The 140,036-nt window shown below is 43.5% G+C and overlaps 13 protein-coding genes and 1 long non-coding RNA gene across 43 annotated transcripts; 7 read left to right on the forward strand and 7 right to left on the reverse strand.

Moving 5' to 3' along the window:
• Nucleotides 1-116: 116 nt before the first annotated feature.
• On the reverse strand, nt 117-4,733 carry camk2n1b (calcium/calmodulin-dependent protein kinase II inhibitor 1b). The gene is made up of 2 exons (XM_026998769.3): nt 1,779-4,733; nt 117-1,280 (listed from the first exon to the last, which is right to left on the reverse strand). Exons 1-2 carry the CDS (start codon nt 1,942-1,944, stop codon nt 1,210-1,212), a joined length of 237 nt encoding a protein of 78 aa, XP_026854570.2. The 5' UTR covers nt 1,945-4,733; the 3' UTR covers nt 117-1,209.
• A 136-nt stretch (nt 4,734-4,869) lies between these two features.
• On the reverse strand, nt 4,870-7,099 carry mul1 (mitochondrial E3 ubiquitin protein ligase 1). The gene is made up of 4 exons (XM_026998768.3): nt 6,554-7,099; nt 6,376-6,463; nt 6,047-6,167; nt 4,870-5,781 (listed from the first exon to the last, which is right to left on the reverse strand). The coding sequence occupies exons 1-4, from the start codon at nt 6,671-6,673 to the stop codon at nt 5,052-5,054; spliced, it is 1,059 nt and encodes a 352-aa protein (XP_026854569.3). The 5' UTR covers nt 6,674-7,099; the 3' UTR covers nt 4,870-5,051.
• Nucleotides 7,100-15,236: 8,137 nt separating this feature from the next.
• Nucleotides 15,237-17,552, forward strand: fam43b (family with sequence similarity 43 member B). Of its 2 annotated transcripts, XM_026998685.3 has the most exons (2): nt 15,237-16,466; nt 16,576-17,552. In XM_026998685.3, the coding sequence occupies exons 1-2, from the start codon at nt 15,516-15,518 to the stop codon at nt 16,708-16,710; spliced, it is 1,086 nt and encodes a 361-aa protein (XP_026854486.1). In that variant the 5' UTR covers nt 15,237-15,515; the 3' UTR covers nt 16,711-17,552. The 2 variants fall into 2 exon arrangements, with proteins under 2 accessions (XP_026854486.1, XP_026854487.1); XM_026998686.3 differs by having other exon boundaries at nt 15,239-16,718.
• Nucleotides 17,553-37,620: 20,068 nt separating this feature from the next.
• On the forward strand, nt 37,621-45,626 carry LOC113570343 (uncharacterized). Its single transcript, XR_003409893.3, has 3 exons — nt 37,621-37,736; nt 38,109-38,203; nt 45,495-45,626. It is a non-coding gene; the product is annotated as an uncharacterized LOC113570343 (long non-coding RNA).
• Nucleotides 42,731-50,833, reverse strand: LOC113570342 (trypsin-3). The gene is made up of 5 exons (XM_026998693.3): nt 50,705-50,833; nt 47,933-48,086; nt 46,943-47,084; nt 45,425-45,688; nt 42,731-43,434 (listed from the first exon to the last, which is right to left on the reverse strand). The coding sequence occupies exons 1-5, from the start codon at nt 50,820-50,822 to the stop codon at nt 43,270-43,272; spliced, it is 843 nt and encodes a 280-aa protein (XP_026854494.2). The 5' UTR covers nt 50,823-50,833; the 3' UTR covers nt 42,731-43,269.
• Nucleotides 50,834-52,513: 1,680 nt separating this feature from the next.
• LOC113570338 (trypsin I-P1) lies at nt 52,514-55,937 on the forward strand. The gene is made up of 6 exons (XM_026998687.3): nt 52,514-52,734; nt 53,067-53,137; nt 53,519-53,669; nt 54,113-54,254; nt 54,718-54,975; nt 55,361-55,937. Exons 2-6 carry the CDS (start codon nt 53,086-53,088, stop codon nt 55,514-55,516), a joined length of 759 nt encoding a protein of 252 aa, XP_026854488.2. The 5' UTR covers nt 52,514-52,734; nt 53,067-53,085; the 3' UTR covers nt 55,517-55,937.
• A 172-nt stretch (nt 55,938-56,109) lies between these two features.
• cdaa (cytidine deaminase a) lies at nt 56,110-58,218 on the forward strand. The gene is made up of 4 exons (XM_026998689.3): nt 56,110-56,320; nt 57,119-57,230; nt 57,319-57,376; nt 58,081-58,218. Exons 1-4 carry the CDS (start codon nt 56,188-56,190, stop codon nt 58,216-58,218), a joined length of 441 nt encoding a protein of 146 aa, XP_026854490.1. The 5' UTR covers nt 56,110-56,187.
• A 506-nt stretch (nt 58,219-58,724) lies between these two features.
• On the forward strand, nt 58,725-63,070 carry pink1 (PTEN induced kinase 1). The gene is made up of 8 exons (XM_026998688.3): nt 58,725-59,085; nt 59,367-59,639; nt 59,824-59,927; nt 60,029-60,211; nt 60,334-60,497; nt 60,767-60,894; nt 61,903-62,133; nt 62,481-63,070. The coding sequence occupies exons 1-8, from the start codon at nt 58,729-58,731 to the stop codon at nt 62,754-62,756; spliced, it is 1,716 nt and encodes a 571-aa protein (XP_026854489.2). The 5' UTR covers nt 58,725-58,728; the 3' UTR covers nt 62,757-63,070.
• Nucleotides 63,071-63,637: 567 nt separating this feature from the next.
• Nucleotides 63,638-66,557, forward strand: agmat (agmatinase (putative)). The gene is made up of 7 exons (XM_026998608.3): nt 63,638-64,041; nt 64,274-64,476; nt 64,809-64,857; nt 65,195-65,390; nt 65,592-65,771; nt 66,007-66,091; nt 66,383-66,557. Exons 1-7 carry the CDS (start codon nt 63,875-63,877, stop codon nt 66,457-66,459), a joined length of 957 nt encoding a protein of 318 aa, XP_026854409.2. The 5' UTR covers nt 63,638-63,874; the 3' UTR covers nt 66,460-66,557.
• Nucleotides 66,558-67,921: 1,364 nt separating this feature from the next.
• Nucleotides 67,922-75,725, reverse strand: dnajc16 (DnaJ (Hsp40) homolog, subfamily C, member 16). 4 transcript variants are annotated; one of them, XM_026998610.3, is made up of 15 exons: nt 75,567-75,725; nt 74,853-75,025; nt 74,674-74,740; nt 74,221-74,551; nt 73,725-73,909; nt 73,365-73,469; nt 73,122-73,280; nt 72,900-73,030; nt 72,371-72,548; nt 71,719-71,901; nt 71,313-71,389; nt 71,143-71,223; nt 70,959-71,048; nt 70,708-70,878; nt 67,922-70,320 (listed from the first exon to the last, which is right to left on the reverse strand). In XM_026998610.3, exons 2-15 carry the CDS (start codon nt 75,014-75,016, stop codon nt 69,870-69,872), a joined length of 2,373 nt encoding a protein of 790 aa, XP_026854411.2. In that variant the 5' UTR covers nt 75,017-75,025; nt 75,567-75,725; the 3' UTR covers nt 67,922-69,869. The 4 variants fall into 4 exon arrangements, with proteins under 4 accessions (XP_026854411.2, XP_026854410.2, XP_081560543.1 ...); XM_026998609.3 differs by having other exon boundaries at nt 75,298-75,724; XM_081704417.1 differs by lacking the exon at nt 74,853-75,025 and having other exon boundaries at nt 74,674-74,811; nt 75,567-75,722.
• A 502-nt stretch (nt 75,726-76,227) lies between these two features.
• Nucleotides 76,228-84,800, reverse strand: selenoi (selenoprotein I). Its single transcript, XM_026998613.3, has 10 exons — nt 84,599-84,800; nt 83,188-83,256; nt 82,659-82,767; nt 82,208-82,282; nt 80,955-81,217; nt 80,540-80,648; nt 80,002-80,050; nt 79,519-79,699; nt 78,996-79,178; nt 76,228-78,709 (listed from the first exon to the last, which is right to left on the reverse strand). The coding sequence occupies exons 1-10, from the start codon at nt 84,653-84,655 to the stop codon at nt 78,602-78,604; spliced, it is 1,203 nt and encodes a 400-aa protein (XP_026854414.2). The 5' UTR covers nt 84,656-84,800; the 3' UTR covers nt 76,228-78,601.
• A 56-nt stretch (nt 84,801-84,856) lies between these two features.
• Nucleotides 84,857-88,528, reverse strand: iyd (iodotyrosine deiodinase). Its single transcript, XM_026998614.3, has 5 exons — nt 88,297-88,528; nt 87,331-87,525; nt 86,817-86,976; nt 86,368-86,524; nt 84,857-86,208 (listed from the first exon to the last, which is right to left on the reverse strand). Exons 1-5 carry the CDS (start codon nt 88,475-88,477, stop codon nt 86,026-86,028), a joined length of 876 nt encoding a protein of 291 aa, XP_026854415.2. The 5' UTR covers nt 88,478-88,528; the 3' UTR covers nt 84,857-86,025.
• Nucleotides 88,529-95,701: 7,173 nt separating this feature from the next.
• On the reverse strand, nt 95,702-109,377 carry ppp1r14c (protein phosphatase 1, regulatory (inhibitor) subunit 14C). Of its 3 annotated transcripts, XM_081704774.1 has the most exons (6): nt 108,935-109,377; nt 100,040-100,123; nt 99,800-99,832; nt 97,730-97,763; nt 96,607-96,656; nt 95,702-96,265 (listed from the first exon to the last, which is right to left on the reverse strand). In XM_081704774.1, the coding sequence occupies exons 1-5, from the start codon at nt 109,169-109,171 to the stop codon at nt 96,637-96,639; spliced, it is 408 nt and encodes a 135-aa protein (XP_081560900.1). In that variant the 5' UTR covers nt 109,172-109,377; the 3' UTR covers nt 95,702-96,265; nt 96,607-96,636. The 3 variants fall into 3 exon arrangements, with proteins under 3 accessions (XP_081560900.1, XP_035377050.1, XP_026854406.1); XM_035521157.2 differs by lacking the exon at nt 95,702-96,265 and having other exon boundaries at nt 96,554-96,656; nt 108,935-109,375; XM_026998605.3 differs by lacking the exon at nt 95,702-96,265 and having other exon boundaries at nt 96,554-97,763; nt 108,935-109,306.
• Nucleotides 109,378-112,208: 2,831 nt separating this feature from the next.
• On the forward strand, nt 112,209-132,785 carry map7b (microtubule-associated protein 7b). Of its 24 annotated transcripts, none has more exons than XM_081704421.1 (21): nt 112,209-112,349; nt 121,832-121,954; nt 122,175-122,249; nt 122,938-123,101; nt 123,570-123,684; nt 124,227-124,291; nt 124,743-124,773; nt 124,881-124,991; nt 125,328-125,429; nt 126,152-126,268; nt 127,081-127,262; nt 127,908-128,047; nt 128,139-128,458; nt 128,565-128,715; nt 128,820-128,988; nt 129,152-129,256; nt 129,362-129,403; nt 129,547-129,601; nt 130,241-130,346; nt 130,754-130,971; nt 131,257-132,785. In XM_081704421.1, exons 1-21 carry the CDS (start codon nt 112,304-112,306, stop codon nt 131,262-131,264), a joined length of 2,445 nt encoding a protein of 814 aa, XP_081560547.1. In that variant the 5' UTR covers nt 112,209-112,303; the 3' UTR covers nt 131,265-132,785. The 24 variants fall into 24 exon arrangements, with proteins under 24 accessions (XP_081560547.1, XP_081560557.1, XP_081560546.1 ...); XM_081704431.1 differs by having other exon boundaries at nt 112,306-112,406; XM_081704420.1 differs by lacking the exon at nt 112,209-112,349 and adding an exon at nt 114,512-115,102 and having other exon boundaries at nt 127,105-127,262.
• The last annotated feature ends 7,251 nt before the right edge of the window (nt 132,786-140,036 follow it).

The raw sequence follows: 140,036 nt of genomic DNA on the forward strand, positions 1-140,036 counted from the left end.
GAGAGTCTGTTAAAAAGGTGCATGACATGCCTGTGAAGAGAAAAAGAGAAATGATGTCCAGCTATAAATCTCTGTTCTCATGCCACAGCAGTTGTGAAATGAACAATGCTAATACATTTTTGATATATATATTTATATATTCACATTTTAATGGTCATACTTTATCAATATAGCCCTGTTTAACAGTGAAAAGAAGTGCAACATATATGTAATATCCAAGATAGTTTGAGGTCTGTCATTCCAAAAAATTGCAAACAATGGGAACACAGTAAATACACCAGTTCTGTAGCCACGCAGCGAGGCACTTTAGCCTGTCGCATGCAAAAGCAGTTAGAAAAGCCCTGAAGACAGCCAGAAGTGCCAGGCTTTCCACAGCACAGCCAGGACAGCGGCATGGCCTGACTGGCATTCTTTTCTGATATTTGGCACAAACGTGATCATATCCTTACAGCAGAAAATAAAAGCCACATTTAAAAAAAGTGCTAGGAGTACAGTGACGGCCCAGCCAAACAGTTTTTTTTGTTTTGTTTTGTTTTTTTGGGGGGGTGGGGGTGGGGGGGCTTCTTCATACAAAAATAAGCTATTTACCTTAGGCAGAGCAGGCAGTTTGTAGCAACAAAAATGCCAATAAGCAACATTAACAAAAAGCAGGTTTGTTATTTTAAAAAAGGTAGGCTTTTGTTTGTCAGTCTATAAAAACATTTTCTCAGTCTCTCATTGCTGCAAAATAAGTACTCGAGAAGATCAATCATATTTCTTTCACAAGAAAAACACATTCACAGTTCCATTGTGCACAAAAAAAAATGCAGTGTTGCAAGATACAGAGAAACATCGTGTCTTGTCTGAGGGAAAAAGTGAAAGATGACGGGTACCAGTAAACGGTGCGTTGTGCTTGTAATATCAATGCATTCCTCACAATACAACAGTACCTTTACTACTAAAGATCAAAACACAAGAATAACAATATAGAACTGATCGCAGCTCATTAGAAGGAAAAAAAAAAAAGTTATCAAAAAAACATGCCCTCAAGGGAAAACGCAGATCTCGGCTCTCCCATCCGGGAGCCTGAAACAGTGCGCTCCTTGTGTACCGTTCTACGAAATTCAACCCATACCGAGAGGCACTGCAAAGTGCCTTTTTTTTGCAGATGTTAGTATTTCAACACCTCGCCTCTGCCTAAAAAAAAACAAAAAACAACGTCCTTGACTTTTACACTTTCGTCGGCGACTTTTCTGCTGTGTTTTGGAGCATTTCGTCAATTCTGTCATCTTCTATGACAACTGGAAAAAGGGAGAGAAGACATGGATCAGAGCGCGGACTGAACTCCTCCTGACAGCCGGCGAGGTCACCCAGGTGTGGTCGTGCTTGGGCAGTACAGAGGACACACCTGGCTGCTCACACAGGCCTACGGACAACCTGCGCCCTGTTACTGACAGTTAGCCCACTACAAACCCATCATTACCGACCCACGATACCGCTTGAATATCCATGTGCGCTTGCGTTGTACAATTAATCAAACCTATGCCACGACATGACAACATACACACCGGCAGACGAACAAACGTGTTTGGAAAAAGTACGAGGCGTACCAGTAGAGAGACACAAAAAAGCGCAACGCGCATTTGGCGTTACATCACCACATGACAGGCTCGCACCTGCATTTTGAAGGCATTTGTTTCACAGGTAAACACCGAAACCATGACTGTAAACAACAAATACATTTCCATATATACTTCAATATATAATCAGAATTTTAAAAATGATTAGAGTCCTCTCACCTCGTTTGCTTCTTCCGATCTGTCCAAGTTTTGGTGCCCTTTTGGTTTGTGTAGTACCAAAGAAGTTATTGGTATTATGAAGTCTGCAGGTGAGCGATAATTGTTCCTTGTCGCCATCATTACCGTAATGCGTTATGTTTTCGTCGTAAGGCAACACTTGCGACATGATATCTCTTCGCCTATAATAAATCTATAACTAACGAAGGCAGATGGACGACGTGAATCAGCACGGCGCTGCTTTAAGGATCCGAAAATATCAAACGGACCAACAGAATTTTACTTAGCCTGCAAGCCAACTTAAAGACGTCTCCTGCAGAGAGGCTTATACAACGGCGGCACAGCCGACGACGTAGTTTCGGACAATTCGAAAGGCATACGAAAAAGCTGATGTAGCCTAGTGCGAAACTGCAAAACAGAAGAGTGGCGCAAAGCACAAATCCCTCGGCGAACGGGAACACGTCACGCGCGCAGAGTTTTCCTGGTGCACCCGGCAGCTCTCCCCGTTTCACTTTGCAATGCATATTTTATTCCCTGCTTTCCAGGGGCGTCCCACGTTACATAAATATTATTGCTGACATTGATCTTGTGTTTCTAGCATTTTACGAGATACAAGACAAAACACTTAAGTACCCTGGAACTTGAGTTTAAGTGAAACGTTTAATCACCGTATCTTAAAGGAAGAACCTCAATTCTTATTAATCGCAAAACTACAATTAAATTCTAGTTAGCCTACTCAGACATAAATATGCTAAGTCTTGTATTACTGTGTAAATGTGGAAACTCGTAAGCGTCTTTAGTTATAATCCGGGAGTGCGGAATATGTGCATTTGTATAGGCTGGGAATGTACATTCTCTGCGCTCCGTTCCTCTGGGAACATTCTGGGCCTCGGCCCTAAGGGGAGAGGGTGTGGCTGTGTCTCACAGAGGCCCGTGCCAAATGGGCAGTTATTGTGGTCAATATTCAGTTTATGCACTTACTGATAAATCTCCAAATTATGTCTTCTGCCTCAGTGCACGGTTCTTTGCCAGGTAGGTGCACTGTTGTCAGAAGCGGGGTCCAGCATGAGCTGGAAGACGTTACATAGATGCTAAGAGAACTTTATCAGCAAGAACCTGAGGCCTGACACTGCAGCTCCTTTGTGCCTGCTCTCCAGTCGCTATTGGTTAAAGGGGAGAAACTGACTCCAAGAGAAGCCAAGCAAGCTTGCGCCGTCCTCCACGCAACCGTCCCACCACACCGACTGCTGCCCCTGCTGTGCCAGCAAAACCGAGAACAGCAAGCGGGAGGAAGAAACACGCAGCGAGAGAAGGCAAAGTGGCGATGACGTGCCGGCAGTGCAGTGACGGGGTCTCTGCTGTGAGCCAGCCCCTGTGCTGGAGGAAACAACCCTCTCTTCAACATTCACCGAGACACTGAAGGTGACGGTGCGACGAGAAAGCCGGGCAGGTGATCGGTCTACCGGAGAGACCGTGGCGTGCTAACGCAAGACGTGGGGCACACGAGCAGGCTGACAGCGAGGCGGCACCAGAGCGGTGGAGGCGGAGCTGCCAGAGGTTCGAGAAAAGAGACGAGCGGAGACCGCTGGAAGTTGTTAGAGGCTGGACGACGGTGGACGGAGAGGTGCGCGGCAGCAGAGATGGCCAGGGGTGGCGGGAGCGTCGCAGGGCTCGACGGAGAGACCAAGGGAGAAGCTCGGAACTGGGGAGACTCTGGACTCCAGTAGGAGCCGAGGCCGGACACGCCGGTGCAATTTTTTGCACGGGTCTGCCACTTAAGGCTTCCCGCTCCCAAATGGACCGGCTTTTGGGAAGGAAGGAAATGAGAGGCTGCTGCGTCGATGGTGGAAAAGGGGACTGTCTCAGGCAATGTCAACAGCTGCTTGTATCGGGGAGTCTGCAAGAGAGGTCTGGCCAGAGTGGGTCACTTCAGTGCAGCAAAGACCTGACCCTGCATTTCAGCTGGCCGCGATGTCGAGATGACGTCAAGATGATGTTCACGGCGACGGCAGCACCACAGAGAAAAGGCATTCTGAATGATCGCACACCCCACTACAATCCCTCTACAGTGCTTAATACTACTGTTATTTTCTTTAGTGGCCCATGTTTGCCTAGTCTCTGCTAGCCCAATTTGGCCCCTGGCAGGGGTTAGCTGGCTGGTGAAGCATTCGGTGTGTGCATTGTGCAGATTGTGTTTGTGCATGCACTTTGGCCCCTGGCTCTCTAAATTTTGGGGCTTCATGCTCATAGCTAATCCTACACTTGTTGTGGTTAAGGTAAAATCCATATCCATAGAAGATTAAAAAAACCTAAAAAATAAGTAGGTGGAGAGCTCCCTCTACTGGTTACTATAAATCCAGCCAAGGCTGGTTTCTGCTGTTATGGCTTGTGACCCAATCACACTACTATCAAGAAGCAACAAGTTATAATTAAGCAATTTCAAAGTCATTTAGTCACTTTCTCTGCTTTTCACAAAAGCAGAGAAAATTTAAGATGATGTTGACTCAAAGACTGTACTGTGCTCTTCTTTGCACAATTCTGATTTTGGAAAACTACTTATTAATAATAATAATAATAATAATAATAATAATAATAATAATAAACAGAAAACACTATAACCATGACAATTGCTCCATAGTTAGGCTATCCAGCTTAACCACCCCAATTATTTTGTTGTATGCTGTAAATATGTTGAAAGTTTACTATTTTAGAACCTGAACAGTTTTGTATGAATGAAGGCATACACAAACAGATTCAATATATATATTTTTACATTTTTTGATTAGAAAACATTTTAGAAAACATTTTCTGTTGTTCAGAATGCAGCAAAGATCTAAATAATGGCTAATTTAGGGGAAGAAATTAATTTGTGAAAAATAAATATCTGCAAGGTGTTTTTATTTAAGAACTGCATAGAAGTATGAATTTAAAGCTTTTATGTAGGAGATGTAGGAAGAGCTTCACCACATGGGATACATTCATTTGTAATCTGTAATACATAAATATGCTCAATTCTATTTAATATTTTAAGGGGACTATAAAATTGCCCCATGAGGTTAATTATGAAATCACAAACCCAGAAGCTCACGTAAACTGCATTTTGGTAAGCTTTACTGATGATGACAATCAGCCACAAACCAGAACTATTTGTTTTCCCTGCTTAGCCAACAGGCTAGATAAACATTTTTGTATTTTCACTGCTTAAAATTCTTCAGAATGTCTTCAAAGCTCGCAAAGACATGAAAACATCTAAAAGGATTAAAAGCCTACATGTGGTTAGCTGTTGTAAAGAGGCACCACCCTGTCTATACTCGCCCTGCATATGGGGCATTTCTTTGGCTGGGGAAGCGTATGATAGCACCGCTCACATGTGCACACATGGCCGCACTCGAGGAACACGCAGGCGCGCTCACGTGTCAGACAGATGGCGCACGCGCTGGCTGGCACAGCTGCCTCATCCAGGCTAAGCTCCCGCGCGCGCCTCCGCAGTCGCTCGGCGAACTCCTCCAGCTCGTCGCGCTCCTTACGCTGGCGTCGGCGCCAGGCCCAGTGCCTCCACAGCGCATAGAGGAGTGTGGCACACGTGGCCAGACCCAGCAGCAACGTGAGGGCGCGCCACACATGAAGGCTGCTCTCTTGCCTCGCCAGCAGCGTGTTGTAGTCCACGCGGCTCAGGAAGTAGCGCAGGCCCTGCTTGGGCGGCTGCAGGCGCACCAGGCTGTTATCGAGCACGAGCTCGCCCACACCCGTCAGGCTGGCACCCAGACGCAGCATTTCCTCCGTCTCCTGGACGCCTCGCAGCCGCTCGCCGCTTATGAAGTGGCTAATTACATTGCCCAGGGAGTTTGTGCTGGGGTGAAAGTTCTCATAGGTTGTTTCCAGGTCTAGCTCGGCCGCGTCCAGGGGGCGGACAACACGCACCGTCGCACTGATGTTGTCGTCATGCGGGGCCAGGTCAAAGGGCACGGTGTTGGTGCGTTGATGGATGACCTTTTCACAGTCATTCCTGAAGCAGTTCCAAATATTTATTCGGTATCCCAAGAGAAACATTGCAAAAGAAGGTTCAAGTGGATCCTTGGCCATCATAGTTGTTTCATTTTTTTCATAACAGTCTGTTTCATGCTGGTGTCATTACATTTAAAATCATGGACAAACTCTAAATAATTATACGATAAACACTACATCCTAAGCACAGAAAAGTAAATAAATAAATATTTATAAAAGTATATTATCTATAAAGTATAAATATATATATATATAAAAAAGTATACCATAGATGAGTTGTCCGATTCCAGACCATTTTCTTTTCTTTTAGTGTCAGTCTCTCAATGACTCCTTTGCAGTTGTCCACAAACTGACTGTTCAAAGTTTCTTTCACAGATCGCACAACTCCTACAGAACATTCATATCTTGAAAATTATTTCCAACAATAAATGATTAACAGTTTATCCTTACACTGCGTTTGTCCAAGCAGATGAACATTGGAGAGTAAAAAGATATTTGAGTAATTTGAGTAAAAATATTTGAGCACAACATGCTAGTAATTCTAGCATTTCTAGCACAAACAATTCTTGCACGTATAGCAAACCTTGTGTCATACCTTCAATAACAGCATATGGAATACATTTCCCTGGAGCATCAGCAAGGATGTTTTTCAGATCTTGATCTAATGATATTTTCTTGGCTTCCTGTTTATTATTTTTTAAAGAAAGCGGTTTTTTTTTTAATAAAAATGTGGGCAGTTGGTTCAAATAAGGTGCAAAGCGATCTTTACTTACTTTCAGTCTGGCAACATGGCCTGCCTTCCTTCTGTACATGGAATAGAAGACAGCTGTAAGGGCCGAGCTCGTCGCCAGCAGCAGTATCTGTCCGGTGGACGGTTTCCCACTCGCGTCCATTCTTCAGTTTCGGTTTATCTAAAAAGCGGAATCTCCTTAACAAACGTTGGTATAACTGAGTACACGGTAGTTGGTAGGATGACGGTAGTTTGTTTGTTTTTTTACAACATGTACTGTGCTAACATTACTCTAATGAATACAAAGCATAGATGACACCCTTTTGGTTTTTGCTTGCTTAGCTAACCCTATCTGGAGTTGTTTTAGGAACTAACGATAACGTAGCTAAGCGCTAGCTAGCATCTTGGTGATGTTTTCAAAATATAGTTTCCTTCAACAGAAACTCGACGTCTACAGAAGAAAAATACTAAGCAATGCGACACCTGTTTCTCTATTTTTAAACCAATATAGGCAGCCAGTTAACAAACACTAACGTAAATGGGAGAAAGTAAGCAACTCCATTTCCACCAAACTATTTATTCTGTGGGATTTCAGTTAGTTGCAAACTAAGTAACATGTACGCATGCCGCCACCTAGCGTAGGGGAATTGGCAGGTTTCTCGCAGTCACTGCTCAGGGATGAATCTTTGGTGTATTGTCGTTTAGCTAATATCATGTACCGTGTAGACTTGCTATAGTTACTCATGAATTTATTGTTAGCCTATTATACACGGTTGAGAGAAGACGTACGCAAATCCTTCGCTGAAGTAGTATAAGTAGAAATAACAGTGATGTTAGTGGAAGCCAAACATTAAGACATGAGTTAAATTCATAACGTATTCCACTCATACTAACATTTACTAAAATGTCAAAGTAAACATCTGCCTTATATGTAGATACAGTCTAAAGGATTAATCCTCTATTACACGATGTTGCCCTCAGAGTAGCAAACCCATTTTCCTCATTTTAGCCTTCCATAATGTATGTTTAGCCTAAAGGCAACAAAGGAGCTAATAATGAAGTGAAGAGCTTTAATTAACCAATTAAAAAGCTTTTATTTTTTACTTTTCTGACATTTTGCAGCTTGTGCAAAATGATGGGTGTCATTTGAGCTTGAACTTACAGCAGTATAACATATATGTGTCTGGAACTTCATCATGCAGATCACTGACAGCTTTCCATGCATCCTGTCAATCCTGTCAAACCTCATTGGATTCCTCAAGGCTAAATCCTGCCGCAACCTCACTTTCCTCAAATAGGAGTACCAAATATACACCTTTTGTTCCCCCCAGATCTACAGAATATAATGATTCTGATAAAACATACTCCAACAGCACAGAATTAACTGGTAAGGTCTTGTAGCCATTAATATTACATAACTATGAAGTAAATACAAAATAAATTAGAATTACAAGTAAACAAAAACACAAAATACTTCTATATTAAAAGTTTAACTTGTGACATACTATGTCATTTCCTTCTATTGCCATTTAACATTGCAATGAACCCCACTGTTTAAAAAAAAAAAAAAAAAATTCAATTCCATGCTTTCAAATTGTAGTGGAGCTAAAGTTCTCCAAAAACTAATTAAAACTCAAAACGGTACTTAAAAGTAGCTCTTGTACTATGTTTCTCTCCACTGCTTTTATTAATGTTTGACGCTCAATGAAAGTCTACTAAAGGTGATCTTTTTGTAAGTGTGCAGCGCAGTGCTTAGGGCATTCTGCTAATTCATCTTTGGCCACCAGAGGGAGACACCTCGGAAATCAGGAGCAATTAGCCACATTTGTTCTCTCTACTTAACAGCAGCTTGCAGGATTCCTGGTGTTTGGTCTATGTTTAGTGTTCTGGTGAAAGCCGAGGCTGGTATTTTAGGTAGAGACCTCAAGAGCTGCCACTTGGCTGTCTTTTTCTCTCTCACCTCTCGATCTTAATCCTGATGATAACGCATGAGAGGCCTAACCAGCTATTGCTTCAAATTGGTGCACTGGTCCAAAATTTGTTTGGAAATAATAGCTACCCAACAAAGCTGTTAGGATAGGAGTGGTCAGTGACAAAGATCCAGAACATAATATGATATATTTTTATAATTTGTGATTTTTCAATTTTATTTTATTTTTGTTATGTACATGGGAACTGAAGATTGGGTTCCTGAGAGACACGTTTAGATGCTGCATTTCAACTCAAAAATGGCAGTACTCACATATATCAACACAAAACTCATTCCCCCTTTGGCTGCATGCATGTTTGTTATGTTTGCTTAATTTGATAGTGTTTTATTTTCTATTGTGTTAATGTGTATGTAATGTGTTTGCGAAATATGAAACCTTCAATTTGTACTGTACATTTTATTGACTTAATGCAGTTCAGCAGTGGCGAAATGTTGAACAGTGGTGACGGTGTTGAGATTAATGAATGATGCACTGCTAAAATGAATAAACCACCAGTAAATGAAGATGCTACCATGAAATGACGTCTTCCTGTTTCCTTGAGGAAGTCATATCCAGCGCTTAGGATTCTTCTGTCTTTCCTGTCTTCTTTCCCTAACCACCTAAGGAGGGGGGTGGCTTCAGTTGGGAAAGCCAATTTTGGTCAACTGTAGTGTTCCTTGTGGCTACTCTGTTGCTCCAGCAATGCATCAGCTTGCTCACCCCAAGAGCAGTGGTTCTAACCTTGCTTTTGGACTTTTGGTTTTCTCTTTGAGGAATAGTTACCCAGGTCCAGCTGGTGCTAGTTCCAGGTTGGCCGTTTTGCTCTGGTTTCTCATACTTGGAGACGTGGCTTTAACTCCACTTCAGTGTGAGTCCACCAATTAAGTCTTTTTGTTTTAAAGAAAGACTGAAGAATGTAATGGGGAAGATAAAATCATTTACAGAAGTGTTATTTTCCTGTATGTAGGGTTTTAAGTAATCTCCTTTATGATAAGCCATCTCACCTACCTTAAGCTCCCTCTTTGTTTAGGTATAATAAGCCATGTGTCTTCTTCTGATCTCGTGTCCTTACTGAGCCTTATTAAAGGCTTATCATTTCTGTGCGCAGAAATCCTATGTCTACTCCAGATGGTAGTCTTGAGTCACATTTCCACACTGCCACAAACCTTCTGAGGCACATGGCCTCAGATGCAGCCCATAAAACCCTGCTGGTTAAAACAGCCGGCTACTATATGAAGAATCGCACCTGACGGCCAGTTTGCAAGTTCACGGCCTGCGATGGCTTGCTTGTCCACAGGTCATGTGCAGCTTCACAGCAACACTGCATGCTGCAGGTAACAGACTCAAGCAGTGAGATGAAGGGCCAATAAATCCTCACTCAGCAGGCACGCTGTAGCACAGCAGCAGACGGGCACTCTGTGTGACCCCTGCTTGCTTGCCAGACACTCTCATATAAGCAGCGCGGGTCGGCCTTGGGTTGTATAGAAGGCCCCGAGGGCATACTGCAGCACAGGGTGTCTTTCGCAGATGATCCACGTGTGAGCGAGGCACTGCAGCACAGCGGGACTCCGTTTGCAGACTTGTCGGAAACCAGAGGTTTTGTTTTTTTAATAACTGAAGGGGATTAGAAGGATGCCCCTTTACCTGGTCAGTTTTATGGCAGGTTGCGATGTAATAGGAGCGATGAATCAGTCAAATGTTTTTAATATGCAGATTTATTTCTGATGCTATTCCACAGTGATGTCAAAACAGGAAAGATGACTGATGAGGGTTAAGGAAGCTAAGCTGGGGAGGTAGACTGCTGAGGTATGCAGAGCAGGTAGCTTTATTTATGTGCCATCTAGACATAACAATTGCTGCTAGAAGAATATGCTAATTCACAGCACCTTCTCTATGCAACACTGACTGAATGGTAAAAACATGTAACATTAATATGTGACATATCAGTTGTTAAATACAACGTATGCATACTTGCGTGCCAAGGAAAAAAGACAGCTGTTCATCTAAGTGCGTTTTATTCACACATATAAAACATGGTTTTATTACTAATTATAGAGAATCGTTAATCATACATAAAATATGCTGGACTTATGCATTTACGCTGGAACTTGTTACTGTAATCAGGTTTTCACCAGCCTATCAGAACTAAGAGCAGGTCATAAATGTGTTTTCCTCCAGAAATATACAGTAAGAGCAATGAATCAGGCTCTGACGTTTAGCAACATGATTGATGGTTTGGGCTTTCCAGTGGCATCAGATTAATAAGGACATGGAAAGGGTTTTGGAAAACAACAGAAGGCTGACCTCAGCCTCCATGTGTGAACGTGCCCATCAGCAGTGGACGGAGCACATCTTGAAGCCTCAATAAACACACACACAAATGTTTCTCCCAATATTTTCCAGATGGAGCATGTTTACCTGCGGATGCATAAACAGATTTGGGTGGGCTTGGATGTTTGTATAATATGGCAGCGTGTCAGACATCATAACTCAGTTCAAAATGATGTGGCCCTCTGTTTGCCTTTTCCCCATTTAGGTTTAATGGTGCTATTATGCAGATGGTCCTGACAGAGTGCTGTTAAAAATTATTTTAAGGAGAGCGATTAACGTCATCAACTTAATCATCCGAACCCCCCTCCATTTATAGCCAAGCATGCTTTTATCCCTGCAAGAAGATTTCTGTGTTTGCCTAAACCTCTGCCATGCACAAAATGGATCTTCATATTTTCAGCAAATCTAGCATGACTCTCCAAAAGAAAAGCACTGACTTTTCAGACACACAGGCATTCTCCTGTCCTTCATCGTAGTACAATATTAAGGCTTGGTCCATAAGTCCTAGTCATACTTTGAATGTGTATTCAAATACCAAGCAGATCGGGAAGGAAAGGTCAGAATTCATCTTCAGGTTTACTGGCAAGTGCATTAGGACTCTTATTCGTAAGCGCGTCTTCGTAAATTCAACAAACGTTGGATCACAACACCCACAGCGTGAGGCACAACAACATAGCATGAAGTGTATGTACAAGACATGCTAGAACAGGCTGCTTATAAAGTGCGATTACGTAGCTAGTTTCTGAACTCATATTTCCATTGGTTGGAACTCTCTTGGAAGCTGATGTGGTAAAATGATCAGTTAGATGTGATCCATATTGTGCAATGACTTTGACCAGGGTATTTGCCTGGCAAGCACAATGTTCACTTACTGTGTCTGGATTGTGGTTGCATCATGTCTAATCAGAGAAAATATTTGCGTGAACTTCAGTTACTTCAGTTAAAGAGGTAATTTCATTTTTACCACCAAAAAATAGCAAACAATATTTATGAAAGTTATTTATATTTATTGTTTTACACTTTTCTATAAAATGCAGCTCACATGTCTTATTGCTCCTTTAAGCATTAAGGCCAGAATTAGGTAAAATGCACGAATGGTAGTTTAGGACACAATGTGATGTTTAATGCTCTACGTGCTTTCTTATGTAATTCCTTACGTTGTCTGAAAAACCCTCATGCACGTTTCAAGACCTTCGATTTTTAAAATCACCCTATACATTTCCAGATAGAAATGGACGCATTTATTAAAAGCCGTCCCTAGTACTTAAGGATATTAAAATGCCATCTACTGAGGGTCCTATTGCATCTGGAGTGGTGTCTCCGAGGATTACCAGACAAAAATGAACGGGAGTTACCTGGCAACGGCTTGCATCGTGCTGATTCTCATTTCCGCTCTTCAGAAACTTTAGTGGCAAACCATATTTGCATATAGGACACGACACGATGCATATGCAAATAAGGGCGAATCACTTATATCTAAGCCAGGGCTGTACATAAAGCAGGACTTATTAGGAAGACGGTGCCTGCGTGTTTTGGCCGTCCGTCGGAGAGGACTGCTGATCGCAGAGAAAGCTTAAGAGTTAGTTACATAAGTAGTAATTGTGCAATAATTGTGCAATATATCATCTGACAAACGAATGAATGCGAGGAAAAATGAACAAGGAACAGTTCCTTTACGACAGCGAGGGCACTGTTTGAATGAAATGGGTCACAAAACAAAGAAGCGCGCACGTACTTACATTAGCGAAAAAGCTGTCTTGCTTTTCATGATAAATAGAGGACAGAGAAAGCCTAGCTGAACGGCTGCTTGCTATTCACGACGTGTTTGCTTAGCCGCAGCGCGCAGGTAACCGTAGTTGACATAGACTTGCTGCTCAGCAGCGAAAGAAGCAGGACGTCCGCTTTCATTGGTCAAGACACTTCTTTCAAGCGAGCGGAGACTAGGCTTTATTACCTGTAAATCACCCTTAGCGACCCCCCCACGTCAGCGCCTGTTCCAGTCCTTTATTATAACTCCTTTTCAGAGGTTTAGATTAAAAAAAACCAACTGGTTTTACTCCATAAAGTTCTATGCCATGGCCTTCTTATGCAAAAGGTGCCAAATGGGATCAGGCAAAAAAAAAAAAGGCCAAAAAAGAACAACATTTGCTGGCACCCTTGCAAGTTCCCAAAAGAGTGCGGAGCGGGGGGTCGGGGCAGTAACAACAGGGAGCATTCACCGCTCCGTTCGGCTCCCAGAGCTTAGCTGTATATGTGCGATTGCCCGTTCTGTTCCACTCGTCTAATGAGCAGGAGAAACACACGCCATTGCACTGTGCTGTGTAGCGGCTGTTTTTTATCATGCCGCAGGGACACTTTTAATTACTCGGGGAGGCACAAACAGTTCCAAGTCTCCAACGAAATAAAGTGTGACAGATTGCTGAAGCTGTGCTTATACTTACAACCGATACAGGGACTTTCTTCACTATGCGGTGAGATCTCGTATAACACTACTCCACCCCACCCCGTCCCCGTTACATTTCCAACTCAGACACTGTGATCTTCATAACCATGTTCGCCTTATTTAAAACGGGCCCTCAAAGGCTACGGAACATCTCATTATTTACACAGGCTGATTGTCAGCGCTAAAGGCCTCTGTGCTGCTTCAGTTAGAGAAAACAGCTCAGCTAACTCTATCTCGCTTTCTTCCGTCCTCATTAGTAAAAAGTCCCAGTTAATCAATTCCCTTACACCCGAGGCTTTCATACGCAGACGAAAAGCCACGCAGCCCGTTTTAATAATGCATCAAAACTGGCTGATCCGTTTTTCTGCGTCACCGAACAGATCGCACGCCGTGGCGCTACTCGCTCCGACACGCTGCGCGCCACCACACTGCGCCACTCCTCGGGCACCGACGCGGCCGTATGCGGAGAGCTAACGTGGCCCGAGGTCGATATTTCCGCGGACGTTTCCTAATTTCCTTCTTCCATTCGCCAATCCCCGCTTGGCGCTGTTAACCTCGGAGGCGGCGGAGTCGATACGAGCCACATTGATCCGTCTTCGTAAAGGCCAGCCAGTCTTGCCCTCGTGCACTCTCGCTGTTAATCTTCCCTGGATCCGAGTCACGGCTCTGCTCAGTAATGCTGGATGAGGAACACTCAGGTTCCCTATTCCCGTGTCCAAAACATGGATGGACAGCAGCCATGCCACTATAACCACTAAACAAACATTTATTTTGGATCCCCTACAGTGCAGCCCCACCTAATAAGCCATTTCGACTACCTCCAGGGTCACTTCCGAAGATGTGGTGTGGCTCTTTAAAGCTGGATAGAAACGTTCCCCACTGTTTAAGGCACTGGATGTGATGGTCGTCACTGAAAGCTGCAGACCTTCCCGGCCGTACTTGAACTGACCTGATGAATATAGCCAAAGAACCGCTATATAAAAGCACGAAGTTAGCTTCTCTTAGAAGAAGCTAACTTCTAGCTTTTAAAAAATAATTTGCATGATTTAAATCATAACAAATGTAGGTGGTTGCCTTTATCCTTTCATGGATCATTTACCTGTGTCTGTTAAGCTATACTCTATAAACAGCTTACCTACTTCAATCTATATGCCACAAAAACATTAACAGTTTAATCTGATTCCCATCGTGTAAATACATCTATGTGTCAGCAATCACTACTATCAATACCTGCGAGAGCTCTTTCCACCCTATAACTGATATGTAATCACTAGCGGGAAATGGGAAACACTCCATCAGATGGAGACCACATGTCTACTGCCTCTGTCCTCCAGCTCAATCGCCACAGCTGACGGAAGCGTCGCTCCGTTCCGGAAGTGTCCCCGTCCGCTGTTGTATCAGGCTCACCAGTCCGGGAAGAGTCGGGAAAAGGAGTTCCCGAGTTACACAGAACACGTTCTGGCTAGTGCTTCAGTTGTTATACAGGGTGTCGTGTATGTGGATTTACAGTTGGACATTCTGTAGGACAATCAGCTGTATCCATTTCCATGTCTATGTAATCTGAATAAACAAACTATGGTAGAATACCTGCAAGTGATTTAAACTGAACAAAGGAACAAATGAGACGTTTTTACTTCTCCTAAATATAACCTTATTCGTTCATCACATTTGATCTATTGTGTTCGATATAAAAAATGAAACCATGAGCTGCTGCTTTCTGTGACTCAGAACTGTTCCTGTTGACTTTACACCCCACTTGTCAGACTCCTTCCCAGTGTAAGAGCATGATTACCTGTTCTTTCATCAGCACCTCAGGGTTAAAGAGATGCACCGCCATCCGAGGGTGGTGGGCTGTGTGGTGTTATTTGTGTTTGGGGGGGGCGGCAGTGGAGCAGTGGAGGAGGGGCAGTAAGAGAATTAAGAGAACGATGCCGAGAGATCGGGCTGGAAGCCCAGTCCTGATCAACACTCTCTCTCTCTCTCTCTCGCTCTCTCTCTCCTCTTTCTCTGTGATGCAGACAGAAGGAGAGGGGGAGGAGAAGGAGGAGGAGCGATGGAGAGAGAGCAAGGCTTTGGAGCAGAGCAGCTGAGCCTCAGTACTCTCAGTCTCTCTCCAGCGTGTGACCAAGCAACTTCGCTCAACCTCGAATGAGAACACATACGCACACACGCCTGCTCTGGAAGGACCCCCACCCAGACCACCCCAGCTCTCGCTCGCACCTCAAGGGCGGAGGGGGCACCCCCCGCTCTTTGGTCGTACCATGCTGCCCTGGAAGAGGAGAAAGTTTGTGTTGGCTGGGGATGAGTCCAAGAACAGGGCCAAGAGCCTGGGGCCGGGCCTTGCCTGCCACTCATTGCTGTCTTCACTGCTGCGCTCGTGCCCCGACCTGCTCCCTGAGAGGCCCCTCCGATGCCTGGCCGCCGTCTTCCAGAGCAGGCGATGCAAGGTGGAGCTGAACCGCGAGGAGCCTGCCCACAGCGTGCGCTACCTGGGCAGCGTGGTGACCGTTGTGGCCAAGGGCGAGGGCTGCACACTGGAGGCTGTGGCCAAGCTCTGGGCGTCCAGCAACTATGGGGAGCACAGCGCCAAGATGAGGCTGACCGTGGGGCCCCACGGCATCCGTATGGGGGCGGGGTCAGGAGAGGGCGGGCGCAGGCGCCCCGCCCACCTCTACACAATCAGCCGCATCACGTACTGCGCGGCAGACCCTTCCCGGCCGAAGATCCTGGCCTGGGTGTATCGGCACCAGGTCAAGCACAAAGCCGTGGTCCTGCGCTGCCACGCTGCGCTGCTGGCCAAGGCAGAGAAGGTGCGCACCATCGCCCTCAGCCTGCGCCAGAACTCAGCGTCTGCCTTCAGCGAGTTCAAGAGGCTCAAGCGGCAGAGCGACTTTCGCCATCGGCAGCAGCAGCTGCTGGGCGACGACGTCGTGCCGCTCGTCCCCCTGCGCAGGCTGCTCAAAGGCCACTGCCACTACCAGCCCCTCGCCGACGGGCTCAGCAACGCCGCCCACCTCTCCTCCATCACCGAGGAAGACGAGGAAGAGGAGGAGGAAGAAGAGGAGGAGGAGGGAGGAGAGGAGGAAGGCAAAAAGGAGGAAAAACAGATCAGTGCAGAAGCACCAGATCCCGTTCCTGAGAGGCCCGCCGAGCCAGAGCTGAGGTGCATAGTTCACGGCCTGGACGAGTTCTCCATCACCATCCGAGATGAGGTGCACATGACAGTCAGCACACTAGTCTGAGCCTGTACTAACACTGGATGGCGTATGTCTTGTGCTCCTCTTCTCTCTCTTCACTCCAACCTCTCCATCTGCTCAACAGGAGCCGTCCCTCCGGAGCTATCCCCGTGTGTCAGGTTCAGGAGTGGGATCCCTGTCTGCCGGTTCAGATTCTGCCGGTCGAAGAGCGCTTCCAGGACATGCCTCAGCCACAGCACAGGAAGATGCCCTGCGCTAACGAGCGACCTGCTGGCAGCCAGGGTGGACGGTGCCAAAGTTTTTTCTCGTATTCTTTCCAAACTCTGCTCTGACTTCAAAGTTAATTGAAGAAATGAAGACCTTTGACCCGTTGTATTGTCTCACCGCAAATACGTAAAACCAGACCATCCCAAATTTGATTGGACTGGATGATTAGGAAAGAGAGCATTTGTGTAGTACGTGTGATTTTCTACCTTCCCACACTCCCTGGCATATGTGACTATGCTGTGTGACTGCACTCTGCCTGCATGGTGGGGCTCCGATGGGCTTGCCGGCAGCAGGAGGGGCCTGCAGCGGCACTAATGAATTAACCCATGATTTAGGATATCAGCCATCAACGCGACGGGTTTACAGCTGCCCCTCGTTACAGCCCATCTGAATAGTGGAGACACTGCCTGGGCCACTTATTGTACGGGGTTGTTAAAAGCTTTCCAGTTCTGCAGTCTCTGGTTTGCACTTCTGACACGACTGGGACCAATATAAGGAAAACATGGGTGTAGTCTGTATTTCGACATGATATACATTTCTGTATGAAAAAAAAATCTGGGCTGTGATAAAAGGTAAATGAGCTTTACTGTGTTTATAGGTGATGCATTTCTTGTATTTTCAAACGCCACATAAAAACAGTGATATGACTCATAGCCTACAGTTTACATGTTTTTACTGATCAAACAGTTGCTTTGTGCTAATGTTCTGCACATCTGCAGTTTCCAGCAGTGTCACGTGTCAGTATGCTGTTGGCATAACGGGAACTCTGATATGCCAACAGCATTAAATGGTGCATTATTATATGAAAATAAATATTGTACTTTTCTCATTAAAGGCTTATTTTGCATTTTTTTAAATCTCAGTAAATAAAAAGTGACTGTGTATGTGTGCGCGCGCATGTGTGTGCATATGCGTACATCTCTGAAGAAAATAAATAATAAACTCTCTAGAAGCAGCTAGATTTCTCTAGAAGCAGCTGCTGCTTTCTTTTGCGCACCATCTTAAAAGACGAACAGTCCTTGCACAAATGCCAGCGCGGGTTGATACGGTTTGTGGGTGGTGGCCCTCGGCTTCTCCCTGGTTGGTGCTGTCCCCATCCTCAGCAGTAAATCAGCTGATTGAAATGTACAGGAAGTGGCCATAAACCTTTGCCGAGCCTGCAGGCTCGAGGCTGCTGTGTCAGTCTTTGTAGCCTCACTGAGCCCAGTGTTGTACGGCCCTCGCATCACTAGAAGCCTTATTTACAACTCCACGATGTCATAGTTGAGATCTAGACGAATTGGTCTTTGGGGAGAACCAGCAGGTCTGTCAATATACATGTCAAATAATCACCTTGAGAAAACTGCAGCTCTGAACACCGAGGCTGGTGCAACCTCAGAGACCTATGCATGGTAAAAAAATAAAAAATAAAAAAAGTACAACATTAACTAGCCTTGCATTTAAATTAGTAATAATCAACTTTTTCAACAAGACAAGAACATCTTTAGCTGCAGGATTTATTTATGAGCTGAATTCATGTCTACAGTTGCTCTGCATGGAGCACGCTGACTCATGTGAACATGAGCAGTTAGCTGGCTAACCACATCAGACAAACCAAAAAGTAGCCTGCTGTACACATCTCCAAATGAACGAGGTCCAGACGGCAGAGACAAGGTCCACCGCGGAAGGGAAAAGGCGCTTTTCATCACAGTGGCCTGAGCCAAGAAGTGTTTGATGCAGAGTCCTGCAGGGACTCCATGAACACCACGTGAATCGAATCATTTGGCACACGTCAGGCAAGCATCCTGCCGGGGTGTACGGCATACACGAGTAACAGGAGCGCGGATGTTTCCTGCAAGATACCGAGGGGGTGTTTGTGTGTGGGGGGGGTAATTTCTCAGAGAAGGACAGAATTCTGTACGTGCCAGAGACAGGCAGGGGAGGGTGTAAGAATGTCCTCATCAGTTCAGAGAAGTGTGAGCGTGTATGTGTTTGTGCGTGTGTGTGTGTCAGTGTGAGTGAGTGGGAGTGTGTGTGTGTATGTGTGTGTGTGTGTGTGTGTGCGTGTGAGTGTGTGTGTGTGTGTGTGTGTGTGTGTGTGTGTGTGTGTGTGTGTGTGTGTGTGTGCTTCTGTCACCTGCTCTGTGAGGACCAGGATAACAGGGTGCAGAGAGGTGAAGCAGCACTCGAAGGGTTTGGGGAAAGTGTTAATGAGCTCTACTGAAAGCCAAGATGGGAACAGAGTGTGCTGCAGGCTGGCCACGGCTGATCAATGAGTCTGAGCACATGGAGCTCAGGCGTGGGGCAAGACTCCAGCCACTTTCATGTGTTTGTGTTTGGTATGTGCTGGATGTGGGAGAGGCTTCCATTTGTATTCCACAGTACCATTCAATGGTGTTCTTGCACTATTCTGGTGAATACAGCACGATTTCCACGACCAACATGCTGTTCTAGGTACCCAAAGAGGGTCAGACAATGTTGACTCTCATTATTAAAATATTATATCTCAGTGGCTTCACAGACTAGTACAGTAAAGATGATCATTCGATGTTCTATTCTGTAGACTACTGAAAGGTCAGGGTATTGTGCTTGACACCAAGTAAGAGAAACTGCTCCTGAGACCACATTCCTAAAAACGATACTGCAGGCCTGTAGCACAGTACATTGATCTGAAATATGCTGCTTTTCAGAACCTCGCTTTTGGTGTGTTTCCTTCACTGAAAGGGTAATAGCTGCTCAGTGCCGCCACAATACAATTCGTAAAAAAAGGTGATTTGCTACAGTGTATATAATATATTCCACCCCTTAGTTGACAATAAAAACTAGTCTTAAATAGAGTTTTTAAATGATCCACAGGCAAATGAATTTGTCACAGCAGCATAGATGTCCCATCAAGGACAGAGGACACTAAACCCTACAAGGCCACAAAAGTAGCCTGAAGTACCAAACAAATAACAGTCTGAATTTAGAAGTGTTTCATGTGGCTATACAACGTTCCAAGAATTGTGCTAGAAACGTCTCTGACACAAGCTGGATGATCTAAAGGGTCTGATAGCGGCGCCGATGGATAACCACCTCTACAACTCCCTGCTGCAGTGCGCCCGGACCAGCCTGTAGCTGAAGATGTTCCACGGTTGGAACTGTGAGCCCTGAAGGAAATGAGGGGAAGAATCCATGATTAACAGCAACAGAGCCACCCTCTCCTGTACTACAGCTCCCAATGACCTGTCCAGCCTTCCTGGTGAGTTTGTTCAATATGCTGGCCTTTGCCATCTTAATAAACACATAATGAGTTGAGTTGAGGTTAGAGGTCATCGAGAAGGACATGTTGGGAAGTGAAATGCAATTTTGTAAACACAAACCACAGTACGTATAATTTACAGTGTGTCTCACTTGTAGTAACAGGAGAGGTTTCACGCCAATAAAAGTTCCATAATAAAAACGAAAATTGTTTTTAGCACAAAATGTCTCGAAATTAAAAAACATGGATGCTGTTCTGTTTTTCTTGGCAGCAACAGTTACAACACTATGTTCAAGAAAACAACAGGATCGAGATCTTTTTACTATAAAATATGTATTTTCATGAAAATCTCTATTTCTTTTTTAAACAACATATCGTGTAATAACAATACAAGTTGTTAAAATAACAATATAGATAACTATGACATAACCATATAAAACATATATAACATCCTCAAGCATACTTTCAACCCTTATTCTGATCAAACAGCATTTAGAATCAATCCATCAGAGCTAGTTTGGTTTTTATTGTTTTATATTTAGGATTAATCTATACCGTTTTATCTGATTCTATCCACGATTGTAGGTACAGTACCTTTGAAATAAATGCAATATTTATGGAAATAATATAACTGAATAAATCTGTAAAAACTGTAGTCCCCGCTGAACAGTTACCGCTGAACAGATGTGCGTTTCTGCAATTATGCAACGCCATCATAAATCGCGCCATCATTCGTCTCCCTTGTGATTTCAGCGCGTCTCTGCTCACAGAGCCACCGCTGTGAGTAGCACTACACAGCGTTATTTTGCAAAAGCAGGCCACCCACAGGGACCGCGTTTGAGTCTCACCTCTGAGTCGAAGCTGCTTTAAGATACTGGGTATTTCAAGACCTTTCTGCAGGAATGCCCACACAGACGCACTCAGGCTCCGTGTTGGCGCGTATTGGTGCGCCCTCAGACGGTCTCATCGGTTGACGCCTTCAGTGCTTTCGAATGATCAGGACGATTACTGAACTTACTGGAAAATGTCGCCCTAAAGTACCCGGGACATGAAACGTTTGGTGTTTTTTTTTGTTTGTTTTTCTTTCAGTGACTTTACAGCTTGCATAAGAGACCTGCGTGTTGTTTGTTGTTAGTCAAATATCCATCCCACTTAATTCCCATTGGTGCATGTCCATAACAAGTGAATGACAAAACCGGTTCACTAAGGTCAATAAGTGAACTGTGTATCTTGCCAGTGCTAATACCTCTGTCGTTACGTGTCGAGAGTGCAAGGTGCGTCAGTGCCGCTTGCCTTCTGCTGCAGCAGCGGCCGTGATCCGTTTTTATTTAGTGTCCAATTTAAAAGTGGCAATTTGATTTTCGAATGACCTACCGGGCTATTATGACCGGCGAAACACATCACGGCACCGCAATAAAATCAAATCTGAAGCGTGGCTCATCAAATGCTAACAGAATGATCAGAGTCTGTCACAGTATACGGCGCCGTAACAATTTTGTATCTGCAACCCTTTCCCACCCGTGCACGTCCAGCTGGACCGCCATTCCGCTGACGCAATTCTCATCGTTACAACACCGCCTATAAACCGGAACTGTGTGAAACCGCGAGTTCTAAATGCGCCAAACTTTGCCTCTCATTTACTGACCCCGACGGTGATGTCATCTAAATGTCAGCGCACTCAACAAGGAATTATGCAGCATCATACGCCTAAATCTAGACCTGGACAGACATAAATCTATGCATTAGTGCTATTTTCTATAAATCATCTCAATATAAATAGAAACACTAAGCATTGCGAATCCAAAATCCAATCCAAAATCCCATCCTCTTATCTTCTATCTGTTCTAGCATTCTTTTTTTGTGTATGTGCTGTCGTATTGCGACATCAGAAATCATAAACGATAAGAGCGGGTAGTCGTTTCTCGGTGGTTCTGAGGTAAAGCCAAACGAATAAAGCCAAAGGGTCTGGGTTCCAGTGCTTTAAAAAACAATCATTATATGAGGCATTTTCATTACATGAGAAAAAAAAATGTAATTAGAGAATTCTAAGGTAGCATAATTGCTGTAAAAAAAAAACACACACAAAAAAAAAACGCCTAGTTGGTGTAGCAGATTTGTGACTCATCTGTACAAAGATGCAAAAAGAACAGGACAGAAGTATTTATGCCATTCCCATGTGATACACCACCTGGGCAGACATCTCTATGTCACGAATGGACACCCTCCTGGCGTCACTGTTTCTGTGGTTTCCCGGTCATGTCTGTTTTCCTTTACTTCCCCGTTCCGTTCCTTGATTTTGTTTTCTCCCTGTCTGTTCCTCTATTCCACTCCTTGTTTTAGTTTTAGCTGTTCCCATGTTCACCTGTATCTGTTCATTACCTGATTGTTCTGGTTATTTAAGCCCTGTGTTTTGTTCCCTAGGTTGTCCGTTATTTTGGCAAGTTAGGTTGTTCTGTTGTGTCTCGGTTACGTGCGCCGTTATTGTCGTCGCCCTCGCGTTTCCGTTTGTGTATTATTCTAGTCTCAGTGTTTCCCCTTGTCTCGGTTTATTTTACCCACCGTATTTTGTTACCCTCACTTATTAAACCACCTGCATTTGCATTCTGCCTCTTGCCTGTTCCTGCTGAAACGTAACACTCTATGAGCACTCAGTGCAACAGTGCAATGTTGAGCAGTGCTGGATGGGTTGGACCTCAAATAGGCACAGAAACAGAAATGGTGAGAAAGGGGAGGAGAGAAAAGACCCAGTAAAAGGCCGTAGACCCGGCTGGACTCGGGACTCCAGTGCTCCGGGGATGACTCCATCAGGTCCACAGCCTTTTCCCTTCATCTGATCACCCTCCCATATTGGTGGCGCTGTTGTACGAAATGGGAGAAACTGTACACCAATTACAACTAAACCTGGGGAGGGGCTAAATAAACAAACAACAGTGGAAGAAAACTTGCCAATAAGCTCTGACCTTTCTAAACTTACTACCGCTTACTACTCCTTATTACTGTATTACACAGAAATATACTGGATTAAGGCTCACAATGTGTTTGTCCTCCTGTGGGCACCGTTTGGCACTGCAAGTGAGAGGAGATGCAATTGAAAAAAAGATACTCTTCTAAGGTCATCCTGGGCTTCTCTCTCTCTCTCTCTCTCTCTCTCTCTCTCTCTCTCTCTCTCATTCTCCATTTGCTAACTGTTGTGGTTGCGTTTTAATTCCCCTCTTTGTGCACTGCCTTGAAACAATTTTCTTTGTGAGTAATTTTAGTGTGCACGCTACCTTTTGTAGTGGAGAAACACGACCTGTCTGAGTGTGAAATGTTGCTCCCAGAAACCTCTGTGGATGTATTGTCTTAGGAAGGCAGAGGCAATCACTCCTCTATCTGTTTGGTTGGTGGTCCTTATTGCAGTAGGAACAATGAAATGTCCTGAAACTAATCACCTTTTGTTCAATTCACACACACACACACACATGAAGGACTTAAAACAAAAAAACACACCATAGAGACTAAATGCATGGCAAAAAACGTTCTCCTTTTTAGTCTATTTAATATACCGCAAGTATCACTAGCATTTGTGTATGTGTGCACGTTTGCACACCTCAGACATGCAGATTTTTAATGCTTGTTGACAGTTTAAAAAATGTTTCATCTTTTCCTCTTTTCAAATATTTTTCCCCAGTACACCTATCCAATTTTAAGTACATGTTAAGTTATATCTCAGAAGGACAGTATGAACCTTTCTGCAGTCATAAGTAATCTTTTGTTCGCTAGTCTTGGCATATTTCCCCCTGCTTGATGCATGTGAATTCTCCTGAGCTTAAGGGATGGCATTCTGCTTGGTCACAGTCCAAGACCACAGTGATTGGCAACTCAGTTGCACATCAGAACACTTCAGCTCACCCGAGCAAGGGAGGACTGCGTTTATTCAGGATCCGCAAGGACATCATAATGAAACTGGACAGTCTTCATTTGAGCAAGCCTTCTTAGAAGAGAGTGTAGAACAAGTTTTCAACATAGATCAGTGAATGGTGCAGACAGGTTTAAAATGAATAGCGCCATGCTAAGTCATCTGTCCTCTGACCCATAAATGTAGCTATTCCATTTTTTTAACAGATAACTTTATTACCTTTATAACATGATATTGGAATTGTTGGAAACAGAGAAAGAAACTTCAGTGTATCCTAAGTTACGTCTGTCCATCCAGTTGCAAAGGTGTTATTTCATACTGTATCTAAAATTAAATAAGCATTAGTACATTATTAGTATTTGGTCTGTATTTGGTCCAGACTGGGTATTGCGTGAATAAGAAACATACCACACAGCTTTCTGTCATTTTCTGTTATTTTTTAATGCTCAACAGAAATCTGGCCGTAAGCCTGAAGCCAAGATATTACTGAGAACATTATTGAGAACATTTTTGAGAGATACAAGGTGGGTAGAGTAGCCAAGAGCTACTCAACTAAATGCATTGTCACATTAAAATAATAATTACTCAAGTAGAAGTAAACGTAGTCATTTAAATTCTTACTTAAATAAAAGTAAGAAAGGTCTAGTAAAAAGATTACTGAAAGTAACCTAGTTACTTTATTAGATCTGTTAATAACACTGGACAACAAAATAGGTGGATCTTATAGTATCTTTTATGCAGAATGCAAATGTTTACACTCAGGTATGGTTTTTAAGTGACAGAGCAATTACATTTTACAATAAGTACATGTTACTTATTCATAAATAAGGCTGTTATTATGCTTACAATATTTGCAAACTTAGTATTAAAATGTGTATGATTTTTGCATATATTTGGCCTCAGGAACATCCCTCTTTAGTGTCCAGCAATATAGAGGGGCTCCACTTTACTCAGAATTGCTTTCCCACCTTGTACATAGTGATATGTAAGTGTAATTGCTCAGTGTAACTGACCATTTGCTGGGCATATGACAGGTTGCACTGGATAGTCTGCTGGATGCTAATTATTGGAACAAAAAAATCTACAGGTTACAGACATTCTGAAAACATATTTGGATTCAGCATGCAAAACTACATAAGAAACAGGTTTATTTTGCATGGAACAAAATCTTTCAAATCTATAAATGTAACAAATCTAACAAAATGTTTCAAATTTATATTTTGCATGGAACAAAATCCAGTGTAATCAAAACAGCCCGATATAGACAACCCATAGAAACGCCAAATCTGTAACTATGAAACTTCTCTTCAAATTATTTGTGATAAAACACATTGTTGCCGACTTCAAATGATGCACTATGTCCTCATCAAAGGTACTTTTAATCATGTAAATAACATTTGAAGCTATTTTATTTGATTATGACACATTGTTATGGCTTCTTTGATGATTGCTCTGGATTGGCATAAGGAAATAAGATCCTGATATTTCTGAATCAGATGGAACCTGGAGATGGCTTTGGTCAGTAGCATCCAGCTGCAGACATGAATGGACAAAACCTCATGATGGCCAGAGAGGCCCCTGGATGTCCTGAAGCATGTCTGAATTCAAAATAAAAGCCCCAAGTACCTGGTTGGGCAACTAGGTGAATACATACAACAAAACAATAAAAACATAAACCCATAAGAACATGAAAAATCTAAAGTAGCCAAACCCTCTTTTAAAACAGCCCTAAAAGTGAAATTTGTTGAAAAACTTACTTTAGTAAAAGTAATGTAGTAAATGGAATGCATTATTACCCATCTCTGGAGACGAGTGGGCAAGCCTGTAGCTCTGTGAGTGAAGTGCTAAGTTGCACGATTAAAATCTTTTCCCCATCAATCTCTGAGAATGAAGCTTGAAAAGCCTCCAAAAATCTGCTGCGGTTATGCAAAAGAGGCCAGACGTGATCACACAGAGTTGCAACGTTACTGGGATTTGGCATTACCCTCCGTTTGGGACTTGCCTGCTTCTTGCTCTCAGTATGGTGAATACATCTGTTATTCTCTGTGTGGTTTATTATTTGGGAAGCAGCACTCTATCATTGTGAGAATCTTATTGCAGTTTTTTGCAGTCGGTTTCACGCTTGTCTCACTTCTTCAAAACGCTGCATGCAGCATGCTTTTGAGACACGCACCTCAGCACATCAGTTAACCTTTGCTACAAAATGCACTTCAACCAGCGAAACACCATTTTTCAAAGCGGCTCGTGATGCCACAGCTCATCCCAAAAGACTGCTTTGTCACTCCATGTACAATGAACTTCAAAGTACAAACGACTGGTAACATTGCAAAATAGATATACTCTGTGATTTCATTTTCCTCTATTTTTGCATCCACAAATATTTCTAGCTGGCTAAAGAAACTTTGATCTGTTGGCTTACATCTCATAATAGGTCATGAGTGCGTCTGTTAAATTTACAATAAATGAACGTAAATGAGTAATTTTTTTTTTACTGTATCGGAGACTCGGAATAACCATGTTTACTGTATAATGTAAAATTATATATGACAAAGAGACAAGCCACAAAAGCTGCAATATCCTTCAGGGGGTGTCTACGGAAGGCTACTGCTGGTCTGGTCCATGCATCCTGTCCACTGCATTTGGCAACAGATTTTCATCAACACCACACCGATGAATGACAGCCAGGAATTTCAGCAGGACATGTACTGCAGTAATGGGAAAATCTCTTCCGTGACAACTACATCTATACTTTCGCTATATACATACACATTTCAATGCAAGTTTGACCACTTTTGTATCGATGGTTACAAGGCAGCAAACAAAAAAAACTGAGCAAACTTCAGAATAATCAGAATAATAAAATCAGAATAATCTGTCCTACATATTTCAAGTGTATATGTAATGTTTGCCTGAATGCAAGACAAACACTTAACATCAAAACCCCGTGCAGGTGTGTGCCATCACGGAGGGTGTGGCTACAAACAAATGTGACCCCATGCGGCAGGCCATACCACGTGACTCGTGGGGGTGGGGGTGCTCTATGACAGTATATTTTCATTTGTCCGTCAAAATGCAGCATATTTACATCCACGGTGATCAGAATTCTGTTGGGTTTTGAACTGAAATGTAACTGTTTTGAACAGTTTTGAATAATCTTGAAATTATTAACTATATGCCATGCTTGAAACATTCTGCAAACCCAGCACAGAGGGGAATTTGGACAGGGCTAATGTTTTAAATCAATTCAAATCCCCGAAATACGTCCCCCTGAAACTTTTATGACATAAAGAATTAGGTAAACTATACACATGCAACAATAATTTTTTTTTAAGGTTGCTTTACAGATCAAATTAGGCTGTGACAGCAGTGGGGCTGATGGAATCATCCCAGGGCACTGAAGTCCTGCCAGCTCTGTGGCGTTCTACAGTATCTGTTCTCCCTGGGGCTGCACAAAGTGCCCCAGTACTGAAAGACTTCCTAGTGGGACTGGTCCTGACCATCTGGACCGCCTGCAGTTTGCCTACCACGCGCACCTAGATCTACATGTTCCACAGAGCCTGCCTAACCTGGACAAATTCGGTGTCATTGACAGGATTATGTGCCTTTATTTTTACAGTGACTCCATCCTGCCTCTACAATTGGAGAATCAGCTCAATACAATGTCCCTTTACAGCCCTGCTTTTTCCTGTATCATGAACTGTCTGACCAACAGGCCACAGCTTGTGGGTCTTCAGAATTGCGTGCCGGAGACAGCAGTGTGCAATACCAGGGCACCTCAGAGATCTGCTCTGTCACTTTTTCTTTACACCCTCTAAACATTAGACTTCCAGTACAGTGCCAGCTGGTAATAGACAGTGGCAGTGGACCACTGACAGTGGATATAAATTACGGCAGAAGAGAAGACACTTTTGGAGGACTGTGTAGTGTAAGAAATCACCTGCGGTGTAACATCATCATGATGGAGGAACTGATGGTAGATTTAGGAAGCCTTTGAGGTCTGTCTCAGAGAGAATGTGAGAGGATATGAAGATGGTGCAGTCCTCTGAGGACCTCGGGATGTATCTTCAGACCGACTCCCTGAACAGTAGAGGCCATAGTCATCAATGCAGCAGGCTGATGGGTTCATTATATCAGACTATAGTGACCAGTATTCTACCCTATACCGTAGCCTACTGGGGGACCAGGGGTACCAGGGGAGGGTAAACACATAAATAAGCATCTTAAGAAGATTAGATCGATCAAGGACTCACTAGACAAGGACAGCAGGGAATTCTAGCTGAACTGGAGATCTGTCTGAATAATTCTCCCGATCCCATCCATGACATTGCAGCACCCTTTAGCAAATGGCATTTTCCACCATGCTGTTGTAGGAAGCACTTTTCTACATCTGTTGGCTGCCAATGGCTCCACAATGCCTCCATAATATGCATGGCCTTTCAGAAAGCTTAATGTTTAAGAGGACTAAATTTACTGACATCATCTACACATCAAGAAAAAAAAGAGACCATTACATTTTTTATTTTTTGACATTTTGCTCTGTCTACTTTTTCCCCTTGGCTACAACTTATACACACACCCGCTTAATTCATAGTGCTTTATCTGATATTACCACCATAATTTATCCCAAGTACCATGATTTGTGTGTTCATTTTTGCATTGGCATGATATCCTCTTTGCACTACGTCAAGATGAACTAGTAGTTGGTCTGTTATATTTGTATCCCTTTGTTCAATGGTTACTATAGCTACAATCAAATTTCCCCTTGGGAATCAGTAAAGTATATCTATCTATCTTTTTATGCATGGCTATATTTTCATAGACTAAAAAAGACTAAATATCAGATACCCTACAAAAAGCAGAGCAAAGCAATACCTGTTAACTTCATGCAAAAATTTGTCTTCTTGAGGACCATGGGATTACTGGTGTTCGTGGTCTGACACTTATCTGATTGTATGATTATTACAGTGCAGTTACTTAATTCAATCACTGTCAATAATTAAATTCCTAAGATACTTTGGAGACTGAGCTCAGCTCACCGTGTGTATATGTGTGTGTGTGTGTGTGTGTGTGTGTGTGTGTGTGTGTGTGTGTGTGTGTGTGTGTGTGTGTGTGCACGGACAGAATTTACAGTGCACCAAAGAGAATTCTCTTACAAACACCGTTCCCTCATCCACAATTTTTCATTCTAGCTGCATCACAATCATCTCTCATCTCTCATCAGCACTGCTTCACTTACACAAGCCCATGTGCCACACAGCAATCTTCCAGTCCTTCTCTGCCTCTCTGCCGCAAATTGTGGTGTCGCCAGCCTGTGTCGCCAGCCTGTAACGGCAGCCTGTGTCGCCAGCCTGTAACGGCAGCCTGTGTCGCCAGCCTGTAACGGCAGCCTGTGTCGGCAGCCTGTGTCGCCAGCCTGTAACGGCAGTCTGTGTCGCCAGCCTGTGTCGCCAGCCTGTAACGGCAGCCTGTGTCGCCAGCCTGTAACGGCAGCCTGTGTCGCCAGCCTGTGTCGCCAGCCTGTGTCGCCAGCCTGTAACGGCAGCCTGTGTCGGCAGCCTGTGTCGCCAGCCTGTGTCGCCAGCCTGTAACGGCAGCCTGTGTCGCCAGCCTGTAACGGCAGCCTGTGTCGCCAGTCTGTGTCGCCAGCCTGTGTCGCCAGCATGGCAGGCCCAATGTTAGTGAGCCCAGTGGGAACAGTTGGAAGTGGCAGACGACGTGACATATGAAGGGGAGTGCTTTAAAGTGCTACGCCCTGTGGCTGCTGTCTGCGTGACACAGACAGCAGCCAAGTGCCCTACAGTTCCCAGCACAGCTGAACCAAGCCATTAAAAGCACTGAATACCTGGTACAGGTGCACTCGGAGCTTAGTTAGAGGGAAAATGTGTGGGGTCTGGCAGCCACAGCAGGACTGCATGGGGAAATGCTGCATTAACTGATCTGCATATAGAGGTGATGATATTTAAATGATGCCATGCCTAAAGCCACCTTTAAATTTATTTTTAAAAATTGTGCAGTAGATTTAAGGCTTAATGTGATATAAATAAACAGAAATGTAAATAAATCAAATCAATAAAAGTGTTGATTATATTTCAGAAATTTGATTGTGCTTAAATTTGAGCCGAATCATTTGTAATGACTTTCAAAAGAAAACTCAAAAGAAAAGAAAGAAAATGTGTTCGTTTGTTGTGCTGATTTAGTTTGGTGGATATCGGAGCGTCTCGGTGGGAGAGGCCAATAACAACCGTGTGGCCCTAACAAGACGGCAGCATGAGGGGAATAAGGGTGCACCACGCAGACAAAGAATCATACCTCCATTACGCCCACACTCTGTTCACGACTCGTGAGACAGCAGGCTGCATGCGTCTGATAGACTGCCAGATTTACATCCAGAGACAGCAAAATCTGAGTGCTGCTTACATTTTTAAGTAAACGTGTCATTTGAAGGTACAGATAATATTCTACCACTTTTCCATGGGTTCGACACTAAAGATGCCTTTGTGGCCCTAGATTGTAAAAAATTAGCACCCCCCCCCAAATGAGGCTTTTATACACGCAATATAAAAACAATGACAGAATGAGAATGAAGCCTGACACCATCTCTTGGTGCTCAGTGCATACTACATTAAGTTAGGATATTAGCTTAGTATGGAAAACTATTCTGCCGAGTTACTCTTAGCTAAGTAGCCAGCTAGCTTAGACAGTTAAGTATTATTTCAAATATGCCATGAAATGTAGTATTTGTCTTCTAAAATCTATGAAATTTGTAATTTTGAGGAACCATGTCCATGAAATAACCCATTTCCCATGTGAATTTAGTATAAGCACTAATCATGTTGTTCACACAGCCTTTAACTGTCTGACCTTGTTTTTCCATCTTGCCCTAGAGATGGTGACTAGCTGCCATGTTGAATACACAATGTATTGCCCACTGAAGGGGGTGAGGAGGCACGTTTACAGCATTTTGGACATCTGCAGAATGCATTCAAAATTACAATCATTCTTAATTGCCAAACATAATGTAACAGATAAATGAAATAGAAACAAATCCTAGTACTTAATATAGGATAGCTCAATTCCTCACCATTTCACATGCTGTCTGTCATTTTCTCAACAACCAGAAATAGAGGCACTATCGGAAACTCTTTCACTGCATTATTTAAATCACATATGTGGCTTCGGCGACCAACTTAGCTCTCCCAAACTGTTAACCGAAAATAAAAACAAAGCAAGGCAGTTGTGACTAAGCGGAATTCATATGGGCTCGTGCACTCGGATGGCGAGAGATGGACAGAGGTTGTTTATTACTCTGTGTTATCATAGCCGAGCTTGTGTAAGGCATGGGCACAGGGGGGTTTAGCCATCTGTCTAAGTTACTGCGTCTGACTTCGAATAATGATTAGATGTAGCAGCAAGAAGCCTAACTTAGAATCCTGGGTGTACGATGGATATCATACACGATAATGGGTTGCTCGCTTGGTATGCATTCTAATATGAATAACACCCTCATCCTCGACCACGATTATGTTTCTAGGTATAAAAAAGTGGATAGTGGCCCCCTACCATGGAAAAATGAGCTTCTCTCGCATTATTGAAATAAAGAGTTTTGAAATAATATGGAAATGTCGTTAGGTTCAAAACACACCGTTCACTCCCAAAGAACAGTCCATATATGAAATTAAAAATGAAATCAATTTTGAAATCACTTTCTCTGATGGTACAAGAACAAATTCATTTACATGTCTCCGCCTATTCAGCCTACAGAGCTTTAGCCATGCCCACTTACAATGCAGCTTTCAGGTGTGAATAATGCACGACAGCCAATCAGAACAGAGCTTATTTTTCTTGTTTCTCTTAAAGGCCCAGTAACATAAACAACCGGTTTATTTCTAAGGGATAAAGAGACATTGTAAAATGGTCCTGTAAAAAAATGAATTATGGATGCCTTTGGAACATAAAGCCACACAAATGCTGTAAGTGGACACCAAGGGGAAAAAAAGAAAAATGTAGAATATGGGCCCTTTAAGTGAAGCATTAAAATGTGATGGAATTAGATGGAAATTTGATGGAATAAGAATTAAAGATGCATGTGAACCTTGATAAAATAAATAGACTGTTTGCAGATAAAAAAAAAAAAAACTATTTTGAAAAATACTGTTGCCCAAATATGGAGAACTACTTCCACTTTCTACCAGTGATGTACCACTGAGTGTGGCTCAGGAAGGTCCTTCAATAGGTGTAGGCCGGAGTAAATAATAAAACTAATAAATAATAAAATAATAAAGCGAGACATACAAGAAAAGGAAAAGGTGCCACCTTTATTGAAAATAGTTTATGCTGATAAAATATGCTGGTTCAAGATGCAGATGAAAGCACAGAATAATACTTAATGGCATTAAGTATTCAAATATCGCTTGAGTAAGGAACACACCATGCTTGAAACATCCTGCTTAGCAATTATATCTGTGATAAATAACTGTTTCATTTTCTCTTTCACATTAATGATTTAAGACACCAAATATTACAAATTTAGCAACTAATATCTGACCGTTTATTTTGCAGTGGTATGCCCAGTGACCTCATAAATATTGAAAATTTAATTCATATCAAGCCTGTTAGGTGTTTTAGCTAGGCATGCATTCGTTAGAGGTAGGATATAATGAGAACATTTCTAAGTCGCACATCTCTAGACCAGCTATGTGCAGCGCAGTCTCCAAACAGTGCTTAAGTGAACGCTTAAGACAGCAAATTTATATTACAACTTGGCAATGAGCAATTTAGGGTTTGTACATTCTCACTCCACTAGGTTGAAGTTAATTATAGATTTACTGCAAAGCTTCGGGTGGTAAGCACGAGAGCAAAGCCTATTAGATTCCAGGGAGATGGGGGCAAACTAGTGTCATGTACTCAGACAAAGACGTTCATACTGCCATGTAACTTTCAAAAACCACGATAACTTTGAAGGATCTTTAGAAATAGAGGACCTTCTCTCTGAGGTGTCCAACACACTGAGCTTTAGAATAGAGTCCTACTGAGAAGTACACCTCACCCCGCATCTACTTTTAAAGGGGTTGTGAAAAGCACTACAAGCCTTCAAGAACTTCAATTTTTTTTTGTTTACTGATAGAGGATAAACTGTGGGTTGTCATAGCAAATATTTCAAAGCTTAAACAAATGTATGCTTGTGTAACAAGACCTTGTAGTCACGAGCCATTCAAAATTGCGATCTTATGCTAGCCATCTTGTGATACTAATCTTTCAGTCTTTTGTGTAATTCCTCCAATCAAATTGTTCTTAACCCATGCAACCTTAAATTTCCCACTTCATCACTGTGGCAATGAAATACAGTTTCATTATGTGGTGCTTCACCACCTGCCATTACTCATTAGAAACCCACAGGAAGAAAATGAGCAATCTGAATGCAGGATCTAACCGGGACTTTAAAAAGGTGGATTTCATCCAGCTGACAATATGTTCTTTAGATCCACGTTGTTTCAATTACAAATCGCTGTTGCGTCAATTAAACAGGTCCAGTGTCACCGTTTGTGTACTCCGGCCGGAAGATTTTTATAGTCCCAAAACAGGAGCTTCAGCAAATTGAACAATTCCTAACCTCTTTTTGTAACTGGGGAAGTGACATTTTGTCATATTGCTGTCACTGAAAGCATAGCAAAAGCATCAGAGTGGCCCCTCGAGTAGAATGAAGACCACTCTCTGTACAACTGTGCGAGGGGAGCAGTTGGAGAAAAGGCTGTCACGTCCAGACCCGGCCTTTCTGCGGTGGGTCGTGAATGTAGTTTCAGGGCTGGTTGATAAATGGTAACTGCAATGGCAGGCAGGTGCAGGGAACAGACCGAGATGTGGCTTTATCTTCAGCAAGGCAATTTAACTCGAAATTGAAAGCCATCCTAAAGAAAGGGGGGTGAGGTGAAAGCATAGGCCATCACAGTCCAAAGGGAAAACCCTGAAGGAAAAGCTTGACGGTAGTCAGAAGTATGCCATTATCAGGGTACACCGAGATGTATCGCACAAGTGCATTTTCTTGCAGTAGGCTGCTAGACTCTTCCTAAAACCTCAGGTTGCCAGATCAATGTATTTAGACATGTTTCCTGATGGAAGTAATCATCTAAAGAAAAGCAATTTCAATATGTCAGATAGCATGTTTATGATGTCTCAGAGTCCAAGTGCAGTATATTCTGGCTATGAAGGTACACAATACTGCAAAATAAATACACGGTTTGCAAAGATATTTTACTTTGAGCAGAGAGAATCAATTGAATTGTAATCAATTAAAGTACTTCACCAAATATTTCTAGCCAATGCTTCTCAAACTCCAAACCAGTACACCCCATTTAAGTTTGTATTTGTCGGCAGACAGTATGCCATCCACACAGCCCTAGTCAGGCCCACCCACAGTTCTCCAGATTAAAAAAAATGTTTGCTTGGTTGCCAGGGCGGCAGATAAATAAGCTTGTCACTAGCTGAGCTGGATGAAGCACTTTTTGTTTGGCTGGGAGGTTGTAATTTCCAGTGGACAGAGCTGCAGAACCTACTGTTTCATTTTTATGGCCTGGTTAAGAACAGTTACAAGACTTTAGAGAAATGCCTCAGAACAGTGACTTTAGAACTGGTTACAAACATCTTACCAACCCTAATATTTATACTTCTATTAGATTAGTTATATTTTCTTCCCATCTACTCATTGAGGACAGTGTCCTCAGTCAGAAATGATGGCAACCACACTGATCTTGACTGGCACACAGAGCACCTGGAATTCAGATCAAGAAGTTCTTCATGTACAACAGCTTTTAGTTTTAGTTTTGAGGCAACTTGAACTAAGCCCTTTTCAACCTCCTGGACATTACCCACACACATAAGCTCAATGGGTCTCTCTAGCACTTTTGAACAAAGTTAGCCTGGAGCAGGAGTGGGTGAGAAAACACATGGGAGCTTGCTTCTGTTCATTAGGCTCTGGTACTGACTGACATGCACGGCACCGGGGAGCCGGGAAATGAGTTGATCTAACAATATCTGTTCTCTTTGATACCGTTTCCATTCTTCTCTCTGAGATGATTCACCAATACTGGCTGTAATCAGGAATGTGGGTCTGATAAATTGCACATTACAACAGCTGTTTAAACTTAAAAAAGGCCTGCATGCAAAAGGCAGCATGACCAATACATGTAAGACAGTAGTGGGAGATTCTTATGACCCACACCTTACTCAAATGAATTTCTAACAATTTACAATTGGTCTGACATATAACGTCTGCAGCTATACACGTCCATTCACATGTTGTGAGTGCTGCGCAAGAAATTTCCAATTCAAAAAATTGTGGCAGGATCACTTGATGAATAATAAAAAGTAATGCAATAAGACCAAAAAAATTATGCATTCATATGTAAAAATGTAAGTCACACGTGAGCAAGTCTGTTAGCTGAAGTAATCCTAAACTCCACTCACTGGGCAAATGGAATCCACAAAGATTAATGCATAAACAATTAGATTAGATTAGCTGCCCTGGAATTAGGCCTGTCTATGTAAGTAATTCATACAGGTAATGAGAGCTGAAGATTACTTGTTGTTTTTTGTGCTTGATTACAATTATACTCCTACATGGCAAGTTAATGTGATAGTTTTAATGAATAAAAGACAAGGCATTGATTCGCAATTAAAAACCATTAAACTTTGCGCATGGCTCAGTTCTGACTGCTTTTCGTATCCTACTTAGCTTCGTATTTTCAGTGTATTCAGCCTTATGCAGTGAGGTTGAAATATGCAATCAGCCTGTTTCACACCTGTCTACTTCAGCCTTGGGCTCAGACCATTCTTGGAATTCCTCCATTAAACCAGTGCGGTGGGATGTGCAAAATCACCAAACACTGGCATCCATTCAGCATAGTACCAAGGTCATTAGTGCTATAAAAAGGACAGAAAATGAAGGAAAAAAATTATATATACTCAAATTCTCCCTTTGTCGTTTTTCTGGCATGACTGCATTTATGATTTACTCAGTTGAACTCATTTCAGTTCAATAATTTCATTTATTAGAAATGGAGTGTTGCAACAACATTGCATCATATACTCAAATATTCACATTATGCACAAAACATAATGCTGTGACCCCTGACTACATCTGAGGATGCAGGTGGCGTTGAAGAAAGATTGCAATGCTAAATCTGTTCCAGCCATTCCAGCAAGCAAAGCAGACAGGCAGAATTATTCCCCAGGTGTTCACCTCTGGCCTGAAGCTCACATCACCCTTTAGGAATGACCGGGAGATTTTCTTCTATCCCTATTAGCCCTGTGTCTTGCAGTACTACATCACGCTTCCTGCTTATCGATCCAAACCTAAGCTTGTCCTACTCCACGTTCAGAGTTAATCACTGGCTGGGAGTCAGTATGATGGCAGCATTCTGCATGGCTCTCCCTCCACAGCGCCCTGGAACCTCACGTCTTTTCGTGGGACAGTGAGGCAGTCACATGGGTTCCTGGATATCTACAGAAGCGGAACCATCGTAATGCAGAAGTGGCAGTGTACAGCAAAGATGGGTCTCTGGCCTCAGTGGGCTGTGCCAACGTGACCTTTAATGTCCATCCACAAGTCCACGGTGTTACTGGAGAAAGGGAGACCAAGCAAAAACACAATGAACGTTTAAAGGGATGAATTGAAGAGAAAAGCAGAATAATTCCATTATCCAGCAGAAAGTGTTACTTCAGTGCATGTTTGGGCTTTGCACTGTGGTAAACACAGCGAGCAAACAAGCCCCCTTCCCTCTCCAAGAAAAGCATGTATACCCTCAAAGATTTTCTTTTGCAGGTATTGAATTTTAATGCGTCTGCCTTAACATCTGAGGAGTGTGTGGAGCTAATGTTCCTCATGGAGGCATGTTTAAAATGTGCGCCGTGCCTGTTTGAGGTGCAGACAGACTGACTCATCCATGCAGAGAGAAGCTAAAGGCAAGAGACGCCACCCACCCGGTGCTCAGACTCGAATCCCCACGCACTCCTCCATTCGGTGGCTTTATTTAATCAGCCGACAGCTGATGGATGTGCTCCTGTTCTATATTCTGAATCGGGATGAGACCGTCTCTTAATGCAACGTGAAAAGCTTGCCATTCCCATTTTTGATTGTGCACGACCTGTCGTGCATGCGTTTATCACAATGTGTATCCCTCCTTCACCGTGATGAATGATGCGAATGCTGGGGTCGCTAGAGCAGAGAGATTGCTTAGCACAGCACCTGGATAGATAACAATGAAGTGCTGTAAATACTACAGTGTGCAAACAGCCAGAAACCACTCTTAACACCATCCTCCCCATCAGGAACTCTGTCTGACCTGTGATATTGTAGGGACGCTGACATCATCAGGTAGACCATCATATAAATATGAAACCAAGATACACTTAGCAATTCACCTTTAAGTTATATTTTAAAAAATATTGCAGTGCTTTAGAAAGGTGCAAATCATTGCATTTTGTAAAAACGCAATATGACACCAGCATTGTAGAGCTAGATTATGCTAATACTGTTGATATGGGAGGCTATACCTAAATAATGACTTGGTCCAATAGTCCCCTGTGGAAAAAAGGTAATTTGTATGTCCTCCAAATTCACCCATTATAACTGCAGTGTGCAGTTTCTGAGCTTTGCTGTAATGAGGACATCAGAGAACTGAATACTTTGCCCATGTAAATGTTCTCGTTGTTCTCGTGGACAAACACGTAGGCGTATTTATGACTGTGCCTGTCTGCAGCAGCATTCATCGAACAGGGGACAGAAGCAGAGGAAGTTATGTCACACATCCAGCTCTGACAGCTCTTAAACAGCCTTTAGTTAACAACACACTAAGCAAAGATGCATACCGTTAGGAGACCCGAACACAACGCCACTTCTCTGAAGGTAAGCTTGAAAGGTAAACGTCTCTCAAAGGTGAACTGACTTTGCTCCAAAAAGAACAAACACAGGAGCACAGAGAGACAGGATGGGGTGAAGGAAACTCCATGTTGGAATAAATAATATCTCATTAGGGTTTGTCTTTGCACTTACAGGCTTCCAGCCTAATGGCTACTATTAAATATAGATTATTCGAGCCCCAAACCAGGCCTCGGCACTTCTGCTACGGTAGCCTTTTTGAAAGGTCTGCTGTTGATGAGTTGTTCCTCGTTGTATGCTGGAAGTTGAAAAGTAAAATATAGCTGTTATAAGAGGGAGTGAATAACGAGCAGGGAGAGTAATTACCTTTTCATTTCTCCCTCACGCTGAAAATCGCAGCCCTCTGCTTTATGTAACGTTCTGGTGTCCTTCTGTTCTCAAAGCCTGATCTAGCCTACTTCAATCCGGTGCGTATGCAAAGAAGTTCTATAAAGGTAAGACATTTAAAATATGTAAACCTTATAGATTTCAAATTTGATGTTTTTATTTGATATGATGTATGTTTTTGTGTTTTAACTGGCAAAAGTACATAAACTGACATAACCATGAGCATGACATGGTTAAAATAATCCAAGCGACTTTAAATAATATCTGCGCTAATTAAGAAGAATGTGAAATGTTGCACTGTAAGCCTACTAAATAATACCAGCTTTCACTTTTGGTTTGACAAAACATTAAACACAGGATAAAAGGGGGGAAAACAGATAACAAAAACATGACGAAAAAAAATTCTATTGCTTAACCAAAATGAATGTGCTTTATAGCGTGCACTCCAGTAATACTCTAACAGTATATTGCCCCCTTGAGCTAAACCAAACAAAAGAGATGGAGTGCATGAATTTTCTACGAGCAGATGTAATTACAGAGAAGGACAAGGCTTTAGATTATCTGCAGTCCGGTATGCCTTCTCACAGAGAGCGTGCCATCATTTATTTTTTTCTTACCCTTCAGTGTTTTAGAATTCTTAGAAATGTCAGTGGGTTTTTAATGTAAGTCTGAGCTTGTGCAGGTAGAGCGTTTAAACCGCCAAGCCGCGGCCCGAGTGCTATCCATCTCAATTTAGCCAAACATGGCTGCTTCTCTCAATGAGGATGAAAGATAAATGACCTGTGTCTCACAGCTAATGCCTTTCAAAAGCTGACTGGCTGCGCACATTTGAAGCCGTCATCGGGAGCACGGAGTACTCCATTTGAAGCGCGGACCTTGTTCTTTTTAACTTAGAGTCTTGACTGATGTAACACATTAATGGTAGCATCTGGTTCGCTAGGGCATCACTCTGTTATCCATCCATCCATCAAATCACCTGGGCAACAGAGGTCCGCCGCACCTTTTTCATAAAGCGCGTGCTATGACGACGACTCGTATCAAGATTGCGCTCGCGAAGAATGGCTGATGTTGAACCATGACCTCCCATGTAGCCTCTTCCAACTGATGGAGCCATGCCTTTTATTACAACTTGCGACAGTGCAGGCCAGATCTTCATGCGCTGGAGTGTTACTATCAAGGCAAGGCACATGATCAAAGCACGCTGCGGTGGGAGGGGTGCCGAAGTCCAGCACCATAGACGGTCCAGCTGGGGCTTCAGCAGTTGTATACGAATCCAGCAAGCACACAAACTTTGGAGCCAACAATACATGTGGAAAGCTTGCAAGCACTTTGAGTGTCCAATAGTGGCAGTGTTGATATATCAGCGCCATAGAGCAGGATAGGCCTTGTGCATGACACACGCCACTTTGTGCTGGGCCTAACCTGCTGCTAACACCAAAGCATTTGGAGTAATCGCATGTCAGAGGCAGCCAAACCAATTCCGTGTGTAACGCTAGGTGTGTATCTGCCATCTGAGCTCTGTATGCTGCTCAGGTTCCGTCTGTTTTCCTCGCACAGCTATGCCTCTGTAATTGCATCGGTACCCAAGTTCTGCAACTTGTTTTCTGGCCATGACATGTTCAGGCCCAGTTAAGGCACCTCGAACTTAAAGGATACTGCCAAGTTCGCTTCTGAAGTACCCACCAATGCAACATCATTGGTGTAATCTTGGTGGTATACGTAACACTGTATTAGTGTGACACTATTCCTTAATGAAGGTCAATAGTTATGTTAGAACACAAGCACTACTGCGCAGTGCCAGCCATAGTGCTTGATCGTGGAAATGCTGCCTTCTTACAGTATAAGTGACTTGTAGCAACCTGCCAAGCTCATGGTGGACAGGAGCTGAAGGGCAAGAATAGCATCCAGCACAGGTCATCCCGCCTTCCAGAAATCCTTGTTGCTGAGTTTGCCGCTTGTCTACCAGCACTGACTGGAGTCTCGCAAGCAACATGTAACCACGAGGAAGAGCTAATGATGTCACACTGAAAGGTTGATTTCTGGTGGAAAACCATCTGGGCCGGTTGTGTGGCTTTGGGCTTTGGCCAAACCTGCATTCAGATTTTACTGCTCTTTCCCTTCTTTCACCTTGATAGCAAGTGACAGATAGTAAGTCTTACATTTAGGGCATCCGAGGCATCGTGGTCCGGAACCACGATCCAGTTGCCATCAAGAACTTTGACAGAAAAAACCAAGAGCTGATGGTCCGAATTGTCATTTGTTGTGCTTACACCAAATGGGCAGATGATGGCTTTAACACTAGCTACCCATGGCCCTGGACTGGCGTCAATATCACCAAGAACAAGCAACTCATGCTTTGACACTGACTGGATGATATCAGTCAGCTCATCATAAAAGCTGTCTCTTCAAGTCATCATTGCCCTCTGTTGGGGCATATGTGACAATTGATGACACCAATACTGATGAAGGATTATTGATGAAGGATTCTAGAGCCATAAATGAGCTGTGGTGATATGGGGTGCCAGTGAGTCATTAAGTGGTGGGTGCAGAATTAGGACAACTTGCTTTGTGTGGTTGGTGCCACCTGAATGTATTATGGTGGGACCATTCACTGTGCGTTGTTCATGGCCTGGCAGTTGTGTCTCAGTATTGCCAGTGAACAGCAGGTTATTAATGCCAGGTTATTAACCTGTTTTGTGTATTGCGCTATTTTGGCAACCTTTGACTCTGGAACAAAACATTCTGCTCGTCTGTTCCACAAGTATTTGCACTTAAAACAACTTGTAATAAAAGGAAAATGAAAGACTAAAAATGTGCACCAATGAGCTGGCACAGTGAATAAAGCTGAAAACAGACCTGAAAGAGATTACATTACACTAGCAAGATTCTATAGAAGAGCACAGCCTTGAGGGCTGGGTCCCAACTGGCTCCCTCTTTGCAATGTACTGTGTAAGGTGTAAAAGCCCATTGGCACCAGTAGTGCACAGTAAACAACACTAGGATGGTGGTGGTGAAAAATAGGTGGGTCACTTTGGATAGTGCCCTAGTCTCAGCTGCCTGTAGCCAATGGCTCTCAGCCATGGAACAGGCAGCTGCTCACAGCATCACCAGGGTCAGTGCACCCTCTACCTGCTGCTCACCCATGCCTGACTCATCATGGTCTCGTGGAGACGCGCCACAGGCCCGACAGACGTGAAGTGGAGATAGCGGGCCACGTCCCAATAATTGCTGCCATGCTCAAAAGGGAAATAACAAAAGAGCCTGTTTTGTTTTGTTTTGGTTTTTTTTCCTTTTTTTCACTGAAGGTCTTCCCGAAATGCCGACCTGTCGGGGAGCTGCTGTGAAGAGGCATTTATAAGAGAATACAGACATGCCAGTTGACTTTTCCAAGGGAGTGACTGCAGAGACCCTGGGGCACACACTGAATTTCCTGGAAGGTTTTTAAAAATATATGTATTGTATTGTTTGGTGCCTGCAGTGTTGTAGCCCTGCTGATGTTAGAAAGCATCTGAATATAGCCACTCGCGGCACGTGCCAAATCTCATTGGCCTGATGGGTAAAATGCCCCCTTGTGACTTTAGATGAATTTCCACATGGAAATGTAGACTATACAGAGAGCAGCATAATAGGAGTGTGCACAGATGCTCTATATTGCACTTAATTTACACCACATTCTCTATCATATGCTGTCATATAATCCAGTCTGCCATGCCAGAACACACGCATAAAATGCATAAAACCATAAAACCAAGCATTTGGTGACACATTTAAGTTACAAAGCCTTTTAATAGGTACTCAGGGCCACTGTGATGTTCTGCAGGTTTCCAGGTTGTTCTACGTAAACAAGTCTAGGCTCAAAAATAGATGGAGCGATGGATCAAGCTGGCCTAGATTCAGATGGCAGCCCAGTTTCACCCCAGTGCTATATGGCAGGCTTTGTCTTTCTAGTGACAGTCCGATCTCCTGGAACTGCTGGCATGGTGAATACTTAGCTTCACCGAATCAATACTATGCAAGAGCCAGCATGATAAAACCTACTAAACTACTTAATTGAGAGTTCAGCTATGCAACAGAGATTAATATGCTATACAAAATGCCTTTTTATTCTTCTTGTAATGTATGGTGCTGACTGATGATGAAAATGGCTCTTTATGCAAACGTTCAACCCGTAGCGGTAAGACCGTCACATCCATTGTGATGGGGACACACCTCTAAGCTGAAGAACACAATAGTCCCCGGTTGTGTAAAGTGATAGTTCCTGATCTAGGCCATCTTTAATCTCAGTCATGCTGATACACCTGAAGCAGTCCTATCGGGTGTGCCCGAGGCTGTTTAGATTTCGACTGGCACTCCTTTGTGGAGTCACTCTAACGGTGTTGTGACTGTCAAGAAGCCGTACCCAGAATACCTCTGTAAAGGTCCAAAGGTACCAGCTTTGTAGTCCAATAACAACTTCATTTTTTTTTTTACTTTTTTCCCTTAAATGATTATTCCAGCACTTTTTAATTTTAATATCTATGTGACTGTATCTTGAGTGAATATTTGATTTCCACAAACACATGGAACTTGACATTATAGTTTAAAAGAAGAGAAATAAATTGTCACAGTATTTAGAGGTATAGCAGTTTATTAAACAAAACAAGATGTACAATTGGTCTGCTCAGCTGTGGTCTTGTGAATAACTCCTACACCATTGCTTTGAAAATGAACTTTAGACCCAAAATCACTCTACAGAATGTATTCACTTGAAATTTGCCATTTTCATTCTCTCTGAGATGATTTGTAGAATAGAATTGCTACTGAATTGTTAAAGATTATTGCAACCTTCGGAACTAGAGTTGTGATGATCTAGGTGATGATCTAGGTCCCATGATACAGCGCAAACACATTAAATTTATTTACTGTGTCACAGTGAAACTTTAAAAGAGATACAGTAATATGGCACCTATTTTTGAATGAACATACAAAAAAGCCATATGAACCAATTAACACTCAGAAAGAAAATGAATCATAATCAGCCATCTAAAACTTCCAGCTTCTACCCAAACACAGTGCAAGTTACATTTAACATTTTTAATGTAACACAACAACCATATTGAATTTGGCATGTGTTGAAGTGTCTCAACATGGCTTCAAGTTCAAGGCTGGGTTGAAGTAACACTGCAGTTTAATTCTAGAGGCAGTTTCCATAGAAGCCAGATATACTGCTATCTATCCAGCTGCGGAACTTTGACACAGCAGTGTAAACTCCGGGATACCGAGGATCCGCACAGCTAGTGCCCCAGGAGACAATACCATAGACACGGCCATCACACACCAGTGGTCCCCCTGAGTCACCCTGCACAGCAGAATAGACTATTAAAATTCCTGCACAATAAACTGAAGCAATGATATTACGGCACAATAATAATCAGTTATTAAACAGTTACCTTAGATTTGATCCACACAGGATTAAACACTATTTAGTTTCCCTAAAGACTTGTATTGAGTTAGTGCAGCTGTTTGTGGAGAAAGGAGAACAATATCGGTTTGACATCTAGGAAAGATTCTTCTCTAGACACTTCCATAAGAAGTTTATACATTTATCATTGCCACAGAGGTTTCCAACAAGAGCGTAAAATAATACCACAATGATTTGCCCTAGCCATGCCAGTGTGCCATTCCAAAGAAACGGCCTATGCTGCAGAAGGCTCATGCTTCCTGCTGGAAAGAAGGACCAAAGCAGCATCCGGAGCGCAGCTGGGCAGAGCACTTGAAAGTCGTTACACTACTGCCTCGAGTTTTTGCTTTTATGTGTTTGAAAGGTTACATCAGAGACCACAAGGTGCATAGATGTATTGGTTGCTCTTAAGGCAATCCCCTTTAATAAAGCCAAGGTTTCGGCAAACCCTCAGGCTGTGTTCATATTATCATGCTGTAATGCCTCAGATTTGATTGTCTGCTTCCCAAAACCAGATTTAGCCTAAACCAAGACTAAAAGGTTCTTCTAGTATACACCACAGGCCATGCAATTTGGTACAACACTAGGCTTAATTCCTGTGTCTTTTACTAGGAATGTCAGCCTTTATATGCAAGCCCTTTCTGAATTAGCACATACTCAGAGCATGCAAACACCTGGTGCTGTCTGTTCCACATTTCTTTAGTCCGGTCCTATCCAGTCCACATATTTGTTCTCGCTTCTTCCACACCTGAGCCAGGCAATAAGGAGATGTGATCTTCCAGATCAATTGTGCTGGACGTTGAACAGAACTATAAGCTGCACAGGTTTGCTGGAGCTCCCTGTGGCCTGGATGGAGAACCTTTTTGTCTCCATCTGTGGTAAACAGTTGGCAATAGTGGGAATAAGCAGAGATCAAGATCAAAGCTGGACATGTTAGATTTCTTTAAAAGTTTATGATTTACTCGGTGAGGATTTTTCAAGAGTACAGAAAGCATAGTGGCATTCAAATTGCACTGAAATACAAGACCTTCACACTTTATTGTCTTAACTATGTAGTGTAATTTTTTTTTTCTCAGAAATGCTTTCCTCTGATTAAGGGAGATTCTCAAGGCATAACACTGCCAGTATGTCGAGGGCTTGCATTTGTTTTCGTGACCCCATGTTCTGCTGGTGTCTGGAGTATGCCGGTTGATTTCCTTTAATCGCACACATATTACTTAAAGAATCTTCATCACACAGTCTGACTTTAAAATCACACAATATCGCATAGTCAAATATAGAATTCTGCCAAGATTTTACCGGCATCATCTTGTGCAGTCTGACATGTAGCAGTCTGATAAGATCCCTGAAACTGCAGCTTTAAGTCCAGCTTAATGTGGCGTGCACAAAATCGCAGTGCTGATAGCATTCAGTGAATTCTCACTGCCACCTCAAAACAGTGGATGGCAATAATGATAACGACGCCAAATCCTCTCTCACACCCAGGTAGTTTCCACGGCAGAGAAAGGACTCACAGATTAGATCTGCGTCCGGACCCTTTTCAAATAACATTATGGTTGGTGTTTCGTATTAACACACTCCCTCTCGTGTTCTGATGCTTAAGAATGAGTTTCAACTGGCAGGCGGTTAAAAGACCAAACCTAATATGGCTACACTCATGCACCACTGCACATACTACATCATACACATTGTTACTAATGTGTAATCCTGTGAGGGCTTTTCAGGAGCAGGTTTTGGAACCACTAAACCTTTCAAAGTATTTTTTCCCCCACAGTATGTTCTGAAATGATCAAAGCGATTCTGGAATTTCAGAAACCAAACTTGCACGTGTTTTAAATTGTCAACCATAATCAGGACCGGGAAAATATTACAGAAACGTATAGCTTACACTGCATGCATCCTTCCCTCCGGCGGCGTAGCCGGCACAGATCATACTGTCTGTGATGTTGCCGTTGTAGGAGCTCGTGCTGTTGCACGCGGTACTGGAGACGATGGGCAGCGTGACTGTGAGGAGTGTCGAAGGGATCCCCCCGGAGGGAGTGGTGAAGCCCCAGCCAGATACCCTACACACGTGGCCCTCTGTTGTGTCTGCCCCCTGCAGGGGCAGAGGAGCGATGGACACGTAGCTGTTCAGAATCACCGGGGCTTGGAGCTGCACAGGAGACAGAACCAGCAGCACTGAACAAACGGTTCGTTTGGTATAAGTATAACCCAACTAGTCTAAAGAGAAACTTTAAAGGCCCAGAAGCCTGACAGCTTCCACCAATGGGTCCGCTTCTTTTGGGTTGCCAGTAGTTTCCAGTAAATAAGTCACATATAGTTATGAGCGAAATGTTTGTGAAACAGAATTATCCTTATTTCTACATGAATGGTTTCTAAAAGGTGTTCTAATCTTCATCTAAATAATAACAATAAAGACACACATCAGAGGTTGTGTTGTATTTTCTAGACAATACACACTCACTACCATACCTTTGTTGAGGGGAAACAAAAGGTCACTGTAGGCTATGTGAAGTGAGGGTAACTGCAACCAGGTGTTCCAAACAGTTCATAGATTGATGCTAATTTGTCAAAAAAAAATCCCAGCCTGAATTGCAAGGCAGGAGTGAGTAACAAGGGAAATTCTAAAGAGCTGGGCCTCCATCAGCACATAGTCAGGCTAATGATTTCACGGTGAAAAAAGATTATCATTTCCTCCAAAATCAAGTGGGATTGTTCTTGTTTTTCCATTTAATTAATTTTATTTGGACAGGTGTATTTTCTTACAAAATCAATGACTTGCTGAGATGTCATTGTGCTAACATTGTGTGAACTGAAAAACCTCCAGCTTAAATGCTCGAAAGGGTTTCAATCTTTTGAACCTCAAAGTCAATACAGCGCTGGCTTTCAGAAACCAGAACAGACTCTGGAGTGATGAGAGTGGTTCCTTCATAGCTGTTCAGTTTACCAAAATCCTGTCATAACAACGTTTGCATTTCCCACTTTAGCTTATGGAATTGCATTTTCTGCTTTTGAGTGCTTTTTAATTATTATTCACTGAAATCCGCTGTTTCAAAGCAGTGCCTTTTTGAACTGCAGCACTTTAATGTTTTTTAACAATGCCATAAACATAATGAGAGATTAGAGGACATTCTTTGTTAGGTTGTCCTGGGACTCCTTCACAAAAAGCCATTGATGTCAAGCGGTTTGACAGAACTATTTGCATGTGTTTTGTATGCACAATTTGTAAAAGGTTCAATGACAGCTAATTGCCACTAATGATTACATGAATTATCCCACAACAGAACACAGCCCAAATCGGTACTGAACTTGGGCACATTAGCAACTGTCGCTTACTTAATCAACGCAACAGACCTTAACCAACCTTCGTTTACCTTAACAAAGATGACAGTGCATTTCCACTTGCCTTAATGAGCATGATGTCAGCGTTGTTGGTGGTTCGGTTGTACTGGGGGTAAGTTATTAATAGCCGTGGCATGCGGTACTGTTCTGTCCCTTCGTATATGCCCACGGAGTAGTCTCCAGCTACGATCCTCATATTTCCAGTCCTAGACACAGCACACGGGATGAACACAATCATCCAGGGAAGGACAACGTTCTATACATGGCCACTGAGTGGTTGTAGATATTAAATAAAAAGTGTTAATAGATCTTATGTAGAAGCTTAGAACCTTTTGATGCAATTATAGTACAAAGAAACAGGTAATATTATCTGTAATGCATTTTAAGTGCCACTGTAAAGTTCCTAGGTAAATCTGAAATGTAAGGTTCCTAGGTCAATCAAACAGTAGTGCACAGGTGCAGTTTTCTGCTGTTTCAGGGGTGAGATTTGAGTAGATATTTGGTGGGGACTGCATGATGCTAACAGGTTGTCATTACCCTCCTTTACCTGTTAACTTGTGTTAACCTTCTAGTTTCAGCATAACTCTCAAGACACAACACTTCCCACTGGGTGATTCCTATGGCTGACCAAGATCACATTCCATTTTTTGTTCCAAGACACTTTTGTTCCAAGACACTTTTGTTCCAAGACGCTTGATGTTTTAACCTTGACACCCTTTGTAAAATATCCCAGCATGAGCACTTGTTTGTCAGTATTGACCTTTGACTTTACAGCATTCCTTTGTCACTGTTTATCTTGTTTGAGTGTGTGTGTGTGTGTGTGTGTGTGTGTGTGTGTGTGTGTGTGTGTGTGTGTGTGTATAGGTTTGGACTTAGTGATTTAAACAAATTGTGCCATATCTGCATATACACCTTCTGCAGATAACAACTACTGTCTGAAATAGTTGCATACATGAATAGAAGCACCATACTTCATAACAACAAAACAACTATAGAATGGTTAGCTGGCAAATTGATATAAGCAAGCCTAAATCAGACCTGCAAAAGGCCTTACCCTATATTGCAGTGTGCTGCGGTCAGCACCCAGGACTTGCTAATCAAAGTGCCTCCGCAAAAGTGCTGTCCCACTGTGGTCTGGATGGACACCAGGTACGTGATGGAGTATGGCGCAGGACTGTAGCCACCTATAATGCGCCCCTGCTGCTGACCTGGGAGGTTGGAGAACATGATCTGCCGTGTTCAGCTGCCATCATCAAAGCTATATATATATATATATATATATATATATATATATATATATATATATATATATATATATATATACATACACAAAACCCAAAAGATATATATATATAGATATATATATATATAGATATATATATATATATATATATATATATATATATATATATATATATATATATATATATATATATATACAAAACCCAAAAGATATACACTATCACTTTTATCATTTGGAGTAGGCGAACAGTTCCATTTGTGGTCTGGCATCCCGCTTTAGCTGTTTGGATTTCATTTCACCTTCCTCACGTTTTCTAGTGCGTGTGTGTGTTTGTGGGGGGGGGTGCATATAATAGCATGTATTACTCATGCATAATACCCCAGTGAGCCTGAAAGGGAGTGGTGGTGTAATAGAACGGTCTCATGTTCTGTCCTGGTGGCTAACTTTGCCAGTAGGGCAAACCCAACACCAATCGGGTCTTGGTGTCAAACAATGCGCCCGGAGTGTGCGGTGTGATTTTCCCACCTTGTCACCTCCACAGAGACGTGGCCCTGCTTGAACTGTGCGCGCGGTGAATAGGAATCCCGTTAGGAAAGAAAACGATACATGAAGCTGTGCCGTGACTATTAAGACTTCGGTGCTGCCTTACCTTCCCTGCCCTGGAGGTGTTGGGTAACTATGCGCTCTGAGCGTGCTCCGGTTATGGGAATCTGAACGATATCTGGCTGTGATGTCGCGTGTGCTATGCTTGCCGTGTGGAAAATGCGCGAGCCAGATTGATGCCCCTTATGTGATACAATTTATCACGAGATTCATGATCTGCCAATCGTGTGTGGTGTGTGTGTGTGTTTAATACTAAAAGTCACGTCTCAAAGAGAGCGTATGGTCTCTGGTGTTGAAGTAAACCATTATTTTATGTTTATTTTAGTCCACTTGGACATGAATGGATGTTTTAAGAGACAGTTCAACACTGGCATCTTTGATGTTCAGTGCTGTGATATCCATGTCCTTCCTGTCTTCCTACTGAATCTCTTAACGTTTACGTGTGAGCTACAGAATAACACAAGAACAGAAGGGCTAATATGATACAGAGCCAGAAATATATAGCTGGTAGGAGATTCTGTGTTTCTTCTCAGACTTGTAAATTAGACTCTGGTAAGTATGCCACTGGTGGTAAAATAAGGTTAGGCTATACATTTTGTAAATTAATTGTCCAGTACTATGCAGGTTAAAAGACGTTTTGGCTGCTTTTTGCTGGTTTATCTGCCCTAGCTGTCCCAGTGGTGCTACAAAGGTTCAGTGATAGTGAGGATGTTGGGGAACATCCAGTTATGATTCAGCCCAGTGTCTGCCCAGAGTGCTCCATTTTGAAGTGTTTCTATGTATTATGAATTCCTTATCACACTGAAACATGTTAAAAAGTTTTCCGGGAGTCAAACAGCAAGGACAGATTTGGAATCCAAATCTGTGTTCCTCTAACCATGTCACACGATATGAATAGCTTTGTAGTAAACATTGATATTGTACTAATTATTATTTGCATTTATTCTATAATGTTTACATAATGTTGCATGCAAATGTACAGTTAACGCCCTGATAAATAATGGATCATTTCATGGGTTGCCCTGACTGAGTCCCCACTGACTGCGTTTCCTTAGTTTTATTTTTGGTCTCTAAGGAGATGGTCCTTTTTATTGAAAATGACCTTGATGCACTTGTGTATTTATCCATGGCCACTGAAAAGCTCCATTTGTCAGTGGAAAGTCTAATTCAGTTACAGCTAATTCAATTCCAGCTCATTCTTTTGCATAATACGTTTTAGCATCAGCATGCCTGACAAAATGTCACCCTGTGCTTTAAAGAAACTTCACAGAAACTCAGAAACAAGCAAGGGATAAGATATGCGGAGAAAGGAAGAAAGACACCAGTAATACCCCTGTCATACAACCTCTCGCTCAAAATCTGGCTCTGTTTCTTCTTTATTGGATCCAGCTCTCTACTTTTACATCACTGGAGGTGCATGGAGTATGTGTTTTAATACCTGTTCCTGCAGATCAAAAGGAACTGATTCGGTCAGTGTTTATCTCACAGTGACAAAAAAAAACAACAAAAAAAACAACTATTCCCAGATTTGAACCAAACAGCCAGGCAAGGATGTCAATCCCTCAAACCTCTGTTTGTTTGTTCACTTGCAAATCTCCTCACCATATTTGGTATTCATTTGCATATTTGGAATTAAACGTATAGGTGCTTGGGTGAAACCATTCATCTTTTAAAAATCAATGGGGTATTACATTATTACACTCAGTGGTCAATAAACCAGAAAAAGCATAGCTTTGTCTGAATTCTTTTATCCATCATGTAAAATGTAATTTTACAGGGAAATTTCTGTAGCTGCTTTGAAGAGTCCTAGCAGTCCCCGGACCCCAGTTCAGGTAGAGACTGCACTCATCAGTCTTTTTCCTTTCATTCAGCCTCAGATGAGTCTAAGTACATTACAAAAGTGCAAGCCATGCCGAAATTATAACTTCACACTGAAGAATCTTTAAAAAGTGAAGTTCAGTGCTCCACTGCTTTACTTACAGGTGACAGCGAGGAGTTCCAGGATCACACACAGGATGAGTGCAAGAATATCCATGCTTGGGCAGAGAGACAGAGAGCTCCACAACAGGTTGTAGTGAGAAGCACTTTGCCACACCATACTCTGACATAAGGGAAGGCTGTCTCCAGTACTCTCGGGTTTCCCAGTTCCGATTTCCGTTCCCATGGCCACCATGACGACTGAGGATAGGAACAATATATAATTGAAATAGAGCATGCTTAAGACCGCCTGTGGACTTCTGATTCAGACCAATCATCACACCCTTCTTCTTCATCGCTTGGGATGTGGTGTGATTACCAGATATAGGCTGACTCTGCCTTCTTCATAGACTACATAAGATCATATTTTCATAGACCTTAGACCATTTTTTAAAAATGAGATGTGAATAGATGACTTTACATCAGGTGCGTTCTAGCTCTGGCTGCCATTAAATTGGAGCTGCTCTCAGCTAATGCTTAACTTCCTCGCTTTCAAGGACAATTTGTCCCAAGCCCCGATGTCCAGGGGCAGCTCAGTCTCCCATTTTACTCTGACACATTGGCCTCCCTTCTTTTCTAGCAAGCGATCCTTTCTCACCACAGAAAACCCCCCCCAGCTCTCCTGACCGCAGTGCATTCCCCTGGGTGCTGACTGCAAGCTTTTTTTCTTTTCTTTTTTTTTCCAGCTGACCTGTCACGTTGCTCGTGAGCTCCTGTACAGGCATTGAATCAGCACCTCCTCTCATCTGCATGCTGAACCCTGTGGCTTGCTAAGCACACTCTCTGAGGTGCCTCCCCTCCAAAGCCCTGACCAGCGGCCTGCACTTTCCAAGATGAGGGAGCAGGGTTCACGGTGACTGTGCACGCAAGGCCAGTGATCGTGCGGAACATTTTTAACAGAGCAAATTCTTATAAGAGAAGTGAAGTCGAACTGCTGGTACTCTTACATTTGGCACACGAGTCAACGGGCTGTTTCCTAAAGCACTGAGTAGTGTTGAGACGTTCATGCACTGCGCAGTTATTCTTTTTTTCCATGACAGAGATACCATTCAGTCTATGGTAATGATTATCATCAATCACTGCTAAACTAAACTGCTGTTAGTCTGTTAGAAGATATTATTTTTAATGAGACATAACCTCTAATCTTGTGAGAAATACAATTGAATCCATGTAAATAAGTACATATCTATAAGAAAGCATGCACTATATCATGTAACACCAAAATGCAATGAGTTATTGGTCTTATTGTAATAGTATTCCACTTTGTTGTAGACGATGTAACGCTTTATGTGGTCATTTTACTGTGTAGTTTTCAGAAGCCATCGAAAATCCTGGCTAATGATAAAATGCAGATTAGCCCTGAGAAGGATGTCTGTCAGCTCCAGGGATGCCGCATATCTGTATTGTTAATAAGGCTTAATATTAAGCCCTGGATCACCACACATAGGCCCTGGTCTGGATCCACAAGGCAAGAGCTGAGCTTTAGCTATAAAAAAAAAAGGCCTCTGTACACTATTTAAATGTGTTTACAACAGATCTGACTGAGATAATGCACAGGTTAACTGAAGAATTGAGTTGGTATATTAGACAAAGAATATTAAGCTGTGGAAGGTTACCCAGAAGATACAAACAGGCAAAAAAACTACATTCTAAAACAGACTCTTGAATCTAAAAAAAGAAGATTGGATTCAAAAAGTAAATACAGGGCGCAAAGGACATACTGCTTTTTTGCAATATCTTAACAACTTTACTTCCTGCCCCTGAGACCGATTGTTTTAATGCCGTAACTCAACACCTGCAGATCCTCAGCCCACAGGTAGCAGTGTGGGAGAGCCCAAAGCTCAGAGGGACCGCTTGGCTTTGTCTCATACTGGGTCAGTCTACGTGCTGGGACCCTGCTCCAGTCCCAGACGAACCGACATGGCAACAAAGGTATTTCATAACTGGGTGCGGCCGCGTTATAAAAGCCCTCAGAGAGACACCCTTATTCTGAACCGCGCTCATCTCAACACCTCGATACGTGCCCATCTATGGTGAGTCATTGTGCACAAGTTAAATCTTTCAAAGTGTTTTGCGACTTCCGAGTTTCATAGATCGCGTTGCTCGAGCCAGAAAAAGACATTAGGTTTGGACATGAGGGGACACATGGTAGATTTGAGATTTTATATCCTACGTCACTCGCAGTAATTGGGCTGTACTGGGCACGACGGAACCTTTCAGATAAACGGCACACACGATAAATCGTTAAGTGTCGCTGGAACATGCGAGATGCAGATGGACCATTATGTGACTGCCTTGGTAAATCTTGTGGAGACGGTCTCCCTTGTCTTATGAGTTTTGGCTTTTATTGCGCTCATGTCTCCAGTGGTAGGTGCTGAGACGGTATGGCTCAGGTCTGGGGCTCAGTGCTTCTCCTCCTTATGGTCATGCTTCCAGGTATGTGATTCGCATGAAGCCAAACAGTCCAGCCACACACACCCAGCCTCTCTGCTTTTTTTTTTTTTTCCAGTGTAAACTCCATCTGGGACCAAGGTGGCAGGAATCCTTTTATCAGAATAATATATGCTTCTAAAGCATCGCAATGTATACTTCTAAAGCCTTTCAGATGAAGCATGCCTACCAAATGTGTCACACACTGCAACTGGCACACCTTTGCTGGGTACTAAAGTGCAAAATAAGTGCTTCTATTTACATTATGGCATGCGGTTAAGATTTTCAGCTTTGTGAACATAGCTTTTGTTGTGAGTGCTTCGTAGTAAAGAATATTATATGAATTATATCACACTCTGTATCGTCAAGTCTCTATATGATGCTTAGATACAGTGCCAGAAAGGATCATTGGAGGCCAGGAGGTCATGCCTCACTCCATCAAGTATCAGGCCTCCCTACAGTATGACAGAATGCATTATTGTGGAGGCACACTCATTCACCAGCAATGGGTGATGTCTGCTGCCCACTGCTGGAGACCGTAAGTACAGCACCAATGGAGCAATACACACTTAATTGACAAGGCAATATATACTTGATATGAAATTTGCGAGATACCAAAACATATGTTTCTATACATTCCACAGGTAATGTTTACTGCTTGTCTGTTAATTTATTGAGATTTTAGGGCAACAAAGTGGTCATCAAAACACTGAGTTTTCTGAAAGAAGGTGTCATGTTACCCTCCTGAAAGTTGTACACAGAGATCACATGCAAGAGGTCAACAGTTACACTGGGAACTGCACATAAGTGCAAAAAGGAATCAAAACCAGTGGAAATTTACTTGATAATAAGTCAAATTTATTTTAATTCCTTGATAATCAGTGAGAAAACGTTGAATAAAACAATGTTTTTTAAAAAGAAAAGAAAGATGTTGTTTTTTTTCATTGACCATTGCAACTTGATACACTCTCCGCTGTACAGGAGCAGTGTCATTCAGGTGGTTTTGAGCGCACATAACTTGGTCTCTTCGGACGGCTCTGAGCAAGTGTTCAACGTTTCAAAAATTATATACTACCCAACCTACAACCCCAAAACATACAACAATGACATCATGCTCCTCAAGGTAAGGCACCAAAAGAGCAAATTCACTCATAATCATAATAGTTTCTCACAGGGGTTCTTCCAAATCCCCAATTTTCAAAAGTACAGAACTGGGCCGGAGGTAGAATAGCGGCTGGGACGTTGTGCTATCCATCACAAGGTTGTGGTCTGGAATCACGGCTCTGCCATGCAGCCTCTTTTGTGACCTTTATCACAAAAGGGACGCCGTACAATGGCTGCCCCTGTACTCTGACCCCAGCTCACAAACCTGGGGCCTATGCAAAGGGAAACTTTTCGTTGTTCCGTACACGGATACATGTAGAAACGACCATTAAAGGCATTCCATCTGGCCTAGAACTTCTTCCTGTTTAAAAAAAACTAACAAGCGTATTCTTTTGGAGTCCTACTCTCCTCCTGCACCCCTGCCTGTGCTGATGTTTCCTCATGTCCGTAGACTTTATGTGGCCTGTGGTTGTGTCTCACAGCTCAGCCGGATGGCCGTGCTGAACGCATATGTCCAGCCTGCTCCTCTCCAAGACGTGGACGTGCCCCCGCTGAGCGGTAGCGCCGTCTGCACCGTGAGCGGCTGGGGCGTCACCACCATCTACACCTTCTACCTGTCGCCTGTGCTGCGTGCCGTAGACGTGGACTACATCGCCAACTGCTGGCAATACTACGGCTCCAGGGTCAACGACAACATGATGTGTGCCGGCTCACGCTACGGTGGCAAAGACTCCTGCCAGGTGATGGCCGCCACAGTCCAGATTCCAGCCTCCTTCATTTCAGCAAAGACATAAAGACATATATGCCTGTAATATGCAATATGCACAACAGGGGCAGAGCTACAACCTTCTGGTTCTTCCAAATAGCAGGGTGTACGGCACAGTATTTGAAACATAGCAAGTCTGTACTTGAAATGATCAGCACGCTAGCTTTGGAAGAGCAGCACTATTACAAACTGGGTCAAACAACACTTGAGGACAGTGCAGATTTTCTAAAGGCAATATGCAAAACTTCGAGGCACATTTCCTAATCTGCATTGGATGTGTGGTCCATTGTCATAATTTGCATCTAGAAAAACATTTTTTAATTGCCTCAATCTGTCCTTCGTGCCGCTTGTTATTGCAGGGTGACTCAGGCGGACCGCTCGTGTGCAACAGCACGGTGGAGGGCATCGTGTCCTGGGGAATAGGCTGTGCCAACCCCTACTACCCTGGTGTCTACACCAAAGTGAGGAACTACGTGAGGTGGATCAACAGTATTATTAGCGCCAACGACCCCTAATCCTCAGAAAGCCCCCCGGGTGAAGGTAGGGAGCATCGGTTCTGCAGAGAAGCAGGGTGGAACCGACACAAACGATAAACCCACACTTCGTTTGACTCTTGGTCACTGCAGTGGGTCCCAACAACATTTTAGAAGACGCTTAGAATGATCTCAGTGCAACAAATATACTTAGTGAGTCCAAACGTCTGGTGTGTGTTTGTATGATTAGCTTGTTACAGCTGCTGTCACAGTACTTCCTAATACTTCCAATCTGTTTTTGCTCCATTCTTCTCCGCTGTATGCAATCCGTTTTGGTTTTCGAGAAGATGCTTGCAACGGTGAAAAGGACCTATTTCCACTTTCACTACTTTTACCACTTTTGAGTGTAAAATTGTTTTTAGTTTGTATGGTGTAATTTCTCATTAAAAAAAAATAAACAAATAATTTCTGTGCGGTATGCTGAAGTTGTTTTTTTTTTAAAGCAATGTTTTTAACCTAATCCCAATGTATAATGGTACACAAGCCATGTTGAAATATATTCTAAGAAATTCCTGTAATCATTACGTTAGTCAGGCAGCCACACCCCTCACACTCTTGCTTACAGACACACACACACTCAGACACACATCACAGACACTTGCGACTTTAGACCGTGCCTGGAGTGTGTGGGACGTTTTCTGGACATCATTGTAATGGCTGAACCCAGCTTCAATGTAGAAGATCTAATTTCAAGAGCTATGGAAGCTAAAACATTTGCCTACAGTCCATACAGCAATTTCAGAGTAGGAGCAGCTCTACTTACAAGTGATGGAACTGTCTTTACTGGTAAGGAGACTTTCAGCTCGGGAGACTCATTCACCGTGGATGATCTCCACGAATACAGGCTCAGGCAGCCATGATGAAAACTCTACAGTGTGGGGCAAATTTAACACAACAAAGTTTCGGTTCTGAAGCAATACCTCCACGAAGATTTAACATTTTCAGAAGAACTTGTTAATTGGTAACATTTTGTGTTTTTTGAAGGGAATATTTGAACATTCAGTTCCGGTTTATATGATTTGTTGTTAATATCTAACAGCACTTTCTTAATTAATTCTCTGAAATGCTTTTTCAAGTGAGTAGGACATACACTGGGTGTGGGAGTACAGCTGAGAAAACACAACCAGGCACAGTCAAAAGGGTCGAATAAAACAAATGTTGCTGGCTATTAGTGAGATTCTGTGGCAATTCGGATACAGGCACATATAAGAATGTCTCACTGGATAACATTTTTAAACTCAGATATTTTATTGTACTTCAGTTTTGAAGAACACCTTTTAAGGGATGAACTGCCAAGCCAAACAGACAAAAACTTACAAGACAATACACTGCTAGTGATATGGGTTACAAAGTGCTCTTAAATTCACCCTTAAAAATTCTGCAATCAAATATGTTATGCAATAGACAGGGTACCGGTGGTATTTTTAAACTCCTGTGTTACATGTTAACATACCAAAGATCACAACTTTAAAATACGATGTTCTCATATCTCTGAAGAAAAACAAAAGATAAAATACAATAGAACAATACAGTTTGTGTAACTGTGGTTTTCTTTGTGATTGTTTAAGCTTGTGTTTTATACAGGATGTAATGTGGATAATGCCTGCTATAATCTTGGCATCTGTGCTGAAAGGAATGCTATCTCCAAAGCTGTGTCAGAGGGCCACAGAAAATTCAAGGCCATTGCTATAGCCAGGTTTTAACTCATTCAATTTATCAATAAATAAGTGATTGGTAATCACTAGTAATACCCTGTATTCATGTGTAGACCTCTTTTCTTATAGTGACATGGAGTATCAATATATCTCACCATGTGGAGGCTGCAGACAATTCATGAGAGAGGTTAGTTCATTTTATTTTAATAAACGTGTGTGCGTGTGTGTGTGTGTGTGTGCGCGCGCGCGTCTGTGTGACTGTGTGTGCGACAACATGTAAGAACATGTATGTGCAAGATGCTGCTTGCGTGTCGAAATGTTGCACCATGTGGAAATGACTAAATGTGCAATTGCTTCAAACTTGACAGCTGCACAGGTGAATAATCCCTTCCACTCTATGCTAAACATGCTCACTCGGGTTGAGCTCAGTGGACTGTGAAGACTACTGACTCTGAGTGTGAATGCACTGTAGCCATGAACCTGATGACCTTGAACTGGACACCAAAGATGTTCAGATAAACTGTGCCCTTCAGACTTTTTTTCAATGGATATCAGGGTCCATACTGTCCTCAAGAACAGCATGCACATCGCCATTAATTAAATGTACTGTTGACACCATCTCTGCCACCGCTGGCATGTATTAATACCAAACAGAAATGCTCCTCTAGCTTACCTGGTAGCACATGTAATGCAGTAATGCTAATAATGCAGTCATGGATTCAGTGCCCAAGGAGGATATTGTCATGCTGACTGATATGCAAATTGTATAAGGCACATGCCAAACACTAAAATTATAAATGGGCCAAGAGGTTTTGCTCAGCTGAACAGTAACAGTTAGAAAGTTGGAAACACTGATCACTTTGTGACTCTTACGGGGTCTTTCTGTTGCAGTTTGGCTTGGACTGGGAAGTTTATATGACGAAGCTGGAAGGGTCATTCGTGAAGAGGATGGTGGAGGATCTGCTTCCAGAGTCCTTTGGTCCTCAGAACCTGAAAGAAGGAGTGATTCCTGTTAAGAATAGAAATTAAAGTCCGGTAAACACAGATATGAAGAAAGGAAAAACAATGGTTTATTGTTTTGTACAAATGCGGTGAGAATTAAAAATGACTTTCATATTCTGTCATGCATTACGAGGAATAGTTGGACATAACATAGTCATATAACATATATCACATAGTTATAGTTCTATATGTTGGCTGGGATGTTTTGATGTGCTCAGGTAAAAACTGTAAAACTAAGTGTTGGACCTACTAGCAAATGAAGAAACTATTATTATAGAACGAGTCTTTGTTTATTGACATTAACTTTTATTTTTTTTAATATTTGCTCTGCCTCCTGCTTTATTGTTTAATCCGGTGTTGTGGCACTTTTAATATGAAATGTATAAAAACAAAGCACATCGTAAGCACGGGTGTCACGTGATGTGTCCTGCGGCAGCCAATCGGAGTTACATAAACATTGTCCTTGGGTTGCGGCTGTCTGGGTTTAGTGCGAGTGAGCGTCGTTTTATAACAGGACATTTTACAGCTCGGTAAACAATGTCAGTTAAGCATGCTCTCAGCCGGGGTCTGGAGTTGGGTAGGTCTCTTTTTAAGCTGGGTGTCCTAAAACCGGCCAGCCGAGTAGCAGCGAAGTTCCGAGGCGAGCGACTATGGGTCGGCCAACCGAGCCGCGGCGTTTGGCCTCAGACCTTCCTGCCTGCTCGGTACCGATATTATCGGACGTCTGTCCGCGATCTCGCTGCCCAGCTTCAGTCAGGTAGTTTCAGGAGAATTCTCGGAGGTGCTTCGCCGAGAAACAGGGCCTTTTTTTTGGCCTTCGGTGTTGGTTTAGGTTTGATCGAACAACAGCTAGACGACGATCGAAGGAATGCAGCAACGTGCCAGGAAATTCAGGTAAAGTTAGGTTAGTTCACTAACTTAGTGGAGTATTTGCAAAGCATTTCTCCTTTGCACAAATTATTTGTAACTGTTAACAGTAAGCCTAGTTAATTGTTTTTATCGCTACTACATTCTATAACGCTATATATGTTATATGAAGAAATATCTAAGTTAAAGGAAAATGGCTGACACTGGTAGTGATAATTTTACACCTATAACTTCTTTGATTTGTGTAGTTCGTTAAATTCATTATTTCATTTGCTCATTACTGTTTCCTCGGACATCTGTCCATGAAGGCGCTGTTCAGGAAGAAGACGTTTCAGAGCCCTTTAAAACAATTCGCCTCAGGTTATAAACTGGAGGACTATGTGATTGGGGCCATGCTGGGAAAAGGCTGCAATGCTGCGGTGTATGAGGCTGCAGTCCGTTTCACACCTCTCAGGGAGAGCAGCCGATGTTCGCTGGTGGATCTGAAACAAAACGGAGAAGAGAAGAATGTCTCAGCACTGCGAAGCCTCTCCAGCACAGCTTGCTACCCGCTGGCGTTGAAAATGATGTGGAATATCGGGGTGGGTTGCAAAGGCTCTATGAATATTGGTAACTCTAATGCAAGAGAGAATTGTGTTGTCTTTTGGGTCAAGGTTTTGTCACGTGTGACTGAGAAATCAGGATTATCTGCAGCCGGTGTGGTGCTATTGGGTCTCAGAATAACACCAGTCTGTTGCTCAACCCTTTACTGCATCTGCATTTCAGGCAGGTTCGTCTAGTGAGGCCATCCTTAAAGCCATGTGCCATGAGCTGGTGCCTGCAGACCCTCGGGCCTTGCAGAAGGAAAAGGGAGAGGTTGTCCTGAGCGGGTGAGTCCATTTAAGCCTTCCGTCCCAGCTCGCTGGTCTCGTTATGGACCGGTCGAAGGCCGTGCTCTTGAAGGGCTTAGCAATCTGTGCTCTCTTTGCAGTTGTTTTGGGCGCGTGACCAAGCGAGTGACGGCTCACCCCAACGTGATCCGAGTATACCGGGCTTTTACGGCCAACGTGCCTCTGCTCCCCGGCGCCGAGGAGGACTACCCGGCTGTCCTGCCGCCTAGGCACAGCCCCGCCGGCATGGGCAACAACCGCACCCTCTTCCTGGTTATGAAGAAGTAAGGAACTGACGTGGCAGTTCTCCACACACAAGGCCGACATGGCCGCGAAAAGTGTTGGAGGTGGTAGACGCCCAGGGCTTCTATGTTCTTGTGGCTGAGGCGTGTGTGTTGTGCTGCAGATACCCATGCACCCTACGCCAGTACCTGGGAATGTGTGCTCCGGACCACAGGCAGGCTTCCATGATGCTCCTACAGCTGCTGGAGGCTGTGGACCACCTGTGCAGACAGGGCGTCGCACACAGAGACCTCAAATCAGACAACGTCCTCCTGGAGTTCGAATCAGGTTGAGCGCAACAGGACTCGCACGCACACTTCGTCTCATGTGGACATGCGATGTGTTTAACACTGGTGAACCTTGCTTGTGTTTCTGCAGTAGAAATTTTACATCGACCTGCATCTCAGAATTGTTGACGTATGAAACGGTTTTCTTTGTGGCCATAAGCGACACACACTTGGGAGGAATCTTGTCCTAGATTAGCACCATCGCTCAGAAGTGCTTTATGAACACAGCACATCCTAATCATTTCTGGGTCTGTCGTTCTTGGTCTTAAGCCGGGTGCCCCAGGCTTGTCCTCACAGACTTTGGCTGCTGCCTGGCTGAGGAGAACTTAGGCCTGACACTGCCCTTCACCAACGAATATGTGAACAAGGGGGGAAACACCTGCCTTATGGCACCAGAGGTAACGCACCCCGTTCCGCTTTTAAAGCCACATACCTCAGCGGTTTTCTACAGATATTTAGTCTACTCCTAGACTATTGAGACTACTGAGTATTTAATCATTGTTAGTGACATGTTTGTGAAACACCAGGTTTATTCTGTGTCCCAAAATCCAGCCTTATAAACAATCTTTTATTACAGATTTTAAAAGTTTTTCTCATGGTGGACGCAATTTGATTTTTAAAAAAAACATTTAAAATGGCCACGTTTTTTACCATCTAATTTAAATCGTGGATGTAACAGTGATCCAAGAGAAGTAATGCAAGTTTCAAGTTTCAAGTTTGGTTTATTTGTCACATACATAGTCATACACAGTATAACTGCAATATGCAATAATATGCAAAAATATATATATATATATTCTATGTATGTACAAAATATATTAACAATGCATGTACAATATATGTATATTATGATTATATACGCAATGTACAATGTATATGGTTGTGTATATATGTACAGAATGTACAGATCCATTTTGTAGAATAACATAACATATTTACAGTTGTGTTACAAGGTAATTGAATATATATATATATATATATATATATATATATATATATATATATATATATATATATATATATATATATATACACACACACACACACACAGTTATACAGTTATACAGTTATACAGTTATGTTACATGGTGGTGGTGGTGGCCTGTGGGAAGAAGCTCCTCTTCAGTCTCTCTGTCTTGGTCTTCAGGGAGCGAAAGCGCCTCCCTGACCTCAACAGAGAGAAGAGTCTATTGTTGGGATGGGTGGGGTCCTTCACAATGCTTTCCTTAGATGGAATTTAGCTATAAGGGCATTGCTTTCAGCTTGTGCTTTAGATCATCATCGCATTTGTGATCTGTATCTGACATTTTGTTACAGTATCATCATCTTGTGCATGTTTCATAATATTTGTCTAGTACATGGGCTGTCGAGTAACCTACACACTATAGCAAATGGAAATGTATGCAGGTAGCCACAGCCACGTCGGGCCCCGGTGTGGAGATTGACTACAGCAGGGCCGACGCGTGGGCCGTTGGGGCTGTGGCCTACGAGATCTTCGGCCAGACCAACCCCTTCTATGGCCCTGCCAGGCTGGAGAGCTGTAGCTACCAGGAGTGGCAGCTCCCCAGGCTTCCTGCCAGCATCCCCGACCACACACGGCTCGTGGTGAGGCTGCTCCTACGCAGGAACCCCGAGAAGGTACGCACGCTTCCTCATTACGGTCCTTATGCCTCCTTTGTTGTGGTACGCACACCCGACATCCTGTAGTACATTTTGGGCAAGTGCATCACTCCCCTGGTAGAGCATGTTGTTAATAACACCAAGGTTGTGGCTTCGGTTCCCATGGAGCATGCATGCTGATTAAAATGTATATGCCTTCCCAGTTGAGAAGTTACTCTGCATAAGAGACTGTGCCAAATACTGGGAACATGGTGTACAGGACCTGGTGTTTACTCGCTTGCCTTCTTTAATTCAGCGATTCTTTAATTAAGTCTTTTAACTAAGTCTTTAATTCAGCGATTCTTCTCCGCTCTGGTTCCCTGTAGAGGCCCAGTGCCCGTGTGACTGCCAACATCCTGCATCTCGGCTTGTGGGGTGGAAAGGCCCTGGCTGACCTCGACCCCTTCAACACGGGCAGGATGGCTGACTGGCTGCTGTGCCAGTCTGCCGTGGCGTTGCTGAAGGGCTGTGGGCCCACAGGCAGCTTCATGGAGGCTGAACTCCAGAGAGGGTTCCTCGCCAACCTGGACCTGGAGGAGCTCCGTGTGGCTGTGAACTACCTAATATATGGGCGAGAGCTATTGCAGAGCACTATTGTGTAAGAGCGCACTTTCCTGTGAGAATCCTCAGGCTGTTTTATCTGTTCTTCATACCTACAAGAGATATATTTTTTAGAAATAAGATATAAGTAGTATAGAAACTAGTTTTTCTAGCATGCACTGCAGAAGCAGTAGAGCTGGTGTTTGTTTTTCTTGACTGTATTGAAGTAAAAGCACTTTATCCTTTTTCCCTTCTCCTCTTTAAAATAAAGCTGTATCTAATTAATTGTAAAGATACACCTAAATATATACTAACAGTGTTAAAACTGTGTTCTTGCTCTTTATATGGTGTAGGCAATAAATGCTTCCCTTTTGAAGTTGCAGTGTTGTCTGGCTGTTTTATCTGGACCTGATTTATCTGGACAGAGATCAATGGAGGCTTATTTGTCTGCGATGTAATATACACTGTGGATAGTGTAATATAGTGTCCTCAAGTGTCATGCTTATCAATATATTTATAATCAAAATCAGCTGTGTATATAATGGCTGACCGTTGACAATCACCACTGGTATTTATGCTTGCGTAAGTGTTGAACAAACCTCACCATTCAAACTTCAGGTATAGTTTAAAGTTCCTCATTAGCCTTTAATCTAGAAGTCTTGCTAACTGTATTATTTTACACTACCAGGATTAGCCCCAATGAAGATTACTTTGAAAATAGCCAAGCTCGATAATTACATAGAATACTAATGCGCGGCGAATGTTATTTCACATATAGGCAAGGTATGACGGTAGACGTCACCTGAGAGGGGGCGAATCATGGCCTCGGGACAGCGATTGGACAAGGGGCGGGGCGTGGTAGGGGGCGTGTCATGGCAGGGGCGGACCATGCTAGGGGGCATGTCACGCCAAAGTCTGCAGGCCGAGGCGTGACCAACTTCTCTTGCTGAGCAGCTGCTGAAGTCAAGTAGTTCAAGTAAATCAGCTTGGGAGGGTGGGGGGAAATATTTCGCAAGACTGGACGGGTTATTAAGGGCTGCGAAACGTTCCGCAGCACAGCAAGGCGTGATTGCGAGTTTTCAGGGGATTTCGTCATTTGACTTAGTGTGCGTGACGATTCGCGTTGCAGATACGGATAGAAAATCGAAATAATTAGCTGGAAATAATTAGCTGGAAAAAAATGTCCGGGAAAAGTTATAACGTACCGCCAAGTGCGGAGTTTGTCGCACGAGTGTCTGGAATCGCGACCATGGCCAAGCTTCCTTTTCAAGAAACAGCCGAGGGTCTGGATGCCGCGTTTATTGGAGTTCCTATTGACACGGGCACTTCTAATCGTCCTGGGGCAAGGTTTGCAAATGCATGCCACATTCACTTAGCCAACATGGATGAGTCTGCACAAAGTTCAATAATAAGCAAATCTGTCATGCAACACACGTATGCATCTTGAAATAAATTACTTGGAATATTTCAACGTATTCATTGATTGCGATGGAATCGTTAAATAGTGATATACTGCTTAACTTCAAAAAAAAAAAAAATGTTCGTGAAACTACGGTAATAATTCAACCTCGGGTGCCAGATTTGGTCCTCGGCAGATCCGGGCCGAATCGGCTATGCTGAGACCCTACAACGGCGGTACCAGAGCAGCCCCCTACGAGTCCCTCATGGTTGCCGACATCGGTGATGTCAACGTTAATTTGTACGACCTCAAAGACACTTGCAAAAGGATCCGGGAGGCATACCGCAAAATCCTGAAAACTGGCTGTATACCTCTAACGATGGGTGAGTCAAACGAACTTGAGCAGATAAGCAGAATAAGATCCAATATTCTTTCACACATCACATACTGTAAAACATTTGTTCTATTTAAAACTCTAATAAAGCTGCCTCAAGGGTTATTGACCTTGTGAGCCTAGAAGACATACAGGCATCCAAACTTTCTGCAGAGAATTTACATACTAAACAAATCACAGCCATGTCAGTCAAAGTCTGACTGAACTTACATGGCCCTTACACGTGTTCTCTTGCAATGAATAACTACAATAAATGATTGCCTTTGAAATGACTATATGGTTTACTGGACTTTGTCTGAAAAACACCTTTGCCATTGATAGGGGGTGATCACACAATTGCATACCCAATTCTACAGGCAGTCGCAGAAAGGTAAGGACTCCAGCCACAAGGACTCTCCTCCATGCTCAGTAAAAAATGTAGCATGCATATGAAACAACATGCTTATGAATATGCAGTGTTTTTTTCTGTTTTTGTTTTATGCATATCAGCTGCCATGTGAGGAAATAGAATGTAAATGATTTTTTTTTTCATTAGGTTTTTCAAAACATTAAAACATTAAAGAGGACAGAGCCTTAATTAATAGCTTAATTAAAAGACGTTTTGTAATTCAATAAGCTTTCTTATCCTGCCTCTTAGTATCAGAATCAGAGTGAAAATTAGACTACGCTTTCTCGAGGTGTTAAAAAACGTGCATGATCCGCCGCAGACACGGTCCCGTGGGTCTGGTCCACGTGGACGCCCATTCGGACACGGGCGATGTGATCTTGGGGGAGAAGATCGGCCATGGGACGCCATTCCGTCGCTGTGTGGAGGAAGGCCTGCTCGACTGCAGCAGGGTGGTCCAGATCGGCCTACGAGGCAGCAGCTACTCTCCTGATGCCTACGCATGGAGCAGAGCTCAGGTCTCCCCTCTGAAACCGAAGTTTTTTGAGTAGCCAGGCCCCGAATTCATGTTCGGCGCTTCAGTGGACAGCGAAGCGCTTTAGTTTTGGCCCACTTGTAGGCAAGGATCAGGTGCATTTCACGTCCAATTTGAGGAGTTCATGTCTGGAAGGCGGCATGGTGTGGTATGAGCAGTGGTTGGCGTGGTGTGCTGCATGCAGGGCTTCCGTGTGGTGCAGGCGGACGAGTGTTGGCACAAGTCCCTGGTCCCCCTCATGGCTGAGGTGCGCGAACAGCTTGGCGCGGGACCCGTGTACCTCAGCTTCGACATAGATGCCCTGGATCCTGCGTTCGCCCCAGGGACGGGCACGCCCGAGATTGCGGGCCTCACAACCATTCAGGTGGGATCGCGCTTTATGACCGCTTTGACAGTTCTTGTGTTACTTGCCTACTTTACTACTCACCTAAGTAGTAAAACAATGCAAAGCACGTAATAAGTTCACTGAGGGTAGACAACGCTCTGCCACAAGGTTGATCATCAGTATAGGGAAGACTCTGCTTTTGCACACACAGACATAATGTTGCAGATATTAGATGTGGAAGTGCTTTATGGACGGTAGCTTAACCTTTGCGCAGGGCGTGGAGATCATCCGCGGTTGCAGAGGTCTAAATATCGTGGGCTGTGACCTGGTGGAAGTTTCCCCACCTTATGATGCTACGGGTAATTCAGATTTGATACAAACCCAAACATATGCTGACAAAAGTACCTTTTTTAAAAATCGGTGTTTTTTAGAAATGTAACAATTCAACCAAAAAGCAATTTTTCACATACAAATGGTAAGAAATGTGTAATTATGACACTTTCACGCTTGTAAGCCTCTTCTCAGAAATCAAAACTGACTTATAAATCATAGAAGAATTAAATCAAACACTAATTTCGCATATAAATGTACGCCAGAGCTTTTGTTTTGGATGACTTGTTACTTTATTGATCCTTTTTACTGTTTTTCAGGCAACACCGCTCTGCTTGCAGCAAATCTCCTATTTGAAATGCTGTGTGTCCTTCCGAAGATAAAATACTATAACTGAACTAATGTAAGATGTTTGTGTTAAGGATCAAACCTTGGTTTCATCTCTGATGTTATAGGAGAGTGAAATACAGCCACAAAACAAAAATGGAAGAAAAATCCAAGTGTTTGAGTGGTTTTTGCTTTTAAGAAATGAGGTGCTGTGAAAGTATACGTCAGAGCAATGTGAAACGGCCTCGAACATAGCTGCACACGCTCTGACCACCAGACCAAAGAGCCAGTTTCCTGGCACACTCCCAAGTGACGGTCTCTGTCACACTGTCCACGCAGACGTGTTAGGCATAGTCAAACTTTTGCGCTTTGTTGTTGATATTTTCGCATGCGTAGTAGAATCGTGGCTAAAAGTTTTGAGATTGACACAAATTTTGGTTTTCACACAGAAAAGGTTTATTGCTATTTTTGTCAGATGTTTATATGGTATAGTGAATTATAAGCATTTCATAATTTTTAAAAACATTTTATTGACAAATACATCCAGTTTAGGCAAAGACTTAATATTTACAGTTTTGACCCTTATTTTATAAGACATCTGCAATTCGCCTTGGCATGCTGGATAACAGTTTCTATTTTTGTTTGTCCACCCTCTTTTTGAGGATTGACCAGATTCTCAATAGGCTTGATATCTGGGGAGTTTCCTGGCCATAAACCCAAAATTTCAATGTTTTGTTCACCGAGCCAATTGGTTATGACTTTCGCCTTGTGTCACAGTGCTCTGTCATGCTGGAAAAAAACATTGTTCATCACCAAATTGCTCCTGGATCATTGGGAGAAGTTGCTCTTGGAGGATATGATACCATTGTTATTCATGGCAGTGTTCTTAGACAAAATTATGCTTAAACTGGATGTATTTGTCAATAAAAAGTAAAATAAAAAACCTTATAAAATGCTTCTAATTGTACATCACTATACCATATAAATATCTGACAAAGGATATAAAAACAGTAAACTTTGTAAAAACCAAAATTTGACAGTCACAAACCTTTTGGTCACAACTGTAGATGAAACAACTTTAAAATACCTTTTTGGGGTCTTACTTGAATCAAAGACTGCATATTCTGCATGCTGTTTTATTTAGATTTTAACATGGATTTCATCCATGTGTTTAAAAATATTACTTGGCTATCTCCATTCACGTAGATGGGAGACAGGTCTCGTACGATCGGAAATAACTGCCCCAGGAACAGGGCAAAGAGTACTCCCAAGTGGTAAGACTTGTTAGTAAGCCCTTTGGTAGTAGCTACATTGCTAAGAAAACATTTGTATAAATATTTTTGCTAATCTGTTGCGGGCGGATTTGACACCACATTGTCATCATGCCGTATGAGTTTAACACATATTCAGGGAGTCTTATTATGGGCACAAAGCTACTAATGAAAACCAACAAAAAATTTTGTTCTTCATGGGAAATTGCAATTTTCATAATAGTCATTTTTAATATGGAAGGAAAGACACTTTCAACAGTATCAAAGATATGGAAATAAACCATTTAATTATATTGTAATAGACATGTTTCAGTTCAGAAATTTGTCATTTATTGACAAAGTGCAATAAATAAAACTGGCCACATAATTATGATATAGTGTTAAATATATTAATATCAAGCAGACATATACATGGACCATACATATTTGTTAGGTTTTTTTCTAAACCTATGTTGCAATGTACAATGTTTAAGTGAAACGTTCTTTAAATACACGATAAATCACAACATAAATTGCTTTAATTACAATACAGCAGCACGGAAACCGTAGTTTATCATATTAATAACACATTAGTAATGTGTCACTGAACATCATGATAAAGATTCTGAACTTCTCTGCTGACATCTGGTAGCCTGTTTGGATCCGGCACTGGAAAAATGTATCCGTGGTGGAAGACTGACTGAACTTGAGCCATCTCATCCTATTAAGCAAAACCCTAAATGCATTCACTCGGAACAGTTACGTCTTCAAAACTGCGCTTAAACCGCCTGTCAAGTATTAAGTACGAGGCCCTTCACCTGATGTGTGGACCATGAAATAAAATAACCGATTCCTACTTGCACCCTAAAAAGAAAGTGGAAAAACCTGAAGGAGTTTGCAGCTGTTCACTTTTCAACTGCTATTCTGAAATCTGTTAAAAAAAAAAAATCAGCTTTTTCTGCCGACCGGGTTTATGGCTGTTGAATGGATGGAAATCTGAATATGACGAATGAGTAAAGGTACAGTGAGTAAAGGTAGACCAAGTGACGAGCCCTTTCTGCTGATATGCATTTTAGTGAGTTACATGAACGCAAAGGGGGAGCCAGAATCACTGGTCAGACATGGCAGGGTGATGCTATATTCAGTTCTGCTTTTAGTCTACATCTGTTTGATTCCAAGCTGAATTTTTTGACCCAATCAGATTTCGGCTCTGCTGGCCGCGAGTGGCAGCGACAGCTGGGATCGCGGTACTTTCAAAAAAAAAAAAAAAAAAAGTTGTTGAAATGTTACAAAACTTTTTTAGAAAGAGCAACAAAAGTGAAACTGTAAAAAAGGCGAAGCTGTATTATTGCACAGGCAAGACGACGCCTTGTGAATCCCAGGACAGAATGTGTACTGCAGACGTATTTAACATCAGTATAAATATTAAAAAATACTAAATGACATTTATGACCTTTAAGTGTACACCGTGGACGCAGTTCCTACTATGCTTAGTGTTTCGGGTTCATGCTACATTTTACACGTTCATTGTTTCAACAGCAAACTATGATTGTAGGGTGCGTGCAAGGGATCCCATTAAGCAGAGAGATGCGTTAGTCTGATTGAAGTGCTCACTTTCACCGCGGAGCCTAGCTGACACAAGCTGTTAAAGGTACACCAAGTAATATTGTCGCATTTAGCCGGTAAGTCGCCAATGACGGACTTTCCAGCTCATAACAACAATGGAATAAGTGCATTCTCCAGTGCCTTGGACAGCTACAGTAAAGAAATGCTTTTTCTTACCACAGTGAACCATTACTTCTAATAACCATACAACAATCCACACCAACAACTACTGTCTAATATTTATTTAACATAATATTTTGTCTATTAATGCCCCACTCTACTTAATGTACCTTTAAAAGATCTAGATTGGGAAAAGCAGGGACGTGCAGCACACAGTAGCTGGAGCACAGTATGCGTATGAAACTGCTGTTTCGCTTGGCTTGCTTACAGCATCGGCGCTGAACCAAGTACTCCGGACTCTCTGAGGTCGCCCCATTGGCCATCCGGCCACGCCACTCAAAAGTCTGGTGGCTGAAGCTAGCACATTGGGAGTGTCGAGGAAGTGTTGTCGCTGTAGGACCAAACGGTGTCCATCACGACGGCACGCTTCCTCCGCGACCCCCCCGACGCCACGTCCCCCCTCCGGCAGCAATGTCAGCGGTAGCGCGTTAGCATCTCGGCGTCCCTACTTGTTGACCGTGATCTTGTCCAGACCGGGCCAGGCCGGGACGTAGTAGCGGGGCAGGGTGCCCTCCATCAACCTCTCCATCCACAGGCCCAGCCGGTCCAGCTTGTGGTGCACCTGGAGGATGGTGGAGCGCGAGCGGGCCGCGACCCTCCTGTGCTGGTGCTCGTCTCTGGAGGCCGACCTGGGCCTTGTGGCGCCGGCGGCGTCCTCCTCCGGCTTGCCATCCGTGTCATCGCCCGTGTAGACGGGCTTGAAGAGGCACAGGTACTTCTTGTGGCCATTGAGCGCCAGCACATAGCCCGTGTAGTCCGCCTTGCGCCCGGCCCCGGCCCCGCCCTCCTCCTCCTCTGCGTCGATGCGCATGGCGTCCTGTGCGTGCTCCAGCAGCGCGGACATCCACTCGCCGTGCTTGGCCGCGTTCAGGAACGAAAAGTGCAGAGTCAGGCTCCTGGAGAGGGGACACAAAAGTGCCATGTCAGAACCAGGAAAAGCCGATTCATAGCAAAGGCAGGTGGCTGTGGATGAGACGCAGCCAGGGGGTGGGGGGTGGACTCTCACTCCCAATCATTTACCACAAAACCTGTGAAGGGCTGGAAAATGACCACTCTGAAATTCAACATTTTTGGGAAACTCAGGCCTGTGAGTCAGGTTTTTGTAAGTGTGTTCACAAGTTTGATATCACCAGAGTGAAAGCCCTAAGGTGACAAAAGTCTCCCTCGTGCTTCATTGAAGACGTTCATGACACTGCGTCGCACTGATGAGACACCAACACTCGCACTCCCTTGCTCTTTCACACACCCGTTGCGGACGTGCGGCAAACTCTAGGTAGACTGACCCGGTGAAGGAGTAGACCTCCTTGGCGAACTTGCTGAGCAGAACATTTTTGGTGGCGTCAGTAAGCACCAGCACCACGTTGATGTGGCCTGGCCTGAGCTTCACCAGGTTACTCGTGTAGGTGATGTCCGTCAGCTCCGTCACCTCCACAAAATTCTTCTTCGGCAGGCGGCTGCTCAGAAACAACACGGGTTATGGGGCTAGATGTCTCGAGACAGCTTACCGGGGAGCACCTGAGCATTTCGGTGCTACCTGGAGGTGCTGGGGGCGCCCGGGGCCCCGTTCTCCGCCTTTGACGGCTCTTTCGCCTTCGGCTTTGCTTGCTTCTCCTCTCCGGAGTCACTGAAACCAGACGGAAAACAGGCATGTTCTGGAAATGTCTGAGTGGCTGGCTCAAAGGTCAGATGGGGAGTTTAAAGTGGACAGAACGCTGCACCTGAAGGCCTGAATGACCACCGTGCCGAAGAGGATGAAGAGGGCGGAGAAAATCAGAGACAGGAGGGGCATCATTTCACGCCTGCAAACACGAACAGTCAACATCTCCATCAAGAACAAATCCGGCTTTCTTTCCTTAAGCAAACAGAAAACACACATTTGTTCACTTGCCAATTATTATGAAGAAGATCATCGACTATTTCGGACAGGTAGTCATACGCTGTATGAATCCATCTAATTAAAAACATCTAGAAAGACAAAAGGGCACATTTCGAGTTAAAGATTTAATACAAACCAACCATAATTTGCCTGTCATATATACAATCAACACAATTACATTAATCATGGTAGACTGTTTTCAGCAGAGCTGTTTCACTGATACTCTGCGTAATGGATGTCACAAAGAACGATAATCGCAACCCATTCCAGAGAAACCCTCTCATGGAAGCGCTGCTAATAGCACAGTTGTCCTGGGGGAATGTGAAATGGGCCAGGACTAATTTGCCATTTCAAGCAAGCTCGTTAGCGAGGGGTTCCTGCGGGGGGCAGAGAGTGGGGGCAGGCGGATGGGACTGACGGAGGCGAACTCGTTGTTGAGCTCCGGCAGCGTGGCGTCGTGCGTGAGGATGGACGGGTCCTTTTGCAGACGCTCCAGCTCCTCCAGCAGCCGGTGTTTGTCCTCCTCGCTGCCGTTCCAGCCGCCTGGCACGGGTTTGAATACCACCTTACCAGCCTCGCTGCGACGCTCCAGAATCACCACCTACCATACACACACGCATACACACACGCACACACACATGCACACGCACACACACACGCACACACACACGCACACACACACGCACACACACACGCACACGCACACGCACACGCACACGCACACGCACACGCACACGCACACGCACACGCACACGCACACGCACACGCACACACACACGCACACACACACGCACACACACACGCACACACACACGCACACACTGGGGTCTTAGCCTCTAACATTTGTAAAGCTGCTTTGTGACAACATCTGTTGCAAAAAGCACTATATAAAATAACTTTGAGTCATAGAAGCCCAAACATTAAATTCTTTTATATATGACTTAAATTCTAGTTTTTGTAAAGGTCATTTTCATTAAAAGCGTATTCTTTTCTCAGGACCATGTCTGTTCACAAAGGTAGACTACCCCGTTTTCCCTCCGATTTTCCTACTCGGGACGTGGTTGGTGTACCTGCGGCGGTGCACCGTCCCTGCCCACCAGCAGGGCGGCGCACAGGGGTGGCTGCTGCCTCTGATATACGTAGGTGAAGCGCACGACCTCTCTGGTGTTGCCGGCGGCTAGGGACAGGAAGGCTTCGTTTCCCGGGACAAAGGCGTCCTCTTCGCCCGTGATGAGAAGGACGCAGTATCTGTGAAGAAGACGCTTGCGCTGTAGGCCAGAGGACGACAAACCCACGCACATACGAACTCCTGAAGATATAACCGTCCTCCTTCTCAAGAGAATTTCCCTCAGAACACCCCATGATTAAAAAGCCCCCTTAAATGAAGCTGAACAATACACAAACCCTTTTTTTTTGCCCAAGTTTGTTTTTCACTGCCTTAAGAGACATTCAGTCATTCACGGTCAGCACAGACCTCAAAGCTTATTTTGGTACTCAAAGAAATGTTACTGTATGTGTAGAAACGTGCACAGCGTCAGAGGCAGGAACCAACGCATGCAAGACACGTGGGAACTGACCACACGTCTCCAGGTGCCTTACTTTCTGCGTCGATGGAACTGTTTGACAGGACAGAGCTCGTCGAAGACCTTCTGATTCACCAGGCGAGGAGCGAGGAGGAACTTGTTGTTGGAGATGAACTCATCAATGATCTGCTTTTTCATCCCTTTAGACTGTTTGGGGAGACCAAAAAAAAAGTCCAACAAAGAGGAACGCGACGTTCCAAGGCACGTCTCCCTGTAGGCAGGGGCGCTGCGTGCCTACCTGTATGATGTCGGCCGGTTTGACCACGTCCTCTTTGAAGACGAGCATGGTCGGCGCATATGTGTTGATGTTGTACCGCCTGAGCAAGTCGGCGGTCTCGGAAAGGCCCTGGTCCACGTAGCCAAACTGTACATAGTCCTTATAGGCAAACGCCGTGAGCTACGGAGGAACAGCGCGGAGGTTCTTTTAGGCTTAGACTAGATATCACGCGAATGGAGTGTCAGCCGCGGAGGTCACGCGTACCTTGTAGAGGAGAGGGACCGCCGGCACTTGGTCGAACAGCAGGACGTGTGGCTTGTTGACCTGGTGCCAGCTGTTTAGGAAGTCGCGGTCGTTCCGGTCAGTGACCTGAGAAGGCAAACCAAACTCCTTAGTGCCCAGGTTGAAACACAGCTCGTAAACAAGATCAAACTCGTCACAGACTCACTGCAATTAAACATAATAATTTTATTAATGACTGCAGATGTTATATGTTAGGCAGACGCATAAGGTGGAACAAATCGTTTGACTATTTTTGATTATGACTATAGATGTATTCAGCAAAACAAACATCACAAGAAAATGGAGATACAGAGATCACCAGGGAAGCAGTCTTGCGGTCACCTTCTCAACCAGCCTCTGGGGGAGTAGGTCCTCCACAAACTGCACAAGGTGCTCCTTTGCCACAGCATAGTGGAAGAAAGTCACTTTCCCATTGACGACCCCCAGTATTGAGGGAGTGCGGTGTGCGCCAAGGTGATTGGCTAGGCGTCTCTCATAACTGACATCCACCACCCCAATTCCCACACCTACGCACGACAAGGACAAGGAGAAAGAATATCGGTGTGCAAATTGGACGGGGAGGTGTGTGGTTGAAAATCCCACGAAGTGGGAAGCTTTTAACGTTCCACATAACAGATAGTTAACACGTAACAGTAACGTTCCCAGTCATGGGTCTAGCGTGTACTTCTGCAAGGCAGGACCGGGGAGTGGGGGGGGGGTCTCCATTACAGACTCGATCTGTCGAATGATCTGGACTACGGTGGTCACTGCCGATCAGCTGACCTTCCGCTTAACCCTGGTCTTTTACGTAACGCGACCCGACGCAGCTGACCCTCACCCAGTGGCTCCAGCTCCTGCACGGCCTCTCGCCACACGGGGTCGACGTGGACACAGCTGAAGCACCAGTCAGATGTGATCTTGATCAAGTAGGGCTTGCGGAAGCTGTCGGGTGTGATGTCGTTGACGTACTGGCTGAAGTGCAGCACGTGCCTGCCATCAGCAGCGTCGCGGGTGCCCTTGCCGCCAAAGGGGAAGCTGAAGAAGGACTCGTCGAAGTAGAAGCCGTCGTGGAAGCGGCGAAAGGCGTGCGGGCCACGGTCGTAAGGCTGCGCACTGTCCATCTGCCTGTAGCGGTCGTAGTTTGCCCTCTTCTCCTCGCTCGACAATATCTGTGCAAAGGGGCAGGATGGGTCAGCACTTCTTTGACTGCTCCGCCTCACACCGTGAGGGACCATGTGAGAGTTTGTGTGCAAGGAAGTGCACCCAAGGCAAGTACATTCGTTGGCATTACCTCATATGACTCGGTAATCCTGATAAACATGTCTTCTGCTTCGGGTTTCTTGTTTTTGTCTGGATGCCTGGTAGCAAGGACAGGGAACAGTGACTGAACGCAATCACAGACAGAGGAGTAATGGACACCCTTTTGTTGCTGAGAGAGAGAGAGAAAAAAAAAGCAAAAGGCTCTCTTACCATTCTTTGGCAAGACGTTTATATGCTTTTTTGATTTCAGCCTGATTTGCACTTCTAGTGATGCCAAGAATCGTATAGGGGTCAAATTCTGCAGTGCTGCTCAGCGCTCCAGCAAGAAGTACGCACAGGATCACCACAGAGTAAAGCACCGTCGTTTTAGCCATGACTCTTGGCTGGAAGAAGACAGAAGCTACCACAATTAGACGGAGCTGCATTATTCCGGATTAATAATAACAATAATGAAAAATTGAATTGTGTCATTTATGCACCACCACTAAAAATACAGATTAAATCACAGAACGTTTCCAAACATGAACAGCGACAAACGCGTGTCTGCAGTTAGGGAACACAGATCAGTGGGTTAGCCAGCCAAGTGGTTCCCTATGAAACGCCAGGTAATCTTAACTGGACAACAGCAGGAAGAATTTGTTGAATACCCACTCACGTTAGTCAATCTCACCGGAACAAAAACCGAACTTCCATCGTCCGAGTTTAATATGTGACCTTGTTTGTTAATTACATAAAAGACTATATCGCTTCCTAGGGTCAAGCAAACATCAGTGTGTGCAGCTCCTGGAACGATACGAGGCAGCTCGCTAGCTAGGTTAGCCAGCTAGCTAACGACTCAGCTATGACGGCTAGGTTAACTACTGCAGATTCACACCGTTATATCTACGACAGAGGCGCAAAGTAATCCACTCGTTTAAAACGCACCCGACAGTGGACAATTTTAAATCAACCGTCTGTTATAGCGACGCTGTCAAAGCCTTTCGCACTTGGTCACTGGTGTTATTCGCCGAGCCTGCTTGCGCGAGAGATGCGCGAGAGGTGCTCGAGACGCGTTCGCGTCTTCGCGCCGCCCTCCCCAGTGAGACGCCGTCGCGAGCGTCTGTGAGACAGCGACACAGCAAGATAGTGAGCGCATCGGGATTTCAAAATAAGAGCTTCGGCAGCCGTCGGTGGAAAAAGTTTATACGGTTGAAATGACGTATATTTTAAAAATGTAGCTCTACACTATCTTAGTTATAATAAAACTATTCGCCATAAGAGTGGTCATCCCTCTTCATATATATTTTATATATTTAGATATCAAGTGCAGTATCTGATCTTCAGCATTATTTCCCTTAGTTACACTATTAGATGTTCCAAAAATAACACATTTAAATAATAAAAAAAACGTTTAAGAATAAAGTGCCAAAACGCATGTAAATGTATTAACACTACACCCACTGTCATTTTCTCTTGATAATGAGAAGATTGTTCAACAAAAATAATTTATCCTCTTCAGAAAAAAATTTGGACAAAGTATTCTACAGTTGTCCATTTCTACCCTAATATGGAAAAACATTTGTATAATAACAACTATGTTTCTGGATACAGTTTAACAGGACTGTTTAATATTGAGTATAGTACAGAACATCAGCATTATCAGATTAGTTAGTGGTTCGTAGTCAATTTCACAAAACAAACAAACAAACACAAACAAACAAACAAAAAAACAATTTCATAGTCTACTAATGCATTACACAAATACATTGACAAAGGTATCCCATTACTTAGTCCTTTTAATAGCTTTAAAAAAAAAAGAGGTTGGTCTTCATATTCCCCATTTCAGTTAACGAAAGGTCACATTTATAAGGGACTATCCAGAAACCCAAGACAACCATACAATCGCCACCTGGTCCCCATGCAGAGGTGGAACTGTACAGCTCAAATCAGAGATGATCAGTTACAAGAAGCAGCGCTCAAAGCATCACCGTCCTACATCAAGGTATACAATAACCATACCTTATGGATAACTTGAGTACTACAGTATAATCGAGCTCTATCTGGTTATTCGCAAAGCTCACCTCAAAAAGGAGCAGGGCCCTTGAGTGAGTAGCCATTGCATTGCTACTCTTGACATTTCAGCACCACTTCAGTCAATCAAAAACAGTGACAATGGTTTTAAGAAAATGTATATTACAATAAATACTAGATACTGACCTCACACAGAGGTTGTGAGAAAATATTTTTATTACCTGACTGTTTACACATTACACAACAGAAATGTTACTTTAACCATGAACTACTGAGCTTGAATCAGAGTGCATGTTATAAGGGGGAAGAGATTACCAGCCTTTTTGTATGTGCATATTTCAGGCCAGTGAGCAGCGATATCCTATGTTTATCTTCCACTGGAGGTTCTCAAGAGTCTCTGCTTCATTTGAATTCACTACCATGTATAATACATGACCTCAAAAAATGACACACTTGCCTATAAACCAATGGATTTAAAACTGCTCTTGAACCCATGGCAGCCTCAGGCATGTATAGGCGCACTCACTCACTCACTCACTCTCTCTCACTCTCTCACACACACACACACACACACACACACACACACACACACACACACACACACACACACACACACACACACACACACACACACACACACACACACTGATAGTTCTAATTAAACATTCCACTTTTGTAACGTAACCACTTACCACCAAATTGGAGGGAACCCCTCCCCCCCCAAAACACACACAATATTAAATACAAAAAAATCCAAGAAGAATGATGCGGGAGGGCTCCGAGCAGGCAGTATCCAGAGACTAGCGCTTTTATCGTGTTTAGCGAACGGAGCGAGGTGACACTCGCTCACTCCAAGTGCGCCCTCTCCTGGTCAGGCTTTGAAGCGCACTCTTCATTCGAGAGCAAATAAACTCAATAAAAGCTCACTTGTGAAACGAAAGAGAAAGGACACGAACGAACAAAAAAAAAAAAAAAATGGTACCAAAATCGGCAGGCTGACACCATCACCCAGGTAAAACAGAAATTAAATGAATAAGGAGATGAGCCTTGAGGATTACAGTGGTAATACCAGGACACATAAAACCCACAACCTTCTGTCAGGCATTCAGGATCATGGCTTAGGCCTTGCGCGAGGTTCACAACTCCTTCATTACAGTTCCTGGCAGGGTTCTGAAAATTTCAAGTGAGTTCCGATTGGTTTTTTTTGTTTTGTTTTTTACAGAGGTTTGTAGAGCTGTAGGCAAAGCAGTGGAGGACAGTTCCCATAAAAACAGAATCAAACCCAGATTTCAAGAAAATAAAATCCATCATTTAAGCTGTACGTCTCAAGTCCACCGTCACAACTTATAAGCGTTTTCATTCAGTAATGCCACAAATTTCACTGGATATAAAAACATGTTTGTTTTTTCCTTAAACTTTTTCCAAACTGAATAAATGAAGCAAGAAATAACCCAAATAAAACTGCAACTGCTCGAGGCAAACAATGCACTAGACATTCATTAATCTGTGTTGTATTCCTAGTAAATGTGTGAATGTGTATTTGAAATGTGGTTTGCTACATGTCACTGAGCATACCTATGCGTGTTATGCGTGTGTGTGTATAAGGGTAAGTAAGTAAGTGAGTGTGTTAATAATTCAAAGCTCCCCGTATCTCCACTGAAAGCACATTTCCGTAGGAAACAAGCGAATCTCCTCAGCTTCGGACGGCAGACAGCCAAAACAGCCTGCAGCCAATCAGCCCCTGTTACACAGCTGCACAGGTGAGAAGCAGGACCAGACCCCCAGCGGCAGCAGCTGGCTCAGTTCGCAGGCTTCTGCCGTTCCGCCGCATGTCTGTGCTCAGACTTGGAAGGTTAATTCGCTCAGTGGGTCTCTTTTTCCTGGTATGAGATGCGTCTCCGTGGTGATGGGTTTCCGTGTCAGCTCGTTGCGGAGGGCGCCGAGGCGTCTTAGACCTCCGCAGCCGCCAGGGCGATCTTCTCCTCGCCCTGTCATTCTGAGCGCGGCTTCGTCAGGGAGAAGGCGTAGATGTTGAAGTGGTCGCTCAGCTGCTTCACCTGCGCACAGGGGAGAGCGAGAGAACGATCGAGATGCGGTTGACAGCCGGGGCTCCACAAGCGAGTCTCAAACGAGTCTCGCTGCACGAATACCTGACATCTGGGCTCTGAGAAGTTGTGCCAAGCCAGCAGTTCGACTCATCGCGCCACAATCACGTCTCTTTCGAGCACGATTTTAATCTACAGCTTAATCTTAATCTACGGCCTTATTGAAAGCAGAGTGCTGGCCGCAGCGTGAAGAGGCTCCCGAGGAGAGGAACCGCCGGCCCTGCGCTCGAGCACTTACCACGGAGACGCCATAGTGGACATGTGAGAGGACGACGACGGCCGTCCACGCGTACAGCACCAGGGTCTCGCTCTGCTGTGCCACCCCGGAGCACACGAGCAGCACAACCGCTGCCATGGGCAACAGAAGCCAGCTCAGCGCCTGGCAACGCGTGTTACTCATCTGACACACGATTAGCTTACACTGGTGAGAGAGAGAGAGAGAGTGTCAGTCATTTCACAATTCACAATGCGACAGAACCATTTTGTGTGTGTAATGACTTCAGCCGTTACCAGAGGACAACGGTGCGTGTGTAAACATGTATGTTTGTGTGCTGGGGCTGAACAATGCAGCCCTTGTTAACTCATCATCACAGTGCGCCAACATCACAAAAGGTTACAACATGCAAATGATCCGTGAAACGAATCGCAGCGAACATCTCAGGCCGTTTCACGCAGTCCGGCGTTGTGCTGCAATACGGGGCGGTCTGCCGCAGCAAGGTGATACTGTGACGGCGCAACGCATGGGCGGCGCGTGCACTCACCGTGACGTTGGCGAAGGCTGTGCCAACCATCAGGTAGAAGAGGCGCGGCTGGCGCCCCAGGACATCGCCGGGAGAGAGGCAGGCCCACAGTGTGGCCAGGACAAAGAGTAGCACGGGCGAGAAGAAAGGCAGCAGGGCCTCGTACATGGAGCTGTGCTTCAAGGAGCCCGCGCGGTACGCCCTGCCACAGACGACACCGTCACCCGCTGTACATCCACCCCCCACCCCCCCACCCCACCCCACCGTAGCTATGTAGAAACTGACCAGTCAATTTCCAGTACATAAAGTGGGGGAAAAAAAAAACCCAACAACAAACAACTAGAAGCATACATTTTTCATTTGGTTTGACGACCGATCTCCTTGCTTGCTGAAAACACACAGCCAGTGAAGTAGAAGATCATGATCGAAGTATAAGACTAATCTGTCAGGTCCACATTTCAGTGCACTGCTGCGTGCAAAGTAGGAAAGCATGACTAAACTTACTTGACGATGTTGTAGAGGCTCATTGGTAATGTTACAGTGAATAAACAGCCTACAAGACAAGCAGAAGAAACACGCACAGTCAGTCACTAGTCTGCACATACAGTCGTTTCCCAGGCAAGCTGTGACATTGAAGTTTATATTGGGAGTTAGGATCAGATAAAGTGCATATTGCAAGTTCTCAAATCTTCAAACCAGTCAGTTAACAAACTTAAACAGGCAGCTCAAGAATGACAGCTACATTCCTCAGTGTGGCACAGAAAGGGTAATTTAACTCTGGTGTAACTAAACGAACTCCAGATTCAAAAATGTTGTTGCAAATCAGTTCCCAAAGAAACGTAAGGAAGAGACATACCCTCTCCCTTTTACGATGCTCATTTTTACTGTGCTGAAGAAATACAGAAAGACGTGAATGCTAATGGCCGAATTGTTACAGAACTGATGCTACATCTCCAGGAGATGACAGGACTCCACAGCCATGAGGAGACTTGCTAAGCACCAATGAGAATGCAGCATGTAAATGAGTGTGCAGCTTCCTCACCCAAGATCATAACGATAAAGATGTCTCTGTAGTGAATGTTCCATATCACTGGCTCATACCACGTCTCCACACCAACCACAGCTGTTATTATATACACAATAGAAATAGTCTGAGAGAGAAATGCACATGCGCGCGCACGCGCACACACACACACACACACACACACACACACACACACACACACACACACACACACAGACAGACAGACACAGGGTGAAAATTAAAAAAAATAAAAATAAAATAAAATAAATACTAATTTGAGTAGACATGAAAGACCAAAATTCTTCGCCTATGACTCCCATGAGTTAGTAATCCTTAAACCCACTATTACTGAATCATCCCAGCCACACCCCCGCCATTTCACAACCCAGCACGTTTCCACGTGTGCACCGGGAGCCCCGGACTGTGACCTCACCACTTGGCTGAGGTCGTAGCCCCAGGGCAGGAACAGCACGCCAGTGTTGTATTTCTCCCAGTGCGAGAGGATGAAGGAGAAGAGGACGACCCAGAGCAGCCAGTAGAGCGTGAGCACGCCCACGCCGCTGGCGCCCCGCCCAAACACCGAGTACATAGAGCAGACGAAGAAGACGCACGCCCAGCTGTCCAGCCCGTGGTCGAAGAGCTCGCCGAGTGGTGTGCTGGAGTGCGTGCGCCGCGCCTGCTTGCCATCCACGCCATCTGCACGCGCACAGGAGAGGAAAGTGACCAACCCTGAGCAGTTTTCAATATAATGCATACACTAATACGTAATGACCATTGTGGGCAAAAGAACACCATGCCTTAATATCATATTTAGCAATATACGTATGTATCCCTCTACTGGCTCCAGCAATAGTGTAAGAAAATAAACCTCCTGAGAGTATATATGCTTAAATCTGTTTTCTTTTAATTAGGGTTATTCTTGCTCTTCAGGGACCCACAATATACAAAGTAAAGCTACAAAGCTGATCCTGCAAATTTATTTCACACGATTTTCAGCACTTCTGATACAAAACGGGCGGCCCTTACGTCGAATAGTTTGCATAGGCTTTACTCTCCTCAGTCTGACGGCCTTACCACACACTGCGCTCCCACCAGCCGCTTTGTGTCTGAGCAAACATCCTAGTGGGTGAAAACTCTATAGCAAGCAAAAGCCTTGGCCAAACTCACAGCATTACTATATCCCCATCAGCAGGTCTGCACATGTATCATTGTGTTACTTAAGATTTTCAGCTCTTCTTGAGCGTTGCAGCAGGCTGTCAATCGAGAACGCTCATATTAGGACCGCGCCGAAACCATTCTCAGTTAGGACGGATGAGCCGAGGGCAACAGCATGATGGTGACTGGTTTTTCCATGTTTATCTATTGACACGTTGTTAAACTCTCTAGTTTAGTATACAAACATTTTAATACTTCTAATGTTTCTTGGATGTTTAGGTTTTTGAGGAACACGCTATATGTATAACCTACACATATGCACTCAAACCAACTTAAAAAAAAATCATTTTTTCTTCTTCAGTTAATACACTTTTGAGTACCTGTAGTCTTTACAAGTGCAGTAGTACACAGAGACACAAGGAAAGTACAATGCATGACTGAACCAGCCATCTACTGGGTTATTTTTCAGTGACATTTTAAAAAAGAACAATGTGCCTTCTCATATGTGCGCGTGTGCACGCACGCACTTACCTAATGTGTATGCCAGAAAGTTGAAGAGGCCGGCCGCTATCCAAACCAAACTGGGCACGTGAGCATGTCCCTCAGCTAGGACGAACACACACACAGGCTCAAAATGTAGTAAGAGTTAACTATTGAAATCTTACACAAGCATGTGAAAAAGGGGTGACTGAACAGGTTGTGCTCTAAAACTGGATTTCAAAGACTGTGTGCGCGAGTGTTAATAAGGTGGAAAGGAATATTAGGTATTATGAACATGCCTCACTGCCTCAACGAGAATGTCAAAAAAGAGAAAACGAAAGTGACAAGACAGAGCCATAAGCCAGCCGGAGTTAGAAAGACAGATACGACAAGGACTTTACCCTTCTCGCCAGTCTGAACATTCACTGTATAAACACAGACGGCCAGGATAACCAGTAGTCTGTAACCACCTCCGTCACACACACACATTTATCCGCCTTACCTGCAGCGTAGAAGTCGTAATCATAGAAGGATAAGATGGCAAAATTGAGAACCAGGAACATGAACCCGGTAAAGGTTATGAGGTTAGGAGCCAACCAAGTGGGTAAGATCTGATAAAAAGAGAGAGAAGGAGAGAGAGAGAGAGAGAGAGAGAGAGAGAGAGAGAGAGAGAGAGAGAGAGAGAGAGCGAGAGAGAGCGATTGTGAGCAGTGTATGAGCTGAGGTCTTTTAAGTAAGAGGATCTAAATGGAAACTCTTTAATGATGCATGTTTAGATGTAAACTCTGAACAAGATCTTTAATATAGGGATGTATTCACCTGTGTGCTTGCACATAACTTCTGGACGCACATATTGATGAAAAACGTGAAGCCTGCATTTAGTCTATTACTTTTCTATTACTTATATCTTCACAGACACAGGACAGCATCCCCCTGTCCCACACATCAACCCAAACATAGTTGAAACATTTTAAAACTGGTCCCAGACCTGTGATTATAGGTTAATATGATATTACCAATGTCTTTCTCACCTTCACCATTGAATTCCAGAAGGGGTGCATTATATAGACAGAGAGGGGATTGGTGTCCACTGCACTGTACTGTAATCATAAGAGAGAGAGAGAGAGAGAGAGAGAGAGAGAGAGAGAGAGAGAGAGAGAGAGAGCAGGAATGTGTAAGTCACACTCCAAACACATGACCTTTATATAACCTGCATGCTTTATAAACTTTCTCTATAAATATATTTTTCCACTAACTTATCAGCAAGGTTTTGTTAAGGGCACATTCCTAGGGGACTCCATATGATGTGTACATGAGCAAGAAAGAATATTAGACAAAATGTCAAGAGTGGTAAGACACTAGTATTAAGACAATACCATTAGCCGGCAAAGATACGTTTTTATTTTATTGTATAGTAAGCCATCACTCTAATCTGTTTGGGATTCACATGACAGCTTTTGTCCGCTAAATTAAAAAAAACAAAACAAAAAAAAAAAGTTACAAACAAATCGGAGCTCTCCCGCTGCAGTGCTCATAAATTCTGCCAAATGTGTATTTATTTGCCCAGTGAGTCAGGTTGTCAATACATTTAATGGGGAAATACAAACAGTCAGAACAGGACCCTAATTAGATGAACGCACGTAACAGATCCACCGTCTGTATTAAAACAAATTACTAAAGCAACGAAACCATGACTTTGGTTATCCGGTCACAAGTTTCAGGCTCCACATGCTCAGCTGAGGAAACGCTATCCGTCATCCTCTGCCCATCAGCAGTACTAATATGTTGCGGTGTTTTTAACTCCGCTTTGAATGACAGGAGACGCATTTGTGCAAATCATGTCGGCAGAAGATATATCGAAAAAAAAAAAACCCCAAGGCGTGCTGCCAGACACTTAGGACATTTTCTAGTGCTGATATATTAGCTGTGTGGGTGTGAAGTACCGCTAGCGGTAGCTAGCCACCTAGCTAGAAACTATAACCTTTCCGACTTGCAATTGGAAAATTAAATTAAATTAAATTCTTGCATGAACATGACTGCGATTAGGTCGAAACTTAACCTCAAATACGAGATCTCAGTTTTAATCGAATTCAAATAAAAAAATCTCATCAATATTGGTAGCCTTGCTAGGGAGAGCTAGTCAGCTTTACCACCCGGTATTGCTATCAGCTAGCTGCTTATTCAGAGGCACAGTAACCTTTTCTATCCTATTTGCTTTCAGCTTGCTTGGCCAAAAGACGTTAAAACCACGCGTCAAGCCGACTCACAGTACACAGTAACGAGAAAGATGAAAATGTGATAACACTAAATTAGCAAAGTTGATTTTTGAAAATGAACAAAGGCAGCTATCCTTCTCCCTGTCAGTGAGGACCCATGATTAGCACATAGTCAGCAATGACTAGGTCCAGGATTTGTGCGTTGGATTTACAAGTGTTGTCTCACCTTATATTTATCAAACCCCGAAAGCTGGTCGTGGGTGACATAGCAGTACAGAACCATTTTGACCACAGTACCGTACGTTCAGGTTCAGTCCTAACTATATATTCACCCGCGTCGGACCTGAGGATCCGCAGTGTCTCGCATAAGCAGCGATGTGGATCCGGTATCCAGTCATGAAGCGGGCAAGAAAGACCTTTTCAAAATAAAAGCGTCAGACTAGGCTATAAGAGTCATCAATCAATAAGTCAAAGAAGCTATAAATTAAAGTATACAAAATAACAAGGATATATTTTAATGCAAAAGTAAGTAAGCAAAAGTGACACAAAAATCTATTTCTGAATGAGTTTTTGTAACCACTGCAGAAAATGGTGACCAAGGCTTATGTCAGAATAAAAGAGATTTTTTCCCTGGTTTTTGATGCTGTGAAACTTTATAAAACTAATAATTTATACAAATAATTTTCTGAGTCTGCTATTGGAACCCATAGATAATGGATCATCACTAACCTATCCTGTCCTCCACACTTGTTGCCATAACTTGGAAATTATCTTAAAGCTGAACCAAAAGTACCCAACACCTTATTTAAGATCTATCTCTTTCCCCTATACGTGGTCTGGAGATAAAGTTAAATATTCTTCCAGGACTTTTGTTTCCAGCCTGAACACTACCCTCCACTGCTGTTGCCCCAATAAACTAGCAGCCCAGACCAGTCACATCCATTCCAGACCCTTCTCCCAATGAACCAGCAATTTACCAAACAGTTAGCGTGCCTGTTATTTTTCCATAAAACCAAAATCAACACTGCATATTTATTATCACAGTGTCCTTCTTGCAACCAGGAGACAGTGTAAATCACGTTACCTGCTTTGTGCTTTATCCTTCTGTACACCATACAGTATTTATTCACTGATTATTCTCTGGTGACAAATTATTATACTCTGGGGACAAATGAGGTGCAGAACAAATGTGGCACTGCATGATGCGTTGATGTGGTTAAAAATGATTCTCATGTTTGTTATCAATGTGCTGCATTGTCTCTCACACATGGCTTGACGACATACACAGGATATGAAACACTAAACTGTACAATACTGTAGCCCTATTCCATAACTGTACCAAACAACCTTCATACCAAATTGACAAAAAAGTTACAGCATATAAGAAAGTTGAAAAGAACATGAAATGGATTATGCAAAATTTCAGGAAATTTAAAGCATTCTGACTGCCTGTCCCGCTGTACTTAAACGGGCCTTGTCAAAGAATGCCATTATGCCATCTCATTCAGAAATTTGCAAACTCACCCACTGTCTTGTGTTTTGAGAAGCCTTTTACTACTGTGACTTTACTCCTGTTGTGGAATAAGGTAGGGTAAATAGGAGGTTTTTATTTGGTAGGACAACATACAGGTGTCATTTATGAACTGAATGATGTCAGACAAACACCATGATGTCATCAAGTTCCTTGCGTGTGAGATCGGGTACTGTGGCATCAGGCGCTGGGTAGCCAACAGGAAGCAGCATGAGCAGCTTCTCATTGGTTGGCCGACGGAGGAGGAATCTGAGCTGTGGGCCACAGTTCAGAGGTGTGGATGTGACAGTAACCAGTCCCACGTTCTGGCAAAGAATTAGGTAAGAAAAGTGTCACAGAATCACGACACTGCACAAAAGGCAATCACTGCACACACATATAGCTGAAAGTTTTCAGCTATATATACAACAGGTGTGGGTCAGTTAGTACACCAATGTATGAGGTTAATTATCCACTATCCACACCTGCAGAGCAGCAAGAAGGAGTCCACATGAAATAGACACACTAATCTCGTTGTAGTAATGCGTCTTCTTCTTTCCGTTTGGCAGAATTCCATATGTTTGCTTGAAGATGAGAATCAGATACGGGGCCATGTCCAGATACTCCTTCACCCAGTTTGTCCTATACAAGACAAAGACATCAAATAAGCTCATTTTTAAGACCTCGTCTGAGGTTTGAATTTTTTCAATCAACATTTTATGTCCAAAGTAATGTTCATATGGTACTGGTGTTAAGCCAGTGCTGGAAATGACAAAATTTAATCACAAGAGGGTGCTACTGTTATGCACGCTTAGTATGTAGCTTGGTACTGATATACACCCACCTCCACAGAAACACAAAAACACAGACAAAATACACACACACACACACACACACACACCAATACACACACGCACACAAACACAGCTCTCACCGGAGTTTCTTTAGGTCTTGGACCCATTTGTCTCCCATCCTCTGTTTGTAGTTGATCTCTTCCTCTTCCTCCACAATGTTTCGGATGTTGTGTTTGGTCTCCTCATCAGACACCACCACGAACGTCCAGGGTTCAGTGTGAGCACCACTTGGTGCCGTACCTCACACACACACACACACACACACACACACACACACACACACACACACACACACACACACACACACACATAAATGCACAGACCAGCTACATATTATGTACACAAAGAATTTTACATCAACAAACTGACTTTGTCAGGGACATACTGAAATTCAGTGTCTTCAGTACGATTTGGCACTGACCGAAAAGACATCAAGCAATGCTTTAAACTGGATCTTTAAGGTTACCTTAAAGTTACTAAATCACCTTTACATCACCAAGTCCTAATCAAAACTACGCTAATAACATTAGTCAAACTTGCCTGACGTCAGCAGAAAATCAGTCTCCTATGACTGAGTGCTCTGAAGTCCCCTACCTGCTGTGCGTATGACGTCGTTGATCACCTCTCTGGGGACGGGTTCCCGGCTGATGAAGCGGACGGATCGCCGCTGGTTTAGGAGGGTGAAGAACTCTTGAGAGCGTTGCAGCATCTCTTCCTCAGTGAAACGGCGAGGTGTGTAGGGAACGTGGGTTAGGTTCTCTGTCCCTTCAACTACCCAGTCATCACTCTCTGCAATAAAGAAGAGACAGAATTTAGCCAATCATGACCGTGAATTAGGAATACGTTGCAAAGATGCAAACTACCATCATGGACAGTTACGGCAGAGGTTCATAAGTGCTATTAATTTACCACGGGTATTACAACTAACTAACACAATAACGATCAGAACTGAATATGTTCTCTCCCACAATATGCAGAAATGAAGTCTCTCTACTGTAAAGCTCATACAATCACATACACATGAATGCACAACCCTTAAAATTTGCACAAACATCTCATGCTTCCATCACATATAAAACGCCAAGATATTAGTTGAGCAGTCGCTGTGACATCTGAAAATTAGCATGAATAAACGCTTTACGATGTAAGACCATTTTCATGGAATCAAAATTACTTTCGTACTAGAAACTGAATGATTTTCCTGTGCTGTATATTCTGTCCTGCAGTTGCATATGATGACTTAAGTACGATCACGCCAGCGTCGCTAACCTCTCTAGACGCAGTGGGTCGTGGCACAGGGGAGTAATTTGCGCAGATATGGCATAGACATGTGTTCCCACTTGCTATTGATACCATAAACGCCACCTATTAACTGATATCGATAACACTGTTAACAATCAACGCGCCTACCCATAGCGACTAGGCCAAAGCAACACAATGTTCTCTCTTGGTTCTGGCGGGTAATAAAACGACGAAGAAAATGAGCAGACATCACGGGGTTTATAAAAAGGTTATAAATATGAACTGAATTGTTAGTATGGCTGCGGGGGCGGTGTGTACCGTTGTCTTTACTGTTCATTTCTGTGTCATCCTGGAGGTCCTCGTCCACCCACGGTCTGGATTCTCCTCTTGGTTTGGTGGCCTTATTTGACTCCGTAGTTTTGTATCTTTTGAAAAGAAAAGCGATAACCACGCACAGAATCGCTATGAGCAAAGGAGTAAAGGACGAAATCAGCGCCATGACGGCGTAAAGTAACTGAACTTCAAGTGCTTGTGCAGGACTTTACCACGTAGTCTGGAATGTCAAAAGCAGTGAGGTTTATTGGACCTTGTCGAAAGATCCGGTTACATTGGTGGACCCTTTTTTTGTTGTTAATATTTAAACTCTCACACAGGTTGCACAGCTTAGTCGTACTTAGTCAGGCTAATTGTAGTAATGTATTGTCAGAATTTGGCCCCTAATTCCAGTGGTAGGCATATGGACAGTAAAAGTGAAATTAATTCAGCTCTGTGTGTTATGTCTGCTTATTTACTAGTCTAGACATTTTTGCTTGAACGTAAAGTGCTTTAGTGAACAATTTATAAAGTATATCCAATTATATGTCTCCTGCTTCTTCCATAAGGCTGCAAATACATCAGAAACCAAGGCATGACTGGTAAAATATGTCCCAATGAACAATGAATTACGCACGAATGTACAACACACACTTAGCCTTTCTGTATTGAAAATGGACGTTTGAGCCCCGAATCTGCAAAATCCTAGATCCACACCCTCTCTAGGTACATAAGTCAGTCACTGCACATAAACATCAAACCATTTTGTATAAGTCACCGCTGAGTATAACTAGTTATTTATATCTCTGGATACAGATACTATTTCATCCAGTTCCTGTTTTAGCATGTCCTCTGTTGTGGTGAGATCAGGCTCTAAGTCATGATTATTTGGCCTAATTCTGTACACTCACATATCTTTTGTGTATTTTACACTTATTTATAATGTGCTCTGAATAACGGTAATACATTTTTACATCTTTTTGCAGAAGTGGTGAATAGAACAGATTGGCAGAAATGCAGAATAAATGTATTAAAAAGACAAACGTTATCTAAACTTTATTTATTAAACTATAGAAAGCCTGGCATAAAGTAGTAGATTTCTCACAACTAAATGAGAATCTAATAGAGAACTAAATCTAATAGAGAAATTATGCTAATCGTGCTAAAGATTTTTAAGATCTTTCTAAGCTCATCCTTTAAGTGTTAAAAAATGCATTGTCTGCTTAAGACAAAACATAACAACACAAAGAAAGAAACCTAACACTTACAAATATAAATATAAAACGCTATACAAGACATTTTGTCTGTGACTGTGGCGGCACAGAGGGCGCAAGAGGTGAGGTTCCAGAAAGTGCTCTTTATTCTCCATGGGTGAATGCACAAAAGTCTGGCAACGAAAATGAAACTCAAGAAAGACGAATGCTTTGCTTGGCTTGGTCTGGCTTGGTAACTCCTCTCACGGTAAGCTATTAATGCGCAGCGTCCTCCCTGCCGACCTGCGGGTTGAAGTAGGTGAGCGGAGAGACAAAGAACAGGGTTAGTAGGCAAGTGATTGGGAATGAGGCAGGCGTTTCCCTTGTGTTTCACTGTGAGCGGGCTTGGTTCCCCTGCGGAGAGGCCGAACCTTCGTGACATTGTCACATAAAATGTTAAATCTGAGTTTGAGAATTTTTTCTCTTTTCCTCTTTCTGGTAACAAGAGACAGTTTGTTTCTTGTGATGGTAATGTTCTCTCTCTTGAAGCAGTCTCGGAGAATATGCACTGACAGCGCACATATATTTCTCCGGAGACACCTTTAATGTACTATTCTCACAGCATTCGTGGACTTCACGTAATGGACTTCCCTGGTTGAGCAGCTGCACCATGGAGCCTTGGGTGTTCTGCACCATATAGGGCTCAATGTTGCATGGCTTTGTAGGTTTCCTTCCTCTTGGGTAACTTCAGGGGATCCTATCTCTGGATTTCTGGATAAGATGCTTTGTTCTGTTATTCTGATCCGCTTTATCGCTCGTTTGCTGCTTTGTTTTAGCTCGGCGTTACTGAAGTGTCGTGTGGCTTGGTGAGATAATCACAGTGAGGAGAATGGTGTCAAACTCCACAAAGTAATTCAGCAAGTGTCGAGCAGTGCCGTGGGGCATAGCCCTGTATCTTTGGAGTAAACTATATAGTGACTGTTTCCATAGTTTCCCTACTGCATATGAGGATGTGTTGGTCTTCTTTGGAGTTTTCTTTCTGCCTCTGCATTAGCTCATGCCCAGAAAGGTGTTATTTTTCAATGACTGAAGTAGTGACTGAAGTTCTTCAAGTCCTGACCAATGAAGGTTTGGGCCATTATGAGACTTTAATTTCAGGGAACTCATAGTAAAGTAGAATGTATTTACTAAGACATACTAACTGAGGAGAAAAGTTCATTAAAGTAGTCAATATGAGATGGGATAAAGGCATGCATAAGCATCACGTGTTCTTCCTGTGAAACTTCAGATCTCAATGTATTAATATTTCTTAAACCGAAAAAAACAAGATTGGCTCAGCTACGTAACATGGCTGTCAAATGAAATGGACTGTTGAAATAAAACCCCTAAATTATGCAAATTGTAGTGGGAGGCAGAGAAAAGTATTTTGTTTAATTATGGGAGCAACCTTATCTGGAACAGCAGTTAGCACCTCCGTCTTATCAGAATTAAGCTGTAAGAAATGTTCTGCCATCCAGTTGCTAATAGCATTAAGACAGACAAGGAGCCTAGATGACCTCTAGAGTGCCCTAGATTTGAATGAGAAGTAAAGTAATATGCAATGTTGAATTTAAATATAAATGTTTATAATCTGTCCCAAGAGCAGAAAATTTAAGGAGAATTACAGGGGCCCCAGGAATGGACCCTGCAAGACACCACAAGATAATGGAGAGGAATCAGCCATAAAGTCTCCAATAGAAACAGTAAGATAAAATGTGATTCAGTCTAATGTTAGGTCTGATATTCCAAATTGTGTGGCCTTGAGTATAACAGTATAGTGCTAGGACTGAAACTTACCATAGATATTGCACCTCTCCAACACAACAGCTGTTTGGCCATGGCCTTCTTTAGTTTGATAAAAATGGAAGTTTGATACAACAGGATCACAAGGTAATGATAATGCATACATTTTTAAGGCTAACCACATTTAACCTACCAAAAACACTAAAGCAAATGCATTTGCTACTTAAGTTAGCAAAGGCATTGTTTATGCTAGCACACTGCTAACTAGATAGCACAAGCTTGCGAAATGAAAAATATACCCAGTGAACTTTTTGCAAATTTGTGTTATCTAGCTAGCATTAACTGATGATGCAGAAACAAAATCACATAGTTCACATGTAGTTTTGTGTCTCAAATGAATTATTTCAGATGTACATGGGGGACAACATTCAAATGAAATTTTACATTAATTTTAAAAATGTAAATAAAAGGAAAAATAAATAAATGATTAAAACATTGAAAAAAAACATTTTCTCATGGCAGAAGTGAGACAGTACTCTGAAAATGAGCAGGGAAAAGGAGTGAAAAACAGAGAAAGTGTGAAAGGAGCAGCAGAACCGGGCGGAGTGGGTCTTATTAACAAAGCACATGCACAATCCTGCCCCTGTGACTGACTGGCGGAACAGGTGGGACGGGCTGTACCCTCTTAATTCTGTGTGTGCCCCAGCACAACAGGTAGACTAGAAATTCCCTGCTGTAAACAGAGCGACATTATGGAATTAGTCTAATTACTGATTTATGTATAAGCCTATAATATACAGTATAACAACTATATAATATACAGTATAACAACTATGACAGTGTCATAATTGAGGGATAACGATTATGACTGACACTTACCTAATTATTAGATAGACCATTAATCATAAAGCAAAGAAAAAATAAGAAAAAAAAGCTGTTTTAGCAGAGCCCAGATGTGTAGGTTCAGGTGTGATTTTCTTATTTGTTTTACTGATTTCAAATGGAAATAATATGTGTGGATCATAAGTTAAACTGAATAATAGTTAATAGTGTCCAGAAATGAGGGTCAGTGAAGGTCTGTGTAGGCTTTATAATGCTGCATTAATAATGCATTAATAGATAGATACAATGCTGGAAAATGTATCTTTATGTATGACAGCATTCAGTTTATCTCTATATTACTATAATTATTAATTAAGCATGAGTGTGAGATTCTCGTCTTTCTTCAATTTTCCGAACAGTTTCTCAATAAATCTTGAACTTGGCTATGAGTGTGTTTGCTATCAACAGATTTCAGTCCCTCATTAATGGTAATTACATTGCAGTCTCAGTGGCTAAAGATATTTATTACAATACCTAATCCTATTTGAAGAGGGAGACGAATTTCTGCCTGCATGCATTTCAGCATCACATGTCACATCTAAGCATTCCAGCGTACAATTTCATGCCCTCCAATCTCAATAACAAAGTACCAGAGAAAGATTTAATCTATATCTCTTTCTGTGTGTGTGTGTGTGTGTGTGTGTGTGTTTGACTATGAGAGATAGAATGATAGAGTTGGAAAAAGAGAAGAGAAACTTTCTCACTGATATTCACTGAGATTATTCTGAAATCATATTCTTTGATTTTTCTTTGAACATTGCTATCTTCAATGATTTTTATTTAATACTTATTAGTACTGTGACGAAAACATTCACATCAAAAAGGAAACGTATAGTAAAAAAATGTCCATCGAGTGGCAGATTCAGTAGTTTTTTTTTAGAATACAAAATTATCCACTGAAACTTAAAGTTCTCACCCCTAGTTTAAAAGCTGATGATTTCATCAATTACTTTTTAATGAATCTTTTACATTCTGAAAAAGACACGAAACCATTTACTTTCATACCAAAGCATTAAGGGAAATGTTAGTATATCACAGCAATGTGGTTTAAAATGCTGATATAAGTCCAATAAATCAACTAAATCATTCAAATATACAGTATACAACATCCTAGGCTTTTATTGAAAAAAAAAAAAACAGCATCTGTTGGAATTCTTTAATGTGTCAAAAGGTCTGAGATCAACAGAAATGCTGTGAAAATGGAAATGAAAGAAAGAGACCAATTAATTATGCACCATTATGCTCTGTGTCATCACTGCATCTCAGTGTAATCATGATGCAAGATCGCTAATTGGAATAATTTACTCCACTGATGAAATGGCAAGGTTGGGATTTATGAATCATAACTGAATTGATTTACTGAGACAGAGCTGAGAGGAGCAAAACAAGACAGATGCAATACAAAATGTGGAATATGTCATCAAACTGGAGAAGATATATATATATATATATATATATATATATATATATATATATATATATATATATATATATATATATATATATATATATATATATATATATATATATGACCTGGTAGACTGCGCTTACTAGAGTGAAATAATATGTTTGTTTTATTCTCTTAAGCACACACACACACACACACACACACGTTTCACAGTAATGTGTACAGTGCCATGTGCTGCACAGTGCCCTATTCCTAAAGTGCTGAAGAGCCCTAGGGCTTCACAATAGAAATGGGTTACTAACTGCCTGTTAAATATTAACAACCCATGAACATGTAGCTCTTGATTTTAGAAGTGCTGTCATTGGCCGCTGATAGTTCCAGTGCTGTCATTGGCCGCTGAGAGTTCCAGTGCTGTCATTGGCCACTGACAGTTCCAGTGCTGTCATTGGCCGCTGACAGTTCCAGTGCTGTCATTGGCCACTGACAGTTCCAGTGCTGTCATTGGCCGCTGACAGTTCCAGCCCCTCTGACCACTGAGTGTGAAACAGAAAGAGGAGTACAGGTATGTTAAAGCTTGTCACTTATTACTTATTCAAGCAGACACATTCAGTAAATTCCATGAATATGGTGCTTCATCAGTCATTCATACATAAATTTATTTCTGAATGGATTACATTTTTGATTTCAATGTGTTCTGCACATACTGTGTGTGTGTGTGTGTGTGTGTGTGTGTGTGTGTGTGTGTGTGTGTGTGTGTGTGTGTGTGTGTGTGTGTGTGTGTGTAGGTAACCACAAAATAGGTTATTTGTTGCTGGCTGGATGTTGTCACACTTGTCATGGTTCACCTAATCTCCCAGAATGCATCTGATTCCCTTTGGAGAGATGCCATCCCGGCAGGAAAGGCTGTAAATTGGAACCAGATTAACTCTTTCCTGCATCCCTCCATCCATGCGCCTTCCCTGCACTTACACTCTCCATTATACTGTATAATGCGAATGACAGCCATTGTTCATTTGATTCCTTCAGATGTTCTCTTGGTGGTTACAGTCCACATCCAGGTCTTGCGCGTAACATAATTTGCACATTTACCGGTGCTTTCCAGGGGGTAGTTTCACAGCGCTGTGATTATGTGGCCATATCATGGGCGGATTTCACTGGAGGAATGCAGATGTGCAAACCTCAGCTGTCCTCTGGCAGATCCTTTGAACAAATATGCACGGCAGATTTTAGATTGTGTGGCTTGAGGGACGGGGGGATGGGATGAAAGAAGAAGAGGGAATTAGGCGTGATGAACAGCAACACAGCAGAGCTGGGAGGAAGCAAGCAAGACGGATGCAAGGGCAATACAAAATGTGGAATATGTCAGCAAAGTGGAGACGATGCAGTATTTTTTAAGGTTAAAAAGGGAAGAAAAAAAAAAGATGTCACCAAAAAAAAAAAGAGTAGCTCGCATTATTTAATGATATTTAGCGATCAGAAGGGACTTTTTTTTTGATGCACTGTTTAATTCTGAAACGCTGAGGCCAGGGCACGTTCTCGTCATTGGCCGTTTTCAACACATTCACCTTGCTGTCGCAATTATTCATCTCGTGAACGCGCCTTTCCGCCGAAAAAGTGGGTCAGGATATTTAAAGGCGAAGCGTCTCTGACAGGCAGCGGCCCACTGCCAGGTTTACTTTACGGGCACAAAAACCTGCCACGTGCTTGTGTAGAATTTCCCCTTACCCTCTAGAAGATGACACGATTGGAGAGAGAGAGAGAATTAAGAGAATAAGAAGAAAATATAGGCTTATATACCTTATATGCCTTTATCTCCTATACCCCCAAGGACTATGAAATCCATCAATCCATCAAGGGATGAGTGAGGTTTGTGTGTCCGGTATAGTTATAGCCAGCAGAGTCTAGCCAAGCATATTATGGTCTAGCTTACTATGACTTCACAGAAAATATCTGCCATGGATACTTTGAAGACAAAAAATACATTTAGACATACTGTTTTTCGCCTGCAAATTTTTGTAGACTACACACATACATCCATTTATCTATTATGAAACTACACAAATTCCTTGAAGTGCATTATGATTGTGTGTGTGTGTGTGTGTGTGTGTGTGTTGGGGGATCCAACAAGTCTGAGCCGACAGGTTATTCATTTTTGTTTTATTATAACTAAAGTAATGCAAAACCACACACAATAATAATAATAATAATAATAATAATAATAATAATAATAATAATAAACAAAATATATATAATGCAGATATACAGTCAATAAAAATCCTGAAGATGTAGATCTTTCATAAGAAAGAAACAGTAATATTGATAAGGTATATATATATAAAAAAAACAGTGTCATTTGGGAGTGCTGTGCTCAAAATGCTCCCTCTTGCCATTAAAACACACGCAAAAGACGTCATTCACTAAACATTCAAATATACATCTAAATGTTCTTAGAAAAAAAAATACATCAGCCAACCTCTGCAAAAATTCCGTAGAATTCCTTCGTACGGAAGCATCAAAGCATACCCCAAACATGCGCAGGCAACCTTAAAAATCCTCAAATCCTCAAATGCTCAGTGGAAACTCTCAAACATGTTTTCTCCTCTGCGTTCCAAACTGCTGATGATAACCACTCTCAACACAACGGGAACGGCAGCAGTCAACACGGTACAATTCCAGACGACTTCTTACCAACAGCCATCGTCCATTCGGGCTGTGTGTGCGGAAAATCAGTGTTGAAACAAACTTATGGGGAACAGAACAGCGCAAGAACATTACAAATGTCACAAGCAGAATCACAGGAAATAGCTTTTCTTTCACTCGCTCTCTCTCTCTGACACAAAGGCCTTATTATCCAGTCACTGCACTGGAGAATTATCGCAACAGTAACAGCACCATAGTTGTTTGTTTTGTTTTGTTTTTTCTCCTGGTTTCCTTGTTATTACATGATTTAGGTCTCAACACAAAATCTGAATGAGGAGTTTGAAACTGTAGAGGTTGATGAGTTTGAAACTGAAGACATTTTAATGGGGGTGATTACATACGCTCACGTACGGTCATGGTTCTTCATATTAAGTCCACCATTTAGTATTCTTTGGCAGCCACTGTACATATGAAGAGGTAAAAAAAAAAAGTGTTATGACTTAAAATAGTGTTATTTAAAAACATCCAATACTTCTACAGTCATTAAAAGACTTGAAATCGGTCCCATGCTCACATCACAATTCATTAGCTATGTGTACCAGACATAATCATATAACAGTCTGTTATATGATCCATATGCTTCAAATACTCTTGCCATAGTGTTTCAGAACCGAGTCATGAAATTCAGCCGTGTCTTTTTAAGTACAAACGCTCAAAAAATATTTTTAACAAACGGTGCAATTTCAATCACCAGCCACAAATTATGTGTAACAGTGACACACTGATATGTTACCTTGCTAGTGAAATGAATCACACACTAAATGTCAGGACAAAGCAAAAGTCTTAATGCAGCTGGGTGATGCTGGCCCTCTGTAAGGGACTACACGGTCCAGCATGCCTGACTTCAGGAAGGGGTGGGGTGGGGTCTTTCTTCTCTCATACAAACTTGGTGAGGCTGCCCTCAAACACAGGCCTACGACCAGAACTCCTTTATCTAAATTCTAACCTTGACTTCCAAAAGGTCAGACAGACAACTGATCTCAAACCTGACACCAATGGTTTGCAATACTACGCAACACTACAGAAATATCAGAGGAGAATGCGACAGACTATACTATTAACAAACAAAGAAATATAGAATGCAAATCCTAAATTCTGTTTCATTGAATTAAATCTACTGTAAGCAGCTCCCCACTCCCATAGTGTGAATAACCTTTCAGTGTAAATAAGGTTACAGGCTTTCAAAGGTCTTCGGAAGTTGTAATAGCCTACATTCTAGGAACTAAGTAAAGTTTTTTTGGTTACAGATTATTTAAATCCTGACCTAGTATTTGCAATCTGGGATTTGTAGTCAGAACTGTAAGAAATCTATTTGGAAACTGAGTCTTGGGTTTCAGAGAATCAGGGGGCATGTTCTGGAGGTTCAGGCTGGGTGATGGACTGCAAGACTTGCTGTCCATGTAGCTGGATTGTCGTTGGCATTTTGTGAGCACTTAAAGGCTTTTCTTCTGCGGGGCGTTGAGTTTCCTCATACCCCTTATCCTGCCAAGTAGCTCCTGCACAAAAGCCTGCAAAACACACACACACACACACACACAGAGACGGGAGGGCAGAAATACAATCAGTCAACATCAGTTCATTTGCTCAGTTATTTCACTAAGTAGAGACAAAACTGGTTTTGAACAGTGGCCCTTTGCTTTGCCCTTGAGCAATCTTTAGCTCTTTAGCGCTTTTACCATAGTGCTCACTCCTTAGCTTGTGTGCGTGTGTGTGTATGTATGTATGTATGTATATATAGACATTTTATACAAACACACACACACACACACCTTCCAAATGCTGTTCATTTCAGATTTACAGCCCAAGATGCCTGGTGTATAGAACAAAAAAGATAAATAGAGCCTCAGGAGGAGTTTATGCTGGGCGCATTGGACGTTAAGCAATTCTCCTTGAGGTCTACTGTCCTTTAGAGTTATGGCCAAGGTCATCAGGTCTTCTCTTGAGCACTGGAGCTGGCTGGGTCAGACTAAGTTTGAGTCATAATTTTGACTGGTGTTGTATCTCTAGGAGCAGAATTGTATACGCTGATATTATTGGGTTTTTTTTTCCATTACTGCAGTAAAAATAAATAAAAACAATGTGTGCGCTACCATGTCGTATAGCGCACACATATATTTAAAACAACTATGTATTATATACACCTAGTAAGTGTCAGTCAGAGGCTAAAGGAAATAGGTGATGCTGTTACACCAGTTCTTTAGCAGTGGTCAGTTACTGACCAAACAACTGCATTCGGCTGAACATGTGCAAGGCCAAAACACTGGCATAAGTAAGAACCCATCGCACTAGCACCAGAGGAGCGCCCACTACCACAGTGTCACTGTTGCACTGCCAATTGTGCACAACTCAAGGGGTGAATGATGGTTCTTTAACGGTTCATGCAAGCGTATCTGCAGCATGACACAGAGCAGGGGGTTTTAGGTAAGGGTGCGCGCCCCGATGTGCACGCCCAGAAAATCAGTGGCTATGTGTCATGTGTATGAGTAGAACTGTACATCAATTGAATGTTGTGGTCGTATGAGCAGTACCAGAAATGGCTTGAAAAATATACAGAGGTTTGAAGATCAGTTGTGAGGAGACGCAGTGTTACAAAGATCTATAGTAAGTTTATATGAACTGTACACAATTTTTTTTCCCTTTATTGCTTCCAGACAATCTCTTCGATGAAAGAAGAGATTTTCTTTCTTCTACTTGGTTCATTTTTTTGTGTTCTGATTTGCCCCAAAATGTGCACAACATCTGCACATTTGTAGAGCATCCGCATGTTGGTACAGCATTAGCACTTGTTTGTAGAACATCTGCATATTTGTAGAATGTCCACACATGTAGGTACATCTGCACAGAGGGTGTCTGCAATCATACAGTTGTTCATCCATCTACTTCACTGCATACCTGCTTATCTATCTATCTATCTATCTATTGGAATAAGGTAAAGAGTGGCTTGCAAATTGCACGTCGATAGATATATTCTGTAATTATACATTTATGAAATACTGTTCTAAGACATATGTACATAATAACTGCCCAGTGAGTATAGGGGTGAGGTAGGTTTTTTAAAAGGGGACTAGTTAGTGTATGTGTGCACGTCTGTACTACAGGGCCATGATCGCGCAAATGTGTGTGTTGTTGTGTGTTCAGTGTGTTAGACTGCCTCTGTACAAACGTGTTGATATTCAATGCCCATTACGTATGGATGGATACATTAGACCAGACATATGTTTCCTGGTTAGTAGGTTTCCCTGGGACTGCTTGGGGCTAGTATGTATGTGTGTGTGTGTGTGTGTGTGTGTGTGTGTGTGTGTGTGCATATGTGTGTGCCTGTATGCGTGTGAGTGTGTAAGACTGTGTGCTGCCAAATACTGTGCTGTTGATTAATTAATCCTTCTTCCAAAAGCCACAGCTCAAAGATCTATGGTTATATAAACCCCCATAGCCTTTAATGTAAACATCTTACTCTAAATATCTAAAATACTCTGATGATTTAGGTGCGTTGGCAGTGTATAGAGTGATCAAGAGATCACTGTGTGCATATGGGCAGACTTACATCAGTGGGCTTGTAGCAGTCTGTGAGAGATTCCTGGGGAGACAGAAGCAGAACAATCTCAGTGCCTTCAGTTAAACCTAATCAGGCTCATTCGGATAATCAGCTCAGGGGAATTACATGAAAACGACTGCATGGAAATTAGTGTTGCTAAGGTAGACGAAATATCTTTTTCTCATGTTTAAAAGTAAAGACACACACGCACACGCGTATACGTGCATAAACATACTCAAATGTGCACACCTGGAGTTTTACAGCTCTCTCATCTTCACTGTTCACCTCCAGTAGATCATCAATGTCTATTTCGACCTCAGGCATTTCCTCTTCCTAAAAACAACAAAAACACAAACAGATGATATAATAGCAGAACCAACCCCAGCAACTGCGGGTTAAGTTCACCTAACAGTCACAAAATGCAGTACACACTCTTCTGAGCTCCTCCAACACAACAAAAATAATAGCTCAATTTAGAATTTGAGTTACAGTTGAGACTGATTTCTAACACTGAGAGAGAAGGGCACTTTTGTGTTGCTCCTACTGGAAATCTCAGTGAATGAACTACCTCCAGAGAACTCTGTGTGTACTGTTAGTCAGCTGGTGTGTGTCTGGCAGGACTTGCAGAATGTGACAGTAGGGTGAGAAGGGGGAGAGGTGTGTCTCACACACACACACACACACACACACACACACACACACACACACACACACAGGAAAGTTTTTGAAATGTTCTGCAAATGTTCTGAAGTTCAGGGCACACAAGGCTCAGATTAATCTGTAGCCTTGTTAATCATAACACTGCACCCAAGTGATGACAAACACGCACACACACACACACACACACACACACACACACAAAACAAGATGAAGGTTATAAATATATGGCACCATCTACATCTGAAGTGAGGTGGAAGAAGGGCCACATTTTCCATTTAGCAATCTGTTTGGAATGAAAGACTAACGAGTGAGTGCGAGGCAGACAGAGAGAGAGAAAGAGAACAAGGGAGAACGTGAGCGAGAGAAGGGTGATAGACTGAAAGATGGGGAGAAAAAAAAGCACTCAGTTGTGTACACACAGTACCCAACGACAACAACAAAAAAAATCCGCCTCAAAAGAGCTGCCCTGCCGTCTTGTCGCTGTGCCGTGTAAACTGTCCTGTAAACTGTCATGCTCTGTGGCAATTCCTACACTAGTGTTAGTGCCGCTCCTGGTTGTGGCCACGAGGCCGTCCCGCAGCACAGATGTGTCTGCTGTGGGTGACTATTCCCTTCCCATCTTCCCATGTTGGGTAAACTGCTTCACCAGGCGTCTGCGTATGGGGCGAAAGGGTCACTCTGTGGGACGGGGGGCTCACAGCACACCGAGGGGCAGGAGCACTCAGAGCTGGTCCTTTCACTGATGGACAGGAATAATCTTAAACTCTGTGTTGCTCGCTACTCTCTAGCTCTGAGAAACACAGCACTTTGCTTGAATCTGTATGTCTGAGTGTTTGCCTCTGTGTGTGTGTGCACGTGTGTGTGTGTGTGTGCGCGTGTGTGTGTGTGTGTGTGTGTGTGAGTGTATGTATAAGTGCGTGACATCCATTGGTGTTTGCCAGCCAGATACACAGCTGAATCCTTACCCTACTGTCCAATTTCATCTCTGAATTTGCTCTTTGTGTGTGTGTGTGTGTGTGTGTGTGTGTGTGTGTGTGTGTGTGTGTGTGTGTGTGTGTGTGTGCGCGCGCACACAGGCACGCGCACACACACACACAAATATCTACGCACACACACTATAATTAAATACATGAATCTAGAACAGTACATTCACATCAGAAAGGCAAAGCAGTAATTCAAAAAGGAAAAAAGCTGACAGCAGTTGCTCTAAGGAATGTGGTAAAAAGTGCAGGATCTGTGTATCAGGCAGAACAAAGGCACACGCCAAAGGATACCAAAGGATTCATATACTGCAGATATACAAAATATAAAATTACACCATCAATATAACGGACTCTCACACTCCCGCACCCCCAACAAACACACACACACACATACATACACACACACACACACACACACACACACACATACACACACACATACACACACACACACACACACACACACACACACACACACACACATACACACACACATAGTTATCTTCTGGATTTGTGTGGGAGTCAATTTAATAAGCATTCTGCCATTACACTCAGCTTTTATATGTATAAAAACCGAAACGGACATTAATCAAATATGAATCATATATGAATCATAATGGAAAACCATCTATAAAAAAATTTGCAGCCCTTGTCCTGAGATCCTTCATCACGTTAAATCAGAAATACAGTCCTATTGGGAAAGAAAGGCAGAGATTTGGGACATCTTGTTGGAATCTAAGGGACACCCAATAAGGCGAGACATCAACATATGGTAGTTATTAATTTTTAAAATAATCTATTATTAGATTATTATTAGATTATTCGATTACTATATCTACTTGCGCCCTAAAAATACTATTTTTAAGTTCATTTTCTCATTTTTGTTATTTAATTTGTTGACGAACTGAAGTGAGCGTAAGACAGAAAGAATGGGAAGTGTGGTTGAGCGAGAGAGGGAGAGAGAGAGAGAGAGAGAGAGAGAGAGAGAGAGAGAGGGAGGGAGGGAGAGAGAGAGAAGGAGAGAGGGATGGGAGAGATTAAGGGAGAGTGAGTGAGAGAGAGATGAAGTGGGTTAGAGTGATTAGTGATGGTCTGTAAAGCTAATAACAAAAGAGTCTGGACGTGTGTGTGTGTGTGTGTGTGTGTGTGCAGGCGCAGACATGCATTCATGTGTGTGTTTCTGTGTGATATCCATGACAAAGTGCAAAAAGCACTGCTCTGCAGCGAGCGAGGAGAGAAAGTGAAGACAGTGCAGTTTCAGCACGGCGAATGTGTGCCCACACTCGCAATCATTCCAAATGGCTTTGGGCTTTAATTCTCCTTAAACCTCTTACCACTTTAGGCCAATTTAGGTCAGATATTCTAAGAGTAAAATATTTAAGACCCAAGAACGGCTTCCTAGACAGAACAAATCTAGCCAAAGCTAGAGACCATCTGCCAATCCGTGTGTAGGTCTAAATAATGTACAAAAAGCTGTTCCTTAATGACCCCTCTCCACCCCACTCTGTCTGTTTACTGAATTTGAAAATTTCTGTTTCAAATGATATTACAGCATTTTTTTTTTTAAATGCACCTGTTCTGTTCCACCTATTGAGTTTTAGACATTAAATAGGCAACTGATAAAGGTGATCCGTTCCAAAGTGAAGTAACAGCCATATGTACAGGGAGTACATTATAAAAAATGGGAAAATAAAAAAGAACCTTAATGCAGTTTTAAACCCCCCATCGCTTAGAACACTTACATTTTTGTAGCCTTAATAAATATGTTCTTTTCTCCATTTGGTAGACAACCACACGCCATTCGTCTTTATAATAATATTCCACATATGGTACCCTTGGGCTTCTTCTAGGTTTTAAAGTATGTGTTTTCTAACTATGTTTCTTTTTACTGCCAGACTCAATCTTCTGTTGGAAAGGCTTCGCATCCAGAACCTTCCATGATAAACAGCACACGCGGGTTTTAATTGCCTCTCTGATCTAGAGTGTCTGTGTTAAACAATTTAGTCTTACAGTGTTAAGCTGCTAGCAAAATAACTTCACTGTGTGATTTTATGACAACTTAGCTGAAAAGATAAATAAAAACACTTACGGTGTTAGAGTATAGTTTTGTGTGTGTATGCCTGCGTGTGTGTGGGGGTGGGGGTGGGAGTGCAGGTGGGTATTAAAAGGTCATTTGTTTACACACCTCTCTTCTTAACAATAAACGTAGACTCCCCTCAAACACACACACACACACACACACACACACACACACACACACACACACACACACCTTATAGCCAGGCTTAAATGCTTGTATTGACCAGCTGCGTAAACACAACACAAACGCATGCACAGAAAAGCAGACAATCTCCACCTCTCTCCTAAACACACACACACAAAACTATACTCTAACCCTGTAAACTCCAAAATGAAATATCCCTCTATTCTCAATCAGTAATATGGTGTTCTAAATTTGTAACATCAATAAATGTTGATTGGTGATAAATTGCCCCATTTACAGTACCTTGCCCCTCCTTACTGATAGTTTATGCCAATCAGAGCTGGTGAACTGATCAAAATAGCAGTTCCATATCTTGACCCCATCACAACTTCCCACGTGACTCAGCCAGTAGAACCTTTACTGTACTCTACATTTTGTCTAAACACAACTGTGTGAAGCATTCGCATATGTGAATTTCATACGTATAACCAGATAAATACAAACAAACAAATTATCTGCCTGACCAAATTAAAACAACTGGCAAATCCTACACCCACCTAATCAATCCAAGAGTGTAAATCCATCTAGATAAGTAGACAAAGAGTAGCCAACTGCCTTAAACCAAAACTTCATTAGGAAAATAAGTGCAGTCTGTAGTCAAATGGCAAAGTCTCACAGATTCCCAAATTCTCTGACCAAAGACTTCCCAATCAAACACAATCTCACTTTAGGGATTACTGCCATGTAAATCAAATCCAACCCAATCTCACATTAGCGATTACTGCCATGAAAATCAAATCCAACCCAAACTCACTTTAGGGATTACTGCCATGTAATTCAAATCCAATGCAGTCTCCCATTGGGGATTACTGTCATGTAATTCAAATCAAACACAATCTCACATTAGGGATTAGTCATGCAATTCAAATGAGACATCTGCATGTTCATTTACTGTTGGATCCATTATGAATTATAACAGGCTAGGAGCTGCTTCAGAAATCAATCAAGCAAAAAACAAACAAAAAAATAAAATAAAATAAAATAAAAACAAACCAGCCAGAATGAAACCTTCTAATCTGCATTTTATTTTGTTGTGCTGGTCAATCAACAATTTGTCTGCCTGCAGAAAATGCCCAGAGAAGATGGATCTATCGAAGGTTCATATCAGAAAAAAACGGTCCCGTAATCCTGGCATGGGAGCTAAAGGGACTCGGAGGACCAGAGCTGACGGCAGTGTACACATCACACGCGTGCACATGCACATGCACACAGTCGCAGACTGCTATGAGAACAAAGAAAACGTCCATGGACACACAGGTATAGGCAGTAAGGGGGTGATGCATGATTTGGCCTTTCCCTACTCTATGGAATGGGCTTTGTGGTCATGCAAAGAAAGTTCCTTCTTTCTTTTACATAACACACACACAAAGATATACAGACTTACATGACATATGTGCATGATTACACATACACTGCATATTATATGAGGTAAATAAATATGAATAACCTGTGCGCGCACACATACATGTGTACACACAGACACTCAGACACATACACATAGCTCAGCACAATGAAACGTAATCCCTCGTGACCTCAGACAGACGGACACCCCCTCCAGGCTGAGACTCAAAGAACAATCGATTCAGAGCGAGCGAGAGAAAGCGAGAGAGAGTGTGTGTGGCGGGCGGGGGGGTTTACAGGCAGAAACACCAGTGAAACCTCTGTGCTAGTGTGTCTGCACATTCAAAAATAATTTTATACGACAATGTCTGCAACTGATGCCACCTCGGTCAAATAACCTTTTTAAATGACAAGGCATACCAGAGAACAGAGCACCACCACCCCACACAAACACTGGACATTCATGTTCTTGTTACGCTACCACAGACAAAATTAGGAAATGCAGTGTGTCCTGTTCGTTCAGAAACACACACACGTACACAGAGCATCTGCACGTTCAACCTGCTGTGCTGTGTCCCCAAAAATAGACTGAATTGTCAGTACTCTATTAAGCCTGTTCAGCTTTTTGAAATGACCTCCAGTGATTCAGAGACTCAGTCAGACACACAGAAACAGCAAGAGAGTGAGGAGGAGAGTGAGAGAGAGAGAGAGAGAGAGAGAGAGAGAGAGAGAGAGAGAGAGAGCGAGCGCTTTATCACAGCAGGCCCACTCATACATGATAATGAAGCTTAACCATTGCAGAGAGACTCCATCACACAGTCTGCTCTGAGCTATGGTAAGAACACACACCATTGTTTGTGCAAAAAGGTCTAACACATCAGGCCAAATCATGAGCGCAGGTTTGACATTTATAAGACGCTCAAGACTAAAGGAGGCGAGGACTCTTCCATACACACGAGATCTGTGCTTTCCACAGTATGAAGCTCACATCAGTCTGCTGTCAGGACCAAGACGAATTAAACATTAGGACAGTCAGAAAAGCCTTTAGTTTATATGTGCATGCACAAACACACTATATATATATATATACATATACATATATATATATATATACATATACATATATATATACACACACACATACAAACATACATACATACACACCCACATACACACTTAGAAAGGAAGCTCCAATAATGTGAAGTAAGTTAAACATGCTTTTGACAGATTGGATCTCACAGGGAGGTTGAGACGCTTGCTGCAATCTAACACTGCAGCTAGCCATGATCAGCTTGGCTGGCTCCTTCTGAGCTAGGCTAACCCCACTTGCTCCTTTCGGCCCCTTCCCTCCCCAACTCCCCTCCCCTCCCATTCCACGGTACCTTGGTCACCCTGCTTTGGTCCTTTTTACCCCCCCCCCCCCCCAAAGTAACAGTGCAGCGGAGACGAGGAACCTGGGAACACATATGCACACCTCTAATCTTGTCCAGGAGAAGACGTGTATGGGGTCACCACAGGTATACGCTGGTTTACACGAGGCACAATCACATTCCCAGAAAAATCAAAACATCCTCTCCTCTCCTCTCCTCTCCTCTCCTGTCCTCCAGGTCTTCTGTGGTCTCCAGGTTCATGTTCAGATCGGAATGTTCTTTTCTATTAGATTTTCTGGACAGTCTCTCTGCCTCTGTCCACTCGCTCTCTTTATCTATCTTCACCATTCTCTCTCTCTCTCTCTCTCTCTCTCTCTCTCTCTCTCTCTCTCTCTCTCTCTCTCTCTCTCTCTCTCCCTCCCTCCCTCCCCTCACCTGGCCTGCTTTCACAAAGGCAGTTAGCAGACAAGACTTCATGGCAGTGATGTCAAACACAGAAACTCACAGCACCATTCTTCTACACACAGTGCTGTGTATACAACACAATTTACTTCCATGATTTGCTTCTACACAAGAGGTGAATGGAGTTCTCTTCAAACCAATAATAATGGGTTTATAAAACAAAAACAAAGAAACCAAAGTGAAATTAACTGAATCGTTCACACCTCTGGTGATACTGGTTCGAGCGATGGAATGACAAAGCTTCCCTGCGAATCCAGGCCCTGGAATCTGGGATCATTTTCAAGGCCAAACAGCCACAGTCTCATATCACCAGCAACTCCAGATCTGCTGAACAATATCACTTTAATTGTAACCAAAAAAAAAAACAAAAACCGAACAACGGACCGCGATTCATCGCAGCCACCAACAAACGAGCCACTTAAGGGAGAAAAGACCGAGCTCTCATTTTTTGCTAGTTTGGTGTCTTTATTTGCCTCGTTGACATGCAGTCCGCACATGGAGTTTATCTCAGTTTATTGTTTTTTTTCTTCTCAGCGGTGGTTAACAATCGACCGCTTTCTGATGTGTTAACGATCGTTGGATATGCCACATCACGTATCCTAAATGCCCCTTAGCCGGCAGTGACAGTGTACCCGACAGTCTATAAATATGCTTGGAGTCTGTGTAGTGGGTCAATATTAGAGGCCGCTTAAGTATATTAAAACCCAATGTAATAGCCTATGTAGAAAAAAAATCTATAAGCAAGTAATGGATGGATTTGAGTTTTGAATATAACTTAGAAATAAAAAATAAAAAACAACGAAATAGCCATTATGCTTTAACGTTGCTAGTTTGAATTAACTCATAACTAGCACAAAACGATTTCAAAATCGTTCATTTAATTTACAGGTTTTATTGTAGGTGATGCACTGCCAGGACAACAGATGTCGCTACAATGGGGCGGAAAAGGAGTCATTCAAAATATAATATACATAAGTAAATTCAACAAGGGATTCATTTAAAATGGTCAAGTTCATCACATCAGTTAACATTATCACTACCAATATTCTCAGAACTCAAAATGTTGCAGGTTAATCCAATTCGATATGCAGCATATATGTTAACTGTGATGTCTCGTCTGAATCCTGGTCCATGGGGGGGGGGGGGGGGAGAGAGAGAGAGAGAGAGAGAGAGAGAGAGAGAGAGAGAGAGAGAGAGAGAGAGAGAGAGAGAGAGAGAGAGAGAGAGAGAATGGATGCTCACACGTATTAAAAGCAGACTGGTGCCACGGGTCGGTCTGAGGAGCAGCGCTAAACGGGGAGCCATCGCGCTGAGCTTTGATTGGTTGCACTGCAAGCATATTCCTCGCCGTGTATAAACACCAGAGATACAGCCACGCACAACGGATGTTTCCAGCGCTGCGTGTTCGGTCGGCATGTGCCCAGCGGGCCAATACATCTGAGAAGACGAAGTGAGCTGCACAGCAATGCAGCGCTGGCAGGAAAAAAACCCCCCCACACACTCAGGTATAAGCTTCTGCGCTATTCTGATATTCCCAAACTTCCTAACAACGCATTCACAAATAAAGACAACAATATACCTGCAAAATCTGAGAGAAAGACTTATTCCTGTCATGGCTGGAAACACGCGAGTTATGCTGTCTCTGCATCTTTATCTCCTAAAAACAAGCGGGAGCACAGAACCGACAGAGGGGACAATCGTCGTCTGACAGCCGTTCAGTCCACGCAGCAATAGCGACTACTTTAAAAGTCACATCTTGACATCTGCCTCCAAACCCTTAATCACCAACCTATGTCACGTTTGCTCAAAAACAGCAGCGTGCTATACACATGCGTAAAGGCGCCGCAGAGGGGACCAGAGATAATGTAGGTCAGATAACGGATTACATCAATTTACCAATTTCTTTCAAAGGCAAATAAAACACGGGCTACAGGCGCAGCCAACCGTGCAACCCTATGGGTTGATAGCGGGCGATCCGGCCGCTGAGTCTTCCTGTGGTACTGTTTGACATGCAGCCCGTGCAGCCCGGGCATCCGTGCGAGGACGACACTGTGCTCGCGCTCACCTCGCAGTCGTACAGTTCGCTCAGCTGCCCGATGATCCACTCTTCGAGAATTAGTCTCTTCCGCAGTTCTTTACGGTCGTACTTCACCGTGACTTTGCCCTGCTTCTTCTGAACCGGGTCACCCCGTGACATCTGGCCGCTACCGGCGCAGCCGACTCCCGGAGGCGTTTGGAAGAACACGCGGCCGGGAGACGGCGGAAGCTGCGCGGACGTCTCGGCGGCGCTGGCGGCGGACATGGCGAAGCGTGAGCGAGCCTATACGGGGGAGGGAACGACGACTCTGAAGCAGCAAACGAGCACAATTTCAAAACGCTGGCTATTTAAAGGTCCGTGCTCGCTCTTAAAGCTAGTGGGAGGGGATTCTCGGAGGAACGGCTGCCCTTAGTGCTGGCGCGCGCAGGATTGGCGAGCGGGTTTCTTCCGCGCGCTTATTGGCTGCCGGACGGTATTTCTAATGCAGCATGCGTTCCACGGGCTGGACAAGAACAGTCTGATTTGGACTGATTCGCTGACATACACATCTCATAAGTCCCCCCCCCCCCCCCCCCCCCTCTCTCTCTCTCTCTCTCTCTCTCTCTCTCTCCATCACAAGCATTTAAGAGTACAGTGAATGCAGAGACGAAAGATTTAACTCTCTGTGTGCAACAGAATCTATGATATGATATGCAGTGGTGTTAGACTTCTGCTTCCTGCTGTGTCCCTGAATAACCTCAGCCAGCTGTCCAGACTGATTCACACTCAGAATAAATCTCTCTCTCTCTCTCTCTCTCTCTCTCTCTCTCTCTCTCTCTCTCTCTCTCTCTCTCTCTCTCTCTCACACACACACACACACACACACTCACTCACTCACTCGCTCTCTTTTTATTCCTCCCGGGTGGAAGGGTAGATCAGTGTGTGACTGCACCATCTCATCAGTGGGAGTTTCGTTATGTTACATAAGATCAGAAAAACCCCAAGTCTTTAATACACACAGATACATACATAAACAAATACACTATTGAAAGTAAGGATGAAGTGCTGGTGTCGTGGAGACAGACATTTTCAATATATATTTATATATTTGTGTGTGCATGTGTGTGCGTGTGAGAGAGAGAGTGCTACTGTGATGAGCGGCAGATTAAGTGTATGTTTAAAAACGTTGTCATGTGTTTTACAAACCTCTAGGCTTCTAAAGATATGCGCCCTAAAAATAATCGCGAACACCTCTCTCCTTCTTCCCCACTCTCTCTGCCTTTTTTAAAAAATATTTCTCTTCCTCTCACATGCACGTACATACATGCATCCACCAATAAAGTGCCATGACAGACAACTGGATTAAAATGATTAGAGAAACCATCTTCAATGACACTCTTACTCGTAATGCTGTTTATATATAATAATAATCTTTTTAGATATTTTATTATATTTTTTTAATGAAAAATGGCAGCTCATTTATTCTCCTCTGGATTGTTGAGATTCTCAATTTTGGGAGAAATTTATCAACTTTAACGGACAGTTTTTTCCTTTTAAAATGTATATATCCATCTATGATTCAATATAAAGTGGTCCCAGGATTATGCATATGGGATAATTTACTTTATATAGCCATAACTGAGACCAGTGAGTCCAGTGCATTAAATAATTATAAATAATCATGAAATAAACGTTGATAATCTGCACATAAAAAGTCATAGAATAATCTAAAAGTGCATCTGCACTGTGCTGAAATTGACTGCAATCCTGCTTTATCAAGCTGGCACAACAGCGAATGGCAATATATATTTCTATTCATCATTTCATACGAGGCTCCTATATCTCACTCATAACCACAGTGGTGCTTGCTGTTTGCATATGCTGTTGTATTTCACCATTTCACTATAATCAACCACTATGGATAATACAAACATACAACACACGTGCTAGGGTTACAAAGGACTTGGAAATCTGTTATAGAATTATGCAGAAAATTCTGTTTTTTATAAGAATCATGCCACATGCCTCTTGGACATATACATGTGCAGAGCTTCATTTTACCAGAACAATGTTTTTAAAACTATACACAGATAACTAACTGTAACTGTCTCAAAGATTATTAAGAGTTTGATAGCAAGCCTAGTTAATGTTTCTAACAGGGGAGGCGATTACTTCATCTGTCAAGATGAAAAATGCATAACCTAAATTGCTTGCATTTACAGTATAAACTATATATAATTAGTTTTCAAATATAGGATTTCATGATATTTAAACTATATGTACAATATTTAATGCTGTCCAATATTGCAACAGTTTGCTTAGTTTCTTTAAAGGTGCCAAATATTTTAATGTCCACTGAATCTAATTTGTGTCTGGAAAGGCTCCAAGTTTACCTGAGGTATACATCACAGACTTTACACACGTTGTTGCTGTTGGTCATTTTGTAAAACAATAGCCCTTAATTTTTCCATGATTCTCCTGTCAAACCTCTAACTCTGCTATATTCATATATGGGGTTTCCGCTGCAGTTCTGGCAGCTCTGGGTCAGCCCGTCAGCTGTCAGCCCCTAATTAGCTGAGTCAGTTGTGTCAGAGTAGGAAAATACGGACATGAGCACTGGTGTGGGTTTGCGGGAACCGAAGTCTAGAGCGCTGGCGTCAAATATGCTTTCATAGATTATTTTTGTATTGTAGCGCCACTCTGTGGAGGCTAAAGGACATAAGGAAATTGAACACTCATGAGTTGAGGTCAGCGTTTCAAAGATCATATCTAGTCAGCAATAACAAATAAACAATCTCCCAACACATACACCTGAGACACACACCCATCCACACACACACACACACACACACACACACACGGTCTCACGCTAATTAATTTTTCGAAGATTAATGTGGGCTTTAGTGGACGCCACTTCAAGAGTTCAAAAACATTCCAGGGTCCTCTTCACCCTTGGCGACATTCATGTGAAAATATAATTAATAGTCGAAAAATTAATCTCACTTAAATATACATTTTAAAAACATTTAACCGTACTTTCGCTCATTATTTTCACTTAAAAACACTTTGCCTGCACTAATTTACTAAGTAATGGTTTAACGCCACTAGGTGGCATCCGGCGTTTTCGCGTACTACATTAGCTCGGTTCCTTACACACCACTGAAATACTTCTGAAAGTCTGAAATTAACTTCTCCGTTTGCTTTTGCGCTCAGAGACCATGCAGCCAGTAATCCATCACGCCAGAAACGTATTCCTATCAAAATCATATAAATTCAGAGGCCTGGGCCTTAGGGTAAAGGATTTGTAAGCAGGCCCTGCAAGCCGTGCGTTTCCCCACCTGCCCACTAGGCGCGCGGGCCTCCTAACTTTACGCGCACGCTCGCGCGCCTCTAATCCTGTCGCGCGACGTGGGAGAAATGGCGGAGCGGGTCGACGGCGGCGTGAGTCGGAGTTCTAGCCCAGGTGAGAAGAAGAAGTTTAAATGAAGTTTTCGGTGTTGTCAGTTCTGTGTTTAATGTGGTAAGTACGTTTACGACGCCGCTGAGAACGAAGGCGCTCGTTTTTGGAGAAATGACAGGTGGATTTGTCGCTGAATCGAAAAGTGATGATTAGAGACTTCGCAAGACGGTCACGGGAATGGGATTAAGAAGTCTGTATTCGGTGTTCAATTAATGTTTTTGTACCGAGTTGTTTTTAACGAAGCTAAACCTTATATTGAATAATATCTTTTCATGATATAGCCATAACATAACATTCGATTATAACGTGAAAATATTTTGGAAAATACCGAACACCTTTAGGCACCTGTTACGTTTGAGCATTACTTAGACCTGTCCGTTGGTAAATCGTTCAGCCTTTGCTCTCTGGAAAGAGTTCGCCCTTTTAATGGTTTTAATAGTTGACGGAGAGCCGGCGCGACTTCAGCCCAGCGCTGCATTCGAAACTACGCAGTTAAGGCGTCCAGTTAACCTGCGCTGTGCAAACATCCCAGCGATTCGCTTTCTTTTTCTCCTCGGTGCAGGGGCTTCTACAAAATAACCCCGAGGTCGTTGAGGATATGACTGTCATCTGATAACTGGCTTGAGAACAAAAAAAAAATTGACTTCCTGGATAGAGTAGCCAGCCGGTTAAACAGTGCACTGCTATGGATAGGTAAAGTTATACTAATCTCTGGGCTATGGGGACAAAGATCCTATTCCTCAAGTCATACTCATGTCTCTCTGTTGCAAATGACAAGATGTGTGTGTCTGGTAGGTTATTGTGTGTGTGTGCGCGCGCGTGCCTGTGTGTGTGTGCGCGCGTGGGCGCGCACGCATCTTTAGTATATCTGTGCCTGGCTGTGTTTGGATTTCTATAGAATCTTTCCATTCCCAGTGGTGTGATGGTTAACTGCAGAAGCAAACATGAATGTTCACATACAGGGAAACACACACAATGCGAGGAGCCGTTCGTAATTTCATGTTCCATAAAAGGTCCGGGCATTGCGAACTTTCCTGGGCAGCTCCTGTTGGCTGGAGTGTGACCAGTGGGAAAGCAGTCTCGGCCGCACCCGTTTCCTCTCGGCCACTGAGATTACCCTCCACCGGTGCGGCTGCTGCTGATTGGTCGACTCCGTTAAGGCTTGGAGAGTACAGTGAGAGACGACAGAGGAGAGTTGTATTTATGTTCCACAATTACTGCTTGACGTCCGTCTCGGTTGCGCAACTTGAATTGCGGTAACATTTATTTTCCCCAATTTTAACGTAACGCCGTATGGTTCAGAACCATAAACGAAGACCGAAGACGTCTTTCTTATTCAGCGTGTTTATGGATTTATGGCTGGTTGCAAACACACCCACCCGCCCACAGTTCTGTAATGTACTACGGTAGTGTGGGGAGAGAGAGTTCAGCAGTAACAGCCCACTGCATGGAACTGTCAGGGGAGCAGTGAGTCCTGCTTTGTGAGCGGGATGTCAGAGTGGTGTTTCCTCTCGGGAGTGATGACCAGCTCATATCTGCTGCTAGAGTCAAGTCTGTTGTCCAATCAGCCCTCATGCTTGTACACACTGCTGCTTACACTGCACATTTGACATTAGAGACTGTGTGTTGTGTGTGTGAGAGTGGCTTTGCATATTGGATGATGTTGAGGAGTGTTTAGGAGTACTGATGGACTATACAAAGTTTGATTAGTTCTTTGTGGTTTCCACTGCTCCATCATAACCCATTACTCCATAACCCATTAACAAGGCGTCAGTCAGACAAGCCGTGCCCACCCATTCCCCCCCACACGCACACTGGCAGGTGTGTGGTTAAGGGCCCTATAGCCATTCTCTGTACACACATCTGCTTTTCCGTGTGTGTGAGTGTTTTATGACTGGGTGGGACTAGGGCAGAGAAACCGATGTGATTTTAATTTAAAAGCCAACTTGGCAGTGAGTATGAAAAGTGCGCATGCGTCCATCTGTCTTTCACTCACTCATTCACTCACTCACCTTTCGTTCTGTGTCCCTCTGTTGTCCTGGCGACCATTGACTGACTGGCTCCCCTTGCCCTGCCTCTCTCCATGCTGAATATTTCAGAAGGAAACAGAGGTGTGTGTGTGTGTGAGAGAGAGAGAGAGAGAGAGAGTAGGGCAGACAGTAGGAAGAATCAGCAGCAGCATCAGCAAATGGAACAGCAGTGTGTCTCTGGCTTGAGAAGAGAGAGAGAGGAGAGATCAGATCCCAGCAGCGTGTTTGTGAGGATTACATGAGCTTCTCTAAGCCATGACATGAGGCGTCTTCACCGAGCTTCTCGCGCCAGAAAGCAGGACTATTTTTCCCCTCTCCTTCTTTTTCTTCATTTTGCATCCCTTCTTTTTTAAAAATAATCTATCCAGTCATTCGTCGCGCTGTCTCGTTCTTCTCTCTCTCTCTCTCTCTCTCTCTCTCTCTCTCTCTCTCCCTCTCTCCCTCCCTCCCTCTGAGCTCACATCAGCTGAGCAGTCCGCGGGGCTGGATGCTAGCGGTTAGCGTTAGCGTGAGTAAGCGCGCCGGCCCGGAGCACAGGGAGGCGTGAGACGCAGACCAGGGGCAAGGAGAAGATCCCTGCTGGGGAGGGGGGCGGGGCAGGGAGGATGCCGGCGCCCCCCGGCCTGAGGAGGGGGGGCAGCAGGTCAGTACTCCCATCCCTCTCCACCATCAGGGAGGAAGAGGAGCAGGAGCAGAGGACTAACCGCAGGAGACGCGGGAGAGGAGGTGAGCGGGAGGAGAGGCGGCGAAGGGGCCGCAATGTTGCGGGGTGGGAGAGAAGGGAGAGGAGAGAGAGGGAGAGAGAGAGAGAGAGAGAGAAAACAACAAAAAGAACAAGAGAAAATGTTGTGGCCTGACTCTCAGCCAGGCTGCGTCTGCTAAATTCAACTTGTGCCGCGGCCTCGGAGCTCTGCTGAGCTGGCACGCTTAAACTCCGCCTTTGTAGCTGTGGGGGGTGCGGAGGTGTGTAGGTGTGTTCACATGTACAGATAAATCATTAGTGTGATGCAAGATGCTCCCCCGTATCAATCTGGTGGTGTTTAGCAGTGGTCTGTGTAGGGTGTGCAGTATGTGTCCGTTTGTTGTGTCCAGTTCCAGTACAGGAGTGCTGTGGTCATGAGTGTGGGGTTTGTTTTAGCATTGTTTCTACTGTCCAGTCCAGAGCTGTTTTGGGGAGTTCACCAAGTCACGCTGCCGAGTTTGTTTTTGAGGATCCTGGATAAGATGGATCGTGTTTGTGTGTGTGTGTGTGTGTGCGTGCGTGCGTGCACCCGGGCTTGTGTGACAAGAATGTATATCTGGAAAATCTATTCACAGTGTATACACCTGTCTGAGGTGTGTCTGGAGTTTGCACTGTGAACCCGTTTGTCTGCAAGTCACAGTGTTGGTGTTAGACCATCAAGCAACTTTGTATTTTGTATAATTGATTAATATTAAATATTAAAGTTTGGCTGTCATTCCAGTCACGAGCTCTGATACCGCCAGGATAGCTACTGTTCCCTTATCTGCCTACTGGAAGGAGCTGTCCTGCCCCGGAGTAACGCTGGAGTCATTAATTACTGACAGGTTGGACAGGAATGCGTCAGCATTGTCCTCTTCTGGTCACATGATCAGAAGCTAGAGAACGTCAACAATATGACGACGGGAGAGATCAGGTGGCCAGGCTGTCTCCATGGTTATAGACGAACTGGATCAGTGGGTAGGTCCTAATGCGACTTTGACTTCAGACTTCGACACCAAAATATCTTCAGACCATGTTAGAGCAGTAAGAGGAATCTACTGTCCCCATCGCCTCACTGTCGGGTTATACATGTGGGCATATGGCCTTGGTGGACGTTTGCGTTAATTCTGGTCATCAGTTTCTGCTAATTCTCAATTAATCCAGGGCAGATTGCCTCTGTCTGCTCCAGCAGATGGCTGATCTCCCACTCCTGACACTGTTTTTCACCCGCCCAAATCCAAAATCCCATTTAATCCCTGTGCCGCGTATCTTAATGTTGACGCACTTTGTCTCTCAGGTGCGCGTGGGATATGTGGGACGTCTGTGGCCCAGCTGGAAACAGGAAGCACTCCGATGTTCTGTGCTATCTGATTCTACTCTTGCCATGGCTGTGTGAAACGTTGGGTTTGCTGGGGTCAGAAATAGACACGTGCTGCTTTCTGGAGCGTGTCATTGTCCTTGAGAGACCTGATGGCATGCATCCACCATCATGATGACACTGAAGCACATGTGGTTAAACTTTGTACAGCTCGCTATGCACATGCATGACACAACTCTGTCCTGTTGTGCTGTAAATGGGCCTTTAACACCACCCCCTCCAAAACACACACACATTCTCTCTCTGCTTAGCCGTCACTAAGCTGCTCAGCTCTGGAATTGGAACTTTACCCCTTCTCTGGACTCTCTCTCTCTCTCTCTCTCTCACACACACTCGCGCGTGCACATTCTCTGCTCATCCATCACTAAGCTGCTCAGCTCTGGGATTGGTGCTTTACCCCCCCTCTCTCTCTCTCTCTCACACTCACTCACAGAGATTGGTGCCATGTGGAGAACTACAAATTAAACAGTAACTGGAGTAATCTCTGTTTTCACTATGCCACGATGATACTGTATATACTAACTTCACAGACTAGCACGCGGGGGTCACCCTTGATCTCTCTCTCTTTCTCTCTCCCTCTCTGTGTCTCGCGGGGGTGGGATTAGAGGCTTCCCCCTTTCTCTCTCCCCACCCCGCATGTTCCCTGCCCCTTGGGAAGCGGCTCGGCGGCGGTCCCGGTCCTCCACTCGTTTCTCTGTCGTTACTTGCCCTCGAGTCAGCAGGGGTAAGCCCCCAGCCTGGGGTGGGCGCTCCCGCCGCGTACCGCAGGGGCCGAGCCGCAGAGCAGCGCGTTTGTGCCGTCGGAGGTGCTGACCCACGGCATTTGGCATGTAACCGCTTGAGAAGTGTGTTCTGGCACCTAAAGAACAATTCTGGGACACGCCGGAATACTCCGATGCTCCAGAATCATGAGCGAGGCCATAGGTAAGAGTTCTGCAGTGATTCCGATGAGGTCTCTGCTGTTCTGGATGCCATGGTTGTTTTGTAGCAGTAGGATTGCAGTGTTGGTCATCTCTCACACACACACACACACACACACACACACACACTGGATTTTCTGTTTTCAGGCTTCATTTTCCAAAAGCTTAAAACTGGAAGCTTAATTAATTTTCGTGAAACGTTTGATGTATCGAGCACTTTTCTCTTGGGTGTCATTTCTAGTGCAACCTATTGACTGTCTTTCTGTGCACATGAGGTCCTGGGTCTTTACAGTTCATTTGCCAGCCATGACCAGTTATCCCGTTTATCACTGTGCTGGGGAGGTTCCGTCTGCCTCTCGCCATCGGTGGTATTGTTATGCGGACAAAGATGAAGACTTAATGAAAGGGGTTTTATCGGAGAATCTGATGAAGGTGGCTGTTATGTAGGTCATGTATTTATTTCTGCTACGTGGTGGTGAGGGTGTGTATTTGGGGCACGTGAAGCTTAAAAATCAGTGAGATTAAATCTTGGGGGAAGTGAAGTTGTGTGTGAGGGGGCTACACACCGGTGAAAAGGGCACATGATCCGAAAGAGAACCCGCACTTTGACCTTTGCCCTCAGCACAAAGCGATAGGCATTGGAGGGGTGGTGTTGACCTGTAGCAGATTGTTCAATAAATCGAACTTGAAGGGAGATTTAGATGAGAACATAAACAGAGATGAGCCAGTGGAAAGACCTGAACTTGAGCTGTGGAGTCTTTTTTTTTTGAGCTTCTGATTTGAGTGCTATGCTTTAAATCTTTAGCATAAACATTGTCTGTCTGTCTGTCTCTGCAGCCATACACTTTATTGTGTAACTAAAGCAGGGCTCCTGCTTTACATAAGCATTCATCTGCCCTGTTTGCCCTTTGACCCATGGCTGGCTAGCACTCTGGCATTCCTCCATCCTTGAGCCTCTCTTATGCTCCACTGCGCTCACTGCCATGGAAACTGGCTGAGGCAGAGCCAATATGGAGGACTAACATCGAGCCAAAAGTCGACAGGCAGAACAAAACGGATGATTTTCTGATTTTCTAAACTGTTGATGGTGCTCCATGCCTGCCTAACTTTGCATGTGGGTGGCTGGTTGTGGCTGCACATTCCTGTCTGTCATGCACCCACACTGAGCGTTTTGAGGACAGCGAGTGACCCAGCAGGCAGGATGTTCTGCTAAGTCCTCTTTAACCTAGATACTATGCATCAGGATCAGACATGGACATCCTCTGGACTAGAACACCAGGTGCATGTAGCTTTTGAGTATCTGACTGCATGATTTTGCATGGTGAACTGGCGCAGTGTGAGGATCTAGTGTCCGTTTTCACCGGTGGCACCAATTCTGTTCTGCTGCTGTGGCGGTTGTACAAGTCCTGCTCGCCAACGAAGACCGAGGTCTTTTATTTGATTTGTGCATGCACAAACTCGCACACGCACTGTTGGGTGATCTTGCACCACGCAAGTCTCGAGGTACGGGGCCCTGGTGTTTTTGGCGAGATGTAGGGTTGCCTACACAGCTTGTCCCTGTGTGGGAGAACGTAAAAGTACAAGGCATTGCTTACAGGTACCAGATAATCACGCTTCACACATTCTTCAGCCTGAAGGTTTTCGCCTGAAGCGGGCTGTTCATTGTTCGTTGCCGCATCTTGGTATGTTCCTTTTGAACCTTTCCTTAGAACGAAGACTGGCACTTTAGACAATGTTGGAATGGGTACTCCACACAAAATGGAGGTAGTCTGTCCAGACTTCAGACATTCCTCACCAACCACCCATTTTGAAGCTTGAATTATTAGTCCCACTCCATGGTAAAGGCTAAAAGGAAGATGTTATATCTTGAAGCAAGGAAAGCACAGAGGTTCCACACTCAAATAAGCCAGAGGTTAATGCAGTTTAAATAATTTGCTCTTCTTTATTGTAAGGTGTTTGGTTCATTGTTTGGTTCATGCTGTCCTCAAGGTCATTCAAAGTTAAAGCTTACAGGTATTACGTTAAATTCTCCCTGTCACTCCCAAGTCGGCCATATCCAGGTCGCTCCATGCACACAGATCTAACATCAGATACACATAATTATGACCTTCGCAACTTCTGCCTGTTATTTGTTCTGTTTTAGATGTTGTTGTTTGTTGTTTCAAACCGTTATTTATTTCACTTGCCAAGGGGGATATTTTTAGCTCCGAGAGGAAGGAGATCCGACCCATCAATATTTCTGAAGAGAGCCTCGCTATTTTCACGCCTTTTTCTTCACCGATTTCTGCTTTATTCTGTATGGTCAGACACGCAAGCAACATTGTTAGCAGTACTGCATGTACATATTACACGTGTGTCGAGGATGACTGGGATCAGGGATCACCGATGTACGTGTTTGCGTGTCCGAAGTTGTTGCTGGGCTTGAATTATTTTTGCTCCTCTGTCAAATGTGTACCGGATCAGGAAACCAGCTGTGCATCAGTGAGCTCGGCTCACGTTCATCACACCAGGAAGAGCCGTAGGGCGTAGACCGTAAAGCATAAACGCACACAACCTTTCACTGATTCAGGTCTCGGGGAGCAGCAAATCAATTCCAGGTTAGATTACAGTGATGCGCTTATAAAGGTCTGCGTATCTTCCACATAATCCCTCCAACTTCAACTGAAAAACACATTTGAAGTTTGTCCAGTATAACGAAACGTAAACGGCTAACGCAGATTTCATTTCTCATGTTTCATTTTATTTCTGGTAGGGGGAAAAATACACTTCTATTGTTACAGAAATAAAGGTTTGGAAACTGATATCCAGAGCTTTGAGCAGAGGCAAATTGGGTCAGCCCGGCTTCAGTCTTTGAATATATTTGGAACAGTGGTGTCCCTACAGAGCTCTTGGGGCAGGAGAATCTGGAGCAGGCGGCGGCCATTTTGGTCCCGTGTCCTGAAGGCCTCTGAGCCAAGTGGCCCCAGCCGGAACATCCCCCGTCCTGTGTTGCCCACAGCATTATGGGATACACTCTGCAGATCAGTGTTGGAAGAGAGCCTCCCAAATGCTAAAAAAATCCAAACTAATAATTACTACTCCTAGGACTTGCACATTTTGGATGTATTGGACCAAGAAAGAAATTGTATTTAAAAATGTGCTTTTCCACACAGTTCCCCTAAATCTGCTGCATGCAGCGATATGAGAAGTGAAAGGTGTAAACTGCATGAGTGTGAAGAGATGAAACAAAATCAAATCCATTCACCCTCCCTGCGGGCCTTTGATCATTTGCTGAAACGACTGTGTCGAATCGCAACTACAAAGAGCCCGTTCTTTGTAGAGACAATCTACGGAATAGAGACCCGGTCCAGGTCAGACAGGAAGAATCCTCTGATTTTAGTTAAACAGGCGGTGTGACGCATGAGCTCTCCTAGCACTGACACGACAGACACTGTGTGTGAGTCAGCGGCGTGGGCCTGCATCGTCGCCGATGGGGCGTGTGGGGAGGAGAAGGTCGCAGCATGCTGCTTATCGGCTTCCGAACTCAAACTGATCGGGATACCCGGCAGGACGAGTGACCCTGATAACTGCTGCCGTTTCTGCCTTCTCCGGTGGACCAGCAGTCCAGTACCAGCAAGTATTCTTGCTCAGATATTTGACTCTGTGCAAGCCCTACGTGAGCTGTGCCTGAGGTGTGTTGGACATCTTCATGCTTCCACATAGGCTGTCTTTTTCTTACTTTTAAGACGTCTAAGAGAAAAAAGCACACTGCTCTAACCTCCAGTCTGTTCCCGTCGTATAACTGTGGTGATTTAGAATGGAAAAAGTAAAAACCTGATCTCAGATCATCAGGATTCGACACGGCAGCTTGGCAGGAAAAAGTTCAGACCCTGGGCGCTCCAATCCCGCAGTCCTGGTGCATCGTGCCTGAAGCCCCGGTGCGCTGGTCTGCGCTCTCATGCTCAGTGGGTGCATACGCTAGCGGCTGGTCACAGAGATGGTGCGCTCGTCTTCTTGACGAGGTTTTGAGAGAGGTGGTAATGTGCTTTAGTTCAGGCAGGCCCTTAGTCTATGAAATGCGTGATTGAAGGTCTGTGGTAATGTGATTTATGGTAATGCAGGTTAACTTCATGACTGAAGATGGAATCATCTAATATAGCTCTGATATTGGCTAATAGTGCACCTGATGTGAATGAATGATAGTCAGAGGTCTGCAAATACCGATACCAGTGCTTTGGAGGAACCGCCTTGAAGTGTGTGTGTGTGTGTGTGTGTATACAGAAAACAAAGGTAACATGTTTAGTGTGCAAACAGCCATTTGGTTGCACCTGCAGATCAACCTCAGCTTTTCCTGAGGAATATATCCTCATAATCCCTGCAGTGTTTGTGCTGTCCTGTCCTGCCATGCACTGGTGTGCTGATGTGCAGCCTCTTAGCTCCATCTCTTTTGATTTCAGACTCTGACCATCACCTCCATGGTGATGAGAAGACGTCTTCAGGCTGCGCAGACCCGTCCACCTCTGAGCACAAGATCTACACCATCCACAGCACCGCGCACACACACAATGCAGGGAAACCAGGTAAACACACATGGATGCGCGCGGGCGCACGCAGAAGTAGCAGAGATGGCGCCGCTGTAGATCTGCACTTTCCAAAGAGAGGTCATATGTCCATGGAAATGGAAATATCAGTGTATTAATCTATGTAACGAACCCAAAATAAAAGTTCAGGCTGTGATGTTCATGCCGTTTCACTTTCTCTAAACGCGTATGTGCCATGTACGTTTGCGTGTCTCCACAGAGCCTCTCATGCTAAAGCTTGATGAGAGGCAGAGACTGGCCCGAGAGAGGAGGGAGGAGAAGGAGCGACAGATAGGTATCACGCACGCACGCACGCACACAGAACTTCTAAATGACTAGAAAATAAAGTTTCCCTCCCGAGGTTCACTTCACAGCTCATTACACAGGGGTGTGGGATGCTATTTGCACAATTTACATCCATTCCGTTATGATGCAAGTCAAAATAATTCCCCACAAGACAGTTAGAGACATGTATTTGAGACGTGCAGATGTTCCCAGGTGCCTGGCGAAGCCCTCATCTAGAAATGCGCTCCTGCACAGTGGCGTGAGGTGCCAGCCTTTGAGACCTCTCAGGAATTGTTTTCTTTATTTCTAAGAGGAGATTTAAGTCCATTTAAAATAATACTGCATGCAGATTATACTGCATGTGTTTTCTCCACCCTCTCTCTCTCTGTGGCTGCATGACTAGGTGACTCTGGCACGTTGCTGTGGTGAGCTTCAGTGGTTATGTAAACCATTAGCGACCTGGTTGTCATGACGCCGATGTCATGTAAAGGGTCGGAGTCTTAAGTCAAGGTTTCCGGGTTGTTTGTTCATTTTAGATTTAGACAACTTGCCGTTTCAACTGTACCGGCGTGACTTTACATGCTAGGGACCACTACGGAAGTGAGCTTTTGAAAGACGGCAGGGCAGTAGTGAGGTGTGTGTGTGTGTGTGTGTGTGTGTGTGTGTGTGTGTGTGTGCGCGCGTGTGTGCGCGCGCAGCTGCACGGGAGGTACAGTGGCAGGAGCGGGCGGAGCGGGCGCGGCAGTACTATGAGAGACAGGTGGAGGAGAGGAGAAGGCACCTGGAGGAGCAGAGGCAGAAGGAGGAGCGCCGCCGCACCGCCGCGGAGGAGAAACGCCAGCAGAAGAACCGAGAGGAGAGGGTGAGCTCAACCTACTCAACCTACCCTTGACATCTTCACCAGGACGGTGGGCTACGCTGCACAGAACCCGCAACACGGAATCATTAAAGTTTTGGGCATCGTGGGCAGGTTCCAAATCTCCGCCTGAGCGGTAACTCGTACAAACCGATAAGCAGATGGATAATCTTCATTAATGTCCATAGGAGAAGCTGGGTTGGTCCGCTACAGTACAAACATGTAGTCATAAAACACATGGGTGTATCCAGTTATACTTCATTGTGCTCTTCCTTTTGCAATCACACACACAAACACACACACACACACACACACACACACACTGCTTGCAGTGCTTCTCTCTTATCCCCATCCCATTATGTTTACAGTGGAGTGGTTTTTCTTCCTTTAGTAGTGTGTGTTTCCAGTTTGTGTCTCTTTCTGTATGAGATATAGGGATATTAACGTTTGTGGGGGTGTGTGTGTGTGTGTCAGGCACGGTATGAAGCCGTGATGAGGAAGACTATGGAAAGGAGTCAGAAGGTCAGACCGAAGGCCAACCGCTGGAGCTGGGGAGGAACTCTAACCCCCATCATCTCACATAACAGTGGTACACACACAAACACACCTACCTTTACCAGGGGTCATCACATACGGTGAAATGTCTAACCGATACTATGAACAGGAAATGACTAACGTTTCATTTCTGGCTCTGTACCGGATGTTAATGGGTTATGATGGCATTTTGTTTTGTCAGGCAATTTGTTGTCAGGTTGTATATTGTTTAAGTTCTCATACGGTATGTATGACTGAAATTTATGTGGATATGCGTGCGTGCGTGTGCGTTTCTATATGTATGCGCATGCATGCACTCAGTCCTCGTCATTTCTCCATACTCACACTTCTGCTGACTCGGGGCCCTACTTCAACTGGCCCCTCCCTGTTGTTTTTGCTTTGTTCAACACTCTGTCTCTCTCTCTCTCTCTCTCTCTCTCTCTCTCTCTCTCTCTCTCTCACACTCTCTCACACACACTCACACACACACACATACATATATATATATATATATCTACCTCTCTCTTTCTCTCTCTCTCCCACCCCCCCTCCCTCTCACACACACACACACACCCCTCTCTCTCTGGGTTCTGTTAGCATGCCGCATAAACATCGTCTGTGCTCCCGATGTCAACACCACACCAGTGTGGAGCAGCTCTAGTGTAAGCTTTAGTATCTTGGCGTCCAGCGCCAGAGTTTAGCCCACCGCTAGCGGGAATTTGATCATGTAGCATCGTTAGCATGTAGCCCGTGAGGCCTTCTGTAATGTTTGTCATTCTGGAAATCTTTTTACTCTTAGTTTTAGCATTTACTTATGTTTGTGAATATTACCTGGTCTTCGTCACACTTTCACAAGCACCTAGGGTGCATGTTCATTTGAAGAACGCTAGTGTTGTGCCCCTGGGAGCATTCTAACGGAACCTCTTTGAAGATATCAGTGTTGCCTTTTTTAACTAAAGAAGCTGAACACATCCACATTGCCACATGGATAGTAAATTACTGAGGTTGACGTAAAATTAAGACCTGGCCATCTTCTTCAGCCAATAGCTGCATCCGATTAGCTTTTCCTAAAACTAACTTAATGATCAACGTTTTGCTAATTCTGCTGAGCAGCGCCGACCCAGACGAGGTCGCCTTGCGTCAGGTGCGCGCACACACACACACACACACACGCACGCACGCACACACACAAACACAACTCATCGTTACCGTGTTGCTGCCTGATTTCGCTGTCGCTCCGTGTGTTTGTAGACGCAGGCAGGAGGTCAGTCTCCACCATGAATCTGTCCAAACACTCAGACCCAGTCATAACCAAACGCCTGTCGTCCTCCTCCGCCACACTGCTAAACTCCACAGACAGAGGTAAACCCCCACGCACGCGCGCACACACGCGCCCATGCACGCCTGTATCCTAGTCAACCGCACATCCAGACCTTTCGCCCCTGCCCCCCCCCCCCCCCCCCCCCCCCCCCGGTGTCTCTCGTTTATTTGTCCAGTGAGGTTGACTCACTCACTCAGTCACACACGTGCACAAGTGCTCCTCATGTTGTTATGGAACGTTTGAAAGGCACGGCGTCGTGTCGTCCTGGGACACGATGCACGTTCACATATAGATTTTTCTGTCCAAACTCAGCCGTTGCTGCGTCCAAGCTGGGACGTGACCTTGACCCACGTGTGCTTGTTGTTTGTCCGTCTAAGCCTTACAGAAGCGGACGTCCCTCTCTTCCTCCTGCTTAGTAAACAAAGCTCGGCCCAGAGTTCCAGCGTCCAGGGAGAAGCCCCAGCAGGACAAAGCCGCAGGTGCACGCAGGGAAAAATCACCAGCTCTGCCTCTCCACTCGGCTGCCAGCACACATTCCCTGCACACACGCCCGCATGCACACAAACGAATAGAACCTCGGGGGGGGGTTGGTGATTAATTTTTGACAGACTGTCTGTCCCCGCTTCTTGACATCATTCATTAATTTGGTGAATGTATGCATGCGTGACTTGGCATTGTAGACATTTATGATCATTCAGAAGCCAGCTGGTCATCTGTAATAGTTTAACATCCTCCCCAGTCTAACATTCCAGCTGGTGTGTGGTGAATGTGTGGCTGATGCCGCTGCCTGCTACACTTGTCTTGAGCTGTGTGAGGGCCAGTTACTAACTTGCTCTCTAACCGCACCTTCAGTCCGTGACGGCTCTGACCGCAAGATGCGCAACGACTACGTTGTGCGCTTTGACGTGCTTGCTAATCGTGGGGGTGGGGGTGGGGATTTTGGAGTAAGTGGATGGACTCCACCAGCGCACATGTTCCTGTCGCATGCCGACGTGGTGTGGGGTGGTGCGCGACTTGGTTGGAGCCTGCGGGTCGCATGCATGCGTGTGACGTCACTGGTGTGCGGCGCGCCGCCGCTTCTCTGTGGTCGCTCTGCTGTGGTCGCTCTGCTGTTCTTCCTGGCTTGATGAATGGGCTTGCGTAAATAGATGTTGATAAGTGCGCGTGTGTGCATGCGTGTGTGTTTGCACATGTGTTTCAGGTATGCGTCGTATGCCCCTAATCTCATGGGAGAACACTGTAGTCAGCCGCTTACAGGCACCAACTCACTCCTACCTAGCCAGGAGCCGCAGCGCTATGTCACTGTCCGGAGATGCAGGTAGACACACACACGTGCGTGAGCGCGTTGCTGCATTGTATTAAGAATAACACGGTACTCATCATTATTGACAAATAACGCATTTTAAAAAGATGAATATAGGGATTTGTGTTGGTCCGTACAGATTATTCAAAAGTTCTGTCTGTTCGTTCTGTTTAATATTGGCTCGTGTTTGTTAGAAATATTAAACATGAGGATGTAACACGCACAATCCTAAATAATTTGTCATGTGTCGGCACCGTGACTGCAGTGTCTACTTTGAACTTGTATGTTAAATATCAATACACACGTAAAAACTAATGTGTAAAAGGTGTCTAGTGAAGTGAGGTCTGAAGACAGAGGCCCTTTCTAAAGCGTCAGTCGTATTTAAAGCGTGATGTGTTCACTTATGATCGCCTGCCTTCGTTTCTCTGCTGTAAGTGGGGCTTGGCGGGTCTCTTACTGTGCTACTGCATCCGTGTGACTGTACTGTTCCCACTCGGCGTGCGTTTGCATGTGTTCTGTCTGCTAACTGCCGGCTTGAAGCTGCTCACCTGTGAAACATCACTGCCTACTAGATGCAGTAGGAAAGGGGCCGTCCAGTTTTCTGGCCACACCCAACCTTCTGAGCCTCGACCTGAATTTGGCTTCTCCTATTAATAGTGATTTGTAGTTGCTTTCTAATGCTTTCGTGTTTGCTAACACGTGCTTTCGTTTCTTTTTCCTCCTGCTCCTCCTCTTTTTCGTATCACTCACTTTTCTGCCCCTCCCTCCCATTCCCTCGTTCCCCTGTTTTTAATAAATCCATATTCTGACCTTTAACCCCGGTTCAGTGACCCCCGTTTGTCCTCGCTCAGCTTCCTGTCACCCAATGAGCTCGCAGTCCTTCAAGTCCTTGCATTCACGCAGTGCTGAGCGACCAATCAGAGCAGGCCTTAGCTTTGAACATCCAATCAGAGCCGGAAATGTCGGCCCGGACGCTCCTGCCCGCAGAAAGACGGTTCATAACATGCCGGTAAGAAGTTTATAACATCTTATAAATCATGTCGCAAATGCTGTGATTGTGTGATGTGACTGTGCAGCTGTCCATGTGCATGCATGTGTTTGCGTCTCAGGGTAGTATGTAAGAATGTCTCGAAGTCGCCTGAAAGTGCCCTCTGGCTTTTGCCTGTTCCTGTCTAAGCTGATGATGAGACACGCACTTCACAAGGGGAACATGAGGCATATCATCACCAGGCTGCACATGGACGGACTCTCTCTCTCTCGCTCTCTCTGTCTCTCTCTCTGAACTGGCCCACACCAAGCTTGGTTGATTAATATTTCACTCCAGGGCATGCTCGTCCAGATCTCTCAATTACTTTGATGTGCTACGCCAAAGTCTTTGATTCCATGATAATATAGTCTCAATGCAGAATCAGAAATGTTCATTAAAGAAATTGGATTAATTAAGTAATTCATCGGAAAGGACTAGAGGTCGGATGCTTCTGCTGCTTGCCTTTACTTTGTGGCTACTGCATGTGCTGTGTCTTAAGGGCTGTTTCCGTGTAGTCAGTTGCATGTCAGTAGGGGGTGTGTGTGTGTGTGTGTGTGTGTGTGTGTGTGTGTGTGTGTGTGTGTGTGTGCGCGCTATGTTTTAAGGGCTGTGTTTCCGTGTGTTCAGGTCGACAGGAAGGATAAGGACTATGTGAGGAAGTCGTGGAGCAATCTGTCCTATCCCACTCCGACTCTCATCACCCCCACCAGAACCACATCCTCCCCTGGATACCATGGCAACAGAGCCAACCAGCCACTGGCTGTCAGGTACACACACACACACACACACACACACACAATACATATGTGTTGTTCAAAGTGTGAATCTCTGTTCATCCCCTCTCCCTGTGTGTTTAAGGAGCTCAGCAAAAGCACCTCAAAAGCCCCTCATGGCCAGAAAGTCCAGGTCTCCACCCCCACCTGCCTCCCTGCCTCTGTCACTGGGCAACGCCTTCCTGAAATCGAGCAACCTGCGACCCAACAGAGAAGCACTGGAGAGACCCAGAACAACTGTGGAGGATGAGGGAGGCACTATGAAGGGCAAAGGCATGAATAGGGAGGAAGAGGAGGCACAAAGAGAGGCAGAGGGGAGCAGGAAGGAGCAGGAGGTGCAGCGATGTGCAAGCCCCACCAAAGCACCAGAGGAAACCTCTGCCACCAAAGCAGAACCTGCTATTGGTAGAGCCCCTCCCTCATTCTGCCCTGGCCTGCCTCCCTGTTCACTTGCCCATTTCCACACACAGATCATCATATTATTAATCTGCGTGTGTGTGTGTCTCGATAGAGAGCCCAGTGAGTCCTCCATCGGTCAGGCCCTCTGCAGGTACCACGGACCCAGAGGAAGCCTCCCGCCTGCTGGCTGAGAAGCGGCGCCAGGCCCGGGAGCAGAGGGAGCGAGAGGAGGAGGAGAGGAGGCAGCAGGAGGAAGCTGAGAGGTGTGTGTGTGTGTGTGTGTGTGTGTGTGTGTGTGTGTGTGTGTGGGGTGGTCTGGTAGAGTGGGGGTCTTTGGTGTTTTTGTTAATGTCGGTGCATGTCGTAGGCGCCACAGAGAGGAGATGGCTCGCAGGAAAGCGGAGGAGCGAACGCGCAGAGAGGAGGAGGCTCAGCGTCTGGCTGAGGAGGAGAAACGCAAGGAAGAAGAAGAGAGGCGCTTGGAACAGGAGAGACTGCAGAGAGAGAGAGAGGAAGCAGAACGCCTACAGAGACAGGTCTCTCTCTCTCTCACACACACACACACACACACACACACACACACACACACACACACACACACACGCGTGCAAGTGTACACGTGCAAAATAAGCTTCGTTTAAAATAAATGAAAAACAAAGCCAAGTTTATATCAAACACTGTGTACGCGCATGTTTAAAGAAAGAAAAGGAGGATGCCCGTCAGCGTGAAGAAGCAGAGCGCTTGCGCCAGGAGAGGGAGTCGCACTTCCGAAAGGAGGAGGCCGAGAGACTGGAGAGGAAGAAGGTACGCTCTTCTCTTCGGTTTGTCTGTTGGTCTGTTTGTTTGTCTGTTTTGGTCATTCGTGTATTAGAGTTTTCATGTAGCTGCTGGTGCTCTTTGCTTCCACAGCGCCTCGAGGAGATCATGAAACGCACACGGCGGTCCGAGCAGGTAAAGCCCCCCTGCCCGCGGCCCCTGTAACGGCCTGACGCTGCGTGTCACTGTCCCGTTAAAGTGCCGCCCCCTCTTCCATGCTCTTGGTCGTCTTTTATCCTATCTTGCATATTGAATCTTTAACCCCTTCGTGTGCGTAGAAAAGCCCAGCCCAGAGGAACGGAGACGTGAGGCAGCCGAGCAGGCAGGATCTGGGTAAGACCGTTTTTATGCTGTGTCGCACCCCTGGCCCCTTTTTGTGCCATGTGACCTGCGCCACATTTTTGGCTTGCGTCTCAGTGTGTCTGAAGGTCTCTGTTTTGCTGACTCCTGGCTGCCGATATCATGAAGCAGCTTGGGTTTCAACTTTGCCATTGCTGGATGCAGCGATTTCTAGGCCGTGTATGTTCTCGTGTGCTCTGTGCAGAGCGAGACAGCAGCTCTGGGCTGCTCTGTGCAGAGCGAGACAGCAGCTCTGGGCTGGTCTGACAGGGCTCCTTTCTAGCAACTCCACGTCCATCCAGCTCATAACAGCTCGGTTCTACCAACCCAACAGAGTGAATGTCACACAGTGAATGCCATTCGTAACTGACCTGTTTTTAGAATCTGATATTCCAGAAGTTTGCAGTGTGTGCAAGTTTGTTTACTTTTGGATCAGAATAAATCTCTGAAACAAATGAACTAATTGAAATTTCAGGACTGAGAAGTTCCTGTCATGCAGCTTGGGGCTCATGTTCTCTCTCTCTCTCTCTCTCTCTCTCTCTCTCTCTCTCTCTCTCTCTCTCTCTCTCTCTCTCTCTCTCTCTCTCTCTCTCTCTCTCTCTCTCTCCTCTCACTCTGCGCCTCCTCCTGTAGTGAACTCCTCCACTGCTGGAATCCCCTCGATCAGTGCATCAGCCCCACAGGCCCCCGAGACCTCACAGCACAGTGACTCGCACATACTGCCCCCTGCTGGATATAGGTGAATACTGCTTAGAAAGATACTGCACTCTTCAGTTCAGTAGCCTTGTTAAAACTGGTTCACAAAAACGTGATTATAAGCAGTAACGTTAACTTGAGCAAGAAAAACAGAGCTTGCCTATATGTTGAATGTAATCCTGTTGAGAATCTTCATCAGCGTCAGTTTTCATTTCAAGTTTTGTTTGTTGACAGAAAATTCAATAACTTCTCAAATAGCATTAATTAATAATAATAAGAAGAAGAAGAAGAAGAAGAACCCATCAGAGCTCAAAGTCTTAATTGTAGACCTGATTAACCGTATGGAATATATTTGCTACGAAGAAGGTCAGATGTGTGATGATTGGTCAGAGATGAAAAACCTTCAACCATAGTGATGCTAATTTTTCCTCTCACTTACATTTTCAACAGTGGGAATGCAGAACCCCGGTTTAGAGAGAACGGCATCGTCATGGACACGCAGACCTTTGAAGAAGTGATTGAGGTGCCCGTGGTGACCAAGCTGTCTCGTCAAGAGGGAGACGGCGAGGAAGAGGAGGTGCGGAGGAAGTGTCCGCTGCTGGCCTTCCAAGAGAACGGCAGCACTCTCAACCTGCCCGCGGCAGAAAACAGCCAGACTAAGAACCAAAGTATGTGAGGCACCACGCTGGCCTTCATCATCCTCATGATCCTCTAGCTGGTGTTCGGTATAACGGCTTTTATTAGCTGCAAACTGAACTGTTTTCTTATCGCTACTGGGTTAGGCCGATGTATTGTACGTCATAAACTCATAAACAATGTTTCAGATTGCAAAAGCCTACTGTTTCAACATCACCGGACATCCTTGTTTGTTTTTTATTTTACATCGCTAACATTTGCGCTGCCTTTTCAAATTTTTCTCACAGTCTTTCTGTTCGACTCTGCTGTCGTTGCAGATGTCTGAACGCCTATGAGGGAGAGATTGTTGGAGTACGTGGACAAAGAGAAAATGCCGAACTTCCAGCCTGGAGGACCTTCTTGGGCCTCCTGCCACTCCTCTCCCTCCCCACCTCTACATTTTCTCCTGCTGACACTGGAAACCTGCGGAGAAAATGACTGAAATGCATCCTGCTCCCCGTCTCCTCACAGTGGACAACCCCTTCAAAACCAGCTTCTTGTGCTTCCTGTGTTATTTCTGCCTTGACCTCTTCCAGACTAATGTGGTATATTCTTGAGAACCGTGGTGGCACAAACCATGACTCTGTTCACAGTAGGGAAGTCTCGTATGTTGGCAGGTATGTCTGGATGTGTCCAGGTTTAAATCCGTGGTAAAATCTAATACTTGAAGATCTTTTTTTTGTTTTGTTTTGTTTTGTTGCTTGTGAGATCAGCCTTCAGTAAAGTGCTAACCAATCACTTTTATTGGATGGTAAATTATCTTTGTAATATTTAGGTAAATATAATGCAAAACAGACTAGTTTTGCAGTCAGTAAACCAGGAATGGTGTGTAACATACTGATAACTGCTTAGATTTGTAATTACTTTTAAATAATGAAGAGAACTTTTTTTTTCCTCTTGTTTGGTAAAGCTTTACCTTTGCCTCATTTTGCCAGTGTTGCTATGGTTACGAGAGGAGCCTTGTTATTGGGCCTGAGTGATGTCTCAAGAATCCAGTGATCACAGGCACCAAAAGCTGTCATAATTGGCAACTTTAAAGCAGCAGGTTTACTGTTTTAAGACATTACTTGGCCATCTAGCAGTGAGCAACTGTAAAAACTGGTCTTGGTTATTATACACTGCAGACCTTTAAGTGGGAAAGTTGGAGGACTGCTGGAACATTGATGCAGTGCTCTAAACTAGCGTGCCAGTCTCTGCGCTTCCTGTATGGGACTTTAGCCATCAATATCCGAGTGCATCCTGTTCCATAGAAACCTGAGGATCGGAGGGGTTTTTCTAACTTGTAGTGAAGCAGTCATTAAAATGCACAGTCCAGTTTGTGGAAATGGTACAAATTGAAGCAAAATGTTGAACAATAGGGTCAAATAGGAAAAAATAGAAATGTGGCTATATGTGCAGGTTCCCTATGCCTTATCAGTTTGGGAGAAGTGTGAGATGTTTGAACATGTCCTCACTTTGTGGCGGACCCATCATCTAGTTTAAGGGCTGATGTCATCTTTCTCCCACCCTCAAACCCCTGCTGCTTAAATTCATGCGTAACGTAACCATCTCAGATCTCTTAGGATTCATGTTACTCTGTAAACACTGTGTGATGTCATATTCATCATTAATGGTAAAAAAAAAAAAAAAAAAAAGGTTTTTTTTAAAAGCTGTAGAAGTGGCGTTGTGAGCGATTCAACATGTCTGCGGTTGCCAGTTGTAGCTTTTGAAGTGTAATGTTGTCAGCAGCTGGTGAGGAGTGCTGTACTGCAGAAAACCTGAATAAAACCTGCTGAACAGAGGAATGGCTAAATATGTACACCATAAATACATGAGTTGTATTTTTAATTAAACAGACAGCTCTGAAAGGCTGTAGGGCAGATGTGTTGAACTCTGGCTGTCAAATCCGAATCCGCTCCTAGATTTCATAATTGCTGAACAGTGAATGCAACTGGTCACACCTGGCACCTTGGTGAAGGTGGAAACTCTGTAATAACTGGAGCACACTTGAATACATCTGAAGCAGGACAAGCACTGATCTGTACATGATGGATGGTGCTTCACTAGTACCATAACCTGGCGTCACCTGTACGAACTTCACTGTAAATGCTGTTTCAGGATTTCAGGAACAGTAAGACTCTGTCGTCTCAGAGCAGCACTTATGCAGTGCTTGTATTCTGAAGTGCTGGAAACATTCCAGGTTAAAAGTCCTGGTTAATTTCTTTGAGGTTCGGAGCTCCTCACACTCCTAGATGTTTGGTTGTTCTTTATTCATTTTGTCTTTTAAAAAAATCCTCACTATAAGACAGAAATACCAAAATAAATACTTTTTCTCCGCACGCACTCAGATCTGTAAAGCATGTAAAAATATTAAAAGCAATAAAATTTGTTTGAAAAAAATATATATAAAGCTTTTTTTTTTTTTTTAAAGCCTTTTTTTATTTTCAAAGGAGCAAGTCGGTATTTGTCAACAACAACAACAAAAAAAGGTTTCCTGTGGTTCTCTACACGTTCCCTTTTATGCTACAGGAGAGTTTGTTAAACAGGGGGGGGGGGAAAGCTACCCAACCAGTATTTTGCAAAGAGCACTGTACTCTTATCTGCTCTCTTTTCTTTAGCACAGCACTCCACAAATGCAAATTGGCACGAAAGAAGTCATCTTCCTTTATTTATGCAAACTTCAGGGAGGAGTGTAAAGCCCCTCCCACTGACACACATCCCTAGACACAGGTCCCTTGTAAAAATAAATAAATATGGGATCTGCAACGGATCCAAATTTCATCACTGTTTCCTTATGGCATATTTCATCGAGTGCCATTTAATTTGCATTCAATGCATCTTCGAAGAGAAATAAAACATCTATGATTTCTGCCTCTGTTCCACTTTCTGGGGAGCAAGCAGAAGATTGTTAAACGCACAACAAACAGATGATTTGTGTACTCTGTCCCATCTAACGCCCATTTACATTTGATTGCTGTGTGTTGAACTATGCTCTCAATCATAACTACTATAATCCGATTTTGTTCAAGTAAAAGATCACGAGAAGTTAGACGCAGCAGCACTTTCATGGAGTCAGCATTCATCTCCCAATATCTAAGAATGCATTCAATGCATTATCATACAAGAATGTAACACTTGCACTTTCTTGCTCTGCACTATATTCTGTAAAGCAAAGAAAGGGCTATTAAACATGCAAAGAACAGATTCCTTGCATTGTCTTCTCTGAGCAAATCATTAATGGCTATTAATTATTGGTACTAGTTCAAACGGTTCAATCTGATTAAAAAAATAAATAAATCTTTGCTTTGCAAAGTGCTGGGGACAGGAATGTGGATGGACTGTGGATACATTCAGTTCAGCTAGCCTCCAAATTCACGTTCCCTCACGGTCCCTGCTACTGACAGGGCCCCCCAAATGATGAGATGATTAGGCGGTGGGTGCAACGTGATATATTTTCATGGGCCATTAGTGCCTTAATGAAAGACATTTTTTTGTTGTTTATTTTTATGGCAAAATGCATTTATCGACCCTGTAGGATCTTTACCCATCTTCTTACTGCAGTTGTAAATCAACCATCCTGGCTTCTTTTCCTGAATTTTCTTTTTATTTTGGGCCCCGCGTGGATACGAGCATTTCACGGTTGCGTTCAAGAGTCCTGATTAGCCAGCCAGTATGCTACGGTGTCTCTTTGGTGTCAAACAAAAAAAACGCAAAACAAAACAAATATAGTCGTTTTTGTATTTCCTTTTTCCAGCCAACCGCTTGTGGCCAGCAGGGGGCGCCCTGCTCTCTGGGGCGCCACATATATGCATGGTCACATATATGCGGAAGATCACCAAAGGGAAAGTAGTTAACTGAACAGTGAATGTAACTGGTTGGCCACTTTATCAAATCTGTCACCTTGATAGAGGAAGAATAGAAAATCCATAATAGTTGGAGCACAAACGAATACCCCTGAGCAGGGCAAGCACGCACAGACATATGGTTTTACTAGTGCTGCAAACTGGCATCTTCTGCGCCAACTTCACCAGAGTAAAGAGAGTAAACGCTAAGGAACCGTAAATCTGCGTGTAGTATTACAAACAGAGAAGGCAGATACATGTTTTTGTGTGTAGGCTCCGAGATACTCATTCCCATGGCGCACAGAAACCCTAAAACAGTCAGATCGGTGAAGCATGTAAATATACGAAGCGTGATGGAGAGCATCTTAATAAAGAACTGTGAAACAACTTCTAAACCACCGTCTCCACATGGCAGAAAATTGAACTGTTAAAGATTACAGTTCTCCGCAAATCCCTCTGTAACGGTGAGCGGTAAGCAAGCGGACGCATGTGTGCAGAAGCTCTATCCAGAGTCAGAGACGTAGTCACAGTCCAGGGTCAGTTTACCAACATGCAGAGTGCAGGAATTCATGACAAACAACAAAACACGAAGACAAACAAAGGACGCGGGCTATAACAAAGGGCTAGGAATCAGACAAACACACGGAGGATAGCATTAATACAAGGCTAGGAGCCACGAAGGCATGGGTTAATAAACAGACTTCGACTCACAATGAACACAGGTCTTAAATACATGATCTAATAAACAAGACTAAGGAACTGAACCACAACAAGGAAGTAAAACAAAACAAACAAAAAAAGACTCAAGACGGGGACACTGGGAAGGGTGGCTAATCACGACAGTCTTTATTGCCAACCCTTATTCAAACAGAGGCAAACACTCGTGTTTGTTCTCTGCAGTAGACTCAAGGAAGCCAGCTGGTATGAACAATTCACCTGGACATCTCAGTAGTGACATGCAGGTCTGAACGAATGATAATTGATGAGCGGAAACCTATCTATGCTTGTATGTGAGCATAAATACCGAGGCAATTTTTAATTTTTTTTAAATCACGTAGTGCTATGGGTGTTGTAAATATATATCGTATAGTTACGCTTTCGTTGTAAAACGTAATGCGAAACACAACGAGCACACATGAGTATAAATTAGAATGTGTTCTGAGTGTGTCCTCATCCTCGAGTGTTGAGATACAGATGTATTCATACGTAGGAACTTGTGCTGAGTAAAGGATGGCTAAGCAGCGTGAGGCTAGTAGTGCTGCATGATCAGTGCGAATTTCCTCTAGTCGTTATTCAATCAGCGAAACCATACCCTGAAACCAGTTCTTCTCGGCGGTGTAGGAAACAAACTCCCAAGTGGACGGTCCCTCCAAGTTCAGCAGTGGTAATGAGACAGAAACCCAAGTCTAGGCAAAATAAAACGCTTGAATAAAACAACCTTTAAAAAATGGTTTGTTGTTTAACTGTTTAATTTGACCGATATTTTGGAAATGTTCCTACTCTAACAGTAGACTTATTAGTAAGTAATTAGGGCAGAAATATCCATATACTCTTTTTGAAACTTTAAGTAATTTTAATTTACAGTGCGGTTTTTAGTTATAATACAAATATTAATATAACATTTTCTTGATTAGTACTACATAGAACTGGCAAAATAAATTGTCCTGATAATCATTTGAAAACAGTGTTAGATTTCCTTCGAACTATCTTCTGTAGAATGATCTTCAAATGATTTCTGAATTTTACGCCAATAAAAGCATAAAGCACTGGATTAAAAGGCCAGCAGCTGGCAGACGTACAACGCATAGTCGAGATGATCAGTAACATCACATTCTGTGAAAGGCTCAATCTGATGGTAAGTTAAGGACCTCAGGAATATTATAACATTATAAGGGGCCCAACCAACAAAGAACACTGCCACAATACAAAAGATGAGTCTTACAGTCCTGTGTCTCTTGCTTGCTCGTGACTTGAAGACAGTCTGAAGAATTCTTATATAGCAAAAACTCAAAACTAAAAATGCACCCACAAAAGAAACGTTCTGTTGATATGTAACTGCTAAGTATATTGTATTATCTACATAATTGTTAAACAAACAACAAACAGATGATTATGCAGTCTGACTTATATTAGGTCCATTTACTTTTAACTGATATGTGTTGAAGTATGATCTCAAGCATAACTAATATAATCAGTTTGTGTTCAAATAAAAGCTCACGAGAAGTTATACGCAGCAGCACTTTCATAGTTTCAGCATTTCTCTCCAACTATCTATGAAGTCTATGTATCTGTGACTTTTACACAACATTACCCATTTTGAATTCCTGAAAACAGTATAAAGATGCCAATTTAAGTGAAGATGATCTTGGAATGAGAACTCGGACGGTGACTAAGCAAAAAAAGAAAAAACTTGCATCTTCTCTAAACTATATTTTAAGTGTCTGACCTGCTCCTAATGTAGAAAACAAAAGAAAAACTAACTGACTGCACTAAGCTGTACTAAATCACCCTCTTATCTAATGTCTTATCTAATCATCTTAAATGAGAGAGTAATGCTCACTTTATCGTTTAAAGTTGATACCACAAATCTTTTGGGAAACCCTGACTCAGAAAGCTTATGCTAAATTATTAAAGTTACACTGCCTACACCCACTGAGGAAAAGAGTCTTCATTAAAGTCACTCAAAGCAATGCTAAAAAGTTCTGAGGGTCAGTAACTCTTTAAGCTTAAATGTTCCAGGAAGGTATTAAAAGTCAGAGAAACTAAAGGAAAAAACTAAAGGAGTTCTTTGAGAAAGATAAACAATTTTATAATAAATAAATAAATATTAGCCATTAAACTAATTGACAATACACTCCTTTAATAAAATGGCTTTAATAAAATCACCATTAAATCTCTTTTCTTGTGTCTGGGGCACCACTCGGTACATTTGTCTTCTATTTGGACAGGCTTCCAAAGCCAGGCTCAGCAAAGCCAGGCTCAGCATCAGATTTTTCACTAATGTGTCTGATGTGAAGAAGCTGTAGGAATAGCAGAAATGAAGGCAGAAGAGATTATAATATACGAACCAAACGACGATGAACCAAAAGTCTGCGGAACTCACTGTCTCTGTGGAACTGTGTCTCTGCAGAAGACACTGTCCCTCATTTACAGACTTCAAGGCTACAATGATACCAAAAGCTCTATTCTCTCGCTATTTTCTCACAGTACAATATGGTGACCCCAACCTAGTGAGAATTATTATACAAAATTTTAAAAATCTGTCTGATAGATTAAAGTTCAATTTTAAATTGGTCTAAATAGATCTTAAATAGGTGCAATAATAATATCTAGTAAAAAAAAATGTTTATATAATATCAAAGGTTCTCATCTAAATAATGCTTTGAATAAATAGATTGTTCTGGTCAATTAAATATGAAGGTATAAAATCATAATTATCATAACTGTAATAATAATTGTGCAAAAATGTATGTGGTGACCATAGAAATTAGTTTTATAAGTGTTGTTGTACTTTGATATTTAAAGAATTATAGCAATGCAACATTTGAGGAAACAACCCTGTGTGTGCACAGGCAGAAGAGTAATTGTATTAATCATATTCCCCCTCTGAAGTTCTGTCAAGATGTTTCTCACAAGATGGTTCTCACAGTATTCTGGAGACAGACGGTCTGATTTTCATAAACGTTTCCAGGGCTCAGACATTCCACAGCGTCGATGTAGAAGGATTCCCTTCATCTCTCTTCATGTTTCTCACCCTCCCACTTTGCTTTTCTGTTTCACTCTCAGTTTCTTGGTGCCAACGCTGCAAGCTCAGGCTTCTGCTGGGTGAGCAAAACCCCTCCATGGCTCCTCAAGAATCCAGACTCCGAGGAAATTTAGCAGAACTATAATCTGCCTTCCAAGGTTTTATTTTATGGATTCAAAGTTGGGGTAAATAAAGGGCAGTTTGTGTAAAGTGAGGCAATTCTTCTTTCAAATGAATGGTGCAGGCGCCACTGAGTGTTCTGATTCCTTCTGAATATTGTGCTGGCATGCAGATTCTCTAGCCTCCCTACGATTAACGAGAAACTCCAAAATATCCAAGTGCAGTTGGACTTGAAGGGAAAAAAACAGGGCTTTCTTTGAAATGAGTTGCACCAGTTAAAAGAGATTTACTGTCCACTAAAATGATCAAATCCCGTAAGCTATAGGCCTCTAGTAAACAGTGGGTTCATATATCTACATTAGCATATTCTAAGTGAGAAGTTTAGAAATCTAGTGCTCGATTACTTTACGTTTTGTTGTATTGTCATTTTGTTTATTAATTTTTTTTCATTTGTAGCAAATCAAACGCTGATCAGTTTTTTTTAATGACTATTTTCATCAGCACTTGATAAGAACACACAAAGGTCTACGGTACTATTAAATAGACAGCGCCCTCTACTGACCAATTTTAATGTTCGCTGACATTTGAATGACTCTATAGTCAGAGAGTGTTACACACATTAAGATTTTTCGAAAACGTGGCTAATCGTCAAACCACTCCATAAATTTTGCACAGTGTCATCAGGTTAGTTGATTACTTGGCAAAGAAAACTCCACTTTACTTTTACAGTTATGCCATTTAGTAGACGGTTTTATTCAGAGAGACTTACAAACGTGCTTTTGTGGTTTACTCAGAAAAGTATCCTTAGCTAGCACAAATAAGTATTATTATTATTATTATTATTATTATTAATGATAACAACAACAATAACAATAACAACAACAACAATAATAATAATAATAATAATAATGATGATAATAATAATAATAATAATAATAATAGCTTTTACCCACTTTAGTTGGCTGTTAAATGTTTGTTGGTTTTTCGGTCTAGTGTCTAGATGAAGTAATTTTTGGTCTAGTGCCCAGATGTAATGCAATATAAAAACATCATTGCATAACACTTCGATATATTTGTTACATTCGTTTAAAGAACAGTTCCACAGAACAGTTTTAATATAGTATTTATTATTTTAAGTATTTATTTATACTTTTTGAACATCCCAACTGCGCAGTGCAGTACAATCTAAACCTAAAACCCTAAAACTGGAAAAGGTTTCAAAATGAGAATATGGAGAAAATTCTGTTTAAAAGAATTAAAGACACATCTTACGCTCCGGTCGGCACCCAGCCAATAACCCAATCACCCCCCAGGTCCCATTTACCCATTTACTAATCACGGAGCACATATGTTTCCCATCATCTTCCCCTGT

Source organism: Electrophorus electricus, chromosome 21, assembly GCF_041902795.1.
Source record: "Electrophorus electricus isolate QZ-2024a chromosome 21, ASM4190279v1, whole genome shotgun sequence".
Classification (NCBI taxonomy): domain Eukaryota; kingdom Metazoa; phylum Chordata; class Actinopteri; order Gymnotiformes; family Gymnotidae; genus Electrophorus; species Electrophorus electricus.

Coding starts and splice junctions, on each gene's coding strand:
- map7b (XM_081704419.1), top strand. CDS start 114,982: ATGCCGGCGCCCCCCGGCCTGAGGAGGGGGGGCAGCAGGTCAGTACTC. Junction 121,955..122,174: donor ACACAATGCAGGGAAACCAG/GTAAACACACAT, acceptor GTGTCTCCACAG/AGCCTCTCATGCTAAAGCTT. Junction 128,716..128,819: donor CAGCAGGAGGAAGCTGAGAG/GTGTGTGTGTGT, acceptor TGCATGTCGTAG/GCGCCACAGAGAGGAGATGG.
- mul1 (XM_026998768.3), bottom strand. CDS start 6,673: ATGGACGCGAGTGGGAAACCGTCCACCGGACAGATACTGCTGCTGGCG. Junction 6,464..6,553: donor GCCATGTTGCCAGACTGAAA/GTAAGTAAAGAT, acceptor AATAATAAACAG/GAAGCCAAGAAAATATCATT. Junction 6,168..6,375: donor TCCATATGCTGTTATTGAAG/GTATGACACAAG, acceptor AATGTTCTGTAG/GAGTTGTGCGATCTGTGAAA.
- pink1 (XM_026998688.3), top strand. CDS start 58,729: ATGTCAGTTAAGCATGCTCTCAGCCGGGGTCTGGAGTTGGGTAGGTCT. Junction 59,086..59,366: donor CAACGTGCCAGGAAATTCAG/GTAAAGTTAGGT, acceptor CTGTCCATGAAG/GCGCTGTTCAGGAAGAAGAC. Junction 60,895..61,902: donor CCTGCCTTATGGCACCAGAG/GTAACGCACCCC, acceptor AAATGTATGCAG/GTAGCCACAGCCACGTCGGG.
- LOC113570342 (XM_026998693.3), bottom strand. CDS start 50,822: ATGGTGTGGCAAAGTGCTTCTCACTACAACCTGTTGTGGAGCTCTCTG. Junction 45,689..46,942: donor CTGACATCATGCTCATTAAG/GCAAGTGGAAAT, acceptor TCTCCTGTGCAG/CTCCAAGCCCCGGTGATTCT. Junction 43,435..45,424: donor GAGGGAAGGATGCATGCAGT/GTAAGCTATACG, acceptor TCTGCTGTGCAG/GGTGACTCAGGGGGACCACT.
- agmat (XM_026998608.3), top strand. CDS start 63,875: ATGTCCGGGAAAAGTTATAACGTACCGCCAAGTGCGGAGTTTGTCGCA. Junction 64,477..64,808: donor CTGTATACCTCTAACGATGG/GTGAGTCAAACG, acceptor TGCCATTGATAG/GGGGTGATCACACAATTGCA. Junction 64,858..65,194: donor CTACAGGCAGTCGCAGAAAG/GTAAGGACTCCA, acceptor GATCCGCCGCAG/ACACGGTCCCGTGGGTCTGG.
- LOC113570338 (XM_026998687.3), top strand. CDS start 53,086: ATGGCTCAGGTCTGGGGCTCAGTGCTTCTCCTCCTTATGGTCATGCTT. Junction 53,670..54,112: donor GCTGCCCACTGCTGGAGACC/GTAAGTACAGCA, acceptor TCCGCTGTACAG/GAGCAGTGTCATTCAGGTGG. Junction 54,976..55,360: donor GTGGCAAAGACTCCTGCCAG/GTGATGGCCGCC, acceptor TTGTTATTGCAG/GGTGACTCAGGCGGACCGCT.
- fam43b (XM_026998685.3), top strand. CDS start 15,516: ATGCTGCCCTGGAAGAGGAGAAAGTTTGTGTTGGCTGGGGATGAGTCC. Junction 16,467..16,575: donor CCATCACCATCCGAGATGAG/GTGCACATGACA, acceptor TCTGCTCAACAG/GAGCCGTCCCTCCGGAGCTA.
- cdaa (XM_026998689.3), top strand. CDS start 56,188: ATGGCTGAACCCAGCTTCAATGTAGAAGATCTAATTTCAAGAGCTATG. Junction 57,231..57,318: donor AAGGCCATTGCTATAGCCAG/GTTTTAACTCAT, acceptor CTTTTCTTATAG/TGACATGGAGTATCAATATA. Junction 57,377..58,080: donor GCAGACAATTCATGAGAGAG/GTTAGTTCATTT, acceptor TTTCTGTTGCAG/TTTGGCTTGGACTGGGAAGT.
- camk2n1b (XM_026998769.3), bottom strand. CDS start 1,944: ATGTCGCAAGTGTTGCCTTACGACGAAAACATAACGCATTACGGTAAT. Junction 1,281..1,778: donor GATCGGAAGAAGCAAACGAG/GTGAGAGGACTC, acceptor CCCTTTTTCCAG/TTGTCATAGAAGATGACAGA.
- dnajc16 (XM_026998610.3), bottom strand. CDS start 75,016: ATGGCTAAAACGACGGTGCTTTACTCTGTGGTGATCCTGTGCGTACTT. Junction 72,549..72,899: donor CAGTTCCATCGACGCAGAAA/GTAAGGCACCTG, acceptor TCTTCTTCACAG/ATACTGCGTCCTTCTCATCA. Junction 70,879..70,958: donor GGCGCCCCCAGCACCTCCAG/GTAGCACCGAAA, acceptor GTTTCTGAGCAG/CCGCCTGCCGAAGAAGAATT.
- iyd (XM_026998614.3), bottom strand. CDS start 88,477: ATGGCGCTGATTTCGTCCTTTACTCCTTTGCTCATAGCGATTCTGTGC. Junction 87,526..88,296: donor AATGAACAGTAAAGACAACG/GTACACACCGCC, acceptor TCTTTATTGCAG/AGAGTGATGACTGGGTAGTT. Junction 86,525..86,816: donor CAAGACCTAAAGAAACTCCG/GTGAGAGCTGTG, acceptor TGTCTTGTATAG/GACAAACTGGGTGAAGGAGT.
- ppp1r14c (XM_026998605.3), bottom strand. CDS start 109,171: ATGTCCGCCGCCAGCGCCGCCGAGACGTCCGCGCAGCTTCCGCCGTCT. Junction 99,833..100,039: donor AGAGAGCTGTAAAACTCCAG/GTGTGCACATTT, acceptor CTGTCTCCCCAG/GAATCTCTCACAGACTGCTA. Junction 97,764..99,799: donor ACTGCTACAAGCCCACTGAT/GTAAGTCTGCCC, acceptor TGTGTTTTGCAG/GCTTTTGTGCAGGAGCTACT.